This window comes from Cynocephalus volans, chromosome 14 (genome assembly GCF_027409185.1).
Source record: "Cynocephalus volans isolate mCynVol1 chromosome 14, mCynVol1.pri, whole genome shotgun sequence".
NCBI lineage: Eukaryota > Metazoa > Chordata > Mammalia > Dermoptera > Cynocephalidae > Cynocephalus > Cynocephalus volans.
Window position 1 is genome coordinate 61,242,240 of NC_084473.1, and position 144,179 is coordinate 61,386,418.

At 40.6% G+C, this 144,179-nt stretch overlaps 2 protein-coding genes and 2 pseudogenes across 3 annotated transcripts; 1 reads left to right on the forward strand and 3 right to left on the reverse strand.

The window, feature by feature from the left end:
• Nucleotides 1-20,831: 20,831 nt before the first annotated feature.
• LOC134362537 (non-histone chromosomal protein HMG-14-like) lies at nt 20,832-21,217 on the reverse strand (annotated as a pseudogene).
• A 14,883-nt stretch (nt 21,218-36,100) lies between these two features.
• CEP68 (centrosomal protein 68) lies at nt 36,101-61,144 on the forward strand. Of its 2 annotated transcripts, none has more exons than XM_063078908.1 (7): nt 36,101-36,238; nt 44,842-45,244; nt 46,892-48,418; nt 49,821-49,943; nt 52,520-52,616; nt 56,599-56,772; nt 57,847-61,144. In XM_063078908.1, exons 2-6 carry the CDS (start codon nt 44,885-44,887, stop codon nt 56,766-56,768), a joined length of 2,277 nt encoding a protein of 758 aa, XP_062934978.1. In that variant the 5' UTR covers nt 36,101-36,238; nt 44,842-44,884; the 3' UTR covers nt 56,769-56,772; nt 57,847-61,144. The 2 variants fall into 2 exon arrangements, with proteins under 2 accessions (XP_062934978.1, XP_062934979.1); XM_063078909.1 differs by lacking the exon at nt 36,101-36,238 and adding an exon at nt 42,643-42,692.
• RAB1A (RAB1A, member RAS oncogene family) lies at nt 61,028-90,407 on the reverse strand. Its single transcript, XM_063078910.1, has 6 exons — nt 90,186-90,407; nt 74,530-74,602; nt 69,480-69,575; nt 64,494-64,589; nt 63,025-63,156; nt 61,028-62,796 (listed from the first exon to the last, which is right to left on the reverse strand). Exons 1-6 carry the CDS (start codon nt 90,206-90,208, stop codon nt 62,599-62,601), a joined length of 618 nt encoding a protein of 205 aa, XP_062934980.1. The 5' UTR covers nt 90,209-90,407; the 3' UTR covers nt 61,028-62,598.
• Nucleotides 78,933-79,050, reverse strand: LOC134363495 (5S ribosomal RNA; annotated as a pseudogene).
• Nucleotides 90,408-144,179: the final 53,772 nt, after the last annotated feature.

The window sequence follows — 144,179 nt, forward strand, 5'->3', positions numbered from 1 at the left end:
TGCTTATGGGCTCCCACTCAACACCAGCAAGGCTCTTGCAAAAAGTGTGCAGTTCTGCCACGTACCTCCGTAAAGTTGTCTTGTCAAAACAACTAAGTTGACAGGCTCTAACTGAGCACCTACTATAAGCCAAGCAGGAAAAAGGAAGAATGCTCTAGGACACAGACTTACTGAGAAAGTCCTTCAAAGAGGGCAACTGCCTCTACCATTGTCTCCACCACCCCAGCCCATTGTTTTATACAATCTTATTTTTCAATGACACACATTCCGGCACAATTAGGGAATCTAGAAGCCTCTTATAATAGGATTAGCCTGCAAGTTCACACTGGAAGCCTTGGTTTCCAGACTCGGGGGCCTCTGAAGAAACAGATCCCTGTTCTGACCTGGACATTGCCAGCTTTTCATATAATACAGGAACTGGTTTTATTATTTATTTTTTAATTTTATTTTTTAAAGAAAATGAAATTTTATTAATATTATTTTTTACATTCTAGGATGTTGTTGTGGAGCTGTTAAGGGGGAGGAGGAGGGGAAAGGGGAAGGAAATGGGATGAAAGAAGGAGAGAGGAGGAGGGGTGGGATTGAGGCCTGTAGCACCCCCGCCTTATTCCCATAGGGGAAACTGGGGGGCTTCCAGCGGTGGCTTGGTCATTGCTGGGCTGTGTGCAGATGTTAGAGGGGTGTGGAAAAGCCCTCGGCTCCAACCACCCAGCTCAGGAACCCCGGGGCCCTTTTGGCTGCGGCTTGGTGGTTGTTGCTGGGCTGGTTGCACGTGTGGGGGAGGCGTGGCCGAAGCCTGAGGCCCCCCCCCCCCCATCGCCCTGGCTCAGGAGAGCCCTGGGCAAGGTCCAAAGGATGAGGAGAGAGTTTGCCCAGATCAGGGGCCTGATGGGGCCTGTTACGAGTTACAGTTTGGTTTCCTACCCTGGAGTGTGGTTGCCTTGATTCTCTGTTATGGAGTTTTTGGAGGTTGGGATTAGTACTCAGTTGTTTAGCTTTTCAATGTAGCCATAACAAGAGGGGCGATCCCATGCATTCAAGCCACCGCTCCCCACGCGACCCAGAGAGTGCTGATCTGTGGTCACGTGAGCCTGCTCAAAGGAACTTTCATTACGTCCATTCACAGCATAGATGAGGATGAGCATGGATAGTCCGGTTTCCCATCCCAGCTCGGCCACTTGCTTGCTGTGTGACGCTGGGCATGGTTACCTCTCTGTGCCCCAGTCTCTTCATATCTCAGATAGGGATAATAACTGTAGCAATGGCATAGGCTGCTGTGAGGATTGGCGAGTTAGTACGTGGAAAGTGCTCAGAAACGCACCTGGCACATGGAATGTGCTGGGTCAGTGTTTGCTCTCAAATCAGACTTAGTGGCCAGAAAGTTTCCCAGCCAGCCTCTGTACCTTTGCACCCGGCCTAACAAGTGGCATGCACATGTTTGATCCCTTTGCCACTTGGAGAAACAGAGGGGAAGACAAGCCTCAACTCAAAGGCCCCTCTGCCCATCTGTGCCTGTGTAGTACGGGAGTGTGTCCATTTTGAAATGGTTCTAAAGGTGTTTGGACAACTGCTTAAAAGGAACTAGGCCTTGTAAGCAATTGTTGCGATACACTTGAATGTCCCTTATTTAGAAAAGAAGCTTTCCATTCACGATTTCTTGTCTTCAGCTAGATCCTTCCAAGTTGCAACCCAAGATGCAGACAACTCCCAGCAACACCCTGTCTTTCAGACAGGAATTTGCTCTCTTGGCCCACACTCTACCCTTATTCCTCACGCTCAGGGAAGGCGAAGACAGGCCTGGGTGTTTAGGTTCTGCACCGCCTCCCAGTCTCAGGGCCCTTGACCTGCAGGCAGTGAGTGAGGTAGTACTCAGCAAGAGGAAAAATCTCAAGTCATTGAAATAAAATTTTCCCTCTCTAAAGAAGACAGCTGTGAGTCTTCATGGGTTTTTCATATTTTCAGAGAGTTGAAACTGAATATCCTAAAATTTCTCAAAACAGATTCTTAAACCAGATTGTCTTGGGAGCAATATATACGAGAGTGTTGGGCTGGATCTATAGCAGATATAGGATTATTTGGAGCAAGACATGAGATGGATGATAGCCTCAGGGTGGTTTATAACAGGTAAACTTGTCCCAGGACCCGGGACACAATTGTCCCCAACCTCTGCCTTTAGGGGGAAAAGAAAATCACGCATAAACCTCAGAAGTGTTTCTTCTTTGAAAAATATATTCAGGGTTTCCTGAGGTCGGTAAAGATTCAGTGTCTCTTCACTTTTTTTTTTTTTTTTAATGTTTTATTGGAATATAATCTACATTCTGTAAGATTCACCCTCTAACGTGTACAATTCAGTGGTTTTTAGTACATTCAGAGTTGTGGAACCATCACAACAATCTAATTCCAGAAGATTTTCATTACTTCAAAAAAACCGAAAAAAAAACAAAAAAACAAAACCAGGACCCCTTGCAACCACTAATCTAATTCTGTCTCTGTGGATTTGCCTATTCATATAAAAGGAATCATACATACTTTCCTTTTATAGATATATCCCATATAAAAAGAATTGATGTTCAAAATGCAACCATTTATGACTCAAATGTCATGATTAAGAAAAAAAGAAAAGGAAAACAATGTAACCACTGTTCACCTTCCCTCTCCACCCCATTCTCCCCCACACACCCAGAAGAGGTCGTTTCAGCCTGGTCTATATCTATTCAGAAAGAATTGTTTTCATCAGGAGTTAGACAACAGAAAAAAGGATTTCTGGTTAATGGGTTAACCAGAACATTTAACTAATTGGAAGAGTCTTTTGCTCAAACATGTATAATTGATGAAGATCTACGTATCTAGACCACATTCTAAGTCAAAACATGGTCTAGATCCAAACGATTAATTCTGTTGTCATTGGCGGAGCTGCCACCCTGCAGTTCCATGGGGCACCCCTCACATCGTATTCTGCATGAATGATATACTCTCAGTAGCTGTGCAGTGTGCAACCTTTACGGTTGTACATGGCAGCCCTGAGCTCTGGAGATGAGCTACCATTAAAAGGTTTGACTCACACTCAAATATAAAGCTTGTAAAGCTTTTGCTGAATATGCTCTTAATAGGTATGGGCTAATGAGTCACAAAGGCAATAGGGTTGTGGTCAAGAAGAACTTCCTTAATCAGTTTCACCAGGCTTGACCTTGATTTTTCCATTCGTGGTGGTCCTCTAACAAGGCCTCTGGGTCTGTTGCTAAGCACTTTATAGTAACAATGTAACTTTTATCTCTGTAGTCCTCAGAGCACCCTGGGTTGGCTGGCTGGATTGCTCACAGGCGTTCCTCACCTCCAGCCAAGCCCCTCTAAGAGAACCAACCTCATGACAAAAGGATGGCCCCAAGATCTTCTGAGTAGTAGCCCATTCTGTTCAGTCCTTCCAGAAACAGTGCATTGATGGCCAGGACTGAAAGAGGCCAGAGGCCAAAAAGAGTGTTATATGCAGTATTAGTCCATTTATACCAGGTCAAAACCCAATAAAACTGATCTACAGGGATAGAAGTCAGTTTAGCAGCCTCCTTCAGGAGGAGAGAGAGGGTAGTGATTGGGAAAGGGACAAGAGGGCCTCTGGAAGTGCTGGCAATGTTCAATTTCTTGACCAGGATGGGTGTGTTGCTTTCTGCTGGATAATTCATTAAGTTGTTCACTTAGGTTTTATGTTCTTTTCTATTAGTGAGAAGAAAAAGAAAATGGTGGGGTGGGGGGAAGGGGAGGTGTTGGTTAGGACCTGGCAGAGGTCTAACTCTTTGTAGTGGTTACCAGCCACTTTGGGTGACCATGTCTTTTCTTGAGTGTCCTTTAACCCATCAGAAATTCTCTCAGCTAATTGCACCTTGGTTGTCCAGAGCAGGGGGCAACAAACTACAGCCCACAGGCCAAATCCTGCCCACAGGTCAAATCCAGTCCACTGCCTATTTTCATATGGCCCATGGGCACTGTTCTAGTGCAACAGCACTGTGAGCCATAGAGACCAAGCTCAGGTGTCCCCTTCACATGCGTCTCATCTGGCACAGTATTCACTGGGCCTAGGGCCCACCATGCTTTTAGGGGCTCATGAAAATATTTTTACTTGATTTTAAAATCAAAAGAATATAATTCAGCCTGAATTATATTTGTCTTTATACCAATGTAGTTATAAAACATAATTTTTAACATATTTTTATGGAGGAAGGGCCCACAAAAGTCATAAGCAACCCTGGCCCAATTGAATTGAAAAAAAAAGAGGGCTGGCCAGTTAGCTCACTTGTTTAGAGCATGGTGTTGATAACACCAAAGTCAAGTGTTCCGATGCCCTTCCTGGCCAGGTGCCAAAACAAAACAAAAAAAAGAAAAGAATATAACACAGCCTAGACTGGATTATATTTGTCTTTATACCAACACAGTTATAAAACATAATTTTAAACTTTTTTTTTATGGAGGAAGGGTCCACAAAAGTCATATGCCACCCTGGTCCCTATTCCCTGTCTCTGCTCCCAATGCCAGCCTCCCTGGCTGGTGGTGGCATCTTGCCCCTGCCTAGGGCCTGTGCTGGTCACCACCTCCACACTGGGGACTTCACAGTTGGCAAATGCCAAGATCATGCAGTGGAATCTCAGTTCAGAGGTCAGCAACTTGGCGAATTGCCTTGCCTTTGGCTGGTGGCCCAAGTCAAGCCCCTCCCCATCAGGCCAGTGGCTCTTTGATTGAGGCTGTCTCTAGCTGATGGCAACTGGGCATCAAGTGTTAGGGTTAGGGTTAGGGAAATAGCCACCCACACCACTGGGGATGGCCCACCCCAGACAAATGGGGCAGGGTGGGACAGGGCAGGAGTTTTCTCTTTTGTCATATAAGAACCTACATGATATCCCTCATTTTGCCTTTTGTCCCAGAAAGCCTAAGTCATAAAATTTATGATCTCGTCCTTTATGTAAAAAGTTTTCCAACTCTTGTTCTAAAGAAAATATCTCCACACTCTCCTGACTCATTTGCCACTGGTATCATTTGATGGAATCCAGAAAGTCAAGTATAAACGATGCTGTAATGTTCAGCCCAGGAAAGAAAGCTTGCCCAACTCAATCCTAGGACAATGAATTTTCTGGACAGAGGAAATGGACTGAAGTTTGTTGGTGGGCTGGTTGGAATTTTTACTAGCTGGATGACAAACTAAACCACATAGGTAAGGGGGCTTCCAAGATGGCCCCGATGACCCCTGTCTACTAGGGTTCATGCCATTGTCTGGTTCCCACCCACACCAAATAGGCCTGATCTGTGTAAACAGTGGGAGACTGTGGAAATGAGGGTGAGTGATTTTCAAGGTTAGGTTATAAAAGACATTAGGGCTTCTGCCTTGCTCACTTATGAGTCACTCACTCTGGAGGAAGCCAGCAGCCACAGTGAGAGGACACCTTGAGTAAGCAGTCTTATAAAGAGGCCATCATGGAGGAACTGAAGCATCCTGTCCAGTGGCAGCCATGTGAATCCACCATCCTGGAAACATTCTCCAGGCCTAGTCAAGCCTTCAGATGATGACAGCCCCAACAGTCATCTCAACTACCACCTCATGAAAGACCTTGAACCAGAACCACCAGCCTGCACAACCCTTGAATTCTTGACCTGCAGAAACTGTGCAGAGATAAATATATGTTCATTATTATTTTAAGCTGTTTAGTTTGGTGTATAATTTGTTACATAGCAATAGAGAAACAAGACTATGCAATCAGAATAGAAATCCCTCTTCTGAGTGTTGTCATGAACTAAGAGAAATGGGGTTAAACTACTGTCTCTCAACTCGAAAGTGTTAAACAGTATTTAAATTTAGTTTCCGTAAATTCTGTTCGATTATAAAAAATATTATCTTTATTTTTGCAATTTTTTCTTTGTCCTAGTTATGCAAAATTAGACACACATGGAAAAACCATCAGCTGTTCACAGGTTGCAGTTTAACTCATTTTCAGCAATTTTTTAGAATATCAAATTTATTGAGACATAATTAATATACCATACCATTTAAAGTACATAATTCAATGGATTTTTAATATATGCACAGAGTTGTACAAACAGCACCACAATCAATTTTAGAACATTTTCATCCCTTCCAAAAGAAATCCCGTGTCCATTAGCAGTCACTGTCCATTCTGCTCCCCCGTCAATCCCTAACCCTAGACAATCACTGTTTACTTTGTGTCTCTATAGATTGGTCTATTCTAGACATTTCACATAAATGGAATTATACTGTACGTATATGGTCTTTTGTGCAGCCCTTCTTAGCAGCCCCTACACATAGGAAAAGTGGTCATATCAGGGCCTCTTCCTCAGTAAGTTGCCAGCTGAGAAGCCACTTGTTCAGGAAGCCCTGATATAACTAATTTCCATTTTACTATTGGACATTGAAAGGCATTAGCCTGACACACACAAGATACCCAGCCTACACATATTCATGCAAATTTGGGAAAGAAAAGCAAAAATAAACTGCTTAACTACTTCTCTGGAAGTTCAACCCTTCCATTGAACCCAACTCCAATCTGCTCATGAAGGTAAGAGTCAGGGACAAGAGCACACCCACTTTTAGTAAAACTGTGCCCTGGTGGGACCATGAGCAATGGCCCCTGGGGACCCAGCATTGCTTCACAAATATGGAAGCTAGCATGAAGTTACAAATCCATGAGGAAGTTTAAAGATCTTTAAAGGACTTAATAATTGTCTTAATTCCTTGTTTCTAATGTTTTATAGCATTTTGCTTCATGCAAAATTCCGTCTTTCTCAGCAGGCAAGGTGAGGGCAAAACAGGGAAAGAGAAGGCTTGCATTTGGGCTGACTCTGCACTAGCCAGGGTCCTGGCCTCGGCTTCCTCATCTGTGAACTGAGGGGGTGGGACTAGATGGTCCCTGAGTTCTAAATCTCTTCTGCTCCGCTGCTGATGAAATGTGAAAGAATCAGAAAGGAAGACTTTCCAAGAGGAAAAGGAGGACAGGGATACAAGTCCACAGGAGCAGTTTTCTTGCCAGTGGTCCCCAACCCTGGCTGCATAGTAGACTACTCTGGGAGCTTTAAAAAATCCAGGCCATACCCCAAATCAAATAATCAGAATTTCTGGCGGTGGGATCCAAGCACCGGCATTTTTAAAGCTGCCCAGGGGATTCCAATGTGCAGCCAACGTTGATAATTGCTGGGTCAGTGGCCCTGTGGGTAGGCCTAGGAATTTGGCATCTAAGAATCTTCCACCTGATTCCTGGACACGTGAATGTTTGAAAACCTCTGACTTAGAACTGTCAGCATCTGTGGGCATCCCTGGTTCATGGTCTTTGCTAGAAAACTCCATTCTAGGTAATTTCCTAAAAGCCCCTCACTAGAGTAGCCATGGATGATCTCATCAGAGGAAAAATTTGCTCTTGTTTGAGGTGATCTTGCTCCCAAACAAGACTGCAACACAATTCATACCCCAGTTTTTATCATTTGGACAATTATAGACTCATTTCCATTCTTCGTCTTGCTGACTACTCATGGTTTCATGAAAAAAATCAAAGGTTACCCAACCTGGATTTTGTCTAGAAGTAGCTGAATTATTTCAGGAAAGACAGTCTTTGGGTGGGAAGTTGGCCTCCAATGTAGTTACTTGTTGTAAAGCTTCAGAGGACACCTGTGGAGAGCAGAGAAAAAGCCTCATTCACAAGGACGAATAGGACAGAGTGGAAAGCTCTCTTCAGTAGTTCTCAACCTTGAGGGCTCATTAGAATCACCCAGGCTCCAAAACTGCCAGAGCCCCACCCACAAAGATTCTGATTCCATCGGTCTAGCTTTGGGCCTGGATATTGGCATTAAAAAAAATCCCAGGTGATTGTAACGTGCTGCCGCAGCTGCAAACCCCTAGGCTGGCCACCTTACAGCCCTTTCTCAGCGGGTGCCTTCTCTCACTGGCTGGTTAGTGCTGCTTCCATGAAGTATCTCTGGGTGGCTTTCAGCTTCCCTATATTCAAATTTCCTGCCATCTGCCCTTTTGTACAGTAACAGTAAGCCACGTTTTGTATTGCTATGCAAAGCTGGTAGTGGTTGTGGCAACATGGATGAGTTTGGAGGCCTTTTAAGGGAAGTAAGCCAGGCATAGAAAGAGAAACACCACATGTCCTCAATCAAATGTGGAAGTTAAGAAAGCCGATTGCATAGAAATAGCAAATAGGTGGTTATCAGAGGCTGGGAAGGAGGCGGGCGGGGGTGGGGGGACGACAATGAGAGGTTGGCTAACAGATACAAAATTAGAGCTTTCTAGTATTTTATAACACTGTAGGATGATTATAGTTAACAATTTATTGTATACTTTCAGTTAGCACGAAGAGAGGATTTTGAATGTGCCCAACACAAAGAAAGGATAAATGTTTTGAGGTGATGGATATGTTAACATGGTTGATTATTACACATTGTATACATGTATCGAAGTATCACACAGTACCCCATAAATATGTACAATTACTATGTGTCAACTAAAAATAATGTTTTTTAAAGCTGTCAGTGGTATTCACATGAGAAATCACAGTATTGAAGAACAGAGCTAACAGATTTTTTTATGATACTCATTAGCTAATAGAGCGAGTATTATATCGCAGGCTCTCGGCCAAGGAGCCCTAGCTCTCCTGGCAGGCTTTACTACATCGGCATGTGTGCTTAAGCTCTGGACCAATACGCACTTGATTTTGTTCTTTCATTTTGAGCCATGCTAGTTGATATGTTTACTTCCCCATGGTGTTTGTGTTCTCATGGTAATAACTGTCAAAAAACAAGCAAATAGTGCTGGAGGTACCACAAAAGTGCCAAGGAAGAGTGTCAGTCTGGAAGTGAAAATGACACCTTTAAAGAATTGGAGGAGGAAACAGAAGGTAAAAGTCAGCAGTCTGGTGGGTCATGCTGGAAAACCTCCATGACAAATAGGGCAGAGGGAGGAAGAGATCAAAACTGAACCAGAGCTAGAAAAAAGTATAACAGGAGACTTGCACAGTGCAGGGGATTTGGAGAGAATGGTGTCAAGACACAGCTTTTTGAGCCTTGCTGAGAAGCTCTGATTTAGATAGAGTATCTATTGGTAGGGTCTTAAGTTACAGACAACAGAATCCACTTCAGTTACCGTATTGTCAAGGCTAGGGGCTCACAGACCCCTCAAACCCATTGTACAGACTGGGTCACAGACCCGTCACATGCCAGGCTGGGTCACCAGGCCCCTCACACACAGGTCCATGAGATAGGTAATTGGGAAAGAGCCCCGGGACTGTTGGCAGACCACATGAGCTCAGTCCTCAGCTTCCTCAGCAGCAGCAGCAGCAGTGGTGGCAGTGGCAGCAGTGGTGGTGGCCTCTCGGGGCATCCTGGGGGCCCTGGCAGCAACAGCCTTCAGCAGCAGTAGCAGCCTCCCCGTGGTGCATCCCAAGGGCAGGGAGGGCACTGTGGATCAGAGCCATTTGTCCTTTATACTCAAGTGCAATAACCCAGGACCCCAGGTGTGAGTCAGACAACCCAGGAACACCTGGGTGCCCATGCGCATCCACAGTCAATACCTAAGGAACACCTGGGCACATGTGCACAGTTACATATTTATGTCAAATGCTTGGCAAGATTCCAAACAACATCCAAGGGAGCCCTGACCATTTTCCTATATTTTCCCTACAGTTACGAAAAGCAGAAAAGCACTGGTTACAGGGTATTACTAAGGAGCTTACAGAATCTCTGAGAGGGATAGAGAAACAGGTGGGTTCTTCTTAGCCAGGGACAATGCAGCCAGAATTCTGAGTTCTAGAAGAACTTTCCTAACAGCAGTTCCCCTGCTGCTGCTGCCCACCACTCTACCCTGTGACATTAGGAACCGGGGAGTGGAACCTGCCCCAGAGCTACTCCAATCCAATCTCCCAATGTAGTTCTTGTCCACGTTGCTCACGTACACCTTCCCAGACGCATCTTCTGGGTTTTATACAGGTGCCTGCGAATGGCAGACCTGTAAGGAAATCTGAGAAAGAGGTTTCTGGTGTTCAGTCCCTACTGCTTGGGAAGGTATGCCTGATGGGAGTTAAAATGGACCTTGAGTAGCCAGTCTGCAGGGTCTGCCACCTCTCCTAGTTCCACGACACATCCCCTATTCAGACAAGGTCTGGATTCTGCTAAATGCCTGTTATATGACAATGCAGACTTTCGTGAATGAATTGGTGGATTCTTCAAACCTTCTCACGGTGCTGCTGCCCACCAGCCAGTGGATCTGCTTCTGCAGTGTTGCCACCACTGCTGAGCAAAATTGGTTTCACACCTATTTGAAGATTTGATTACACTTGCCCCTGTTGTTTTTATATTCTCTCTGAAATGAGTGGAGAAATGAAAGCAATGGTATTTGTGATAAGAAGCAAAGGCCCCAGAAATTTAATAAAACTAAAACAAAGATTAAAATTATGGTAGTATCCAAAGCAGTCTATCTATAACTTCAATGAGACCCTCATTGGGAAGAAAAGATCACTGCCTGTTCACAGATAAAGAACACATTTCAACTTGCAAAGGTTATGTTATTGAAGAATATGGCTAACAATGTGTCATTAGGAATTTTATAATCTTCATTAACTTTCTGGGAATGAAAACCGCTCTCCCTTGTATGAAAAGCTATTTTTAACTTTTGCACATTCTCACTTGGATGCATTTTCCAGACTCTATCAATGTATGAAATTGAGTTTCACTGTGCAGAAAAAGAAAAGCAGGAGAACAGGTGTGCAGTGGAAAAGAGGGAGGACCCGTAGGTCGGGTCTCCTCGTATTGCCTCCCCCGGGCCAGCTCCCCAGCACTCCCCACTTCTGCCTGTCACCACCAGTCCAGCTCCCCCTTCTCAGGCACGGACACCATGCCAGGTGCAGCAGCCCAGGAAGGTGGCAGCCTGAGGCCCTGGTCCTCTCTCCTTGTCGCTCACCCCTGCTGGTCCCCAGCCCCCTTATCTGGCTGGGAGTGAGGTGAAGACACCAGGGACGGGCAGGTGGAAGCTGAAAGAAAGGTCCTCTTCCCTTCACCACAGTGACAGGGGTTTGGAGGAGACTGCCAGGTAAGTGGCAGATCGGGGCTATGGAGTGTCCATGGTGTGCAGGGTGCCATGGGCTACATGGGGTGGATGTTTGTGGGCTCCTTTCATTTTCTGGTATAATGTCATCTCATACTTATAAACCTGCTTTCCTGTGTCATTTCCATCCGGGTGACAGTAGTGACTTCCAACAGAGCACAGGAACGTACATTGCTGAGGAAATCACCAACACATCCCACGAAGCAGCTGGCCTATTGTGAACAACAAACTACTGGGCTTAGAGCTAAATTCACTCTTTTTTTTTTTTTTTTTTTTTTTAACAAGAAATAGCTTGGAACTTCTACAAATAACAAAAGATGTTTTAATTGGAGTAATTACTGGAGCTAGGGGGCCACCGTGTGGCGATGTGTCAATTAATGAGGTCCAGGGTGTTTATTCCACCACAGATTTCTGTAATTAATTTTTTTCACTCAAAGAGGCAGATGGGGGTATAGCTCAGTGGTAGAGCATTTGACTGCAAAGAGGCAGACAGGAACACCAGGCCAAAATTTGCCAAGTTACTGCTCAGAGTGGTCAATTGGTCTTCCAGGCCAGAATCATTAGGCCAAAGTACATGCCTGGACCACTATGACCTGGGAACATGTTAGAAATGTAAATTTGTTGGCCTACCCCAGACCTACTAAAACAGATACTCGGGGTGTTGGGGCCCAGCCATCTGAGTTTTAACAAGCTGACCAGTACAGATGATTCTGATACCGGGTAAAGTATGAAAACCACCTGTGTAGGCCAGTTGGGTAAAGAGCATCTCTCTGAGCCGGGCTAGCATACAGCCTGTACTAATTGCATTTGACTGTAATTATTGTCAAATTCATTTATTCATTCAGTGACTATAGTATTTCATTAATTCAGCAAATATTTATTGTGTGTCAAAGGGCAGAAAGAAGACCTATATGATTAGAGTAGAGGGGAAGAGTGGGGGAGTAAGTTCTGAGAGGTAGGTGGGGTCCAGGAGGTATAGACAGGGGTCCATGATGAGGACTTGTGTGTCATGGCATGGACTGGCTATGAGGTGAGACCAAGAGGAATCTAGGTAGCTCAAAGATTTTGTGCCTGAACAAAACCGTATTTAGTGAGAAATAATCAAGTACCTGCTAAAGAAACACTTAAGCTGTATCTCATACTTAAAATTTAGTAATTTTCTAACATAGTTAAAATGTACAGTAGGAAAGATCAATTAAGATTATGGGTCGTTTTTTGCTTCTACACAATACACTTAATTCTTTGTTTTAGTCAAAATATTTCATCTTTTATAAAAATGTGTTTGAATGTCAACAAGTAGCTTTGAATTTCACAGACAATACTTTCATATTCTGAAATCCACAGTGAAGGTAGGAGTTGTACTTAAGGTAATCAAGGACTATTCATTATGGAAGTAGAAGTAAGACTCCTTTATCAATTTGCTACTTTTATTCTTCCTGCTGTACAGATTAGCAGAAATTATGCATGCCTGCAAACATAGATTTTAATATTTAATAAAGCTGTACTCCCATTTAATTCAGCAGCCAGACTCCTGCAACCATTTGGAACTCAGGTATGAATTCCCAAACTATACGCAGGAGCTAAAGGGATATATCTAAAATTAAGGTTAATGATTCAATAGAGTTAATTATTTGGTTTCCTCTGGCAGCCTTCCAGTATTCCCGGGTTTAATCCAATTCAGTAAATGGTCACTGGGTATTTACTGTGTACAGGGCACCCTGTAAGGCTGCAATGAGGAGTGTAAAAGGGAGAGCTGGGAACAGATTACAATTCCGTGGGAAGGGGAAGCAGACATGCTGACTGCAGCAAGAAGGCAGGAAACAGGAAGATCACCATCTAGAAAAGAATAAAGGTCTCTGAGCTTTCAAATTAGCACTAATAACACCAGATAATGCAATGGTTCCCTAGGCAGGAGTACAGCCAGGACAATGCCAGAGGTTTCATAACTGTGACTCGGAGTCATAAAACTAACAACAACAACAAACTAAAAAAGTTAAGATGTCAGTAACTCAATTTCCTATGGCAGGGATTGATATGACATTTTAGGAAAAAGTTTAATCAAAACAATTAGGATGTAACTTAAATGGGTCATTTTCAGTTGTCTGAATGATTGATTAAAAATCCAGACTATCTCATTTCCATAGGAATTAATAGAATGTTATTGTAAATGTTCCTGGGAAGTTTTTAGTAGAACTTGAATTTGAAACCTGAAAAATTTGAAAACTGAATCTTTTTTTTTTTTTTTAAATGATGTCCTTTATATCACAGAAAACTGAATCTTGACTGGCCAAGTAGACTGCCAGTCTTTGTATCTTTTGATATTAATGGGCTACCCTGGAGATGAGGGTTTCGGAATAGACAGAATAATTGTTAACTTTTATTTTTCTCCTTGGCATTATTTCTTCTCTCTCTCTCTTTTTTAACTTTTTATTAGAGAAATTAAAAAATACAAAAGTTAGCAAAAAATGAATGATAATTCTTTAATATAATCAAATATCTACTCAGAGTTCAAATTTCCAGTTGCTTCATAAAGTTATAATTTTTAAAGAGTTTATTTGAATTAGGATCTATAATTGATTGATGTCTTTTATACCATATGTTCCCCTAATCCTTAAGCATTTTTTTCATTGAAATTGATTTGTTGAATCCTGCAGGGCACTGGCCTGGAGAATTTCCCACAGGCTGGGTTTTGCTGATTACAACTCTACCTATGGTGGCACCATCTAATGTGTTCCTTCCTCCTCGCGTTTGAATTCCTATAAATTGGCTGCTGGAACTAGAGGTTCATTTAGATTCAGGTTCAATGTTTTTCTAAGACTACTTCATGGGTAGAGTTGTGTTCTTCTAGCAGGAGGCTCTTCCTGTCTTGTTGTCTCTCTTTTTCTTATCTCAATAGCTATTGATGCTTGATACCTAGACCATTTAACGCATTAGGGATTGTAAAATGGTGATGGTCTAATTCCATCATTCCTTATACGATACTTAAAGAGAAAACGCCCTTCATCTATTATTTGTTTCCCCGGTGGTACAGTTCATGTAGAAGAACAGAATAAATGTTTGAATCTTTTTTTTTTATTTACCAGTTTTCAAAATAATGAGTTGGGTTCCTAGCAACCTCCAACAGGGAACAATGCATTTTTTAGAAATATTATTAACTTGTAGCTTTACATATATTTGATGTGTTTTAGTCCCTTGCAGTTTTTATACTTATTGATGCTGAAATCATCCCATCTCTGGCCAATGGAGGCTTTCAAGTTGGCTCCTCAGTCCTTTTGGCATGACCTCAGTTGTCTTTAAAAGCTTCCATCCTCTCTGATGTGACAAGATCTTCCAGGCTCATCTTATACATTTCCTGCCCAAGACCTGGATTCAACGACTTCTCTAAGGACTACTGGTTCCTTTTACTAGGAAATGGTCATTTGAGACCACAGTCTGGAGACTAGGGGTGCTCATTGCTATCGGGTTAGTCACCCATCTCTAGGTCTTTTTCATGGACAGAGCTAGAAAATACATTCTGAATTCATACTGATGGTTCCCATTCAAAATCAGGACTGTGGTTTTTACTTGACCCCTTCTGTCTTACATCCACATCCCCTTTCTCCCACACTGGGAACTCTGGTTTTCATTGACTCTGGGAATGACAGAATTACAAGGTCACACATTGTATTGCTTTATCGTACCACAATAAACACCCAACAATGACAGAATAACAATTCTGCTAGCAAAGATATGATTGCTGTAAACAGCTTGGTACTTCCATTATTTGGTTTTTGTTTTGTTTTTTAGGTGTGTGTGTATTTATATATGGTTTCATACTCTATGCACTCTTTTTCTACCTTGCTTTTTTCACTTCTCAATATAAGTATATATCTTGGAGATCACTCCATGGTAGTATTTAGAGATATTCTTCATTCCCTTTTACATGGACAGCTGCCAACTGTGATTGCATGCTTGGTTTACTATGTGCCAGACACTGTGCTAAGTGGTTTATACAGATTATTCCATTTAATTCTCAGAACAACCCAGTAAAGTTGGCACTCTTATAATTGCCATTTTACAGAAGAGAAACTGAAGGTTAAGTAATTTGTCCAAGGTCACCCAACTGAAAAGCAGTGAATAAGCTTTTAAGATAGGAGAAAAATGGATAAATTTCATATCTTCATTATTCATGTATTTCTTTATCTCCAGTTAGACATAGAGATAGGGAAATAATTTACACCAGTATGTTAGTAGACATCAATGTCTCAGAATGCTCAGAAGCCCTGTCTGATTCAAAAACAAGGGTTCAGAATGGAGAGGTTTCCATGGATGCAGAGGACCTATCAAGCAGGCAGAAAATTTAAATAGACATATATAGTAACTTGAAAACCATTTTAAAAAGCTAGTATAGTACTGAGAAAAAAAATACTGTGTAGATTAACTATATAAATGATGAAGTAACTTGGAATAAATGGGAACTCTGAGCAGGCATGATATCACAAAGTCATCTTGGGATTGTAAATTCTTTGGGCACAGAACCAGGGACATGCCTACTGACACACTCCATCTATTTCAGTTTATTGTTGTTGTTGTTCTTTTTAAAATTTTTTTTATAGCAGTATCTCTTTCTGCCACCAACCACAGCTGGCATCTAACCCGGGGCTGGTGGGACAGGTTTTGGAGAAAAGGGAATGGCTGGTGGGCTGGGATGACTCCCCATCTACCCCAGGCCTTATCATGCTTTGTATTCCTGTTACTTTTATGCGTATTTTCTCCTATTTTTACTGTTCGCAAATTTAGGCAGGCTGAAGCACACTCACTTGTGGATGTTTCCCACCATGCTAGCTTAGCTAAAGGACCAAGTGGGCACAAGGGGAGCCAGTTGGACTCTTTTGTTAGAATTTGCCATCAGGATCCAGGGATGCTTGGCAGCCTCTGCTTGCCACTGACCTCCTGATTCCCACCCCCACCCCATCACCGCGACTCCATATTCAGGCCAGCAACTGAGGTGTTTTACATTTCTCTTTTGACATTCCACCCAGCTCCAACCCATCCATCAAGAAATCATGCTTACTCCTCCTCTGAAATATATCTTTGATTCATTTGGTCTTCTCATAACCATGGCTGGCACCCTGTCTAGGTCCCTCCCATCCATCACCTGGACAACGCATCTTCCAAATGAGTGCCCCTATTTCCAGAGTGATCTTAAGACGGAAATCGGGTTAAGTCTCACCCCTGCTTAAAATCCTTCAGGGTCTCCTCTCTGCACCCAGAATGGAATCCAGACCCTGGTCTGGAAGCCCTCCTCACCTCTCCCACCTTATCCAGGTGGCTATCCCCTCTGCCCACCTCCATCCAGCCACACTGGCCTTGTGTAGGTTCCCCACGCCTACTGCTTATCCATTCTCAAGCCTGTGCACATCAGGATGCCTGGGATTCCTGCCCTCTCCCTTCATATTTTGGCTCCTTCTCATCTTTCCAAAAGTCACCTCCTCACAGGAGACCTCCCTGGCCACACGATCTAAACTTGGGCATCCATAGTTTTCTTCTCTCGGCACTTATTTGTTTCCTTTCTAGCACTTAAAATGATGTGGAATTATTCCTCATCAGTGTGTTTAACTGTCTCTCCAACTACACAGTGTGCTCCACGAGGGCGAGAACCACAGCTGTCTTGTTGGCTGTTGCATCGTGCCCAGGAAATAAAGACAAGCTTCAAAGAAGGAGGTGACACCTGGGGGAAGTGTGCTGCATTCCCTCCTCCCTCTACTCGGGACCGCTGTGCCTCAATTTCATTTTGAGGGAATCACCCCTTGCCCATGTCAGCCTTGGAGTTTGGGTTGAAATGACCCCACCCTCAGCACCAGGGAAATCTCTTATTATTTCAGGCAGGTCAGCACATTTCCTTCCCATCACCGTCGCCACCACGGTGGTTGGTGGGTAAGACAGCTGAGGCCAAAGAGAGTCAAGACATTTGCTGGGCTGTGTACAAGAAGCTTTCTCTCTCTCCCATTAAAACAGCCAAAAGAGAACCTCTCCCTTCTGCCTGAGCAGTGTGGTGTGAGGATGTGTGATCTGGGACTGCTGCAAACCATTCATTCTGCTACTATGTAAGAGGAAAGCCTGTTTCAGTTAAGGTCCCAGCAGGAAACAGATGGCATGCTCAAACTGGGCAATTTGAGGAGCAATTAATAAATGGACTGTTTACAAAGGTATGAGCACAGCATAGGGAAAACTCGAGGAATAGTGAAGGCTCTTGGAACCATTACCACCCTAGGTCTACAGAGGGTGGTTACTGGAAGGCAGAGATAGAGCCGTGTGGACACTGCCACCTTCACAGATGAGTGATGAAGGCAGCCTGTGGTGTGCCACATGGAGACAGAGGTTTAATAAATACCCCAGCCATCCGCGGAGCCCATGGTGGTGTTTTTCACTGGCCAAACCCAAGTGGAAGGCAGAGGGCAAGAGAGCCCACTAAAGTAGTCCAGGTTAGCCTCCAAGGGCACTGAGCAGGGTGGAGAAGAATAGAGAGACATGAAGAGAAAAAGAAAAATATGGCCCACACCTTCCACTGCTAGGAGAGGGGTGAGAGCCAAGAGGGGCTGTCTGAACAGAAGCCAACACTGCAAAAGACAGGACAGGAAGATGGAGTAAAACCAGGTCACTTGTGGTGCCGTCTGAACTGCTGGATCAGACATCACCTGAAGCTCGATGCCCCTGTATTTCTCAGTATAGGAGTCAATAGATTCCCTTTATTTTCTGAGTGTCATTTGAAACATAAAGAGCCCTCTCACAGATGTAATGAGTCTTTGAGTATGACTGAGATTTCAAAAAGCAGAAATGGGGCAAGGACTTTCCAGAAATAGGGAACAGGGCAAGCAAAGGCAAAGGTGGGAAAATTAGGGGGGCATGTTGGGGATCAGTGAGTAGGTAGTTGACTGAAGCAAACAGGCCAAGTTAGAAAAGTATTAGAAGATACTGAAAAGGTAAGTTGGGACCACAGAGTGAAGGTCTTAGAACTATCAGGTCGAGGAGTTGAGAGTTTATACAATTAGTAATAGTGAATCATGAGAAGCTGAGTTGTTCTTATAATTACTTTATGGTTTCTTTGGGGTCCTGAGGGTGGGGGTGGATTAAGGGGCTGGTTGTGTGAAAAATCAGTCAACCACAAGGCTAGAAGGAACTCGCCTGCAGAACTACCCTGAGGGCTCTGTGGTTGCTATGGACCCTCCTAATTTCCTCTCCTGCCCAGGGTAAACCATTTTTATACTTATGATGTCCTCTCAGGAGGCACCAAATGGTTTCCCTCTGACTGTAATAACCTTGATAATAATAGCACACTGGAAGGCTATTCTTAATGCTGAGGAACTATAAAGAATGAAATAGTCTGACTATCAAAATATGAGAGGAATAAAATTGGTTGGGGGTTACTACCACTGGTGCATTATTTCCAATATAATTTTTCCCCTAGAAACTAATCAAGGCTGACCGGTTAGCTCAGTTGGTTAGAACATGGTGTTATAGCACCACGGTCAAGAGTTCAGATCCCCTTAGCAGTCAGTCGCCAAAAAAAAAGAAAAAAAGAAAAAGAAAAAAGAAAAGAAAGAAAAGACACCAATCAACTCAAGATACATAATAAAACTATCAGTCTTTATTAATCACCTCAGGCTGTGATAATGAAATAACACAGACAGGCTGGCCAGTTAGCTCATTTTGTAGAGTGTGATGGTGACAACACCAAGGTCAAGGGTTTGGATCCCCTTACTGGCCAGCTGCCAAAAAAAATTACAAAACAAATAAAATACTACAGACTGGGTGGCTTAAACAACAAAAATCTATTTTCTCACAGTTCTGGAGGCTAGGAAGTTCAAGATTAAGGTGCCAACAGTGTCGTTGTCTGGGGAGGGCTCTCCCTTTGGGTTGCAGACAGTCACCTTCAAACTGTATATTCACATGGCCCTTCCTTGGTGCATGTGTCAACAGGAGGAGGGAGCGGGCTCTCTGGTGCCTTCTTATAAGGACACTAATCCTAATGGATCAGGGCCCCACCCTTATGACCTCATTTAACCTTAATTACTTCATTACTCTAAATACAGCCACACTAGGAGTTAGGGCTTCAACATATGAATTTGGGGGGACACTGTCCTTAACACAGTCTAATGCAGTAGTTAAGAATGCAGGTTGTGCACCCAGATTGTTTGGTTCATACCTTGATGCCATCACTTACTAGATGTGTGGCCTTAGGCAAGTTACTTAACCTGTATGTACCTCAGTTTCCTCATCTGTAAAATGGGGACAATAAAAGCACATGAATACCAATAATAATATCTGATAATAGTAATAAAACTGTTAGTAGGGTTAAATAATATTTATTAACAAGTAAATTGCATAGCACTGCCTGGTACATAATAAATGCCCATTAAATGTTAGCTATTATTATTGTAATAAATATTAAATTAGAAGTTTTAACTGAGGCACCTAGATACAATAGGTTTTGGATACTAATGTGGGTTGTGAGTTAGACTTTTTGTAGCATTTTCAAAGTAGAGGTTGAGATCTATTGGATAAATTACCCAGATTGAGGGTATAAAAGAGTACTCATTGTTGGAAATGAGGACAGAAGGTTTACTGGAGCATTTCTCTGGAGAAATAAAGACAGGGTGTGCTAGTCATTAAGCTTTGGTCTCTCAGCTTCAAACCCACCCTCTGTACTCAGCTCAATGATTTCCCCAAACCATTTCTTCTTTACCAGATGCTCCTTTTAGGCTCTGCCAATTGGGGGCGACAGAAGGAAATCACATGGCTGCAGAGGAAGAGGGGCTTTCTCCTTCCAGCTTACTTCTGTTACCCAAGCGAGTCTTCCTCACCTGGGCAGCAGCAGTTTGCTGCAGTAGCAGCAGGTGATGCCAGTTTACAGTTTTTCCACCTCTCACTGATCCAGCCACCTCACACTTGAAGGGTCTCCAGCACCAGCCAGCTGGCACCTCCTCCTCAGAGGTCTGTGTTTCAGTTCTGCAGGCCCCTCCGACAAGTTTCTACCTTTATTTTTATTTTTATTTTCTTTCATAACTGAGATTTTATTGGTTGTGTTGACGATCATTACACAGACATTTCAATTTATACACAATTCTTAACATACGTACCAAAATTCTAAAAAGCCACGTATTATGATTCTTTAAAAAAGTTATTCCAGTGAACTTCCAGCTTCAAATTGGGAGGTAAATTGTCCTTACAAGGATATCAAGTACCAGTATATCTCCAGATGTTGGTAAGCTGTTACGTAAATCCCACCAATTCACAATGTAATATCATATACACTACATACTCAAATTTTCAATCATTCACAACACACTAACAAAAACATTAGGAAAACTGGACTACCAGGACCAAAGATTTTACAGAATGTACAGAAGTCTAACAGGGAGAGCAATGATTAAAGGGTGGCTTTCTTTAAGAAACAATTCTACTAAAAAACAACGGGAATAGAAGTAATTTTAAATGTTCAAGACACATTAAATACAATGTGACTCCAAATTACCAGTGTGCTTTGTATTACAGGATACAAATATTTAACCCCCATCTATGGAATATTAAGCTGACACCCAAGACAGTCAAAGCCTCCCGTAATTCAATATTCCACTACTTTCTGGTTGTACCAAAAAATAAACCACCAGCAAATGATTTCACCTCCTAAATAAAAAATATTTACATTTAAAAACTGGGATGCAATGGGATTTCTTCCTTCTTAAAAATGTTTCTAGAACTACTAAAAAAACCTTGCATTTACAAAATAGTTAATAAAAATATTTCTCTGGACGGTACAAGGGTGACAGGGACCACTGATAAGACATGGTATGTGATAATAATCAGACTTGGCCTCTTCTTCTCCCGCTTCACCAGAGGCTGGACTCTCCTCGGTTTTAGTTTCTCCACTTTCTGCAGGTGAATCTTTAGTTTCCCGGTTAGTCACTTCGGCCTGTTTGCCCTTTGCCCTTTTTGCCCTTTTTTTGTCTGAAGACCTATCCTTTGCTGCTGCCTTTTTTGGCTTTGTTTCCACTTCTGCAGGCACAGGTTTGGCTGACAACCTGGCGGATCTCCTCTTGGGCTCGTCCTTCACTGCCCCTTCGCTGAGCTGACCTCCCTCTCGGGCATCTCAGCGGCGGGGAGGGCGCGGGGAGGGCGCCTGCAGGCTGCGCGCCCAGAACCTTCGCGAAGCTGGGCTGCCTGGCTGCTGCCCCTCCTCCGAGCGGGGTGATGGGAGAACCGGATGGAACCAGATTGGGAGCCTCCCCCACTCCCCACGTCCCCTGGCCACGGGCTCCCCCTCCCCCAAGTTTCTATATTTAAATAATCCCAAATGCTTCTCCTGGTGCTCCCAGCCCTGGGGATGTAGTTGCTTCCTGCAGTTGCTACCTCCATGGTACCTTAGTGTTCTTCCAGACCTAGTTAAGATTCTTCATGCTAAATTCTCTCAGTTAAAATAATGGATGTGCTTTCTGTCTCCTGACCCAAGCCTGACTGATGAGGCGGGGCAGTGCCCACCTGCACCCAGGCTAAGTGTGAGGGGCTTCATCCAGAGCCCTTGGAGGACTTGATATGGGTCCGCTATAGTTCTGGGGCTCAACAGATGGAGTGTCTTGTCTCCACTCTGGAAATGTAGAGTCAAGAGGTGCTCAGGGCATGGGGAGCGAGAGAGGGGCTCCTGGACCTGATTCGAGCCAGACTGGCGGAGTGGGGAGGTGGACATGGAGCCAGGCGGGCTGTCTTAGACAACCACCAACAGGGCTATCTAGTGGAGCAAAAGAATCTCAGCCGAAAAGAGGAGGATGAAATGGGTTCTTAGAGACTGTGGAGGGAGCAAAGAAACTGCTGGAGTATCATAGGTCAAGGGAACTCAGGTGAAACCAGCAGTGTTAGGATCCTCAAAAGAGAACTCTGTGAGAAAATCAACTTTAAACACCTCCAGACCCAGATAATCTGAAGCCATCTTACTCTGGTACCAGTCAGGTAAAATGTTCCTGGCCCCCTCCCACGCCTGCCTCCTCAGGCAATAATCCTGAGGGGTCCAAAAATAGGGTTAGAAAGTTGTGTGAAAGGGAGTAGGACTGGAGCTGGGAGCCGGAGAAGACAGATTAGACTCTCCCCCACATCTCATAGCAGGTCCTTATAGGGAGAAGGAAGCAGGCTTAAAATCATGTTTGGACTTCTGATTACTTAGGACTGACATTATAATGGCTAAATTGAGACTGTGTTTATGATTTAAAGTGATGACGTCTTTTTACTTAAAAGTGACCAGAAAAATAATGGAGCTTGATGAGTTTAATGCAGGTGGAAGGGAAGAATTACTAACTGCCCCCAAAGGGATGATGGGATTTAAAACTAAAGTTGCTGTTAGGAATGTAACTCACAAGTCCTGCTTATTCAACATCCAGTCAGATAATAATACTGAAGTAGTGTAATTCCTGTTAATAAGGCATCTTATTTTCTCTAGATAGAAGAGGCTTACTGTCCACCAACATTCTCTGCAGAGATTGTATCTTCAGCCAATCTTGTCCTTTTTAAATGTGTCACTGTCTTCATTTTTAAAAAATATGGGGGTGGAAGGAAGCTTTGGTCCAAGAGCCCAGGAAATCTCTTGAGTTCTGTTAAATATTCCCTCCTTACTAAGTGCATTTTCAGAAATAGAACAGTACTTCCAGCTCATAGGGAACCTAGTTTTGCAGTTGACTCTGGCACTGGTCCTAATACTACAGGAGATACCTGGGGCCCTAAACACACCAGTGACCATCCTGAAAGGAAACTTTCCTGATCAGGACAAGGTCTAAAACCTTACCATGGTGTAAAGAGAATCTGACTACCCTCCAACTAAGCTGCAGCCCCCAGCCACACAAGTCAGGGAGCTTCTGGAAGACAGAGTCTAGGACAGAGAAGATGCTCAGTGGATATTTTGCAGATGAATCCTCCACTCCCACCCTAGTCAGTCAACAGTCTAAGCTTTGAGTCAAAATGGACTCCATCTTGTGGTCATGCTGAAGAACTGCACCACTGCCCTCCATGGTCCTACCCACAAGGGCAGCAGGATCACCACCCTCTTTCCTAGTCCCTTTTACACTTTTAGGTCTCTTAAAAAATAAAATAAAATAAAAGCAGACATCCAGGCCAGCGACGGAAGCCAACCCGATGCCCCGGGGGCCCTGGGAGATGGGCCGTGGGCCCTAGCCCCACTGCTGCCACGCCACACATCCAGGCCAGCTAGGGAGCCAGCCCTGCGGCGGGATCCTGAGAGACAGGCGCCGGGACAGCCCCGCCCACACCTCAACCAGATCCTAGAAGATGCATTATTAACCACGTGTATTTCTTTGAGTGTGTGACTTATCTGCCCATGTCCTTCACCGAATTTCAGCTTGGATTTTTCTAATTAATTTTAAGAGTACTTTTTGCAATAAGGACATTAAACTTTGTGTGGTTTTTTTTTGTTTGTTTTTTGTTTGTTTGTTTGTTTGTTTGAAGTAGAGAATAGAATAATAGTTACCAGAAGCTGGAAGGGGTGGGGGTCAAGGGGAAGATAAGAGGTGAATTAATGGGGACAAAACTATGCTATCTACCCGAAGTGAATCATTGTGCAAAATATGTATGTACTGAAACAACACAGTGTACCCCACAAAATAAATGTGAATAAAATTGAATTTAAAAAAATAAAAGATTTTTATAAAAAGACAAAAAAGAAAAAAAAAGATAAAGTCTATTTTATAGGATCTTATGCATCTTAAACACAACTGATCTCAAGCCAAATATATTCTTTATCCTCCTGTACATCCTCTTCTATCAGTATAATCTGCTTTTGTTAATTTCTTCAAAGCCACAAGGGGCCAGGTAGTTAAAAACATTTTCACATTTTACAACTTGACAGTAAACCAGAAGATGCAAATATTACTATCACCATTTCACAGATAAGGACTTCGAGGCATATGGGCTCAGAGAGTTTCAACAACATGCCCCAGGCCACACAGTTAATTAGTTGGGCGAGTTGTAATTTGAACTAGGTCAATTAGATCCACAACACAGGTTCTTTTCACCAAACCACAGTGGCTCTTAGTTGATAGGGCTTTCATCTACTCAGATTTTTAAGCTGGAAAGTAGTAAGGTGATCTTGTCACCTCTCCTTCACTCCTTTACCCATATGCAGAGATGTTTTATTGATATCACCTCCTGAATGATACTGAAATCTGTTTCTTCCTCTCTTTCTCCACTGCCATAATCTCACTTTGGAGCTTCCTCATATCTCATATGAAATATTGCAATAGCTTCCTGACAGGTAACCAGTCTCTCCCCTACCCCATCCCACTGAAGAGAGTTCTAGTTTTAAAATTTAGATCTGAAAAGGCACAATCCACCCAGAAGGCATTTAAACCATAATGTAACAACAGCCTTAACATTTCAACCAGTAATTCTACTTCTGTGAATTTATCTTCAAAAAATAATTGTGGAAAAAAAATCCTGTATGTAGAAATCCTGTATGTAGAGATAGTCAGGCAGTATTACTGATGTAGTATATCTGCCATGGTTTGAATGTTCCCCCAAAACTCAGTGAAGCTTCATCTCCATTGTAACAGTGTTAAGAAGGTGGGAAGGATATTTGAAAGGTGCGGTCTTTGGGAGTTGATTGGATCATGACAACTCTATAATCCATTCATGACTTAATGGGTTATCAAGGAGTAGACTGGGGACTTTATAAGGAGAGGAAAAATGATTGTGGAAAGCGCTCTTGCCCAGCTCTCCTTATGTGATACCTGTGTCACCACAGAACTCTGTAGAGAGTTCCCATCAAGAAGAAGGTGGTATTAGTCAGGGTTCTCCAGACAGACAGAATCAATACGATATGTATATAAATACATGAGAGGGGATTTATTGAGGGCATTGGCTCACACAATTATGAACGCTGTCTGACACTGAATGCTGGTAGCATGGTTTAGTTCAAGTCTGGAAGCCTCAGAACCAGGGAAGCCAATGGTGTGATTCTCAGTCCAAGGCCAAAGGCCTGAGAACTGGAGGTGACACTGGTGTAAGTCCTGGAACTCAAAGGCTAAAAGTCTTGAGTTCGGATGTCCATGGAGAGGACAAAAGAGTGCATCCCAGCTCCAGGAGATAAAGAGAACTTCACCTTTTCCTCTGTTTTTGTTCTCTGAGCCTGAAGTGGATTGGATGCTGCCCACCCATACTGAGGGCAGATCTTTCCCACCTAGTCCACTCAGGCTTACATGCTACTCTCTTCTGGAAACCCTCTTAGACACACCCAAAAATAATGCTTTACCAGGTTTCTATGTATTCCTTAGTCTAGTCAAGTTGATTCCTAAAAGCAACCAACACGAAGCCCCTCACCAATATGCTTCCTGGACATTGGACTTCCCAGCCTCCAAAACTGTAAGAAACAAATTCATTTTCTTATAAATTACCCAGTTTCAGGTATTCTCTCATTAGTGACAGGAAATGGACTAATACAATATCCATTCCCCACAACTTTAAAAAAATTCCATTATGGGATAAATTGTTTAAATCAACTTAATTTCAATTCCAAACCAATAGGATTTTTCTACTGCAGGCCATCCTTGTAAGGTCCTCAGAAGACCCCACAGTTATGGGTTATCACTGGTCACTGCCAAGGCCATCAGTGTCCCAGTTTACCTGGTTCCTTCAGTTCTAATACCTCACTAGATTTCATGCCACCTTGGGACATATGGATATTTGATGACACTGGGAACCCCTCTCTGTTCCTCTCTGAGGTCTAGCCACCCCTCTGGGGTGTAGTCAGAGAATAGGGCACAAGTCCCAGCTGTTGCAAGACCCTGGACCCCTCCCCCAGCCTGAGGCAATCTTTCAGCCTGGGGAAAATTCACCACAGTCTACTCAATTTTCCCTCAGAGCCATTTCCTGTCTCCTCTTCGTCCAGTGAACTAAGGCACCTCAGGGAGTTTAGGCTTTTAGAAACAAAGCCAGGAAGGAAGTGTTTTGCAGGCAACTTCTGTTTTCAGGCTGCCACAAACCTCTCCTGAGGAAAGTAAAACAAACCCTGCTACCTGCTTGTGAAGTGGAAAGGGGGAATTACAGGGGGACCCACAACTGTAGCTCAAAATATTATCCCACCTCCAGAAGCTTAAGGATGAGTGTCATAAAATGGGAATGTTAGACGTGAAGTCTGTGGGTTGCACATAGATGCCGATGCAGTCTGGTACCATACAGTTGGCAAAACCCATTCACTTCACCTGTTTAGTACAGATGCAAGTTTCTGAAGTTCTGGTGAAAATGGTTTAATGAATAGATATTATTATTATATGGCCTTGACTTTACCAGCTTTACACTCTCTCCCCGGCCTATCGAAATCTCTTTACTATCTGTAGCTTTAACTCTTGTGTCTACACGATCAACCATACCATCTTCATCTCTGGCTCTGACTGAAAGGGACCTTAGCCAGAAAACAGCCATCTTTGGGGTAGCTAAGACCCAGTAGAAAATTCCAGTTAGCCATTAACTTAGGATCTGATAATCATCAATTTCTTGAGGTTAGCAGAGGAATTGAGAAACTGACGGAATTGCTGAAACTGCCCGGAGATGAAATCATGCCCCAAAAGGGTCCTTCTCAAAAGTTTACTTCTACCTATCTCCCATTACACCCTCTTATGTTGATTTACTTTAGATGTTGTGCACTGTATTAGTCCGTTTTTGTTGCTTATTGTTACTGGACTCAGGTCCGGCTGCCCACCCCCTTGAAAAGAAAAGAAAAAAACTCAGAAGTCAAATGGTTGGTGTTAGAAAAGTAGGTGTATTCAGCTGAAGGACACGGTAGGCTGTCCCATCTCTAAGATTTACATTTACTGAGGGGTTTTTAAAGGAAGGCTTGAGGGAATGGAATGTGGGAGGTGAGAAGCAGATGTGAGTTACAAGGGGTCTGTTTCTATGGGTTAGGTACAAGGTCCTGCGGAGGCCTCATCTGGTTTCTGTTCTCATCTTCACTGTTATCTCAGGACCCTGCAAGATTTTGATTTGCGCCCGGTATACTTGGCTGGTGCCCAAGGTCAGCTTTAGTCATTTGGCTTTGATCATTTCTCAAAACTGTGCAAGTCTCAGAGAAAGAACTGTTAGCTTTGCCAAGTACTAATTAGCTTCACAGCTTTGTTTTCCTACTTAGTGAACGAGATAAGAAAGTCAGAGGATGGGAAGCAAGAGTGGAGAGACAAATACTGTCCTTTTTAAAATCCCCACCTCTACAGCCCAGGCAGCTTTAGGTCCCAACATGGCTTCAGTCCTGCTCACTCCAACATTATCACAAAATACCTGCAAGTGGGTGATTTATAAAGAAAACAAAATTTATTGCTTAGTTTCTGAAGCTGGGAAGTCCAAAGTCCATCTGGTGGTGTCAACAGTGACCCATGGGTTTCACATTGTGAGACGGTGGAAGCAGAGAGAGCAAAGAGAGAGAACAGACTCTCCTCTTCTTTTAAAGCCCTCAGAAGCATGCCCCTGACCACCATTTTTAATTCATTCACTATGACATCATCCTACAATCCTATCACCTCTTCAAGGCTCCACCTTTCAATTACACTAATAGGATTTCTCATCTTCTTAACAGTCACAGTGGGGCTAAGTTTCTAATACATAAACTTGGGAGACATTTCAAGCTTCGATGAGTTTGGGGGGGACATAACTCCAGATCCACTACATGCACCTAAAATTCAGAACTGAAACTAAGTTTTCTTGTTTTTCTTACCTTTCCTAATCAACTGCAAACAAAGGAATTCTAAGAGAAAGCCAAAGCACCCTAGCTAATTATTAACTCACCTTCCTGCTTAAAGGAAAATTGCATCCACGTTAGTTAGAGGTACAGTCAGGTATTTTTATGTTCCAGTGATGTTTGACTGAGGTTATTGTTTTTGAGCTCTACCTAGGAGATAAGGACTCTGATGCACAATAACATCAAGGGTTTGAAGCTGACCAGTCCACCAACTGCATATCCATGATGCCAAAGAACCTAGTCCCTCATGGGACCCTGACATCTGTCTGACTCAGACCCCCTGCTGATCCCATGACCAGCCTTCCCCTTTGCCTGCAGGACAAAACCCTACCCTCTCTTTCCCTCCTCTTTACCTTTGTAAACCCCAGAGCAGGCATCAGAAGGCAGGATGATTTTAGCCTAGTCATCACCCAGATGCCAGTTATCTGAATAAAGCTTCCAATCCGTGCACCAACTTTTGGACTTTCAGGTCACTTGTTTAGTGTGAGAGTGCAAACTGAGCCTGTTGCTGGTAACAAGACTTCCTAACTTCAACTCCATGTCTCCAACATGCCGTAAGACAGCACCACCTGGGATTCTCAGTGTCACTTTATGCCCCAAATCTACCCATTGTCTTTACCCTGACTCAGCTCCCTCTGCACATCTCATTCTGTCACTGAGACGGGAAGGTAACATCCAAGCAAAGTTTATTCCTCTACACTGACTCTTTATGGAAACCTCAAAATGCCTGTTGAAGTCCCTGACTTAGGGGCTGCTTTGCAGTTGTTCTGCCTAGTACCACTTCTCAGGCAGGTGAATGCATTGGAGGGAGCCCTGGTTCCAAAGGCATCCAAGGTATTGGCCAATCTAGACCTTCTGAGGTAGGTTGGAATGAAAGCTCTGATCAACAAGAATACCCTCCACTAAATAGTAACCAGCCAAACAATCAGATCATTTCTTTAGGGGTTTTAAAGAGACACAAACAGAGGGGGTTGATACTGGCAGGAGGGTAAAAGCAGACGTAGAAAGAGTAGTTGAGCTACATTAATGAGTCTTCAAGATGTAAACTGGGTCATCAGGAACTCTGTTGATCTCATTCTCTCCTACAGCAGGAGCGTTTTCCAGGCAGTTGGAGTACAGTAGAAGAAAGTATAGTGCACGTTTTTTTCTCTCTGCCTCTCTTCTCTTCTTTTGCTCCTCCCCCCCTTCCTACTTTCTTTTTCCTTTATCTTCATTCTTTTTCTTTTCTTTTCTTTTTTTTTTCGGTCCACCCAGGGTCTGAATAACCTTACCATTTATGGGGAATCCCCCATTGTATAAGTCTTGGCAGAAGGCGGGGCCACAATTCCCACCATGGAAGCTGAGAGGGGCAGGTACTTTCTGGCTCCACACCCTGGAAGCTGGATCTTGGACACACCATGACATGACTCTGACACCAGACTCAGAGTCAGTTGAGAAATAATGTAATGCAGCACCATCAAATTGTCAGCAGTGGCGGTATTTAGTATGCAGTGGTCATGGTGCCAACAGCACTGTGCTAGTCAGATTGTCCTTGTAGTGAGAAAAACTGCAAATTTACAGAAAAGTTGAAAGAGTGCAATGGATATACACTTTATTTAGGCAGTTAGTTCCTATTGCTGCAAAACAAATTGCTCGAAAACATAGCAGCTTAGCAGAACAAACATTTATTATGCCACAGTTTCTGTGGGTTAGGAACCTAGGCACTGCTTAAATGGGCCCTCTGGCTCAGGATCTTGCACAAGGCTACAATCAGGAAGTTAAGTTAAATATTTTTCGATAGAATACTTCTTAGGAGGCACGTCTGGTATATTAGGAGGCATTATTGGTAATGTTTGATCATTTGGTTATGGTTGTAGCTGCTCAATTTCTCCTTTATAAGTGCATAACTTCCCTCTTGTAATTAGTAAGTAATTGGTGGGGCAATACTTGGAGTCTGTGTGAATGTTCTGTTCCCCAGCAAACTGCTCCCAATAATCAGCCATTAGCAATCCCTGTCTTGGTTAATTATTACATTTGAAGTTGCAAATTGGTGATCATCTAATCTGTCATTCCTTCTACATTTATCACTTTGTAAAGATGAACTTTTCTTCCCCCACCCCCTTTTCTTGTATTTTATTTGAGATTGACTTCAAACTCATAGGTTTTTAGAAAATTATTCTAATCAATTAACATTATTTTTTATTTGCAAATTGTCCCAAATTTGGCCATAGAAAAATTCCTTCAAGCTGATTCTTGTATCTTTTTTCTAGAAAACAGCTTTAGAGATATAATTCACCTATCATACAGCTCACCCATTTACAGTGTACAATTCCATAGTTTTTAGTTTTCAGAGTTGTGCAATCACCACCACAACCAATTTTAGAACATTTCATCACCCCAAAAAGAAACTTATTACCCATTAGTGGTCACTTCTCATTCCTCCCAAGTCCTTCAGCCCTAGGCAACTACCAATGTACTCTCTGTCTCTAAAAAGTAGTCTATTCTGGACATATCATATAAATGAAATCATGTAATATGTAGTCTTTTGTGACTGGCTTTGTTCACTTAGCATAATGTTTTCAAGGTTCATCCACATTGTACAGCATGTATCAGTACTTCATTCCTTCTTACTGCCAGACAATATACCATTTTATGGATATACCACATTTTATTTACCCGTTCATCAGTTGATGGATATTTGAGTTGTTTCCACTTTTGGGCTATTACAAATAATGCTGCTGTAAACATTCATGTACAGGTTTTTGTACGGACATGTGTTTTAATTTCTCTTGGATATATACGTAGGAGTAGAATCACTGGGTATTGGGAAAATAGAATAATTTAATCAGGCTCCCTCGCCTTAGGTCTAGTTAGGGGTGGTATGGAGCATTCTTTGCAAACGAATTGTGTGTGGGTGGAGTTAGAGCACATGCGACTACAGCTTGGCTGGCGTTTACTGCCTTGGGTGTCCGCCCTGTGCGGCCATGCTCTCAAACCTATGGCTCCAAGGACCTTTTTGCTGGTTATCTAGCTTGCAGACCTGCAGGTGAAGGGTTTGTGACCCAGTCTGTGAATGGGCTTGAGGAGTCTGTGAGCTCCAGACGCAGCCCGAGCTTGACACTGAGTCATATGGTAACTCTATGTTTAACCTTTTAAGAAACTGCCAGACTGTTTTCCAAAGTGGCTGTACCATTTTACATTCTTATTCTCAATATATGAGGGCTCCAATTTTTCTACATCCTCACTGCTATGGTTTGAATGTGTTCCCCAAAGTTCATGTGTTGGAAACTTAATCCCCACTGTAACAATGTTGAGAGGTGGGACCTTTAAGAGGCAGTGAGGTCAAACAGGCTCTACCCTCATGAGTAGATTAATACCATTATTGCAGGAGTGGTTTAGTTATCATGGGAGTGCATTCCTGACTAAAAGAATGAGTTTGGCCCTCCCTTCCCGTGTGTGTGTGTGTGTGTGTGTGTGTGTGTGTGTTTGGCCCTCCCTTCCCGTGTGTGTGTGTGTGTGTGTGTGCGTGTGCGTGCGTGTGTGTGTGTGTGCGTGTGTGTGTGTGTGTGTGCGCGTGCGTGCGCTCTCTTGCCCTTCCAGCCTTCTGGCATGGGATGACGCAATAAGAAGGCCCTGGCCAGAGGTGGGCCCCTCAGCCTTGGACTTCCTAGCCTCCAGAACTGTAAGAAATAAATCTCTGTTCTTTATAAATTACCCAGTCTCAAGTATTCTTATATAGCAGCAGAAGATGGACTAAGGCACTCACCAACACTTCTTATTACCCGTCTTTTTGATTATAGCCATCCTAGTGAGTGTGAAGTGATATCTCAGTTTTTCCCAGACATTTTTACTTCTTTTCCACATTTGTTTTTGGTTCTCTTGGCTGTTTTAAATTTAGCTCTCAATGTACTTTGACGAATTTTTAGTCTAACCTATTTTCCGTTGGAGACCACGTAATTTAGTTTTCATACCTCAAGATTATTTTAGTTTTTTCTCCTATTTCTTCCTTGAATTCAGTCAATTCTCATTTCAAAACTTTCTTTTTTCTGTTCCTTTCTATTTTGAGCTTTTAAATGTCTCTGATTTTTGGTATTCTTTATAGATACAGTTGATTGCTAAATAATTCATGTTAAGAGTGTTGTGTTGTACTTTTCTTCTGCTTTTTGTTGTTGGGGATAATTTTCATCAGCAAAAAAGTTTTGGTTTTTATTTTGCCCATATCGTGGTTTTACATGGATGTTGGTTGCTGTTTTCTGTTTATCTCAAAATGTCTTGGATCTTCCTGAATCAGAAATAACATGTGTTTCCACAGAAGGAGCGATGACAGTGCAGTAGGCCTAAGAGTAATAAGTCAAGATTGAAGCAAGAGGTTAAAAGGAAGGAGGGAACAAATGAAGATTTCTTAGGAAGAAAATATCTGGGGAAAAATGGAAATGGAAGAACTTACAATGAGTGTGAGCATTTTAAAATAAACTACTGATAGAAATATGACACAATTGATGGAAAAAATAAAGATAGATACAACAAAATCTATGCAAGTGAAAAAATCATTATTTCCAGGAAAAATAAAAAGTCATAAGAGAAAGAAAACATAACCATAGCACAGAACTTGGCTCATCAGTAAACAATGCTTACCAAGTCATAATGGTAGAAATGCTGTCTGTTGACCTAAATTATGAAAATTGTGGTGCAGAAAACATAAGACACGTGAGGGAAAATGGGAAAGGGGCCATAATAAGGCTAAATCCTCATCTAGCATAAGAAAAAGTCAACAGATCAGCTCTCAAATTCATAAATTAATAAATAATAGTATAAGTACATTGTTTAAAAATATGAAAATAACAGAAGAGAAAGCTAAAAATTTGAAATTGCTTCTGATAAAGGAGAATAAGGGGCTTGAATGAGCAGGAGAATTGTGTAACAAGTGTTTTAGTACTACATGATATTTTAAAAACAATATGTACATGCATTACTTTAATAACATAAGATTTTTAATTTAAAGAAAAGTTTAGTTCAAGTGCAAGCTGAGAGACAGTATTCTGGGAGTTTGCTGGATAAAGTGTATACTCTGAACCAATGACCAACATAGTTTCTTCCACAGCAGAATACAGACATCAGTGAACCAGCTGGTGAAAGTGGGTGTGGCACCTCATACTATACCTAATGATTCTCCTCCAAAATTTTTGCCTTCCTTTTCCTCAAATCAGTTGGTTTAGATATTTTAGTGCAAGGCTTCTACAAAATCTACAACAGGGGTTCTGAGTAACTGGAAACAGAGTGATGTAGTCTCCTCATGCCATTGGAGGTCACAATGTTGGTTGGTGATTGATCTTGACTATCAAAGAGGGGTTGCTGCTACACAATAGGGGCAGGAGGAGTATTACTGGAACGTAGGAGGTCCCTAGAGCAACTCACCACTCCAGTGGCCAGGGATACAAGTTAATGGAAACATACTGCACTACATACAGACAGGGCCACCAAGGCAAACTCCTCAAGAATGAAAGTTTGGTTAACCCAACTAGGTAAGGAATCCTGGCCAGCTGAGGGGCTGCTTGAAGGTAAGGGGAACCTGGAATGGGTAGTGGAGAAGGGAAATTATAAATACCATTAAAGCTTCTTTACCAGTTAGAAAAATGAGGCTTGTAGCCCCTAGTGGTATTTCCCTTCTTGCTGTGTCATGCACAAATGTTGAGTTTTTAATTATTGTCTTTTTCTTTCATTTACCTCCTCTTCATTATGTATTTAAAGTGTACCAGTAATGGTTAACTTTACAATTTAGTCTACATATTGCAACAATGAGATAGGATAAGGACAAAACTTAGAGGAAGAATGGACTATCACCTACAGATGTTGGACTTGGGCCAAACACAATAAATAATGAGACTATGAAATGTCCTTCTTTAGGGGGATAAGCACATTTTTTTGTTGTTGTTGTAGGAGAGATGGTTGCATTATTTTGGGTAGGAATATTTTTACTTAAAATTGAAAGCATGGGATGAAGCATGTCCATGAATGTTTGGCAGCCTGAAGAATGAACTACAGTGGAGTTACTTTTGGCTATCCAGAATCTGAATATTTTTCTGATTTGAGAGAAGCTCCCCACACTGAGTCTTAGTAGGAGGCTGGTCCCCTTCTCCCACACTAAAAGCCAACAGGTCGAATAGAAGCCACAGTAGAAACCAGAACTCTCATTGCCTACTGGCAATTAGAACACAGGTGCATAACCTAGACTGAGCCAAGTAAATAGTCCTTTCCAAAACTGGAATCTTGAGTGAAGACATAATATCACAGAAGAGCTGAAGAATAATTCATTGCAGCACTAAAGGTGTAGACATGCACACTATTTAGTGCTGGAGCAGACCATCATCCCCAGGGAAATCCTACTACAAGAGAAGGGAGACCATAGCTGGCTAGGCCTGGGCTCCATGCCTTCCCTTCTCTGCACCCATCCGGCCTTGAGAGCCCAGAAAAGTGTGGTGCTAAAGAACCATCTGATCCAGGGAATTGCACACAATTCCTCACAGGAAAAGACTTGTCAGACAAAAACAAAAGATGCTCACAACACAAAATCACAAAATGTCAGAGCTGAAAGGAACCTCGGGACTTATCCTTTCTATCTCCTCTCTTATAGATGAGGAAACCATACAGGGTAGGAAATGATAAAGGCCACGGGAAAGGTAGAGTGCTGCAGGGTTCAAAGGAGGGAGACTACACATTTGGTTGAGAATATCAGGGAGGGCTTGAGGAAGGTAGAGGGATTTGACCTGGGGCTTGACACACAGTGTGTAATATGCTTGTCTTTTGCTGACTTTGGAATTACTTACTTCCTTTCTGCTCACAGTCTGCTTAAGTTCCACCACCCATAACTTCCTTGGCTTCTTGGGTCCATCATCAGGTCTTGATTTTTCTTTCAAATTCTCTTCACTTAGATTTGGTGTGCTGGGCTCTGCCTGACATGGTTGTCTCTTTGTACACGGTCCAGTTCTCTGTCCAGCAGGGTGTCTGGGCTGGGAAAGACCCATGTCTCAGCTTGTGGGATTAGATGACTCCCCGGGAAGTCTTCTGTGTATACAGGGAAGATCAAGGGTCACAAACACAAATGCCTTCTGATGTCAGGTGGGTAACAAATGCGTAAAGTGGCTGGCTGTTACTTAATACACAAGTGGTGCTTGGGGGATTTTAATCCGTACTAAAAAACAAAAGCAAAGGAAACAAATAAACCCAAACAAAACCATTGCGGGCTAGTTGCTGCTCTTGCTGTCAAAAGTTGATGACCCCTGGGTTAGACAAAACCTCTCATTTCCTAAACTGCCTGGGGCTCAGGAGGTCCATGGGAAAGAATTTGTATCCTGCCCACAGCTGGGATTCAGACATTTACAGACCTGTTTTATGAACTGGCGGGACATTCAGTGGAAGCCAGATTGCTGAAAGTGCTGCTGAGAGAGTCATCAGAAGGGAGGAACGGTTCTGACGTAGGTTACAATGTGACCCCTTCCCCAAGCCAGCCTGGTGGTCGTTCCTAATGCCTCAGCATTCCGTGAGCAGTAAAAGCTGAAGCGCGAGCTGTGTCCTTAGGCTCCAAGGCCTCGCTGCTGGCGGGGAGGGGATGCTCATCACGGCCTCCCACAGCTGGCTCCGCTACCCTGCGGACACCATCACCGATTTCCCCTGGGACCACGGTGCCCGGAGAGCCGCTAAGCAGCTCCCGGTTCATTGATCCACACCTTCCCATCCTTTCCGAGCTTAAGTCCCGCCTCCTTCCTGAAGCTGTCCCCGATCCCCCGGCCTGGGAGCTCGCCCTCCCGCTCTTGCAGTGCCACCAGGAGCACTCGCCTGGTCCTCATTCACGCCGCCCGGATGTTTAGACGCGATATAAACAGACACACGGTAAGACTGTGGGACCTCCTCCCCGGCAACCTGCGTGTCCCCTGCGCAAAAGAACGAATAAACGCGGGAGTCGGGGCGCGACCTACACGCAAGGAGAGGGCGCCCCACTGCACCCACCCCTGCCCACCCGCCTCAGGACTACGCGCCTTCGCACGAGGCAGCCCACCGCGAAACGGCGAACCTGAGGCCGCAGCGCTGAAGGCGAGGGCGGACGCGGCCGAAGAAGATCCGGCCTCCCATAGGCCAAGGCGACGCAAGAGGTGGGCTCTTCTTTCAGGAGCGGGTCTCGTATTGGTCTCGCCTCCGGCTAAGGGCTGGGATTGGCCGCGCTTGTTCTAAGGCGCCCTGCGCGCGGAGGGAGAGGGGCGGGGGGCGAAGGGCGTGGCCGGCGCTCGGTCCCGCCCCCGGCGGCCAGTGCTCGGGCGGGAGGGCTGCGGTCGCCGGTTGGGACCCCTGGCTCGGGGTGCCGCATGGGGTTGCTGGGGCCGCTCGGGACGTGCGACGCATCGGAGGTGCGACAGGTAGGCAGTGGCCGGCGCGCGGGCGCGGGTGTCTGGGCGTCTGCGGTGCTGGGGGCGGCGGCCCCGGGCAGCCCCCGCGCTCGGGTCTCTCCAGATCAGTCTGCGAGGCCTGTAGCCGCGCGGGCCGCCGCGCTCGCGTCCCCGCCAGGAGGGCACAAAGGCTTTCTGGGGCGGCGGCGCCGCGTGCCTTCGCCTCCATCTTGCAGGCGGATCGGCGTGTGCGGGCGCGGCCGAGGAATCGGGCCTGGCGCGGCGAGACCCGCCGAGGGGCCCGCGTGCCCACGCGTCTCGCGGCGGGGCAGCTGCGCCGCTCTTCGGCCTGGGCCGCGGGCAAGTCGGTCTCCCCGCCCCCCCGCCTCTCTCGGCGTGCGCTGTTTGCCCTGCTCCTCGATCGGGCCAACGCAGCCCAGGGCCATCGCCACTGGAAGGATCGAGACGGATCATGCCTTCTTATCGTCGTGAATGCAGCAGCCCCCAGATGCTGAGGGGAAAAGCACGAAGTCTCACTTTGCGCCTGGAGGCAACCCTTTCCAGCTGTCATCACCAGAACAGTTCTCAGCACCCCAAGGGCGCACGTCCAAACCTAATCCAGTCCCGTTATAATTATTAGGTTGGGTTCGGTGTATTGTTTGTAATAAAAATGAGCGGAAACCTGCCAGTGCCAGGGCAAATTGGACCTCACTGGGAATTCATGGGGACTTCATACTAAGGGAGGTAGCGTTGGTAAATACCCTAACAGTTCTCAGATCTAGGGTATGAAGGGTGTTAAAGTGCATGACAAAGGATGTTGGGTCATTTTTTTCTGGGACTCGGTTAAAACAAGTAGAAGTCATTTCTCATTTTGTTGCTCCATGTGCTTTCCAACCGCATGGGTCAATTCTGGGCCACTCAATACAGAAGAGAGCAAGGAACTCAGTTTCACCTCTTCTGGAAAGCTTTTTAAAGCTCTTCCCCACCCCACACTGATAATCACTCCCTCCTTTGGGCTACCTTCTGTGGCCTCCGATTTTACACATCACACTGTATTGTAATTTACCCAACTCATAGCACAGTGCTTGGAACTAGCAGGCATGTGGTGATGGAAGTCAAAAAAGTCAGCAGTTTAGCAAAAGTTGAGAAAACAGAAACTTTTATTCCTTTAACTTGTTGGGTCAGTTATTCTCACAGATTAGGGAGGCAGCTGAGCTCAGGATCTCTAAGTCAGATCAGACTTTAGCTCTGCCATGTTTCTAACTCTGGATAAGTTATTTAACTTTTCTGTGCCTCAGTTTTCTCATCTGTAAAATGGAAGGAGTAGTAAAAGTTTCTAATCTGTGGGTTCTGAGGATTAAATAAAATATTGATATAAAGCACCTAACATAGTTTCTGGCAGAAGGAAAATGCTCAGTAGCTGTTAACAGTTGTTAGGATAAAAATAAACAGATACTTGAACAGACTCACCAGTACTAAATATCTGTATAGTACTTGACCTTTCAGCACCTCTCTGCCTTTTGGGCCTTATCTGATCCTTGATTTTAAAAAAGTCTCTTAAGCCTTTCCTGATTCTCCCTGCGCCCCCCCCCCCCCAGGAAAAGTATTCTATAGAAGATTATCTGATTATGCATCTAGAATCTTAACCACTCTCTAGAGATTAATTAGGTGCCAAATAATAATTTGGCCAAGTTTTACAGCAATATTTGATGCACTCTTAATGTGATCTGTTACTCGAAATGGTCATGTAAGAGCAGAGGGATAAAATAGATGGGAACTGATATGGCTGACAAAAAATCTTTAGGGTGGTTGATTCATCCAGAGGGGCAAAGCTTGAAGAGGTGAACTTTGAGTGGCTTCTGTCCTTATAACTTAAGTCTGTTCTCATGAAGAAACTGTCTCCTATCTTTAAAGTTGCTCACAAACATTGTGAAAAGTGGAAGAAGCCTTCCAGTTGCCTTTAGACCTATTTGCCAGACCTGGAGGTGTCAGATACAACCCCTGGGGGACATTTCTTCACTTCCAGGTTTTCCTGTACCACTTTCTGGTCACAGGAAACAGGCTCAGTTGTGCATTTCCTTCCAGCTGTAAGCCCCCTTAACATGTCAGTTTCTTTTAAATTATTTGGAGTCTCGAAAACAAATACCTTTCTCCTCCTTACTGTCACAGGAGAGATTCAGGTCTCTGATTCTGTCTTTAGGATAGCCACAATGAATCTTGAATCTTTTCTAGGAAATACTGTTCTTTCTGGGGACTCCCTTCCAGCTGTGACGTTCTATAATGAGCCATTAAAAACAAAAATGCCACAATATGTGAACTTTTCTTACTGTCCTGTTGCAAAAGCCTTGAGGACCAAGTCCATAAATTTTCTTCTCGTTTGTGCCTGGCATATTATATACTCTCTATGAATGGTTGTAAAGCCTTTATAGTTGTTTCTTTTTAGGGTGCTGAAACAGTCTTACTTACCAGTCTGGTCCTTCTAAGACATTATTGTGATTACCAAATCATCTGGAGATACTGCTAGAATGCAGATTCTGATTCCAAAGCCTGAGAGTCTGAATTCCCTACAAGCTCTAAGGTGATATGGATTCTGCTGGTCCTGGACCACGCTTTGAGTACTAAAGTACTAACCTAAGTATCTGCATTTGCTTTTTAGAAGTACTGGTAAACAGGTTTTATTTTCTTATGGTATTGGAATAAAATCTTGCATTTACGAGCTTTTTTCCTATTTATTACTTTATTCTGTTCTTAACAATTCCTCTTTCTTGTCCCAAAAAGTGATTTGAGGAATCTTTCCAAGATACTTTTGGTGTAAAAAGATTTTTATGAAAAGCATTTGAGGCAGATGGGGGAAAGAAAAGAAGTCAAGGGCAAGATTAGCACAAAAGGTGAGTGCCTCTCTGCCCTGTACATTTACTCAGGTGGGACTGAATATTTGGCCCTGAGCTTGCTAGCAGCCAGAACAAAGAGGGAAATTTTATCAGTTTTGCCAATACCTGTAAAGTAAAAACAAACTGGCTGCTCAGTACAAACAGCTGTTTCTGTTTTTGAGACCAGAGAATTATTCTCCCATTGGTTCCCCAAAGAGGATGCTGTGTTACAGGGAGTGGCATTCTTAATAGTGTCTGTTGAGAAATCAATAAGATTCTTAGAAATCTTCATACGTGTAGCCTAATAGAAAGCTGTCAATATAGTATAAGCACCGGCCTGTGGAAGTGCAGCCATATGGCCCAGGTGCAGCTTCCTCTGACAGTAGGAGTGGCTTTTGTTGCTGGGAAGCTGTTTTTCTGCTTTGCTCTTTGGTGGGAAAGGGTGCAGTTGATTGACATGTTCAGCCCTCAGCATCCTCATACTTTGACCTTTGATGGGACAGGGACACTCTGCTGACTGCTGCAGAGACCAGGGAGCTTGGGGTTGAGAGGAGGGGTGGCTGGGAGCTCAGCAGAGCTCCTTGTAGATTATGGCAGTTGCATCTCTTTAAAGACCTCTCACACAGAGTTAGAAGTTTGGCCTTGACGTGAGGCTGTCTGGTGGTCCTAGTCAGTCAGCCAACAGGTGAGCCAAGCAGCCTGACCCACAGCCCTCTCCACCACATGGTCTAGAGGGACCCATTGCCTCCTCCTAGGGCTCTGGGGGACTCCTCCTGTTCTGCTGCCTGTAAGCAAAACAGAGAAGCAGCCCTGGGGGGGAAGAAAGGGACTATTGGTGCCCCAGGATCGTGGGGATGGCCTTGGCCCATTGCCAGGCCATAGCTTTGAGTCTGTCCTTCATTTTCACTTTACTCTGACTTCATCTGCAGGCAAGGGGGACTCAGTACCCACCCAGGGTGACCTACCCCTCAGGGGGAAGATGGGGTGTCTGGAGGATAAGGGGCTCCAGGGGCCTTGTACAGCCAAGGAAGGCACAGGTGGCATGGCAGTGCTCTTCGCCACTGCCCTCCCAGTTTCCAACCTCTAGCCACAGTTTTCCTGGCACCCGCCCTGCTCTGAGGAAGCCCTCAGAGTCACCTCCTGTGACTGCCCCTTTGTTGGCTTCCCCCACATAATGTCTTTAGCCTTTCATGCTGCCTCCCACGCCTGGATTGGCCTCTGGCTTTAAGCTCTTTTCTCCCATAAATCTAGCTCCCCAGAAGCCTTCCGGCAACCTGTTCGTGCTGGGTCCTACCATCCCACCCTATCCCCCTTTCCTTGTGGGCAGTTCTTGGAGAAAGAGCAGCATGGAGAGCTTCTTTGTCTGGTTCTCTGGCAAGGTTCTGCCACTGTGTGTTCATGGCATTTATCACTTACACCTGTGGCCTTCTGTGAAAACAAGTTTCAAGATTTTGGCCTCTGAACTGGTAGGGCTTGCTTTGTCGAGCAGCACCTGGCCTCTGTGGCTGGCACAGGTGGCTGTCTGTGTGCTCGGGTACAGAGATGGTCCTTGCCAGGACAGGCCTTTTGGGGCAAAGTTAATATAAATGATATTGTTTCAAAGGGAGCTCATGATTTAAAGAATCCTGGGGAAAGTCCTTTTTTATTCAGAGAATTGCTCCCTAGTCCATCATTCATCTATTTGAGTGGTTTAGTCAAGAGCAGAACATCACTCCTCCCCCTGAATTCCCAGTCCTCTTTTCTCTATCCTGGACTGGAGCAAGTGGGAGGAAGCCTGGGCAGCTGTGACAGGACTGCCAGAGGGTGGGGCAGCAGATACCAGGAAGCGTCAGATGTCCGGGCTTACAAGAGTTAGTGTTACCACGTGCATGATGCGTGAGCGTATTTTTACTGTAGGGTAAGAGTCATCAAGCCTACATCACTCCTAATTATATCCGGTGGGTCATGCAGCCTCTGCAGGTCCTGGAAACTAATGGGGAATTTTAATAGCACAGTCCAGGTGGTCCCTAGAATGTCCTGAAGCTCATGTGCTTGTCTCTTGGTTTGGACGAAGCACGGGGTGGTTCTGGTGTATACAGACCTTTCTCAGAGGGAGGGTTGAATTCATTGTTCATTGTCTGTGCTCTGATGCCTCCTGCCACTCAGTCCAACCTCCTGGCATTTCCCTTATTAGGGAGGAGTCTGGCTGAGGCCTCTGTCCCATCACAGACTGTTAGTATCCAGGAACACTGTAAAATGTGATCTGAGAGCAGGAGGCCCCATGGTAGTATGTTGGTTAAAGCTAATGACCTGGGAGACGGTGTTGATCCAACACAGCAAGACATGTTCCCCAGTCTGAGCAGTGTATCGGGCAATTCTGAGAAGGATAAGTTGTCTCTCATTGAAAGGGTCCAAGCAGAATCCCCCACCCCAGAGGGTTAGAAGGAATGATCTAGAATCTGTAGAAATGAGGATCAGCCCTTCATGCAGTGTTACAGATGCGCACCTGGTAAAGGCAGACAGGGTTGAGCCCTAGGAATCCAAAACTTGTGCGTTTACCGTAGCCTGGGCCAGTGTTTTCTTCAACATGATTGATGTTTTAAGAGTGGTTTGTCTTCAACAGTCATTACTTCCAGAAGTTTTCCCTGATTATCTCTATCCCAGTTGATTTCTCCTTTTCTTTGCCTCTGGTAGCATTTCATACTCCAGTTGGAATGCTTTGTCATAGACTGGTTTTTATTCTTTTCTTTTGCATGTGTCTTAGTTCTCATAATAAATTTGTATAGTGTTGGGGGGAAAATGACTTGTCAGGCAGATTAATAAATAAGCAACTCAGAAAATAACCACCTATAATTCTGTCTTTTCATAAGTACCATTCATGAAAATCATTGAATTTCACACCTTCTTACCCGGTTGATGAAAGGTCTCTGGCCACACTGTTAACCTAGTTTAGGTTTCTGTGTATCCTTGTAAATTACTTAGGGGTGTCTCCTGAATAGCTTGTAATAGCCATCATAGCTCACCACTCTCCAGGATAAGTGGATACCTCCTCTTTTGAATAATGAGGTCCAGACAAGACAAACAAAACACGCATCATCAAAATAAAGAGATAATTTGTTTGCACCCCTCTCCTGTCCTATCATCTCTTTCCAACACCTGGCCTCAAGAGCACACCCTTTAGTGAGGGGTACAGGGGGAGCTGTGACCACTGAGAGTTTTTAGGGATGGAGCAAGAAGTAGCAATTGGGAGTTGTGGGCTAGATTCAGCCTTCCTTCTAATTTTTTCAGCTCATGGGCTCAGTGTTTTCCCACAGTTGTGAAAACACAACTTGCCTGTAAAGGTCTTCATGTGCAGTTTCTCAGGGAGCCACAAGGTGAGGATGTAGCTCCGTGAAAGCCTCTTTCTCAGCAGGACTTGGTCAGTCTTCTCTTTGTCCCTCCCCCAGTCTTCTCCCTCCACTCCATGGTGTGCTCATCTATTTTTTTTTTACTCCTTCCTTAGTTGGTTCATACAGAGTTTGGGTTCTGGAGTCAGACAGTCCTGGACTTGACTCTCTTGGAGCCTTGGTTTCCCTATCTGTGAAGTGAGAATAGAGGCCCTGCCTCCTGTGGGAACCTGGCACTCACATGTACAGGTGAGACAGCGTGTGTCAGAAGCCCACGTGCAGGTGCCCCTTGCCTCAGTGGTCTGCATCTGGCTGGTTATGCTGTGGACATGCCAGCCTGTGTGCAAATGATGTGTATACATGGTTATTCATCCCAGCATTGTTTGTGATAGCAAAATATGGGAAATAACCCAAATGTCTGTTAATAAGGGACTGGTGGGATAAAATAGAGTGCATCCTTATAGTGGTGAAAAAGAAAGAGGAAACTCTCCATGGATTGGTTAGGAATAAAAATAAAGAAAAGCTAGGTTATGAATAATGTACCTGTACACTTGGACACCTTTTGTAAAAAAAAAAAAAAAAGGGAAAGGATGAAAATAAATATTTGTGTTGGTCTGCATAAGCATCCAGAGACAGGAGTGATACACAAAAACTAAGACTGCCTGTTTTTGTGGGAGTTTCTAGTAGTAAGTATTCTGTGTGACTTATGTTAGAATTGGCTGCATTTTTCTCCTGTTTGGCTCCTTTGTTCCTTGTAAGGTGACCGTTACACTGGTTCTGTCAACGTCCCCCATGGCACTAATGACAGTAGCTGACACTTGGTGCACAGTGTGCACCAGGCACTGTTATAAATGCGCTGCAGCACTGGCTCATTTTAGTGTAGGAATGGGGGATAAGAGTGGAGGGAGACTCACGTCTATAGTACATTTTACATTTGAGACATATATTACCTGTCAAAAAAATATTTGGGGCTGGCCAGTTAGCTCAGTTGGTTAGTGCACAGTGCTGATAACACCAACGTCCAGGGTTCAATCCCTGTACCAGCCAGCCGCCCAAAACAACAAAATGTTTTTCTGATTAGTTCCTGCCCTATGTGGAGGTCATGAGAATTAAGTAAGAGTACATGTGAAGTGCATGTTCTTCTCCAGGCTCACCTCTGAAGGCTGGAGCCGCATCTGCACAGCCAGGCAGGGTAGGGCAGGGCCCTCTTGCACTCCAGTATGGGCAGGCACAGGGTATATGTGGCGCCGACCCAGGCTGTGTTTCCCACAGCCACAGCCGCTTCCGCCTTCGCAGGCTCCTCTGCCACCACCAGCGCCACCTCTTGCTGTCGCTTCACCTCCTGTCTCTGAGGAAACAGGCTATTTCTGTCCAGGCTGAGCCCTGAGGTCAGCCCGGGTGCACACCAGGCAGCTGCCAACATCCTGGGTGCTGCTGGGTCCCTCGCCTCCCCTTTTAAGTCCTCCCAGAGTTAGTCTTCCTCCTGCAGGCCTTTCAGCCCCCAGTACTCCCAGCAGCAGCCCTTGCTGGCACACTTAGGCCTGGGTGGTCTCCCTCTGTTTTCCCCGAAGCTCTTGGGATTGAAAGGGTCCTGTGTGCAGGTCCTATGTCCCGACTCTTTCCTCCCTCTCCTGCCTGCAGCTGCCTGCTCTCTTGCCCTCTTGTCACCCACGCACATGCGCTGTGTGACACTGCCGCTGTTACCTGCTGGGCTTTCCACAGCTTCCCTCAGTTACAGGTTCAGCATAACCCAAGCTAGCCTGCAGGGAGTCGGCTGGTTTCTCTCTCTCTTTGGTCACTGGCCATACTTGGAATGAGAAGCCCGCACCTGTTCCATAGCCTGGGTGTGGTATCTGTGCTTTGAGAGGGCCCTGCCTTCTCCGCCAGGCAGAGCCAGGCCTCATGGGGAGCATCCTTTCTGGGCCCAGCCGAGACCTGGGCATGCCCTGACTTGCTGTTCTCTAGGGTAGAAGAACGGTCAGAAGCAGGCCTGAGCTGCCTGCTGATGGGGATGTTGTGACAACAGAGCCACTACAGGGAGGGCCCAGCTGGGCCTCTTACCCAGTGGGGTTAGGAAGGGACAAGGCGAAAAGGTGTCTTAGGCTGGACCCAAGCCTTGCCTGTAATTTGGGCCTGCATTGATCTTCCTGGGTGCCTGCAGCTGGGGTTGGTACCGGCCACTATAAAAGCAGAGAACAAAATGATGTGCTTCTGCATCCCCTTTGGAAGGGTCTGGGGCCAAGGAAAAGCTAGATCTCAGTGCTCCTCTGAGGAAGTAGCCATTATTTGTTTTCTTTTTCTTCTGGCCAAAAAAATGCCAGACTAAATCATTAAAAAGCAAGGGTTCCTGGGTGCAGATGTTGAAAATTTTTATTTTTCCCCCCTTCCTGTTTTGTAGGGAGCTGAAGCCTTCAGAGGAGCCCTGACCTAGGGGCGGCTCAATGGCCCTGGGTGAAGAAAAGGCAGAGGTGGAAGCATCTGCAGACACAAAGGCACAGTCCCACAGGAGATGGAGCTGTGGAGAGCAAGAGGCAGACATCTCTGGGCCCGTGAGTGGGGAGCAGCCCCCACACCTCAAAGCTGAGGGAGGGCCTGTCTGCCCTGTGTGGGGGACCGAGCGGCTACCTGCCCCTGCCTGCCGGGCTGGGGCTGACCCAGGCAGCCCCTCTGGAGCTTATCAGCCACAGGCCAATGATACCACCGGAAGGCCAGTAGGTGATGGGCCTAAGCCTGCGCTTGGTGGCCTGCTTCCTTCTGCCAGCATGGGGACTGGAGACCTTTTGTACTCTGTGGGAAGCCAGGTAGGTCCTAAGGCAAATGGGACTATAGATTGACCCACTGCTGTCCTTTGGGAGCATGGTCCAGCATTTGATCACCATCTTCCGTCCCTTCCCAGTCACTGTGCAGGCTGGGGACCAGAGTAGCCTGGGGATGATGATTTCTCTTTTGCAATGTCACTTGGAGAACTGGGCCTCAGGGCCAGAAGGGAGCTCTGACCATGGCGTCTCCTTTTGCTCAAGAGTGTGACTGGTGACCTTTCAAGGACCAGGGATGGTATGGCTAAGAGCCTGCAGCCCAGGGGCATAGAGCAGGGGAAATCTGACGAGAGGAGCCCTGTCCTGTTTCTGACTGGGTGATCTGAAGGCTTCAGGGGGCCCTGAGGAGACTTGGGAAAGGAGGGTCCAGGGCTGTGGGCTCCTGGAGCACTGACACTAAATCCCCTTGGGACCCAGGGGACCAGTCAGAGCCTTGGAGCCCTGTGCTAGATGGCACTGTCCCTGGTTAAGGAGAATTTTGGGGGCCTCCCTGACCCTAGGCAGCCTCTCCTAGTGGGAGTCATATGGGCAGGGAATCCTACCATGTTCTGTGAATGCAGGCAAATCACTGAATCTTTCAGGACCTTGGTATGATTGGGAAGGTGACTTGAATGACCTGTCCTTCCCAGCTCTAACAGCCTGTGATGTTCTGCCTGCTAAGGCCTCTCTTGGGAATGGCTTTGATCTCAGCGTCATGTGGCATTGGCTGCTGCATGCTGCCCCCACGCAGCCCCATCCTGTGAGGAGCCTCTGAGGGTGACTGGAAGAGTAGAGAGAGGCAGCGCCCCACCTGCTGAGAGCACAGGGCGGGGGGAGGCTCTGTCACCTGGGAGGCAGGAAGCAAATAAGCAAACACAGGAATGGCCGTTTCGTGAGTCTGAGTCTGGTGCTCATTAAGATGATGCCTGTTCTTTGTTAAACTCTCACCATGTGCTTTTCACACAAGCTCATTTCATCCTTACGTCCTGAGGAGGTGGTGCTGTTAGTGTCTGCATTTCACAGGGGAGAGAAGCAAGGCTCAAAGTCATACATTCCAGTAGGGGATGAAATCAGGTCTTTCTGGTTCCAAAGCCTGTGCCCTTAACCATTGTACTATCCTTCCTCCCTTGGGTGAGTTCTTCATCGAGCAGATTAAAGATTCAATGGGAAGAAGCTGAGACGAATGGCTTGTTTTGCCAGTGTTCAGTTACCACTGGTGTGTGAGCCGAGCAGCGTCGGGTCTGCTGGGTTTAGATGTCTCCTGTCAGCAACAGAAGGATCGAGCATTTTGTCTGCCCAGGACAAGCATCTCAAAGGTCAGGCAGTGTATTCCAGATTCAGCATGACAGAGCCATCTGCGTTCTGCTCGCTCACAAGCTGAATAGCTATGGAGGAAGGACTTTTGAAAGGGCTGGGGCCGGGCATCAGTTTGGGGACGACAGTGCTGCTTCCCAGACCTGGCCGAGTCTCCATGTTGGCCACCAGCAGCTCACACTCCTCGTCTGCTTCTTGCCTCAGGCAGCAGACTTGTCATTTTGAGATCTTTCCTGAATACCATCTGGGCCTACGAGAAAACTCCTGAGTTGTCATCTCTGAAAACTTTGGTTTAATTATTTTCACTTGAGTGCTTTTTCTTCCCTTGTATCATTGCAGATGGAGGAGACCAAGCTTTCTGCCTCTGAGGAGCTACCTCAGACTCTTCATGTCCCCAGAACTATAGCTGTGTGCTCAGGACATGATGCTGATACCGAAGATGACCCGTCACCAGTTGATTCGCCCCGGGTGCTGGACCTCAGCCAGCGGCCCGACATCTCCGGTTTCCCTTTCCCGTCACGGTGGAAGTCTGCGGAGAGCCCGGGGACCGCTGCTCCTCAGCCTTCCAGCTGTAGCATCTCTGCCTGCTCCACAGGCAGCAGCCTCCAGGGTCACCAAAAGAAGGCAGAGCCTCAGAGTTGCTCCCTTGCCGAGGTCTCCTCCTCCCTGGAGCTGGTTGTCCCCCAGGCACCCTCCTCTGTGGTGGGGCCAGGGCCTCAGCTCCAGTGGTCGCCACTGCCTGTGTCCTCTGGAGGTGATGCTGCTGGGCTGGGCAGGACGCGCCTCTCCTTCCAGGCCGAGTACTGGGCCTGTGTGCTGCCAGATTCCCTGCCTCCTTCTCCCGATCGCCACTCCCCTCTTTGGAACCCAAATAAAGAGTATGAAGACCTGCTTGACTATACTTACCCACTGAGGCCCGGACCTCAGCTCCCAAAGCACCTGGACAGCCATGTGCCGGCTGACCCTGTCCTGCAGGACTCAGGTGTGGACCTGGATAGCTTCTCTGTCTCCCCAGCAAGCACCCTCAAATCACCCACTAATGTCTCCCCGAATTGCCCACCAGCAGAGGCCACTGCCCTTCCCTTTTTTGGGCCCAGAGAGCCAAGCCTTAAGCGGTGGCCTTCTGGAGTGCACCAGAAGCAGGGCAACATGGGCTTGGCATCTTGGAGCAAGCTCGCGTCTACCCCCAGAGACCTAGGCAGCAAGAATGCTCCTCGGGATAGCAGACAGCCAGCCCTAAGGGGCGTGAAGGACTGGTTACCCATGGACAAGCGCCTCGAGATGGGCTCTCCCCAGCTGAGGACATGGGACAGAAGGTGGCCCTCTCCCAGGCCAGAAAGAGAGAAGGGGGCTGACCAGAGTGTCCGGCACCCTGCCTGCATGGAGCCTGGATGGAAATCAGAGGAGTTGGAAAGTGAGGACGAGTATCTTGCCCTGCCTACTCGGCTGTCACAGGTTTCTAGTTTGGTTTCATATATAGGTTCCATTCCCACCTTGGTGACCCTGCGTCCTGGGGCTGCCGAAGGGCAGAGCTCCCTGGAAGTGTCAGAAAGTAACGGGCCGACTTCCCTCCCATCAGACTCTAGCCAAAGCCAGCTTCCATCGACAGCTGCCCTGCGACGGCCTGGGGACCCTGAGGGCCAAAACCACTGTTTCCTGCGCTCCTTGGCCCGTGCTCGGCACTCTGTAGGGGAAGGCGGTCTGGTGAGCAGCCAGGCCCTCGGGGGCTCCTCTGGACTGCTGAAAACACGCACCTCCTTGCCAGCTGTGTTGGACCGGTGGCCATTCTCAGACCCAGAGGCTGAAGGGCAGCTTCCTAGGAAGGGAGGAGAGCAGGGAAAAGAATCGCTGGTACAGTGTGTGAAGGTAAAGAGGCTTTGTGTACAAGTGTCTCATCTCTTCTTTCCTCAGGCCACTACTAACACTGTGAGGAAACTGGTGAACGCTGACCAAGCACTTTTTATGTACCAGGCACTGTGCTGTACCTTATCTTATTTAATCCTTACAACTCTTGCCAGATAAGTACACTATTCTCATTTCACTGGAGAAAAAGGCAGCAAGGTCAGGTAACGTGCCCACTTATAATTAGCAAGGATTAGAGCCAGGAATCAGACCCAGGCAGACCATCCACAGAGGCTGATCTCTTCACAACCGCCCCTGGCTGCTTCCCAGCTCAGAGGTGTTCTGCACAAAAGGTTCTGTGCACAGATGCCTTTGGGAAACTGGCCTAAGCAAAGGTGAGTGGCTTCTTGAAGGTAGGACTTCTCAGAGCTTCATTTGCCAAAGTGGTGTCACTCTGCAAAGTTAGGGGCACTGGATGTGCCGTTTCCTAGACTTCTTGGTCACTGAACCTTCTTTTGTGGACCACCTATTACCATCTGCAGGCATAATTAATACTGCATGGAATGGGGTCGTCAGGGTCAGGCAGATCTGAATTTGAATCATGTGTCTTTGGAATTTTGGCTCAGTCTCTTGAGTTTACTTGTTTGTAAAATGTGGAGCACTGCCTCTTTGGGGTGTTGTATGGATTAAATGAAATAATGCATGTCGAGGGCTTCACGCAGTCCGACTCATGATGAAGGTCCAGGACGGTGCCTCTCCCCACTCCAAGTGTCCACTGCCCTGCCTCCCCTGTGACACCAGCACTGCCGCGGAGCAGATGGCCTGTGCGCCAGAGCGTCCCTGCCCTCGGGGAGGGCTTCGCCTTCCTGGCTGTTACATGGATGGTTTTAATTGTCCTGTGAAGCAAGTAGGACAAATGTTATCGTGTGCCCTTTTGTGACAAAAGATTGAGATACCATGAGGTAGTGTCATTTTTGGCTGTAGGTTCAGGTTAGTCATTTTATTAGTCATTTATTTTACTTTTCCTGTTTCCCACAGAAGCCGTTAGATAGTAATGGTGCTGATCTGAGAACTGGTTTCCATGGCAGGCACACCCTTTCTCGGCTGTTCCCCATCCCTGATCTTCCCTTGGCTGCTCTACTCCTACCTCCAGGGCTGGGTTTTCTCAGCCTGTCATTTTTGGTGTCACCTCAGGCTGAAGGAGACAGAACCCAGTGGGGCTTTTCATTGCCCTAGCAGTGGGAAGACTAGAGTCATGGGGTGGGGACAGGCCAGGGAGGAGGAAAGGGGGACTGATGCCTCAGTGAGGGAAAGCTCTGGAAAGGTGCACATCTGTCTCCTGAATCCCCCTGATATTTTTAGCCTTTTGCTAGTGTAAACATCAGTTCCATCAGTAACACCGTGTGTTCTTTATTTGTCTCCACAGACATTTTGCTGTCAGCTGGAAGAACTGATCCACTGGCTGTATAATGTCGTAGATGTTACACACCACGGGACTCCACCCAGGTCCAATCTTACAGGTCTCAAGTCTTCTCTGCAGCTTTACCGGGTAATATGTGGTCCTGGCTTCTGGCTTGTTCACTCAGGAGAGTAGTGGCTAAATTACTTGATTACAAAGTAAAAGCTCAACTGATTCCTGGTATGTTATAGCTCAATTGACTGTTTACCTGCAATCTAGTCAAAGGCCCTTTCAAATTCTTAATGCTGAAAACTTTATAAAATGCACACGTTATTTCCCAGGCCAAAATAGAGTTTGGAGAAAATACATTATATTTATCTTGAACCAAAAATACTGGGATGGCTGGTTAGCTCAGTTGGTTAGAGCGTAGTGTTGTAACACCAAGGTCAAGGATTCAGATCCCCATACCAGCCAGCTGCCACAAAACAAAACAAACAAAAATACTTTATGATTTACAATGTAATTTTCCAGATGTCTCAGGGATTTATAACTATAGACCTGTGTTATTTATTACAGGGCCACTAGTTACATATGGCTATTTAAGTAAAAGTAAAGATTAATATTTTTTAGTTGCACTAGCCACATTCTAAGTGGTCAATCACCGCATTTGTCTAGTGGCTACCACATTGAACAGAGCAGATATAGAATACTTTCATCTTCACAGAAAGTTCTATTGAACTGTGCTGGTATTTAAGGATCTGAGCTGAAATTGTACTGACTCCAGAATATACACAGGGCATTTTGATGGTATTTAAACAAAAATCTAACATCAGTTTGCTTGTGTGCGTGGGTGGGGGGCTGGCTTTTGTTTTGTTTGCCTTTTTCATTATGCTTCTGTTATTTTAAAATACTTCTTTGTGGATTTTAGATAACTCAATCCTATCCTATGTATATTTAGGGTGATTATACATTCTAGTTTGTGCCTTTTATTCTGGCATAATTAGTCCACTTTCATTCTCAGGAGTGTCCTGAATTGGAGGATAAATTGTATAGCTGTTATACCCAAGCATAACATTAACCTTGGCTGAGCTACTGACTTCTAGTCCATCTGGTTGGCCAAACCTTTCTAACTTCTTCATGAAGGAGCAGAGGCCATTTCTGTGGCCTGAGCCTGATGCTGGTTTAGACAGCGTTTTCTGGACAGTTCTTTGAGTTTCTTCAACTTTGTAACCTGACCATATCTTCAGCAGAAGAGGGCCTGATTTCCATGTTCCTGAGCCAGGGCTGCATGACCCATGGGCCAAGCTGACTCAGAGCCTTGCTGGGACCACACCCTGGTTGGAAAGAGGAGGGAAAAGCCTCGCCTGGGCCTGGGCTGCAGGGCCAGCTGCTCCACCCTTGGTGCTGTTTCCTGCAGTGTAGAGAGAGGTTGTCAAGGGTTCCTTGCCCAGTGTGAGCTTGAGGAAGGAGAGGAAGGCTGAGTCCCAGGGTCCTCTGTGTGCAGACCCTGCATGCATGCTCCCACGTGTGTCGGAGGCCCAGAGACAGTACATTGCAGGGAAATTTTCCTGTTAGAATTATCTTGATGGCCTTTCCTGGCCTGTCAGAGCAGGTGCAAATAGAGTAACTCCATTCCCTCTGTTTTATCCTTCATACCATCCTCTGTGCCTCGACTTCCAGGCTAGCCAGAGCAATCATTTTGCTCTGTGGGTAGAGCTGAGATCTGAGCCGGGAGTTACTCTTGCACATCAGTGAAACCTAGGCCTCTTGTGTCACCTACACAACTGTGTCACAAAGGGGGATGGCACTGTCAACTCCTTTCCTGCACAGAATGGTGCACAGCTCATGCATATGTATGAGTTACCGTGACTCCTGCTTAGATCAAGACCTCGTATAAGTGTATGTGTATGTATGTATTCACTTATTTTAACTGTGACTCATTTTCTCATATACTTGTATTTTGTCTTAACACAGTAGGGTCAAGGCAGCATTAAAACTACACAGAGTACAAGAGAATAAAATAATAAGTATAGGTACAAGGCAAAGAAAAACTGAAGACAGGAAAATAGTAAATCCAAGAGTAGAATGATCACTTCAAAATGTTAAGCACGAAGTTCTGCACCCTGGACTAAAGGGTTTGACTTTACACTTCTCAGCTGCTAAAGGAACATCAAAAACAGTCAGCTATAAGGCTTGGTAGCTGCTGGGGGAAAACAGATGAGCTGCTTAGGAGACTTGCTGCTTCTTTGATGCTGGGGTGATTACCCTGGAGGTCTGCATGTAGTGAGGACACTGAGATAGAGGCAGCAGCTCCCTGTGGTCAACTTAGTGGCAAATCTCTTGTGGTTCTTGCTTATCAGGCCCATTAGAATAGAATACAACTTGTTTTGAGAATCCCCTCACCCCCCCTGTGAGTTACAGAGAATCCCATGAGGAGGGAGACAAGAAGGAAACTCTGACTCCAGCTGTTCATGGGCCAGCTTTTGCCAGGGGAAAGAAAACGCTTCTGATGTCAAACTGAACAGAAAAAAACCATTGACTCTGTTTACCTTGGGCTCAAAGAAGCTGAAGTTAAACTACTGCACTGTTCACTTGGGGGATTCTGCAGACTGGGTGGGATGTATCTTACAGTCAGAGGCGAATCAAGTTACTTTGCATGGTGTTTTGAGTAACTTTACAAAACAGTACTAATGAAGCTTTTTCTTCTTTTCCTGATATGCTTTAAGCAATTTAAGAGAGATATAGATGAACATCAGTCCCTGACGGAGAGTGTCTTACACAAGGGGGAGATTCTTCTTCAGTGCCTGTTGGATAACACCCCAGGTGAGATGCTTGAGGTTTTGAATTTAGCCAGAGCTCAGTATGTCTCAGCAGCAGGCTCAGGGACCCACAACATCCCTAGTGAGGAGCCAGTACCAGTACCCCCCACACGCACTGCCTTAGATTCCCATGACTGGCCGCTTGCCAGCTCCTCACATCGTCATTGCCCCTGCAGACCCACGATGAAACAGTTGCAGTCATCAGAGCAAGACCATTAGAAATTAGGCATCAAGGGGCTGGCTGGGTAGCTCAGTTGGTTAGAGTACTGTGCTGATAACAACAAGGTCAAGGGTTTCATTCCTGTACTGCCAGCCACCAAAAAAACCCCAACAACAAAAAATGAGCTTTCTAATAGAAAACTTTACTTATAAAAAAAATGAGGCATCAAGCCTGCAACAACAATCTTTTTTGCTTCTGCTTTCTTATTTCCCTGGTGTTCTGGGTGGGAATCCTGGTGTGAATCCAGCTGTCCTTAGAGTGTGGCTGGGGTAGTCACTGGTAGCCTCAGGGGTTCCCCATCTTACCCAGCTCAGGTTGAACTGTTCTCTGATTATCTGCTTTGCGTTCTGCTTTGGAGAAGGATTTGTTTCAGAAAAGGATTGAATTGATCAAAAGGATTGGAGAACAGTTGGTCTGTTCTCAGGGAATGGACCGAAGGAAAGATGAAAACCGATGAGAGGGGCAGGGTGGCGGTCGCGTGTAAACCAAGTTCAAGCCCTTTTTGTATGATGAGTTCCCAATTAGGAAAGTAAAAATCACAGACTTCAAGAGCACATCTATGCTTGCCAGCTGCCAAGGCTTTCTACTCATCATTGTCCCTATGGGGGAGGGGATAAGATGTGCAGGATAAGCTGGAATGCTAGGTTAATCCTTGAACTGATGTACTTCTGCCCCTCAAAAGCAGCCCCTGATTTCCTGTAAGACTTCACACAACCAAGTGCTAAAAGAGCCCATCTATATTATGCCTGTTTCTGTTTGGTTTTGGTTTTTCTTTTTTCTTTTTTTTTATTCTTTTTCTTTTTTTTTCTTCAGTTTGTGTGTTGTAGTAAGGTGGGATTTACACTGGAATCACACCACATAAGCAAAGCTGGACAGGCACGGTGGGGCTTGAGAGGAGGCACTTTCCTTACTAGAGTGGTGGGCAGGTGCATATGCGGGAGGTGGCACAGAGCAGCGTTTCTCAGCCTCGGTACTACTGCTGTTGGGGGCCCACAATTCCTTGTTGTGGGGGCTGTCCTATGCACTGCAGGATGCGTAGCAGCATCCCTCGCCCCACTAGATGCCCACAGACATCTACAACAGTTTGACGATCAAAATGTTTGTAGACATTGCCAAATGTACCCTGAGAAGAAAAATCACTAGAGCTGAGAACCATGAATAGTCAGAGAGGTTTCGATGGACAAGACCACTGAAGAGTTTTCAGCAGGAAGTGATTATCCAGTGTGAATTGTGAGCTTTTTGCAATCTCCTGCCCTATTGAGGCTGTTGTTTTAGCTCTTCTGGTGTTGTCTTGCACTGTTTTTAGGTTTTTGGATTTTTTTTCTGTTAGCCAAAACAACAGCTTTTGGGGCAGAAATTCAGAATGCCAAGTGTCCTTGCTACTTGTAATCACACTAGCATTTTACAGAATACTTACTATGGGCCAAACAGTGAGCTGAAGTAGTTGGCCTATCGGTTTTTCTTCATCTAATCACAGCCCTGTGAGATGGATACTATAGTTACTCTCATCTTAGTTGTGAATCTGCCTCAGGCCACACGAGCAGTGACAGCTTGCCTGAGCCCCTGTATGTTGGCTCCTTGCTGCTGTCACAGTGTCTGGAGGCACAGGGGCCTGAGCAGAGAGGCAAAGAGTTCAACTGCCAGGAACCTCCACTCCTCATGGAGGCCACATGTGAAAATAGGCCTCGTAAAAGCTACAGTTTTTTTGATCTTTGTTTAAAAATCAATTCAATGATATTTTCCAGTGCCTTATTGGTAATAAGAGCATCCCACTTTACCCTTCTCTCAAAAGGGGTCTAGAGGTATTTTACTGGCCAAAGTAAGAGGCTTTTGGGTTTTCTGTGGTTCTCAATTATATGTCCAGGCTCTTTCAGGTTGACACAGTGCCCTCCCCATCCTCTGCTTGGAATAACAGGAGCTTGGGTATTTTGTAAAAACCACAAGTTCCCCTTGACACTTCACACTGTCTGTCTCCTGCTAAGTGCACAACTTCCTTTCTTCCTCCAGGAGCACAGAGTCAGGAGAGTCAGCACACAAACATCCCCCCCAGCCTCTTCAGAGCCTGCCTTCTTACTTGGCTGCAAGAATAACCTTAGGGATGTGAAGCCAAAATCTACTTCCCTCTCCAAAATGTCCGTCTCAGGTTCCTGCCAAGGGCTTCCCTGTGGAAATCTGGCAGGTCTTCACTACATTTTGACCAAGTTAAGCGTACAACTGGATAGTACTGTCTCACACCCAAACCTTTATTATACTGGATCAAATGTCTTAAACCTATTGGCCAGACCAGGCCCCTAGATGTATTCTGTTAAAACACAAAAATCTCACTGGGGAAAGATGTCTATTTCATCCCCCTTCCTAGCTTCTCTTTTATTTGCCCCAACCAAACATTTTAACAGTCTAAAATAAAAGTTCAAAAAAATAAAGTTCCCCTTTGACAACACACAGGAAGACTGAGCAAAGGCCTGATGAAGGTGGAGGGGAGAACACAGCCCGGCCACCATCACGGCCAGGCTTTACTGCACACTCAGGCTGTTTCCTCTGCAGCGCCTTGCCAGCTCTCGTGAGTTGTCAGGACAGCATTTTGCCCTGATGACACCACACTGATGTGGCTTACCAAGGGGCTGTGTTCCTTCTCCTTCCGCCCACCCAGTCAGCATTGTCTGCAGCTACACAGCTTCCCCTTTCTTTTCCTCTGCTGGCAGATGTTGCAGCTGTGGCAGGAAACTAGGGAATGTTAACACAGCTGATAAAGGCACAGGAAGCAAAGGCAGCCTTTGTGTTTAACAAAAGAAATAAATGCTTTAGGAGAAAAAACAAGCCTGCTGTGTGATGCAGTCTGACCCTAGCCCATCCCTTCCTCACATGAACACTTCTGACATGTAGGAGTGAATCTTGTCCTAACTAACAATCTTGTCTTAGCCTGTTCTCAGATCACTTTCTTTTTAAGTCTTTTCACTAAGGGTGCACAAAAAAGGGCCCACAAGCATTCCCAAATACATTACCACACCACCCATATGTGAAATGCTTGACCCCCCAGCCAACAGAAGTTGATAGGACCTGGTAGGAGCCCAGTGTCCTAATGTTGACAAGTTTTATTTCATTTAAGCCTTATGCCTGACAGGATATGGGTGTGCCTGTGTCTTATCTCTGAAGTCGGGTAATACCAGTCACCAGGGAATTATGTCTGTGTGCCTTTGCCTTTCTGTGAATTATGTAATTCCTAAGTGCAGCCAGTGAATTCTTCTCTCAGCTTTAATCAGAAGTTAACAACATAGATCCTCTAGTGCAACAGAGGTCCTTGGAGAATCACCATTAAAAAAAGACAGGTTGGCTGGTTAGCTCAGTTGGTTATAGAGTGTGGTGCTAATAAAACCACGGTCAAGGGTTCGGATCCCCACATTAGCCAGTTGTGAAAAAAGAAAGGTAAACATTCTGAAACTATTGCCATGGTCCTGTTTTGTGTGAAATCCTATATATAATGCACTACGGTCAAGGGTTCAGATTCCCATACCAGCAAGCTGCCCCCCAAAAGAAAGAAAGACACACACACACACACACACACACACACACACACACACACACACACACACACACACACACACACACACACACACACACACACACTATATACATACATATACATACACATATATATACATGTATATATATGTGTATGTAAATATGCTCGATGCTTGTATGTTTTTTTGATGCTGGGCAACAGTTGCATGGGTTTTGGGGGTCTAATTGCTTTGAATCTCATTGTTAGTTTTAAAGGACGTCCTTGGGAGGATTGCGAAGCAGTCTGGTGAGCTGGAGAGCCATGCAGACCGCCTGTATGACTCCATCTTAGCTTCTCTGGACATGCTGGCTGGCTGTACCCTCATCCCTGACAATAAGCTGATGGCAGCAAAGGAGCACCCATGTGAAGAGGTTTAACCTGGTAAGTAGAGGGACCTAAGAAGAACATCTGCCCTCCAACCCCAGTGCTGGTTAGGGTTTAGAGCTCCTGTTGAGACAGTCAACTACTTCTTAGAAGTTTGTTGAGCAAAGAGCTGATGAAACAAATGAGATGCTGGAAGAAGTCAGTCCATGATACTGAAAAAGGAGTCACTACCATTGCCAGGTCTTCCCTCTGGTGACAAAAGTGCACTGTGGTGCTTCCCATTACTGGGTTTCACTCCTGCTGCCTGCTGGGTTGAGGGTGCCCTGTGTTCCCATTTCTATGGCAGTCTCTTCACCACCACCCCTACCACATAAGACAACAGCAGCAAAACTTATCTATACCTACTTTATCTCTGTATATGTATGCTTCTCCTGTATGTGGCTGTGGTCATGCTGCCCGTTCTGCAGGCTCTTCTTGCCAACTCCTTTGGTACTCCATCTCCAAGCATGTCTGGACAGCACCAAGTGCCCATAGAAACACAGTTACTGATAACACTCTGCACCCATCCCCACAAAGTGTCTTCACAAATTTCCCATTCCACTGCTTTCCGTAATAGGCTAGGGGTACAGATGGTAATATGCCTCGGAGAGTTAACAAGTAATACAACTTTCTTTTGATCCCTTGGCAAAGTCCAACAGGGAATGATAAGAAAAAGGGGCTGAGAGCACAGTGGGGGTTGGTGCCCACTTTGGGGTTGCCACTGCCCAGTGCTCTTCATAAGTCCACAACTGGACTGTACTTTCTCTAAAATTTCCTCTCTTCAACAAAATGTTTGTAGTGCTTAACTCAGAAGATTTTCTAGTAAGAATTCACTGTAGATATGTCAAGGGCGGAGTCCCTGTATTTGCATCAAAGCAATTTGAGTAGTCATCTTAGTTATAAAATGAATGCAGGGGGACTAACCAGTTAGCTCAGTTGGTTAGAGCATGGTGTTCTAACACCAAGGGCAAGGGTTCAGATCCCTATACTGGCCATCTGCCAAAAATAAATAAATAAAATGAAGGCAGGTGATTGCTGTCGTGTCTTCCTCTGCAACTTCATGCCTATAACACATGCTCCTTTCTCTTTCAGGCAACTTCTCAGGCAAAGGTGCAGTCTATCTGCCAAAACCTGACTGGTGGGAAAAAAGCCTTCAAGAAGTCCTTGCAAGAGTCATTCAACACTGAAGTCACGGGAGAAACTTTAATACACTAGCTTTAAAATACCTTCTCTTCCCTGAAGTAAGGGCTGTTGAGTTACTATTTTTATTTACAATGAATCCTTCCAAACTACAGTTTTCCTTTTGGTGCTTCTCTACTGAGATGTGACTTTGCAATTTAAAAAATTTTTGTGGCAGCTGGCTGGTAGAGGGATCCAAACCCTTGACCTTGGTGTTACCAAAACCATGCTCTAACCAACTGAGCTAACCAGCCAACCCTTGCAATTTTTGGCCAAATAAGACTTAAGGTCTTGCCTCCTCTCTATTCAGTTAAAAAAGAGCAGACAAAGATCCTGACTATTCCACCTGCTGAGGTCGTTTACAGAAGGCTGATATGAGAAAGAAGGTTCCAAATACTTGGTATTCTCAGGCATACAAGAGGACCCAAGAGACTGAAAAAGGGAATGGTTGGCCAAAAATCTTGGGTCATTTCATAAAATGAAGCTTAGGTTTGTAAATCCCTCTGAAGACTTTTAGATAGAAGAGACTTTAACCCTTAGTCTGTAGAAGAAAAAAGGTAAATGAACAGAACCTCTACAAATTACTTTGGGCAATTTATGACACTTTTTGCCATCTCCAGGACTTAAGGCTCCACCTTCCTGTCTTAACTAGTATTTTAAAATGTGTTAGGGGTGTTGATGACCCCAAGGTCAAGAGTTCAGATCCCCATACCAGCCCAAAATAGATGATGTGTTAGTTACTTGGGGAACTGCCATCATGCTTCAGCATGGCTATTGAGCCATTATTGATCAAGCTTAAGGGTACCACTGGGAGGACTCATCCCTCTACTCCTATTCTCTCTTGGAAGAGTAGTCCAAGGTCAGGGAAGGGAATGGATAGGATCATGCAGCCTGGTTCACTACAGAAACTAAATAATGAAGGAAAAAAGGGAATTTTTTGTTGCTTTGGAGTTGACATGTAAGTACCTTGATAGAAAAAAAAAAAAAAAAACTATGGATCAGCCATTTAAAGCATTGATTCTTGAAGGAAAAGAATCAGTTATTGCTACAGTTATTGCAGATTCTACTAAAAAAAAGCACTTTAAAAAAAGGTTTGGGCCATGAGTGAATATGGAAGGAGAAAAGTGTAATAACAATAGGAACTAAAGTTCTATTATTAAATGTGACTTTTCTGCTTCAAAATTTCTCAGACTTTACAGTCACTGGAAAATAGCCGTTAAATATTTCAAGTGCCTGCTGCTACTATGGTATGATTTACTATGATGCTTAAGGGCAATGATCAGAATTAAACTTATGATTCTGCCATCTCCATATTAATCTTGGTTCTGTACACAGTGAGATTTTTTTTCACAGCTGGCCAGTACAGTGATCTGAACCCTTGACCTTGGTGTTATAACATTGCACTCTGAGCTAACTGGACAGCCCATACACAGTGAGATTTTAAAAGACCAAAAAACACCTCCCTAGCAAATCGTTAAATTATAAGCATATATGTAAACATTCTTAAAAAGCTAGAATTGGTTAAAAAGGCAGAATGTCTTATGGCCTCTGTTGTTAAAAATACATTTCACCTTCTCTTTGATTTGGCTGTAAACTGGAACATGCCTTTCCACTATGTTACAGAATAGCCCTTGGGAATCAAACTCATTTATTTACTAGTATTTGACAGGCATGAAAATAAGTCTCTTAGTTGGCTTAAAAATTGAAGATGACAACCCCATAGAAACAAACTGACCAATATTATACCAGTTGAATACAGAATATGGCATTCTATTCCCATTCAACCTAATAATCATAATCAGCTTCAACTGACAGGAATATTCACGGAATGTTTTATTTTGGAATACCCTGTTTCCCAAGGAAGTGCTACCTTACCTACGGGGATCTAAGATAATTTTCTTCATCCTCTTTGAAATGAGGTGTGACTAAAGGGTGCTAACTCTGAGCTTGGCTGTGAATGTCACTGAAGAGTATCAACACAACTGTTAATTCTGTAACTCATCATGATTTAAGACGTTTAAGACCTCCCTTAAAACTCAAGCTAAAATTGTTTCAGCCTACTAAGATGCTGCCAGCAGCATTTCCATGAACATGGCCAAGAGTTAGATTCAAGTAGCCTGGCTGGTGCACTGTGGTGCCACACTAGAATAAAATTTCTTAGTAATCCCTTAAAATTAATGGAATTTGAGTCCACAGGGAAGTGGCAGTAAAATCCTAAAGATGGACTGGCAATTTCATAGCCTTGGTTCTTGTAGATCCTGGCTAAGCTGACTGGCAAATGGGAGATGATGCCAATACAGGGCTATTTTGAAGTTCAAATGGGAACACAAGGAAGTGTTGATGTAAGATATGTTGGAATGGCAACATGTATGCTACAGGAAATTTCAATCCAAGGTCAAAGAATATATACAACTGCTCAGACCATAATGGCTATCATTCTGTAAGGATTTCCCAGAGCTGGCAACTGCTTAGATTTAGCATATTCTTTATTATGGAAGCTAATTTATGACAGCCACTTATATTTAATACATGGCAAGTGATAATTCCCTTTATAAGTGAAAAGATTATTAAAGCCCATAGTAGCCTTGAAATATTTGTACTCGAAAATGGGAGAAGTGGGAATATATTTTTTTCAAAACTGCATTTATTAGTGTATGCATAAAAGTAGTGTTGCATGCTGAAATATGTTATGGTAAGTCCCAGTCTTAACTGCCATGGGGAAAAGAACTAAGTGTAAATATGCTCACATCTTAAAATAAATTTATGTTTTCTGCTAACTTACCAAGAATAAGCTGACGGTTTGAATGACTTTTGCTGTATAAAACTGTAGTGCACGGCATCACATTGTCTAATATTTGTTTTGCATCATTTAACTACTTGAGAAAATTGTTTCTGAACTCTTTACCCCTTTATACTGTATTGATAAGGCAAAAAAAACAAAACATTTTAAACATTAAAAAAAGATCTTCACCCAAATAACTATTGGTAACTTAAGGAATTTGTCAGTTGCCTTATGTGAGGATGAAGAGATCCAACAAGCACGTCTATAATACAAAGTAAACTATGATTTTATTTGTGAAATTCTCATAGATGGAAAATTAAATTGAATTATTTATTCTGTCCATTTCATTTTACAATAATCTTACCGTTTATTTTTGTACCATATATTTCAATTGTCTGTTTAGTGAAAAATAAAGAAACCTATAATTTTTGGCTTGTTTTTAGCTTAAATTTTATCATTAAATTAAAGACCCCACAATAAAAGGTGTTGCCAACAGCCACATCCCAAGCCCCTATGTGAAGAATGTTTTGGCTGCTACTTCAGCCTAAGGAAATAATCTTTAACTTCTGTCACCTTAAAATGCCAGTGTTAGCAAAAGATTTTTGTTTCCCACAATAAAAACAAATTCTAGGATCTTGAAGGTCCTATTTAACAATCTTAACAATGCAAAATTTCACCGAAATAAATATATTTCTCTCATTTATATTCCCACCCAGCATTCATGTTTTCAGTTAATTTTTAGGGATATAATTTCTTAAATTATGGCAGTCAGATTTCCTGCTTTCTACTTCAATGCTTAAACTCCTCTCCAACATAAGTTATACAATTGTGGAGGATAAAATAGTTGACATCTGACTCAGCATGGAAGAAACATTAGCACATTAGTCTGATCATTTGCCTTAGGAAAGGTGTGCTGCTTTCCACCTCTACCACAGATGAATTAACGAAATATTGATCAGTGAAGCCATTTCAAATGGTTTTAGAGAAGGACCAGAGATAATGGGCTAGAGAACATACATTCTAAATTTGTTTTCCATAAAATTGGAGCTCCCTTAACCACTAAATTTGGTTATATCCCTACACAGCACAGAAGCCTCCCTAGGTCATTTATCAGGTATATTATCTAGAAAGCAAATATTGGATGCTGCTCTAAATAGGTAGGTCTACAATGCCCTGGTTGCAGACACAAATGGCTGTTTTGAGTATAATGCAAGGCTCTATTTCCCTTTAACCATAAGAATTAAACAATACTTATCACCATACAGTTTGATATTACTTCCAATAAGTACAATATTTATTAAACATATCTTCAGTTTTGTTACATATTGTGCAACAAATTACAATATTCTGCAGCCACAAATTATATGCAGAGTATGAAGAAACTATTAATCAGATAGTGTAATCTTTCCATTTATAACTCTACAAGGAAGAACTAGCAAATCAGATCTTACATATAACATATCACTAAACTTTATGCATGGAAAGTGACAGACACTGGTTGTGCTGTTTGATACAAAATGGCTGAACTTCATCTTCAGAAGACTAAACCTGACATCTAAACATGCCAATATAAACATCAAAACAAAATATATTCTAAACAACCATGGGAAACAGTCTGGTATCAGGAAAGCAACAAGGATAACACACATTATTTTATAAACCAGCACACAAAGGTTTAAAACAGTTCTGAAAATGAAGTTAGCTGTCTTGAGTCAAGGGAATAAAAAAAAAGTCAGTATTGACCATTTACAATCTCTGACCTTTGTGGAGACGGTAAGAATCTGTTGTAGTGCAGCTACATACAGTACAATTCAGGCAATTTTGTTTTTCACTTGGGTTCAGATTGCAAATTCATTGCTGTGAGAAACGGACGGAGGCAAATTTTAGCAGCAACCTCCACCTGACTGCTTGACCGGAGTGCTCTGAATTTTAACATTGGACTTCTCTGCACCACCAGCTGTTGCTCCAGGGCCCATTCGCTTTTTAATCTCAGCTGCCATTGTCATGAAAGACTGTTCTACATTCGTTGCGTTCTTAGCACTGGTTTCCAAAAATGGAATTCCAAGGGAATCAGCAAATTCCTAAGAGAATAAGGCACAATTAACATTGAAAAATCTTTTTTGCTTGGTGCATTTCTACCATCTGAAATGGAGAATATGAAAGGACTAAGTTCAGTGGATCCAAACAGAAACAAATTGTCATTGTCAGAGTGAGTGCACATATTTTTAAATAGGGTGATTTTGACTCCATACACATACATAATTAAAATTCAATACCTTCAAATTCAGTTTGATAAACTTTAAACATACCTTTGCTGTTGTGTAGTCTACTACTTTCTTTGTGGTCAGATCACATTTGTTCCCTACCAACAACTTGTTGACGTTTTCACTGGCATAACGATCTATCTCCTGCAGCCACTGTTTAACATTATTGAAGGACTCCTAAAAAGACAGATATTTTAAGTATGATAATATAGTTCTGGTCACAACTTCTCTAATGAAGCAAATGATAAACAGAAGCATCCTTCCTGCCCTAACAGACAAATAAAAAAGAACTAGTGAGACAACTCTAGCTATAAAATAGCTATGGTGCTAGGAAAGGAGCTGATATATTAAAATGATTATACATATCTAAAATGAATGACATAGTAGAATGAGAAGGCCTGAAGATCAAAATAACATATTTAAGAGGGAAATACAGCTTAATATTAAACTACATCTCAGGCAAACCCAACTGTTTTGGAATATGCAGTTTATATGTATTACAAAAACCTGGTTTTTGAAATTTGATAAAATTTTGGTTTATGAATAATATGGCCTACTAAGTGTTACTACTAGAGATGTTGAAAGATGCTGTTAAGTAGAGATTTGTTTTCTTTTCCAAAGTTGTATTTATGGAAGGAAAATTTTCATTTTAAAGTATTTCATGGTAATGACTATAGACTTTTTAAATAAGCATCATTTTTCCTCCAGTTATTACTACCCACCCAATGCTTCTAATGGCACTGAATCTATGTGTAATATGTAAGTTATCTCCTAATTAGCTATAATTTCATAGTTGAGGTGAGATTTAACATTTGCTACAAGAAAAATAAATTCCAATTTTCCAAGTTTATCTTTTATTCTTTTAAAAAAAATGTTTATGGAAATTGTAGCAGTACTTTTATTTATTTTTTTATTTCAGGGATCCAAATATTCTTTTCTTTAATAGAGGGAAAAAAAGGACCATGAAATCTGCTTAGTTTCTGATCCAAAAGAACAGTGTGGTCCTTGAATTACATTCTTCACATTATCCATATCTCTACACTCCCATACCTTAACGGTTAATCTTCAGATACTCATTCTCTTTCTAAAATCCTCTTATACCTCATCCTATTCAAATCCTTTATTTCTGAATCATATCCTCCATAGGCAGAGACCCCTAATCACACTTTTGGCAATACTGATGGGCAAATTTCTAATTACCAGAGAACACAGTATAAACCAAATAACCTGTGATTCCCTACAAACTCTTGCTTGTATGATCAGTTATTTAGTTGATAGTAAATACAACCACAGTCCCCTGAAAGCAAATGTAAAACTAATTACCAAATTTTCTATTTACCAAAGGAAAATAAGACAAATGTTTTTTATGTGATTCATATTTTTATTTGGAGGTGGACAGTTTTCTGCCATAAAAATAATACTGATGGCTTACATGTAAAGTAAAAGAATCTGACATTTATCAAATAGTAACTTCCTGCTTTATTACTGTAACACAATCTCCTCTTGGAACCTACCTGATCTGTCACATCATACACAACTATGATGCCATGGGCTCCTCTGTAATAACTGGAAGTGATTGTTCGAAATCTTTCTTGGCCTGCTGTGTCCCACTATTATAAAACAATCAAAGAAATCCAAACAATTATATTAAAATAGAGCTGGGAAAAAGTACAGGAGGAGGGAAAATAGTTTAGTTTCATAGCTGTGAATGTTATCAGGATCTGATATGGAAACATCACCCCTCAATGCTCATGCTACTAAATTGCATGGTAACTGCCAAATACCTGAAAGTCCATAAAGAAGGTAGTGCCTACAATTTAGCTTGAAGTAATGATACCAAAATTATAGATTCATTTAAAGCAAGAACTATGTCATACTTTACATATTCCCTACAGCCCTCAACACTGTGCTAGGCATTCAATATGAATGCAGAAATAGGTTGACTTGATTAGGAAAGCTGACATAAAGCCCCTTGAACACAGTACTCTCACACGTAAGACTAATTTGCTAGCACATTTTACCATCTCAGAAAGCACTGAAAGAGCCTGATTCAAGTAACTACCAGTCAAGACAGCAATCCTAGTTAAACAATACAAGAAAGATGATTCCAAATACTTTTATAAAACTCATTTTAAGAGGAATTTACCACACTTCAATGCTTTAGGCTCAAACATCAAAAGTTTTACTACATTAAAGTTCTGCGTTTAAAAAATTGTTAAAAGTACAAATTTTTATATTTAAAAATTTTTAGGTTAAAAGGGCCGGCCTCTGGCTCACTTGGGAGAGTGTGGTGCTGATAACACCAAGGCCGTGGGTTCAGATCCCTATATAGGGATGGCCAGTTAGCTCACTTGGGAAGAGCATGGTGCTGACAACACCAAGTCAAGGGTTAAGATCCCCTTACCGGTCATTTAAAAAAAAAAAAAAAATTAGTTTTAACAAGGGCAATGACAACTTTATTTAAATTGCTCCTAGACAGTGGCCTCTTAAAAAATTTGTAAAATTAAAATAGCTAGCTATCCCACTAAAATATACTGGTAAAAAGGCAACATCTTGATGAACAGCAACTGATGAGAAAATAAAGGAATGGTTACCATTTTAAAAAATGGACTTGAAGCCTAAGACAAGTGAAAATTAAGATGCAGTAGTTTTGGGGAGGAGGGAGTTGTAAAATTTTGAAGTATAACTAAACAAGATAAGCCTCACAGGTCTTAACACCAAACTTAAAAAAAAAAAGGTTCAGGAGCATTCGTTGAAATCACTTCCTTTTCCAGGTCTCACCACCATGGAGCTGTTAAAAACAAGTTGCAATTTTGGAGAAACTTAAAGATGAACTAGACATTAAAACATTAGTGTCAATTTTGTTAGATGTGATAACAATATACTAATATATAGTAAAACAGCTGCATGAAAATGCATTTTGGAGTATAATGTCTATAATTTTCTTTAACACACTCCATTCCTGGAAAACAAAAAAAATAATGAAGCAAATAATGTAAAATGTTAACAATCATTAATCTAAATACAAAAAATTTTTTAAAAAGTCACCACAGGATTCATTTTATTTTTTGCCCAAATTACTAAGCCTGGTAAGTTCAGAAGACTACTTAGATCTACTGTTCAGTAAGGTACTTCAAAGTCTTTCAGGATATCCTTGGAGAAGCATGAACTTTGGAGTCAAGCCAACCTGACTTCAAAACATCATATGCAGGTTCCTGATTATTTAATGCTAGGGAGAGTCACCAGTTTCTTCATCTGTAAAACCTACATACCACTCACCTTATACAACTGCTAAAGGGTGTTTAAAGAAACCAATATTTGTAAAATGCCTAGCACCACAGTGCCTGACTATAGAAGCTGCTCAATAAAATACTAGTTTCCTTCTCTTCCCTGCCCACCAACCCCTTTCACCAAGATAATATAAAAGGAAATTTTTTTTTGACTAAAAGTTAAGGAGGAATTGCAGGTGACTAAAGTAAAAAATAGCATCCAAAGAGTAAATTTCTGATGTCTCTTTGCCACTCTGAAAACTTTCTTGACTCTACATCCTAACTATACTATCTTCCTTTGTAACTGGATCAGCCTTTGTATATAATTCTCAATACCCCTCATAACCACAGAATAACAAATATTTCAATGCTCGTCTCGCCCACTGAAATGGGATCTCTTCCTAACGGGTTATGTTTTACTCGTCTCTGTAACCTCAAGTCTGTCTGAGTGCCTGGAATAATGTAGGCACTTCCATGAGTACTTCATGAATAAACAAAAAATCACAGAAAGAGGCTTTCCATGGTATGCAACTAGACTTTGCACCTGCCCTATCCTGCTGAATGTCTTGTAATCACTAACTTTGATAAAGACCCAGATGTCACACTTGAACAGAAAAAGCTGGAAGGAAAAGATAATTAAAATATAAATCAACAGAATCAAGATTTTAAAAGACCTAGAAAACTTGGAAGGATAACTGAAGCCAAGCAAAGTGAGATATAATAGGGTTAAAAATAAAATCTTGCATTTAGATTTTAAAATATCAGTCAAAGAAGTGTAAGATATGACCCCCCCCCTTTTTTAAATTAAAAACAAGCAAACCAAAAATCTTAAGATCCAAACAAGTAGGTGATATGGCTACTGAGACAGCAAATATAAACTCAGGCTTTCTTTTCATGTTCTTGAGTGGCTTAATGATGAGAAAGGGGCATGAGACCCTGAATTCCAAGAGGTAAAATTTTTAAAAAATTTAGAATCCAGATCAAGAGACAATTTACCTCATGTATAATAGCTTATATCTGAATTTGGGAACCACATTTTTAATAAAAGACACTTAATAAAATGCAACAGTAACCCGAATTACAAAAGGTACTGTAAACTTGCTTCCAGAAAGGAATGACAGACTTCAGAGATAAAAGAAAGGTTGTGATAAGATCAATCTAAAGTCCAGACTGCCAACAGAAGAAGAATTAAACTGATTCAGGCAGCTCTAAAAGGCAGAGGAATAACAGTAGTTAAAAGTGGCTTCAGCTCAATATAAAGAATTAACAACTAGAGGTTATGTATAAATGAAACTACCTGCTTTGAAAAATGGTGTTCTTGCCAAAAATGTTCAAAAAAAAGGCACCAGATATGGAAAGGAAATTCCTATTGAAGATGTAAGGTGGACTGAGAGTACCTATATAAGATCCCTTTTAGCCATAGCAAAGTAACAAAATATGAATGTTTCACAAATACACATCTAAATGTGACGAAGACCAATGACCACACATAATGTAATCACATCATATCAGTACTTAGACTACAGGCTTAGGTGTATCTTTTTGAAATATTCTTTATAGTGCCAAGTATAAAGTTGGCATTCTGTGTATAAAGGGGAAAATCAATGTGAAAGGTAATCTGTTCACTGGTTGAAAGTATTTCAAGCTATTTCTGATACCTATATCCTTGCAAGTCCTAATTTGGAGTATCAAGTGTGTTCACTTATATTAAAATCCACAGATCTTTTCTCTTGTACCTTCTTTTCCTCATCAGACTCATACAGGGAAAGGGAGCAACTAAAAAAAAAATCAATCAAAAATCCATTCATCTGGGCATCTCATATAATCAGGAGCATCTGTATACAGTTGTCCCTCAGTATCCTCAGGGGATTGGTTCTAGGAACACACTTGGATACCGAGCTCTGAGCATGTTCAAGCCCCTTATATAAAATGACACAGTATTTGCATATAACCTACAAAATCCTCCCATATACTTTAAATTATCTGTAAATTACCTAGAATACCTTATACAATGTAAATGCTGTGTAAACAGTTGTTATACTGTTTTTTTAATTGTATTATTTTCATTGTTGTATTCTTTTTATTTTTTTGAATATTTTTGATCTGTAATTGGTTGAATCCATGGATGCAGAACCCAAGGATATGGAGGGCTGAATGTACTGCCCAAAAGTTTTCAAACGGCTTTCACAATACACTGTTGTATACACATACACCTAGCTACTAGATTTGATTATCACAACTACCTTATGAATTAGTAAGTCGGGTATCATCACAATCATCGTAAAGAGGAAACTAAGTCTCAGGTAAAAGGCTGAAGTAGGTTAAAACCATGATTCTCTAACAAGTAAATACCCGAACAAGATAACAAATCTAAGTCTTCTGACTCCAAATCCAGGACTCCTTCCAGTTCAGTGTTATCAGTTTCATAAAAAGAGAAGCCACTGGTTTTGTATGTTACCTCATACTAATAATAGCCTATTCCATAAAATACTGACTTTTTTTTTTAAGACCACAGATATGTCCACACTGGCAGTACCCAGACCCATATTAAAGAGATGGAACTGAACTACTAATTGCCTATATTTAATTGAGGGTTTGAGACATAAGAATGGATAAGGGGGCTAGGATGGCAAAGAGACACAAAATATTGAAGACAATGAGATATGGGTCACTTGATTCTGCCAGTAATGGTAGGCAAGTCATTAAATCTCTCAGCATCTATTTTCTGAGCCGTAAAATGAATGTGTCAGAAAAGCTAAGTTCCTTTCCAAAGAATTCTATGTTCCTACAAAGATTGTGCACACTATTTAACAAAAATACTTATAAAAGCAGAACTAAAACACTTCTCTTCAACTATGCCACATATGAAGAACCTCTCCTAGGTTTCTTTTAATGTTCTACAGCACCTGGCACAGTAAAAAACATACAGAAAATGCTCAATAATACTTTCAATGTAAGACAAGGTAAACTTGAAACTCAGACGTCCACTGACAGAAGAAAAAGAGAGAAGGACCAAGTTTGACATGAATTTCTCTGCTTTATGAATAGAAAGTTCAATGAGGAAAGTAATCTTTGAGAAATTATTTTTAATCCAAACACTTCTTACTCTATCATTCTATCATAGATGCATGATTCTTAAGATACTTTACACTCAATTTTGTTAGCATGACAAATACATTCCAAATTTACCAAAATAATTTCCAAAACAATTTCTAGCCAAAAATCACTTACTATTTGAAGCTTGATTGTTTTCCCATCTAACTCTATAGTTCTTATTTTGAAATCCACACCAATTGTGCTGATGTAGCTTTCTGTATATGTATCATCCTGAAAGGAGAAAATGTTAACAATTGAAATTAACACTCATAGAGTAAACAAAAAATGTTTAGTTTTTCTATAGTCAAAGTTTATAAGCAAAGTCTTTAAAGAATAACATGCCAACAACAGCTACTCCGTCTGCTCCATTACTCAGTTCATGTCCTGATTATTAAGCACTGAATATTTTAACAGTAGTTTCTTCTTTCTGTAAGATCTTTTCAATACCCATTCTTTATTTTTTCCAAACATGTCTCAGCAAATTCTTTACATACATCATATAGAAAAAAGTTTTATATTTTCAATGATTATGAATGATTTTCTAATTTCTAATCAGCAAAACTCTTGCTCCCAACCCACCCAATTTATTCACAAAGCAATGATCATTTCACTATCCTCTTAGATATTTTTAAAAGTCAATTTTATTTCCTAGTTAGAATTTTGAGGTATAATGCACATAACACAAAATTCACCCTTTTAAAAGTGTACAATTCAGAGTTTTTTAGTATATTCACAAGGTTGTGCAATTATCACCACTACTTAATTCCAGAACGTTTCATCACCCTGTACTCATTATCAGCCACTCCCCATTTTCCTCTTACCTCCAGCCCCTGGCAACCACTAATCTTTCTATGAATTTGCCTATTCTGGACATTTCATATAAATGGAATCTTATAATATGTGGCCTTTTGTGTCTGGCTTCTTTCACTTAGTATAACGTTTTCAAGTTTCAACCATGTTGCAGCATATATTGGTACTTCATTCCTTTTTTGGATGAATAATATTACATTGCATGGACATACCAGTTTGTTTATCCATTCATCCGTTAATGGACATTTGATTTGGGTTGTTTCCACTTTTCGTCTACTATGAATGGTCCTGCTATGAACATTTGTGTATAAGTTTTCATGTTCCTTGTCAATTTTTATTTTAACCCAATGTTAAACTTTTAAAATTACACCCATTTCTTGCAAGTTTCTGTCATGACAGTTTACTCAGAATAGAAACATTACTCTTATTTTTCAAAAATGAAAATGTTTCTTTTGAAAAGATACATGAATGGAGAGACCAAGCTATCATTATCTGAACCACAAAACACCACCTAGGAAGTATTCTGCCAACAAGGATGGACCCGAATCTAATCAATCCTACATCTAATAAAGAGCAGCACTGTCAAACAGAACTTTCTGTGATAATGGAAAGGCTCTCTAAGCTATGCTAGCCAATATGGTATCCACTAGCCCCACGTGGCTTGTGAGACAAAGAACTGAATTTTTAACTCTTTCAATTTAATTAATTTAAATTTAAACAGCCACATAGAGCTAGTAGCAATCATACAGATAGCACAGCTCTAGGGCTTAATTCCAATTACAGAAAGATAAAGGAATAAGTTTAAGGATGGCACATGGAAGCAAAATGACAAATCCAGAATGTTAGACAATCTACAGGACAACTGCCCCAGTTTCTGCAAAAAGTCAATGACAGGAAAAATACATAAATTAAAAAAGGGCACAAAGTAAATGTGTGGACCATGTTTGGATCCTGATTCAAATCAATAGAAATAGATCACTTCTGAGACAATCAGGGAAATGTATTTATTTTGTAGGTTGACAATGACATTGTCATTCTATAATAAAATGTCCAGTTTTTCAGAAATGCATACTGAAGTATGTAGGAGGGAAAATGACATGTTTGGGAAATATATATTATAACATTCCGAAGAGAAAGGAAATCTGGTACAGGCAAGTCTTGATAATGCTAAATTTGATCCATGCATGAAATTAAAACAAGATCACTAAGAAAAACTGTAAAATGTTAAAACAAGATCACTAAGAAAAACTGTAAAATGTGATCAGAGAGAGTTTCAAGTGGCTAGTGGTTACTATATTGACTTATTCTCACAGATTAATTTTTATGTATATCTAGAATCACTGAGTAAAAGGATATACAATTTTAAGTCATTGAATTCAATTTGACAAAATTCTATTACAAGGTATTCATTTTTAAAAGTTATTTATATATAAAAGTTTATTTTGTTATTGAGTGTCTAAGAAGTATTAGATACTATAGAAAGTAGACAGAGAACAAAATTAATGCAATAAACATTCATTTAGCACTTCTACGTGCCAGGTGCTTGGTTAGAAATACAGTAATCTCCCCTTATCTGTGATTTTGCTTTCCATGGTTTTTGTTATTTACGGTCAACCACGATCTAAAAATATTAAATGGAAAATCTAGAAATAAACAATTCATAAGTTTTAAACTGCACCACATTCTGAGTAGCATAATGAAATCTCATGCTATCCTGCTCCATCCTGCTCAGGACGTGAATCTTTCCTTTCTTTGTTTAGATTATCCAAGCTATGTATATGCTACCTGCTCATCAGTCACCTAGCAGCCATCTGGGTTATCAGATCAACTGTCTGGTTATCACAGTGCTTGTGTTAAAGGAACCCTTATTTTACTTAATGATGGCCTCAAAGCGCAATAGTAGTAATGCTGGCATGCTGTTATAATGGTTCTATTTTATTATTAGTTGTTGTTATTAATCTCTTACTGTGACTAATTTATAAATCAAATTTTATTACAGATATGTATGTATAGGAAAAAACATATTACATATAGAGTTCAGTACTATCCATGGTCTCAGGCATCCACTGGGAGTACTGGAACATATCCTCTGCAGATTAAGGGGAGACTACTATACTGAATTCTTATCCCTTACTCCCCATGCCTCTGAGACATTCACATACTACTCCTTCTGTCCAAAATTCTCAGTATCCCTTTCTGCACACTCTTCCTCCCCAATTCCTGAGTCATGTGACAACTTTTTATTCATTCTTCAGTTTTGGGCTCAGGCAATACTCATTGTCCAAACAACTTCTCAGCCAATAGTTAAAAGATTCTTCCTTCTGTACTCCCATAAATTCTTTATAATAGTTCTTATCACAATTTTCTCTGTTTTGGAGGTATGGGAATTATTATTTTTTAAATACTTCCTGGGTTATTCTACTGTGTAGGCAATACTGAAAACCTCTTAGATGAGTGGGCATCCCAGGGAGGATTTTCTTTGAAGGACAACCACATCAGGTTACAGACAGGTTCATCAAGAAATACCAGAGCTTCCCACCCACCTAGAACTGCTGCTTTAATACTAGGAATTATTCTTAATATAAATATTTGCCAATTTAATAAAAATTAAGTGATATCTAATTTTAACTTAAAGTCTTTTAATTACCAATAAAAGTGAACTTTCCCCCCCATATTTATTGGCAATCTGTATTTCTTCTTTTGTGAACTATCTACTCACGTATTTGCCCATATTTCCATTAGGACAAACATTTTCTTACTGAAGTGTAAACGTGTTCTATATATTGAGAGTACCAACCCTGTCTCATATATATATTTTGCTAGCACCATTTGTTTTCTAACATTTCTATGTGCTTTACAAATTAATTTTAATGCAATCAAATTTAACAATATTTTCTTTCTTGCTTTTTCCTATTTTAGAAAATATTCTCACACACCAAGATTAAAGAGCTGCCTATATTTTTATTTTAGTACTTCCGTGGTTTTACTTTTAACTATTATATAAAATGAAATTAAGAACTATATAATATTTTAAATGACTTTCATTAATATCACCACCCATCTCATTAGAAAAGTCATATAAGTACTTGGGACGTTATCAAGCTCACAGTAGTAAACGGTAAGTTTTCTAAAATTCTGCTTTTGCCTTGAAAGCTTGAATTTTATTACAGGCAACAAATGCTTACAGCCATTTTCCTTGAAATGGCAGTCTCAGTTCATTTGAGAAAATGCTGAATATCCAACTCTGCATAACTATAGTTTGCCTGTTAGCTGTTCTTTCAAGTTAAAAAAAAAAAAGAAAGAAAGAAATGGTGTTCCATGAAAAAAAACAGCTAGTTCAACTTGCAACTCAAACAACTATACAAGTGCTTTTCTACAACCAACACATTCTAGTATGTAGTAAAAGTGCTTTATGTATACTTCCCATTTCTTCACACAGAATATTTTAAAAAGAATATTCAAGGATCAAAATTTTTTAAAATTAATAATCTTTACTGTTTCATCAAGGACATTCTTAAGTGAAAATAGTTTGTGTGTGTGTGTGTCCCTGTGAGTGCACAGAGGCAAAGAATACCATGACTATGAGTACAGCTTGGGGCTCAGCACTGCCTTGTACTGTACTACCTAAGGCAACAGCAGTTTTACCCACCACTGCTTTTGTAATTTCCGAGCAAATGTCAACACAATGAAAAAGGCAAATATCTTTTGTCTTAGTATTTTTACTTTACTCAGTAAATACTTAGTAAATACTAATGTCTTGGTATTATTAGAATAATAGTTTTGGCCTCATGGACCCCAAGAGGGTCTTGGTAACCCCAGGATTCTTTGGTCCATACTCTGAAAGCCAATGATCTAGACAGTGAGAAGGAAAACATGCTAAACTTGAAGGCAGCTGATAATAGAATCCAGTCTCCTTCATAATCTTTGAGTTAAAAGTCATGTATCTGTTTGTCAGTTTCAGCATATAGAACACTATGACACTGTCCCACAAAGTTTGTGCTTTTTCTTTTTATTCTCCTAAAGTTTAACTTGAAGATTTATTGTCATCAAGTCACTTTCAACCCAGGCCAACTATTTTCCCCTAACCTTACTCCTATATTGGAATGAACCAGTGTGACCTCTACCAAGAGTATTACACTCTGACTTTAAAACCACACTTCACTGAATTTCTTTAAGAGTAACAACATTTCTTCTACTTAACAGTCCAAGACACCACTGGGGATGTATATTTGGAGGCTTTAGATATATAAATTCTGGAAGAATTAATTTATTCCGAATAAAATTGTTTTGTTTTTTGTCTATCTAGAAAACATACACAGAATTGTATCATTTAATCATACCATTTAATTTTAAAAGCATTTCAATTTCAACTTACTGCAAACCTAAGAAGGAGGCAAGACTTTCCAACTCCAGAGTCACCAATCAGAAGTAACTTAAATAAATAATCACTGCAAAAAAAAAAAAAGAAAGAAAGAAAGAAAATCACATTAATAAAAGGCATTTTAAGTCTAAAACAAAAACACAGTCAAGAATAGCAGCTCATTGTGAAGACTACAGCTCCTGAAAAACCCAGGCATGGCTTAAGAAAGCCAAAACTGCAACCAACAACAACTCTTTTGATGGATCACTGAACATGACAGAATTATATAAGACAGGCAATGCCACCCATAATCTCTGCGATTAGTGAGCTTCTACTTAAATGGAAAGAATGAAAGGAAACATTAAGTGATACACATTCTTGAAGAGTCCAAGAGACCTATACTAAATAAAACCCACTCCTCTACATTATTATAATATAGGAGGTTAACTTTCCATTGTTTTTGCCAATCAAACAGTAGTTTCTCCTTCAAATTTCAAGATCAAATCATTATTGCATAGCAATCCTTCAATGAAGGGGCTTTTATGATCCTTTCTCAGCATCCAGCTGGAATTCTCCCCTCTAAAAAAAAAAAAAAGGATCATTTAACTTCTGAAAGACTATATTATAAATATTTTATTTTATTTTATTTATTTATTTTTTTTGACTGGTAAGGGGATCGCAACCCCTGGCCCGGTGTGGTCCGCGCCGCACTCTCCCGAGTGAGCCACGGGGCCGGCCCAATATTTTAAACTAGAAATGTGGTAAAATCAAAGGCTATTTATGCAAGTGCAGAACTTTACCTACCATTACTAGGCCTAACTCAAAAACCATCCCCAGGGATTCCTTCATGGACCTGAAGACAACAGAGTGTCTGCTCATGGTTTTCAAAAGAAACCCCTCATAGATCCTTCCCAACTCTAACCAGTTCTACATGTTCATTTAAACAATTTTAAAAGGACAAAAAATCTAGAATTTACACAGTATTTTTTAGAAGACATATATAATTTTCAATTTTGTTCTTTGTGACTTAAGTTTCAAAAAAATGCTACCTACTTAAGATGAAACCCAAATACCACTCAAAATTTAATTTAGATTACAAAGATCATTATTTACATGTAAATAAGATGTAAAGCTTTTACAAGTGATTATCTTTGTGAATATTCATCAAGTGTTACCTAGGTTTATATTGTGCTATGTATTATTTACAACCTTTTTTGGTTTTACCAAACTACCATAGCATACTTACTGTCCTTAATTATCTCTGAGGAAAAGAATTTAAAAAAAAAAAATCCAAAGTGCTAATCAACACCTCGGCATTGGTGGTTCAGTGGTAGAATTCTCACCTGCCAAAGTGCTAATCAACAGCAAAATAGAGGTCACAGAAGGAAATAAAGCTCTTAAACAAGTAAATCAGGAGAGGGAATTGAGGCACAGGATGAACTAAATAACATTCTTTCCAGTTTGAGATTCTTAAAAAAAAAAAAAAAAATTGTTATTCTAGAATATTACCCTAAATAAATGATTGATATCTAATACTAAACAATATCTATTAGGCAGTACAGTCGACTGACTGACTTTAGAACTTATTGATAGGCAGGTTTCCTCCTTAATTAAACCAAATAAATTAAGTATACTGAACACTGAAACATTAAAATGAGTACATTCTATTTACATTTCAATTAGCAAGAATAATCACCACATTACTACTAATATAGTCAGTTCTTTGTATTTTTTATTTGTTTTTGTTTTTTGATGGCTGGCCAGTAAAAATAAGGCACTACTTTTTCTTTTGGTAGCTGGCCAGGTCAGTCGGTTTTCAAACAGAAGTTTCAACACAACAAATGGCCTCAATTTACCAATATCACTGAGCCAGGCATCCCCTCAAACAGCTGTACTAGACCCTCTTACAATAAAGGACTGCACTGGCCACAGATGTTGCCTGAGGTATCATTACATTAAAGATCAACTTCTCTATTTTATTTTACAGCAACCAAAAGGCTGAAAAAATCTTAGTGCTTCCTAATTATGTAAGAAGTTACATTATGGTTTCAAAAAATTAAGAGTCAATTTTCAAAAATCACCTTTTTCAACTACCACATTCTTTTTACGTTTTACAAACACAGTAATGTTATTTTAGAACATTATTTATGTGTTTCTGGTAACTGAAGGTTCAAAGCCATTATAAATAATATGAAGAGCTGAGTACTCTGTTACAAGACAATCTTTACAAAAGAATACTACTTGTTCTCTCCCAAACCATCAGCTTTACTAACATGACAACAGTGACATGAGGAGAAAGGCAAACAAAATAAAGCTCACAAACTTCCCTACCTCCCTTTATCCAATACACATACCTGGATAGTATGATCAATAGCATGTTACTTGCACTGGAACATTTAAAATTACCTACCACTGTAGTAACATTTCTAAACTGTTAATATACTGAATGTTCAAAAGAATTCAGAGATTTGAGCTTGTTTAAAGATTTTTCTGTAACTATAATTTACAAAACAGAACACAGTAAAAATGTCTATGCAAATCTAAAATTAGAGAGCATGAGGGCAGAATTTTGATACAAAGAGCCAAGACTAATTTAGCAAATGGTAAGACTTTAAATGTATTTATTCTTTATTCCTCAAGACTTTGGATCATTAAGTTTTCATCCCACAATTTAATTTTGACTTAAGTGAAAAAACTGGATTATACTAGTTAAGAAATCTATAAAGATTTACAATTGTAATCACCATCCTTCTAAATTAGTAAATCCTATGTACTGTTTCCTATTGAGAACTTCCTCTAGCTTTTAAAAATTCTAATTTACTATGACATTTCATACTTTCCACCCCTGGGAACTCTGAATTCTATTTTTCCCCACTTATAATTGACAAAGCTATCTGTAGGTATGGAAGGTAAACTGACTTATTCATCTGTGTATCCAAGGATCTACCACTGTGCCTTTTACAAAGCATGTGCTAGGAAATCAGAGAACATTTCAGTTTTGCATTTTTACTTATTTATTATTATTATTATTATTATTATTTTTTTTGCAGCTCACTGGCGTACAAGGGATCAGAACCCTTGACCTTGGTGTTACCAGCACCATGCTCTAACCAATGGTTTTGCATTTTTAACCAGCCTTCTTTCATTGCAAGATACAACTAAACAAAATCTATAGCAATCCTTAATTAACATTTTGGACAAAATACTAAGGAAAAAAATGGATGGCGGCATGGCATGGGATCCAACCTGAAAAGTTCTCTGTGTCCCAGCCAGAACAATTTGAGCCACAAAGTAAAATAACCATGTATTGAACTATAACTCAAAAAATAAATATTCATGAGCGATACTGGTACAAATGATTAAATAAACAAATAAAAGAGAGAAAAGACAAATCTTCCTTACAGGAGGATTCCAATAATACATGTAGAAGGAATAAGAGAAATAAAAAATCACCAACAGATCATCACATTAATAACTGCTGCAGGTAAGATCTACATACTGATGAATGCTAAAATTTGTGGGTGAAACTTTAAGGAGAAACAGGATATTTGTGTCGCCTCAAAGTTATGTCCCCCCAAATTCTTTGAATACTCCTCTCCCTGGCAGATGGAGCTTAATTTCCTTCCTTTTGAGTGTGGGCTGTACTTAGTGACTGGTTTCTAACAGAGTGTGGAAAGGGGAAAATAGTAACTTTACAGTGGAGAAATGTGATAGACACTACCTTAAGTGAGTGTTCAAGATGAACACCTTAAGTGAGTGTTCAAGATGAACACCACCAGTTACGTTCCAGTAATACATCCATCACCAGTATAGTTAGTAGTAAGTCATATTGATATCATGTACCCTCTAATATGTGATGCAACACTGACTTCTGTTGTATTTTCCCAATAGTCTATAACCCCAGTCTAAACATGAGAAAACATAAGACAAATGCAGATTGAGGGACATACTTCAAAATACCTATCAGCAATCTTCAAAAGTGTCAAGATCATGAAATAGAAAGACTGAGAAACTGTCAGTTATGAATGAACTGTACACTGTCACAGATTAAAGGTGGCTAACATGATATAATTAAATACAACATGGCATCCTAGATTAGATCCTAAAACAGAAAAAGGACATTAGTAAAAAAAAAAAAAAAAAAAAAAAACTGGAAAAATCAGAATAAAGTTTATACTTAGTTAACAGTATACCAATGTTAATTTAAAAAGTTTTGATAAATGTACCATGTACGTAAGATGTTAATATTAGAGGAACGTGGGTGAAGGGCATACAGGAACTCTCTATAATTTTTATAACTCTTTGGTAAATTTAAATCTAGTTCAAAATAAAGGTTTAAAAAAAACTATGAGGAAATTAGCAAAGTGGGCACAAACAATCCCTTTAAAAAGCTAGCTCTTGATTTTTTTTTTTCCTAAAGGCTTCAGCACTCAGTATTCCCAGGAAGTCTCCCATCCAAGTACTAACCAGGCCCAACCTGCTTACCTTCCAAGATCAGACGAAATGGGATGCATTCAGAGTGGTATGGCTGTAGACTACTGACATTTTTAAAAACATAACTAGAAGAGACAATTTGTGTTTTCTCATGTTAAAATTAATCATAAATCACGCTGGAATTTGTAAAATAACTTAAAAGTTGCTTTTGAGGATCAAGTATTTTTATTATCAGTGAAAATCCTTTCTAACTGCTTGAATTTATAATTCCACAAGCAGGCATTATATTTTAATTTAAAGAGATCATTCAGTGAGAAAGTTAAAACAGTTAAGGTAAGAATGGCATAGATTAAGGCTGGATGGAAAGGAGACTGAAGGAAATTTAACAGTGGGCTTTAACAACTGGATGGTGGAGCATCAAAGACAGTAACAAGTGAAAAAATTACTTTTGCTACCAGTTTCTCCTGTAAGCCTACTTTAGCAATGATGGAGTTTCCAACAATAAAACAAAAGCAATGGAGTGGTAAGTAAGGATGAGTTTCATTCTACCCAGTTTTCAGGAAGTTGAATGATCAATCCTAGGAGATGTGGTTTTTGCTAACATGTTAGAATGGTCTTTTGCTTAACAGGTGAGGAAAAAATGAACTATACACTCTATTACAAATCAGAGAAATGGCCCATCCCAGAACCTTTGTTGTAACTTTTAGCTTAGAGCTCTATTTCTGTTATATATTCTCTGAACATGATCTTGATGTTCATTAACGTACTCATATGTACCTATACCATTTTTGCATGCAAGCATTAATATTTTCCATATATTTTTTTAAAAGTCACTATTGTGAGGGCATGGAACAATATTCTTTTTAAAGTTACTAAAACAGGGCTGGCCAGTTAGCTCAATTGGAAGAGTGTGGTGCTGAAAACACCAACGTCAAGAGTTCGGATGCCTGGATGGGCCAGCACCAAAAAAAAAAAAAAAAAAAAAAAAAAATCACTGAAACAGACTGTAGGTTTAAAATTTTATCTATTTTATCTAAGTAAAATGCTTTCTTTTCATGATGAAGTTGCTAAATTGCCTAAAGTATGAAGTATGGGATGATCAGTTTGTTTCTGAATTTAAAATGCTACTGGGAATTCTAAAAACACAAAAAAGACTGTTACGTGAAACACTGTTATGTAAAAAGATTATAAAACATTTTTAGTATAATCCCACTTAAAAAAAAACTTTTGCACAGACACACACACAAATTTGGAAAAAATTAAATTGCAGGGCTCTTTTGCTTCTGCCATTATTGCCATGTGATCCCCTGCAATGCTGTAGAGTAACCACCAAGAACAAAACCCTCACCAGATGTGTTCCTCTGAAACCGTAAGCAGTAAACACTATTTTTTCACAAAAAATAAAATAAAAATTGTAGGATTACAATTGATTGATATTATTTTCTTTTATATCTTTTTAACAGGCTGCAGTAAGCTTGTATTACTTTTATAACCAGGGAAAAAATGTTCCTTGAGGAAAGGAAAAAATTTAATCAGAAAGTTTTATTCAATGACTTAATACCACTACACATTTATTCAGCACATCTGTCATAACACAAATGATTTCTAAGTCAGTAGAGCTGGTCAAGGTTGTAAACAGATAGCATTAACACACTCCCAATATAGCCACAAGTAGATGAAATCAACTTTTTGGATTAAATGAGAATAATTTGTTTCTTCTTTCATGAAATAAAATCTAGATTATCAGATAAGGTTCACATGTCAATGAATATTTTACAAGAGAAAGTTGACCGACATTAACCCAACTTTCAACAGTCCACCTTTTGAAAACATATACCAAGGAAGAAAAAAGCATAACAGTAAAGGACTATACTGTATAGTTGTTTTTATCCAAACAGTACTCCAAAATACAAATTTTGTAATGTCAGCTATAAATACCTTAGAAAGAGGCCTGCTATTTTAAGAAGTTCAATAGAAATGAAGTTCATTCTCTTTCATCTAGAATGGATTCATGTGCATGATAGGAATCACGTTATTTTATCTTCTTATAAATGTCATGCTTGAAAACTATGCTCACATATCAAATTTAAAACAAAATGAGGATTATGATATAATGATACAGTGGCCAAATAAACTTTAATGTAAAAATTATCAAGACTATTAAATCACATACTATTCTAACAGCCTTTTATGGTACAGAATGATTAACAAAAACTCAGGCTGCAACAATTATGTCTGATATCAACTTTTCTTCTTCGCTCCACAGAACACAACTCAAAACTGACCTTCAGGCTGGAATGGTTACCTCTTGCTGGAGACAAGAGGTAAGAACTTCTAGTTACTTCATATGCTTCTATACTGCATGAATTTTATAGTGAACACATACTACTTTTTCATAATTAAGTTAAATACAAAACTAAAACCATCAGCTGTGGACAAAAGCAGTATATCACTCAAAATAAATGGTTAAAATAATCAATTGCCAAGAATCTGAGAGGGCAACAGTCTTTTCTCCAAATTTAAGGAAATAGCCAAGTAATTTAAAAAAAAAAAAAAAAAAAAGAACCAGCCCCCTAATCAACCACTAAAATTACATGTTTTTCTTAGATATTTAGAGACAACAGGTTAATCTCCCAGGTTCCATTTGAGTTCTGTTTAGAACAGTGTTCCAAAATTTGAAAGCTTTAATTCTGAAAGTGAGGGAAATTTTGGTAGTGCTGAAGGAAGTGGCAATTGATGCAAGAGGCTAAAAGACTACTGTCTTACGATCTACATAAAACAAACACTTGCTGGAAAACGGATCAAAAAGCAGGTGTAAACATTCTCTACCTCCTTACCTCTCAAGGCATGCCTGTATGAATTTTGTAGCTTGAAAGACCTGTATTTGACTTGTATTCAGGCTCTGTCCCATACTTGCTATAAGATCCTGGTGTAAGTTACTCACTTACCACCATAAGCCTCAAATTCCTCATCTATAAAAAGGTTCAACTAGCACTCACTGCCACCCAATTAGGCTTCCTGTCCGGATTAGAAGTAATGTCTTTAAAACATCTAGCAGTGTCTGGTACATTATAGGAGTAAGTGGCAATTATTATTTTTCCTTCCTCCAGCCAAACTGAGAGGTAACTTAAAAAAATTCAGAGCTACAGACAAAAACTTAGAAACTATTTATCCAAAGTTTCTGTTCAGGTGACGAGTGACAGAAGATCACAGTAGTTTACCAGTATAATCTAAAGTTAAAGTTTAAAAATTGCCAGCTAATAGTTATAAGTACATACTATGATCGTACCAGTCACAACTCTCAAAGTCTAACAACACATAAAACAGTAACATGATCTGTAGCTAGTGTGCCCTCTACAGCGAGAGAAGGCAGTTCTCTACTTCATTTGCTTTATATTCACAGAAAGACATCCATGATTTCTATGTATAAATACACATGGCCCCAAGTATAAATATACTACAACAGTCAAGAGGACAGAAAAACTGAGAATGAATATAATTAACTTCAACCCTAGAGAAGCTTTAATCAAACCAACACAGGATGTGAAGGAGAAAGTCAAAGGCCCATTAATGCATACTTAATGTGTACCTCACAAACCCTTCCTAATATTTTTAAAAAGAAATCTCTAATCATGAATTTTTGAAGTAAATGACCACAAAAATGTTAGTTGCCTAATTACCTGGCTTAAATTTTAAATTCCTAGAAGTAACCACATGTAGTAAAGTGGAAACAGCATACTTGGACTATGAAATCACAGGCCCTTGAGTTGAAATTCCAATTCTGCTTACTCTGAATGCCCTTGGGCAAGTTATTTAACTCTTCTCTGCCTCTCTTTCCTCATGTATAAAACTGGGATACTTTCTTCACAGGATTATTGTGAGGATTAAGGGAAATAATGTACATAGATAAACTTTCTGTCTGGTGGTGAGAACTCCAACTGTCTGTTGTTGACCCCATCCCAAAACTAGAACCAAGGGTTCTGAAGAGTCTTCTTCAGTGCTCGGCTCCTCTCCAGCTAATCACCATAACTAAAACTTTCTGTTAACAACAGAAATCACAGGCTCCCTCTCCAAATCTTTTGCACTGTCTATTATGAATGCCATCCTGTTCTTTAAACTTATCACCATATTTAACTTGTATTAGCTGTTATATCGATTGTTTAAGCATGAGTCATTTTCACGACTAATTTGTAATCACCTGGAACACAGTCTGTTTTGTAATTTAAAACAACAATGACAACAAAAGAAAAACCAGGAAAAATCTCAAATCCTAGTATACTCTGATGATAGAGAAAGGGCTATTTATTTTACCAAGCTTTTTTCCAAGGTGAAATTAGCCACTATGTGTGTATGTATGTATATACAGCCACTGGAAGATTTTTTTTTAAAAAATCATATTGAAAAAAATTTTTAAGATAGAAAAGGAAGGACAGATAAATGTGTTGGTGGAGTTTGGATGTATTTTCCTCCCAGAACTCATGGAAATCTGATCCCCAGTGTGACAGTTTGAGTTAGGGGGGCAGATCCCTCATGAATGGATTAGTGCTCTCCCTAGGTGGGAGGAGTAATGAGTGAGTTCACTCTACTAGTTCCCCCGAGAGCTGGTTGTTTAAAAGACCCTGGCACCTTCTCTCTCTTACTTCCTCTTGCCATGTGATCTGCTTGTACCTGCTGCTGACTGCCACTTTCTGCCATGACTAGAAGCAGCCTGAGGCCTGCACCAGTTGCAGCTGTCCAAGAATTGTAAGCCAAATAAACCTCTGTTCTTTACAAACCACCCAGTCTCAGGTATTCTGTTAAAGCAACACAAAACAGACTAATACATGTGTGATGATTAAATGTGTGAGAAAAACTTTAAAACTGAAACCACCTGCCACTTACACATATTCTAACATCCTTTACTATATACTCATCTCAAATAACATCTGCATAGCACTATACAGTTTACTCTTGAAACTCAGAACTTAAGTGGTACTAACTGCAAGACATAAATGACCTGTATGTGGTTAAGCAGCAGTTTGAATGTGAACCAAGGGTTTCCAACTCCAAATGCTATGTTCTTTTTATCATAACACATTCCCTCAATGATATATTGTATATACCCACATGATAAAAAGTGTCAGTATATTAAGTCCTACATATAAAACCTATCAGAATGAATCAAACAGTCTATGAACTAGAACACAGGACCTAACCAAATACAACAAAAAGTGTGATTCACTGCTTAAATTAATTTAGAACACTTGTTTTAGGAGAGAGTAAGTTAGCTCAGCTCAAAACAGCCTGTTGAAAATGCCTATTTTGGAGTTCAGACTTCTAATTAGCCTTAATAAGTAATGAATCCAACTGCTCTTCATTAGGACAGGTGCTAGCCACCAATCTACAAATAAAGCACTACATAATTATCCACATTATATAGCTCACAAAATTGTTTCAAATGTCCTTTTATAAATTTAATTTTTCAACTCTTTATAAATTCCATCTAATCTGCTTAAGTTAAACTATATTATACTTGGCTAGGTATTTACTCTAACAATATCCATATGGATTTTAAGGTAGTAAAGATACTACAAAGATTACCTATTGTTTGTAATATGAATACTAATTTTCCATGAATTTAATGTGCCTTTATTTCGAGACTCTTGGAAACACTTCATATATTAGTAACCTACTGAGAACAGAAAATCAAGCATTAAAAGAGAGAGGTAGAGGGAGAAAGAGAAAAGAGGAGGGAAGGAAGGAAGGAGGGAGGGAGGGAAGGGGAGGACTAGGTCAACAAAATAAAGTCATGCCCAAATAAACCCCATATTTTAAAACTCAAATTAGTTCAGGATACTGGATTTAAACTATGACTCTCAGGTTTCCACATTTTAATATTGATAACGATAGAGAACAGTCTCTTTTCTGTTTTCAGTTTCCTAAATCAGACACCTTTAATTTGATGTTCATGAACAGTTTGGGGGTATGAACTGCTTGCAACTTCATACAAAATGTTATAAGGACATACGCACATAGAGAGCAGGTCCATTAAATGCTCTTAGGGGTTCATGACCATAAATGGGTTAAGAATAACTCTTACATCAAGTTGCTGGAAAATGCCTATAGGCATAGTAGAAAGGACAAAGAATAATTCTAAGTAAGTACTATTGTTACACAAAGGAAAAACATTCAGATACGTTAAATCTATTATTGTTCTTGGAAAACTTCAATTATACAATTCATTCAGATTCATTTTTAAAACTCACTAGAGTGTAAGGTACAGACTGCAAAAAATGCCCTACCTAAAGGCCCTAGCCAAGTGACTGGCACATACAGGAAGCACTCTAGATAGCAGCTATTATTAAAAAGTAATGTTTCCAAAGAATGGTCCCCTTGTGAGCAAAACCATGCACATGTAACACCACTTGTCAGAATAAGGAATCTACAAACATGGAACAGACTAAACTTAACTGAAACTTATCATAACCTTGGATTTAATAAAGCAGGGTTCTGGCCAATTGAGTCAACCAGTCACAAGGGAAAGTTCACTTGCTACTTCTGTACCCTATTTCTAACATGTTTAAGTCAGCCAACAAACCAACACTTAGTTCTTTGGCTCCTCAGGCTACTTTTTTTCTAAATATCATTCTATCTTTCCTCTTTTATAATCTGAAATACTCCCCGAGTGGTTCCAAAGAAAAGCCAAGACCTAGGTTTTCTTCCCTAAATTCTATTCCAAACATCAAAGCAGCAAACTCAGCCCCATCTTCTACAGGAAAATAAAGGAATAGTCTGACCATCCCCTCTCTCCAAAGGGGAAAAAATCTGGGCATTTTGCCAAAATATCTTACTAAAACTCCAAAGTGTAGTTCAAACAAAGAGTGGTAAAAGCTGATAAGCTACACATCCAAAATCTCTCATACACTGGCACCCTACTTCTATTTTCAGTTTTTCTTCATCTTAAGACATTCAATGTTGATTATTTGGCAAATCTTAACATCTCAAAACCTTAAAAAGCATTTTATTGTACCCTAAACATCCTCATGTATTAGGAGAGACAGAGAGAGGCAAAATTGCCAAGAGAAAACACACACACATACTCACAACCAAAAGAATGCTAATAAGATGTGAATATAACAAGATGTTAGCACACAGGTAAAAGTATTAAGATTGCTTCCAGAATTAAAAAAGACCAAAATATCCAAGAAATAAAATTACTCAAAAAGCAAAATTTTCTTTAAGAGCCAACCAGAGAATTGGCAAGAGAACATTTGATTTTGAAGCTCTTCCATCTTTAAGACAACGTTTAAAAAAAGAAACAAAAAACCAGAAGGTTTATTTATTTTATTTATTTCTTTTTTTTTTTGTGACCGGTAAGGGGATCGCAACCCTTGGCTTGGTGTCGCCCACACAGTGCTCAGCCAGTGAGCGAACCGGCCATCCCTATATAGGATCCGAACCCGAGGCAGGAGCGCCGCTGCGCTCCCAGCGCCGCACTCTCCCGAGTGAGCCACGGGGTTGGCCCACCAGAAGGTTTATTTGATGGTAAGAAACTATTGGCATTCCTCATTTTAACTTAATTACAATGAAAAAGGGGAAATTTTAAAACATAAAATTTCAATTCTTATCTTTAAATGACCCTATAAGATCATCCAATTCATACAAAACTCTTTAAGACGCATTTTGTGGAGATTCTATACAGCTACTAGAAACTTAAATTACCCCAAAAATTACAGATGTTGACTCTCTACAGACATTTAAAAAAATCATATTCTGGACAATGAGAATACTAGTTATTTTTCTTCTTTTAACTTTTCTGAGTTTTTCAAACCACCACCACCAAAAGTCATGCATAAAGACAACCAACACAGACACACACACACCCTTATTTTAATTGATTTCTCCTTCTCTTCTAAATAAAAAAACTAAAAAAAAACTATGAAAAGCCAGGAATATTATTCATGAAATTACACAATCAGATAATAGAACTGATTAACCTGCTTTTACTTTCAAACACTTAAGTTAAAAAGATTTATTTGAAACACAATGCTCTCAGGCGCCACTCGCCCCCCCCCCCCACCCCAGTGAAATGTTCCCTGCGTCTTCCATGATGGAAGAGCAAAATTTGAAAGACTGATAAAATTGAGACTCTGGAACTATGATATTTTTTAAAAGGAGGGGAGAGCCTAAAAACAAAACAAGGCAATTACTATATATATATATACATATATATATATATGACTACTATATTTCTATACACTGTAATTCCATATACTATATTTCTTCCTACCATAGTTAACTGGTATATTCAAGACAGATACACGTTTCATTCTTAACATGTCCCTTAAAGATGAAACAGCCAAAATGATTTTCTTGACACTACAAAAATCCACTAGAAGCCAATGGATTATGAAAAACGTCTCTGGTATGAGAATAATGTTAAGTATTTCTTAACCAGTGTGCTAAAATAATCACTGCCTGTTTCACCTCCTAGCTCAAAAGATCACAATCTTTCTTCAGATCTCCGGAAAAAAGAAAGCTTTGATCCATTCCATCTACGTTTTTCCATTGTTCAGAGAACACTTCCAATTGTTTTGTGTTTTGTTTGTAGTTGAAATGCAAACGAGTCAGTCATTTCTCTTAATTTCTATCTGAAAGATAACTGGGCTGTCATTTCTCCCGAATCAGCCTAGAAACTTGGAAAGCAGCTTAAAATCTAATAATTGATGTATTTCTTTTTCTCCTCACTCCTAGACCAAAAGCTTACAACTTAAAAGATCATAAAGTAAAAACATTCAGTAATAAAGCTACCAACAGATAATTTTATGTCAACCAATATCTAAATCTAAAATCCTGTTCCTTCTAAACAAACTACACTTTTTCTTTGTCAAGACACCATTTTCATTATCAAATTTAGCAGCACCTGTAAGGCAGATTTTAAGTATCTAAAACGAATAAGATAAATTAGTAAATGATAAACCAAAGCAAGTTAAGGAACATCTGGGGTGCACGTGTAAACATTAGCTAATACACCATTCATTAGTTACTAAGACAACATCCTGGAATCAGGAAGGCATTCACCCATTAAAATTTTTAATTTAAGAGAAAGCATAAGATTTTAAAGTTTAGAATAAGGTGTTTAAGAAAATGGACTTGTATTTGAGTGATGAAAATTTAAGGACATCTTTACTTTTTTTATTTTCCAAATTTTCTCTAATAACATTTGCAATGGTAACTAACTTCATTATGGACAAAAGGAAGAAACTGCCTAAGTTAGATTCCATGCTGCACATCTGGAATTGGTACTACTGGTACCGGTATCCCTATTTTCTATATTCCATTATAAACTCCTTGAGGGTAAGGATTATATTTCAAAATCCTAGTACTTCTGTAATAATTTAAATGAAAACGTATATCACCTAAAGAGTACTCTTATGGTTTTCCAAATTCTTTAACATACATTTGAATCTCACCACTACCGTGATAGGAATAATGAATTCTACTATTCTATTTTACAAAAGGAAAAACAAATTCAGAGGCTGAATAACTTGTCAAAGCTCTGTTCCACTAATCTTCAAGATCTATTTACAATACTAAATACATGTAGCAAATATAGGAAACTCCCTGAACAGTAGAGGTTTAGGCAAATCCGCGTTCTTTATTCTTTATTGTCGGGGGGGGGGGGGGGCGGGGGGGGGGAGACACACACGACTAAATTAAGAACCTCAAGTTCAACTCTGCAAAACCAACTTTGTCCTTGGAGCCCCTGATAAAGAAATAAAAAACTGCCAACACAGCAAATATGTCACTATAAGAACACAATCCTCACCTTCTCAAGGGTACAAAATTCTAATAAAATACTATGGCTTCTGCTTAGTACCAAAAAAGGGGGGCATTTCAGCAACAAACCACAGTATTACAAAACTTGAAGTTAGAATGCATTTTGCAAGAGCCATGTGACACACACATGACAGTCAGCTAAACGGATGGGTGGACCATTTAGGGGGAAATGTTGAGCGGTAATTGACCAAAGCAGTAAATACGCTTAACTTTTAGGATAAATACTAATTTTTGCTTTAAAAAAATTCCTCTTCCCCCCCCCAACAGCTTCTGACACTGAAGAGGTATACCAACTCAATCTCCTCCAAATATTCAATAATTTATATATACGTAAGCTGTACAAGGATTTGTTTTTAAGGGCGGCTGAGGAAAGCCCAACAATGTCTTCCCAAGGAAAAGTGCACACAGGTTCCCAGGAAAGGTGCCAGGTGTGTCACATCTGTTGTGGTGACTTCGTCAGTAGGCAAGAAAAAGAAATGCATTAACTTTTCATGACACGTCACAGAACCTCATGCCCTATCTGCAAACGTTCAAGCAGGTAATCCAAAACCTACAGATCTATCATAAGTCCCACTCGTTTCTCTTTCAACTTGACAGCAGTCTTTCTTTAATTTGGTAGTATCAGAAAGATATTCCTTAGTTTTGATTCTGTATTTTTTTTCCCTTGACCTACAGGAGACAAAATGACTTCGGTGTCCTCTAAAAAAGAAAAAAAAAAAAAAAAAAAAGCACCAACTCACAAATGCCCAGGTTTTTAACAGGGCAATGGACCCGGCCAGTTCTTAAAGAACTCTTCCAGCAGAAAACTCAAAAGAGAACTAAAAAATGTAAACCACTTCTCACCACATACTCATTCCCCTCAATTCCACGCAGTCCGGAAAAGCATCCATATTACCTGAAACCTTGGCGATGAGGGTGGAAGAAGAAAGAGCCAACAAGCTCGGGATTTACCAGTACCGCTGGTGTCCACCCTGATGATCCTGACAGCTCCGCAGAGTGCGGGCGCAGGGTCTACCAGAGCCCTCTAGGACAGCTCTTTCCCACCCTGCGCCCTCTCCTTAAAAACAAGTCCTTCAAAAGTCACTGCCTGCGAGATAAGCTACCCTTCAGACCGCCCCATCACCCGACTCCCAAACGCCCCAACCCCCTCAGCAGACTGTTCCTCCGCACCGGCCCGGCACTCAGGCCCTCCACCCTGACCCGGTCCAGGCCCGGGCGGCTCACTCCTCCGGCCCGACCCCTCCCCCGGCCGCCCCTCCACCGCCAGACAATGGGGCCCGACCCCGGCCGCCAGCCTCCCCTGCCCCATCACCCTCGCCTCGCCCAGGCCACCACCTCCGCCCCCGCCCTCCTCGCCCCCTTTACGCTTCCCCAAGCTGGCCCACGGACCCAGCCGCCCGGTGCTCTCCTGCACTCACTATTCGGGATTCATGCTGGACATGTCACTGCAGCTGCCGCTGCCGCCGCCACCGCCGCCCTTGCTGCCGCAGCCGCCGCCCTGACTCTCCACGCCACGGATAATTGAAGGAAAGGAATGAGAAAGGCTGTTCCGGGAAACCAAACGTCTTCCTCCACTCCGTCCCCTCAGAACACAATCAGCAGCCGCCGCCACTCAGCGATCGCTTCCACCCAAGATGGCCGCCGGCAAACCAGGAAATAGGGAAGCCTCAGACCAAGGGCCTTTACACGGCCCGGAGGGCGGCCGCACCGCCTGGCATGCCGGGAAGGAGAGTCGCGAGCGCCGCTATGCGCGCTGACGGTGGACGGTGCGGCGCGGCGGCCGGGACTCAGCTTCCCGCCAAGCCCCGCGCCTCCGGTGCATGCGTCCTGGAGGGGCTGTCGCCCGCCCCATGCCTCACTCCCTCAGCGCCCCCCTCCGCCCCTCCCGGCTCCCCCTCCCCGCTGACTCGCTGGCTAGGACTTCGTCCCGACTCCCCCTAGCGGATTGGCTAAAGCCGTCTGGCCCTGGTGATGTCATCAGTGAGACGTGGCAGCCGGGCGAGTCAGCGCCCCACGGAGGGGGGGAAGGAGGAGGGCGGGGCAGAGGGCGGTGCCTGCCGCCCATGGAGGATGGTGTTAGGGGGAGAGCAAGTGATTGAGGGGTGAAGAGGGAGAGCTCGGAATTGGAGGGACAGCCGGAGTGCGGGGTCGGGGAGGGACTGGGACTGGGGACACGCCTGGTGGACCCTGCCTCCTGGGCGGCCTGTCGGAGGACGTCCGCCCTAAGAACAGAAGTGAAGTCAAGGGGCCTCTGGCGAAGACCCCACGAAGCCGTTCTTTCAGTTCACTAGCTCACTCACCCAACCCCACCTGGCTTCAGTCATCATCCAATGTTGGCTGGCCGCATTTCCATTTTCATTTTTGATTTCTTACCATTCCCGTTCCAGTCCTCCTCTTATCATCCCAGCCTGGATATTGCGGTAGCTTCCAGATGGACTCTCTGCCTCGATCCCTTCTCCCCAGCCCATTTTTACACACAACCAGATTTATCTTTCCTGAAACAGCGCCTGCATCTGACCTCACAAACCCAACGACTCCACATTCCGTGGATGGGACACAGCCCAGAGTAAGCCTAAAATTCCAGTCTTCCTGCTCAGGTCCCAGCCTTCAAGTTGAATCGTACTGTCTTATTTTATTTTATTTTTTTTACTTGTTACTTAATTCTGAACTGTTGTGCAAGACTGGAAAGTAGTAAACGATAAAAACGTGCAGTTCATCTCTATGTAATGCCTACAAACTCCGGTAGTAATCTTAACAGTTAAAAAAAGCCCCCAAAACCTTATGGTTTTAACAGCTTTTTAAAATCAACTCAGGAATTTAAATCTCCACTAAACTTTAACACATTATCTTGAGTTATTTAGTTACAAAGGGCATAGTATAATACATTGACCAAAGTTTATCTTCCAACTTGTTCTAAGAAGCAAAACTATCTCCTGAGACTGATTGCAAAATCACTTTAAATTCCTGTGACACCAAAAATACAGAAAGAAGGCCGTTCTCGTTTCTACCCATGTACTAAACTATATCCTTTAACCCCCAGATCCAACCATGTGCTTTGGTTGACAACCTCATTAAAGAGTATACAAGAGTTCCTTCACAATATGTTGGTTTTTAAAATGAACCTGGTCACCACCCCAAGAGAAGGACCCTTAATGGATCAATGAAAGACATCAAAAGTGTTTATTATGCTAAACGCTAAAGCTCATGATCCTTCCTCCTTACTGTGATTTCACAGAATAAAAACTCAGAAAAGTGGTCAGGAAATTCTGAGCCAAAAATACAATTTTTAATCTGTCTCTCCCCTTGGAGGTATACTCCCAAACTTAACTATTTCTTTCTCGATAAAGAATTACTTCCAAATAACTCTTAACCTAAATGAGAGGATAGTTGTGAGAATTAAATAAAATAACATAAAACGTATAGTACAATGACTTTAGGGCACTTGGTAGATGTTACCTTCTTCCTTCTCTCAAATTCCCTGGAAGTTTTAAGTGTACCTGCTGTATACCAAAAACAGAAAGTCTCATATTTTAGTTATGGTGCTGTAATGTGCAAGGGGATCAGAGGTAGCTTAGCTTGGGTGTGGTAGGTGGGTGTTTCCTATGCCCACCTATACTGCAACTTATATATCACTTACATTAAGACCTCCTTCCCAAACCTAAAGTATCTAAAAATCATATTAAAAAGTTTTGCTGATTCAAACTTTTATAAGTTTCATGTTTAGGTATTTAGGAGTACCTATTTCTATAGTTCTGATTAATAACTCGATAACTCATTAAACTAGCATGAGCCATGTTGGCTGTCCTATTGTTGAGTCTCCTAGGGCTATTTGTCCATTTGTTCTTTGGCTCATTTGTTTATTCATTCATTCCTTCCTTTCTTCTTCTCTTCCTTCCTTTTCCTTTTCCTCTCTCTTTTTCCTTTCATATAATAAATGTGTTTGGAACTTGTGCTTGGAACAATGAGGAACATAAAGATGAAGAGTTATAGCTCTGTCTTCAAGGAGATTACGGTCCAGTGGAAGAGAGATGAGAACACAGACAAGGTCTGTAGAAGAAAACGCAAGTATAGATTAAAATAATATGAGCTGTGTAGGGACAGAAATCAGATCAGTGATTTCTAGGAAGCAGGAATGGGACTAGGGAATTGTTTACAAAGAGACACAAGGGAACTTTTGGGTTTGATGGAAATATCCTATACCTTTCTTGTGATGGTTAGTTACTCAACTGTATATGCTTGTCAAAACTCATAGAACTGTACACCTAAAAGGGGTAACTTAACTGTATGTAAATTATACTTCAATTATGAACCTGACATTTGAAAAATGATATGAGGTGAAATGTTGATAACCAAGGTCAAAGGTTTGGATCCCTGTACTGGCCAACTGCCCAAAAAAAAAAGGCAAAATAACAAATAAATAAATAAATAATGATATGGGTGGTAGTACAGAGGAAGGAAGCCATTCCAACTCAAACAATTGGGGATGCTTTCATGAAGGAAGTGATATTTGAGTTAGGTCTTTGAAAAAGAATAAAATTTTGGTCATTGGCAGAAATGGGAGAGAGGGAGCCATTTATCCCAGAATGACAAAAGAATATGAACAAAACCATAGAACTATGAAAATGCACATGTGTTTAAGGAATAGTGAGCACAAGTGCCATGGGGGATGAGGTGGGAAAAGTTTAGGTTAAGGTGAGATCACTAGGAGCTCCGAATGCCTGCTAAGGAGTTTAAACTCTATTCAGCAGGCAGTGGAGAGACAAGAAAAATAATAAGGGATCAGCTCAGTGTTTTATTTTTTTATTTTTTATTTTTATTTTTTTTATAGATGACCAGTAAGGGGATCTTAACCCTTGGCTTGGTGTTGTCAGCACCACGCTCTCCCGAGTGAGCCATGGGCTGGCCCAGTTCAGTGTTTTAGAAGAAGCACTTTGGAACTATGTGGAGACTGGAGGTAGGGAGATTAATTAAGGTGTAATTACTTTCATTTAGGCAAGAGATGATGTGTCCTGACCTAGGGCAACTGCATTAAGAATGGAAAGGATGGGAGATTCCATAGAGAAGATAACCATCTGAAGGTGTGGAGGGATAGGGAGGAGCTAAACATAACCCAGTTTACCTGCCAGCAAGGGAACCAAAGCCCTAGCAAAGTCAGAGAACAGAGAAGGGGCTTGGAGTGGAGTGTAGAAGGAGAAAGACAGGCAGTGCTGTGTGGTTACAGGTCAGACTTAGAGCTGCTCTGGTGTGGAAGTATTAGAACTATCAGAAATTGTTCCCCTTCTGAATCAGTACACACACATACAGACACAAAACCCCGGAAAACTGAAAAAGGCAAACAAAGCCAGACGCTAGCTAAAGTGATAAGGATGACTTTATTCAGTAGTAACTATTGCAATGGCAAAGAGGGCCCAGTGTGACCTGAACTCAACTTCATGAAAACAAAAAGCAGGAAACTTTTAAAGGCTGGGTGGTGAAAAATATTAGGAGAAATTGTGAAGTTGGAAAATGTTTCCATGGGCTGGCTGGTTATCTCAGTTGATTAGAGCACAGTGTTATAATACCAAGGTCAAGGGTTCAGATCCCATACAGGCTAGCTGCCAAAAAAAATAAAAATAAAAAATTCCAGAACTCAAACTTCCCAATCACCATTACCCATTTCTTCCAGATAGCCCCATACTCAACCTTACCGCAAGCATATACTGTAGTCCCCCTTAATCCACAGGGGGTATGTTCCAAGACCCCAATGGATGCCTGAAGTCACAGATAGTACTGAACCCTATATTACTATGTTTCTTCTTATGCATACATACCTATGATGAAGTTTAATTTATAAATTTGGCACAGTAAGAGATTAACAACAATAGTAATAATAAAATAGAACAATTATAACAATACATTATAATAAAAGTTATGTGACTAGGGTCTCTCTCAAAATATCTAATTGTACTGTACTCACCCTTCTTGTGATGATGAGAGATGATAAAAGGGTGAGATGAAGTGAGGTGAATGACATAGGCATTATGGAGTAGCATCAGGCTACTTGAACACAAGCACTAGTACTTACATGGTCGCTCTGATAGCTGAGACAACTAAGTGCCTAATGGGAGGGGGCGTATACGATGTATATACACTGGACAAAGGGAAGGTTCAAGTCCCAGGTGGGGTGGGGTGGGAAGGGGGGAGATTTTATCATGCCACTCAGAACAGTGAGCAATTTAAAACTTATGAATTATTTATTTATGGAATTTTCTATATTTTTGGACCATGGTTGACTGCAGGTAACTGAAACTGGAAAGCAAAGTCGAGGATAGGGGGGACTACTGTACTCTTAACACATCTTACACTAATTCCCACTTTGGTTTAAGGTGTTTTCCACCCCTGCTCTGTTTCCTCACCTTTCCCAACCTACAGAAGATTTCCCATTGCCTTAGGGGTGAGAGACACTTTAGAGATGAAGCTAACACTCTCCTTCACCTCTATTTCAACCTCTAGAACAAGAAGGTAGTGAGGGTGCAGCCTATTGCATCCTAACATCCCTCCTATTGAGTTGCCTTCTCCACCTTGAGCAAGACTTTAAGCTGGGTGGACATTGAGCCACAACATCCTGTGTCACTAAAATGTGATGGAAAACAGACAACATTGGTGCAGGACAGAACCTCAGAGAACATTTACTACAGACCCTAGGTTCTTTTTAGACAGGAAAATAGCCCTGTAAATGGGTTAATGACCATGTCTCCTGACTCCCATGCCATCACTTCCCATTGCCTTTAAGATTATTTGCTCAGACCCCTGGAAGGAAGTATCAAAGGGCAATAAAAAGAAATAATTTTGCCTCAATCAATCCAGTCATCTTTCTAACACAATGGATGAAATTAAAACCAGAAGAAGACTCTACTACATTCAATATTTACTCTCTGGTCCCCCCAACAGTGCTCTGAAAATTCCCAGAATCTAATATTATATCGATTTATTTTCCTATCAGAATCTTACATATTTCTAAGGATCCAGCTCTACTCACATGTTTTCCTGGAAGCCTTCCCTGTCCACATCAACCGGAAGTAGGTGATCTTCATCCTTTCTGATCTACCTCTGCTCTTCTTTTTAGTGCTAATGAAATGCCTCATACTAAGCTGTCCAACTCATAAGCTATGAGCCACATAAGGCTATTTAAATTATTTAAGGTAAAGTTAAAAATTCAGTTCGGTTCCTCAGTTGCACTATCTTCATTTCAAGCGCTCAACAGCCACATGTGGCTAATGGCTATCATAATAAACAACGTAGATTTATAGAACATTTCCATCAGTGCAGAAAATTCTATTGGATAGCACCACATACTATTACTTATAACTTTATAAGCATATGTTTTATTTTTCCAACTAGACTACAAGCTCCTCAAGGGCAAGGAGCTCACCTTATTAAACCTGTACCTTTTCCTACTAGCGTTTAGCACTGTACTTCATAAATAGATATCCAGTACATTCATTGATGTGGTCTTCCAGAAAGAACTGCCATATTAGTGTTAAATAAAAATTAAAGGAGGCAATTGTTTTGGACTAAGTTCCTGCACTAGGCCCTAAAAGACCAGACTAAAAATTAAAATGGAGTCACCCCTGCTAAGTTCCACATCACTGAATCCAAACTAAGTTGTGATCTGACCTTCTGAGAAATCAGCAGGGAGTGACATCTAACAACCAATTTCCCAAACAGACAAGTTGAAATCTTCTATAGGCATGATAGCGAAGCTCCCTTTGCTTTAATCCTTACACAAAAAGGATACCCTGGGCTGGCCGGTTAGCTCAGTTGGTTAGAGTGTAGCCTTTTAATACCAAGATTGTATTAGTCCATTTTTTGTGTTGCTATAACAGAAATGCCTGAGACCAGGTAATTTATAAAGAACAGAGGTTTATTTGGCTTACGATTCTGGGACAACTGTGTCTGGCATGGGCCTCAGGCTGCTTCTACTCATGGCAGAAGGTGTCAGGCAGCCGGCAGGTACAAGCAGATCACATGGTGAGAGGAAGCAAGAGAGAGCAGAGAGAGACAGTTCCTTATGCACTGTCCTTTTAAAGCCCTCAGAACATGCCCATGACGGCTATTTTTAATCCACTCACTACGGCATGTTCCTACATCTAATCACATCTTCAAGTCTCCACCTTTCAATTACCATAATAGGATTGCCCACTCTCTTAACAGTCATAGTGGAGGCCAAGCTGATAATACATAAAACTTTGGGGATGCAATTCAAGCTTCAGTGAGTTTGGGGGGGACATAATTCAATACACTACATTCAGTCTGTTCACTCTAACAAAGCTCTTATGGCAAAGTGAGAAGGAAGAGAGAACTCCACTTTCTCTCTTCCATTCCAATCCAGTTCCATAGAACATCGCCCAACTGTATAGGATTTAATACAGAGCTCTGATGATGACCTCATCTTGTCACATAGCTGGTTACCTGCTAGTTCAGGATTTTGATTACTCCAGCCTAGTCATGTGGTATCACCATTAGGTGAAATGGAGGTTGTCCACAAGGTTGCCTCCTGTGGTTTGAGAAGGGAATAAAAGTGAGTTGCTCGGGGCACATACCATGTTGATATGGTTTGGCTGATTGAAGAGCATCAGCTGACACTTGAGTAGCCCAGTGAGGAAGTCTTATGGTGCCACATCCATAGGTGCCCCAGCAGCAATCCCCCATAGGCAGAGCCATAACTGAGATTTATCAACTAATGGTTTGGTTGATTCAGGCCTTTCACTGTTATGTACATATTAGAACACAAGGGACCAGAGGACCATGACTTGCTTTTTTATAGGGTTTATCTAGAAACTTCACTCAATCAATATTTACTCAGCACTTAAAACATCTTAGGCACTGTGTAAAGTGCTTTGAGATATGTAAATATTTTTTGAAAGGCACTTTAAGAGTCTTGGTCCTGAATATATTCTATTATGGAGAAAGATGACCAATGCCTATGTGTTCAAAGTGCTGGCTGGTTAGCTCAGTTGGTTAGAGCACAGCCTTGTAACACCAAGATCAAGTGTTTGGATCCCCATGCCAGCCAGCTGCAAAAAAAAAAAAAAAAAAAAAAAAAAAAAAAAGTCTAAGTGTTCAATATAATTGTTTTTTTGTTTTTTTTTTTTAAAGATGACCAGTAAGGGGATCTTAACCCTTGACATGGTGTCGTCAGCACCACACTCTCTCAAGTGAGCAAACCGGCTATCCCTATATGGGATCTGAACCCATGGCCTTGGTGTTATCAGCACTGCACTCTCCCGAGTGAGCCACAGGCTGGACCCTGAACTTTGGACATTTGGGTTCAAACAAGTTAAGACTTTGGGGATGAAATCAAAGTATTTATATGTGAAAAGGACATGAATTTTGGGGGGCAAGGGGTGGAATGTAGTGGATTGAATTATGTCCCCCCAAAACTCACTGAATCTTGAATTGTGTCCCCCAAGTTTATGTATTAGAAACTTGGCCCCCACTGTGACTGTTAAGAGGGTGGGAAATCCTATTATGGTAATTGAAAGGTGGAGCCTTGAAGAGGTGATTAGATTGTAGGACCGTGTCTAGTGAATGGATTAAAAATGATGGTCATGGATGTGGTTCTGAGGGCTTTAAAATGACAGTAAATGAGGAACTGTCTGTCTCTGTTCTCTCTGCTTCCACCATCTTGCAATGTGAGACCCCTGGGTCATTGTCACTACCACCCAATGGACTTTGGACTTCCCAGACTCAGAAAATGTAAGCAATAAATTTTGTTTTTCTTTATAAATTACCTGGTTTCAGGTATTTTGTTATAAGCAACAGAAATGGACTAATACACTGAAGCACCCTTCTCTAGATTGAGGAAGGAACATGAGAAAGGAAGAGTTTTAACAGCAGGACCCCATATTTGAGCATATTTTATCCTTTTCTCCTAGGACTGTAGCAGGCTTCAGCCTTGGAGAAAGGTTGCAAGGCAACCTTGCTGGCTGCATCTCAGAAATAGGAGTTCACTTATCTAGCAGAGAATAAGATAAGCATAAAGAGTAGCTTAGCATGCATTTCCCTGAGTTCACTCTTTTCCCGTGGTTTTTTGATATTTTGAACCTTGGTTATGGGGCAGGAGGACATTATTTACATAAGTGTAGAGCTATTTTTCAGACCCTGAAAAACCAAGGAAGACATCAATAAAGCTATGCTGACTCCACCCTGAAACAAATCAAAATCCTTCAGGACCCTAAGGTAAGAACCTAAGGTAAGGATGAGAACAGAAAGCAGATGAGCCTTGGCGAGATTTTGCACCTGGCTCCTTACACAGAGTCCCCACAGCTCACATCCCCCTCCCTCCTGCTTTTCACTTCCCTCAACTTAAAAACCCCTCAGTAAATCTGTGCCTTGAAGATGGGTTAGCCTAACATCTCCTCAGGTTACCAGTGTTCCTGAACAAAGCTGCCTTTCCTTTTCACTAACATTTGACTTTCCAGGCTTCTGTTTCTGTTTGGCAGCAGGCAGACCGACTTGGGTTCAGTAACAGATTTAGCCAAGAAGTCTTACCAATAAAAGTTACCTTGGCATACTCCATGAAATCCATCTCGGTCTTTCATCTATTCATTGACCCACTCATTCATTCAATAATTATGTATTAAGCACATATTCTGTTCTGACATGGAGAAATACCAGTGACCAAAACTGACCAATTCTGTTCCCTCATGGACAATGTAAATTCTCATGAGAGAGATCTATCAATCAGTTACTATATTCTCTCATATCTAAGGCATTATTGATTTCCACCATGGATTTAATAATAGCTTTTAGGAAAGAAAATAAATAGTGCTTCTACATTAAATACACAAAGTGGTTACATGTTAGTATGAAAAATGCTTCCCCCACAATATCATCAAAGCAACATGTTGCTAAAACAAAATTCAGTTTATTGCTTATCATGGTAAGGGAGAGCACCATCTTGACAGTCTTTGTATACCTCAGAGGTGAGTAAGGGCAAGATTGGACTATTTATTAAACTTTTAAAGGTTTAAGGTGGGTCTTTTAATGAGGGGAAAGGGAAGTGTTGTTAGCATTGGATAAGGATCATGATATAATAGTTTAGGACTGGTAGATACAGCAACTTGAGGCAAGGTGTTTAAAGAATCTGGGGACATAAATTGTCACTTGATGCTTTATTGTGAAAAGTTGATGTGTCTTTCTGAAAATTCATGGAATCAACAATAAAGCTATTTGCAACTTTATCTTCCTGGGTAGGAGTTTCCTGGAATAGTAAAGTTATGTCAATGATGGCAGTAGAATAGTAAAGGCACATTAATGTATAGATTAAGCTATGTAAATGGTCTCATAAACATGTAAAAAATGTGCACCTTAGGAGAAATAAAGTAATTACATAATTAAGTATATATAATTAAAATTATAAATTATGCTGTGGAGAAATATAGGGTGCTATGGGACCATATAACTGGGGCACCTCACCCACTCTGCAGAGATCAGAAAAAGCATCTTTGTGGGACCTGTGTTTGAAGTGAGGCAAAATGAATTTGGCTAGATGAGGGAATGGAAAGGTGCAAGTAGGAGAATGAGACAGCATGTGCGAAGGTTCTGTAGCAGGAAGGAACATGGTGTACTCAAGGACTTGAAAGGCCAGCAAGGCTGGAACATAGGGAATGAGAGACGAAGAGGCATACTACGAAGGCTGATAAAGGGGGAGGGCATGGCTGTCCCCTGCTGTGCTTCACAGTGACCATTTTTTGAGACAAAAAATGCTTTATGCTCTGAGATCTGAAGATTGTATCCCCAGGATCATGATCAACATTCTCAAATCCTTAAAAACAGTGATGAATGAGCCTGTGTGCTGGGCTACCCTAATAACATCTGATTCAAACTATTGCCCAACAATAGCGAAACCAGTTCTGGAATATCCTCCCACCTGAGTTCAAACTTGTGGTCAAACAGGTTGTCTGGATTCTGGTCTGGAGATCTGGCCATCCTCATGAGGAAGCAAGGAGAGAACAGATAAATTTAAATTAAGGAAGATTTACTTCCAAGTGTTTGGTTTGAAAATGAGCAAAACAGGTAAAAACAAAAAAACATTGGACTTAACACATGCTTTATAGTGATTTTAGTTTTCTATACATTCAGTAATTCATAGAAATACTTAAATAATGTCTAGTAGGTACAAGTTGCCATGCTGGATCTTGAGTAAAACTTGCTTCCTGCCTTTGAGAATTCTAAGCATATGAAGATGGGTTTAGAACCACATAGTCAAGTAAAATTTTTTATTCAGGGGCCCCTTTGTTCTGGTTATCTGTGGTTGTGTTACAAGCTACTCCAAAACAGAGTAGCTTAAAACATCAATTTGTTATTATTTCTCATGGTTTTGAGAGTTGACTGGGTTCAGTTCAGCAGTTCTTGCTTGGTGTCTCTCATGCAATTGCAATTATATGCCAACAGGGACTGCAGTCACCTGAAGCCTCAATGAGGTTAGACGTCCAAGATGGCTCTGTCACCTGTCTGGCAGTTGATGCTGAATGTTGATCAAAAGCACAGCTGAGGCTGTCACCCAAGCACTAACATGTGGCTTCTCCATGTGGCCTGGGCTTCTCACAACATGAAAACTGAATTCTGAGAGACAGCAGCCTAAAAACAAGCATTTCAAGAAGCAAGAGCAAAAGCTGCCTGGCTAGCAAAGAACTATGCCTGGGACTTCTCCAGTTACATTGCCATATCCTATTGATCGAGCAGTCACAGGGCCTGCCCAGATTCAAGCGGATGGAGAAATAGATTCTACCTTTTGAAGAGGGAATGACAAGGTCCCATTGCACAAAAGCATGTGGGGTGGGAGATACCATTGCTGCAATCTTTGGAAAGCACAAGACACCATATTGACGTGGTGATAGTGTTTGGAACGAAGCTTGTACATAGCCTTACAGGAGTCATGGGAGGAATGTAAAAAATAATGTGTGACTCTTGTCTTTGGGGTGGTTGTTGGCAATGCTAAGCTTACACTTGAGAGAATGAGTTAACGTATTTCCAAAACCATTTACCAGGAAGTATGGACAAATGTACAAGCATCACTTAACATAAGACAAACTCTTCTGAAAAGTAGAAACTCTGGTGAAAATCCAAACTGGGAAGCTATTTCATATTATTTAAAGGGGGAAAAGTATAATCAGTTACAAATAGACACAAAACTCCCAATAATTTTCTAAGTCATAAATAAACACTGTAAAGCACCTATATATACTCACAAGTAACAATCATTATAATATGATGTAAAATGCTTTAAAAATTTGCTTCCTGATTACCAAACAATTAATAGGAATATTAATAAATAGCTTCTTTGTGTCAAGCATTGTGAAGGGTTTGAGCTTTTTATCCTATCTGCAAGCTAAGTAATCTGCCACAGTTTTGTGGATGCTGACCAAAGACAAATCTCCTGTGACAAAGGACAGTTTATTACTCACAGCAATAGCAGTAGCCAAAAATTTATCATTTTCTTGCATTGGTTCCCTGACTCCAATTCCTGTAGGTGACACAGTGAGGTCCAGGTGATGCCCACACACGTGGTGGGTTGCATTACATGACAGAAACTCCAAGCTTAGGGAAATCCAGTTTTGTATAGTGTGCTGTAAACAAACCTATTACCCAACCTTCAACCCAGAGGGAGACACTATATTTATTATGCAAAAAACCCACCTTCTGCTCTAGAGAAAGACACTATCTCCATCTTCCAAGGTAGCATTATCCTTGAAGAGATAGAATAGAACAAAAGTCTATTGGTGCCTTTACTTAGAAGACATGCAGAGACATGAGAGACCCATGGAGAACTGTCTCCCAACACTTTGTGTGCAGGAGCATGCTATCTCCTAGGTCAAGCAATAGCCAAATTGCATGCCCCCATTGCTGACATTTGGCATACTTTCCAAAATATCTCCATGAATTCCGGTATTCTAGCACTTACGAATATAACAAGAGACTTTCCCTGAATATCATTTTGTTATTCAGTCTCAAAATAGAAAGATAATTGGCCATACATGCTTCTTTAAATTCACCAATATACAGATGAAAACTGAGGCCATGGGGCTTGTCAGTTAGCTCAGTTGTTTCGAGTGTGCTGATAACACCAAGGTCTCTGTACTGGCCAGCTGCCAAAAAAATAAAAAAGAAAAAGAAAGAAAACTGAGGCTATGAAAGGGAATGATGATATCACCATCCAACCATCTGTTTATTCCTCCATTCATGTACTCACTCATTCACTAATTCATTTATTCAATACATGTCTATTTAGGCTCTGTGGATTACAGAAGTGAAAAAACAGACATGAGCCCTCCTGTCATGGAATTTACAGTCTAGTGGCAAAGACAGATATTAAACAATTAATATCACCACGAATTGCTTATTAGAATTACAGTAAGTGCTCTGAAAGAGCAGAAGCCAATTTTACCTGCGGAGTTAGGGAAGGGTTATTTGACCTAAGCAGTCTAAAGGATGAGTAGTAGTTAATTAGACAATGATAGGGAAGACTGTGAGAAGTGGAAAGAGAAGAGAGCCTAGGACAGTTGAGGTAGAACCCATACATAACTGACTGATGCTCTTTATTATTAATTAAGGGCTGAGACTCCATGAAAGTACTTGCTAACATGTTAGTTTGTGTCTGGTAGGGGGTTTGAATAATTTATTTCTAGTAGAAGTAGTAACATTGGTTGATGTGCTGTAAACTGGCTTGGGGAAGGGGGGCTGGCTTAAAGTTTCTGAATATTTGATGATCAGCTCTCAAAAGCTGGTATGAGTTGGTTTCAGCATACCACTGGGTAAGACCAAAAGTCATGGTTTATTGCCCTGTAGGACATTAACCAATTTTGTATCTAACCTAGCAATCTTATTTTAACATTTTATTTTATTCTATTTTCTTCACCTCAAATATTTATCATTTCTTTGTGTTGTGATTCTAACTCTTTTAAAGGACTGCATAAACCCTGGTTTCTCAAGATGTTCTTTGTTTCAGCTTTACCGTCTTAGTGGTTTCCTAATTAATTAATTAGTTGAGTCAAATCTTTGACACATCATCTTATATATGTATAAGGGTCACTTTCTTGAAAATTACACCGTGTTCCTAGGGGTGTAATCTCATGGCAGCCAAGGGAATCATTTATATTCAAGAAGAATGATAAGTGTGTTATGATGAGACACTACTTCATGCACTATAATATGGCTACAATCAAAAAGTCAGATAAAAACAAGTGTTGGTGAGAATGTGGGAAAAATGGGAACGCTCAGGCTTTACTGGTGAGAATATAAACTGGTGCAGCTCCTTTGGAAACCAATCTGACAGTTCCTCAAATGATTGGACATGGAGTTACCATTTGACCCAGCTATTCCACTCCCAGATATATACTCAAGAGAAAAGAAAACATATGTCCACACAAAAACTTGTACACAAATGTTTATAGTAACAGTATCACAAGAGCCAAAAGGTGGGAAACAACCCAAACATCCATTAATTGATGAATAAACAAAATGTGGTATATCCATAAAATGGAATATTATTCAGCTATAAAAAGGAATGAAATACTGAATACATGCTATAACTTGGGACAAACCTCAAAAACGTGCTAAGTAAAGAAAGCCTGTCCCAAAGTCCACATGCTATGTGATTCCAGTCACATGAAAGTCCAGAATAGGCTAGTCTGCAGAGACAGAAAGTAAATGAATAATTGCTTAGGGCTGGTGGGGGAGGATGGAGGGAAGAGGACATGATAATGAAAGGCTACTGGGTTTCTTTATGAGGTAATGAAAACAATCTTAAATTAACTATGGTGTTGGCTGCATATATCTGTAAATACACTAAAAACCATTGAATTTTACACTAAATGGGTGATTTATATCTCAATAAAGCTTTTTTTTTAAAAAGGAGAATAGTGTGGCTAATAGTGTCGAATGCTCAGAGAAATCAAATAGAAAAAGAACAGAAAAGTGGGAGGTGAAAAAGGAGAGATGAGTGTGATGACTTTTTCAGGAAGTTTGGCTGTGAATGAAGGGCAAAGGAGATGTCTAAAGTAGACATAGTACTGAGGAATTATATTTAAGGTTGAAGATAACAGAATATATCTAAACACATCATTAGAGAGGGAGAAGTTGGAGAGAAAGGAGAGAGGATTATTGCTAGAGAGAGTTTCCTGAGATGGTAGCAGCAGGGAAAATCCAGGGCACCGGTGAAGGGTGTAGTCTGTGACCACATGGGAAACACCTCTTCCGGTGAAATGGTAAGGAATGGAGAAAAGCAGGTGGGTGTGGAACAGGTGGGCCGCATGTTGGGTCATAAGAAGTTGAGGAAGTTTCTGATGCTTATTTCTTGCTGTGAAGTAGATCTGAGGGAGTGAGAAGGAATGTGGTAGGGTCGGAGGACTGAAGAGTGGAGAAAGTTTGAAATGGTTGCTTCTGAGATTGGGAGGGTAGGTTTGCAGTGTTATAGGAAAGACTGTAGTTGGATCGATCTTGTTTGGTTCCTACCCACTGGGTCTAGAAGAAGTTTAATTCATAAATATGTCCACCAATATGAATGAGAGAATGATATATATATTTTTAATTTGTAGAAAAGTTGCTGCAAGGATAGCACAGAGAGTTCCTGTATATCCACACGATGGAATACTACACATCAGTGAAAGTGAATGAACTAGCATTATGTGTATCAATAAAATCAAATACAAAATCTCACAAACATAATATTGAGCAAAGTTACAGAAGGATACATATAATATGACTTCATTTATATGAATATATAAATACATGAAAAGATTATATGTTTTTATTTTGTTTATGTAAATACATAAATACATAGGCATAATAAATACATTTGGCATAGTGGGGGTCTCAGGAGAAAGGGAGGGGGTTGGAATGGGAAGGGCACACAAGGCTTCAACTGATTGGCATTGTTTTATTTCTTAAGTAGGGTGGAGATACCCAGGTGTTTCTGGCATTAATTATAATTTAAAAATAAATAAAATGTGATCCGAGATTGGCAATATGTATTAAAAGCCTCAAAATTGTTTATACTCTTTCATGTGGTCAGTCCTCTCGTTATAATTTTCCTAAGGAAATAATAAAGATGTACTCAAATATGTACATACAGGGATGATTGTGGTGGCTTTATTTATGATAGTGAAAAGAAATTATAGACAACCTAAAGGTTCAACTCGAAGGGTTTAGTTAAACTATTATGTTCCTTTCATATAATGGATGAATACAAGGTGGCCAATGAAGGTGGACAATTAAAATTTTGTGTTGGAGGGCCGGCCCGTGGCCTACTTGGGAGAATGTGGTGCTGATAACACCAAGATGATGGGTTCGGATCCCTATATAGGGATGGCCGATTAGCTCACTTGGGAGAGCATGGTGCTGACAACACCAAGTCAAGGGTTAAGATCCCCTTACTGGTCATCTTTAAAAAAATAAATAAATAAAATAAAATAAAATTTTGTGTTGGGAAGATACCTGGTAGCATGGGAAAGTGTTGACCATTTACTGTGGTCTTTTTTTTTCTTTTTTCTTTTTTCTTTCTTTTCCAGAATTTGTTCTGGTTCTGATGACTGTGGTTTTTGAAGGATGTCATAAAGTAACATGTACTATATAATTTCAATTAAGAAATGAAGATATGTGGACAGGGAGAATGGATAAATTGTGGTATATTCCTATAAATTAATAAAAATATTAGGCAATACAAATATACACACATTACATAGTAGCAATTAAAAGAAATGAATTGGTTCTGTGTGGCTGTACAGATTTTTTTTAAAAAATATAAAAGAAATGAATTAGCCCTCAAGTATCAGCTTAATAGAGCTCAAAACTGTAAGTATCATGAGTTTGGATTCCTATACAAGCCAGTCACCAAGAAAAACCCCCCAAAACAAAAAAAAACCTGTAAGTGGAGCAATAAATATTATAAAATGATACATACCATATGAAAACATTTATAAAAAAGTTTTAAACATACAACATCTTGATTATGGACATCACATCTTGATGGTACCACATCTTGATTACAGATATGCACTATTTGTAAAACACTTAGAATAGTACCTGGCACATAATAAGTGTGTGTGGCACATTGTATTTTCTAAGACAGCCACAACAAGACTTCCCATCCTACATGATCTTCCTACAATGTGACATTTGACTTTCTCCTGTCAAGAAATGGGGTGTCCATGTTTTCTCCTCTTGAATCTCAGTGGGCTTATAACTATGGCAGAATTAATGCCATGTAATCCCCCAAGTTAGGTCATAAGAGGCAATAAGATTTCTGGTCCTCTTGGAATATTCCCTCTTAGAACCAGCTACCATGCTGTGACAAAGCCCAGGCCACATGAAGATGCCATATGTGGGAATTCCAGCTGATAACGCTAGATGAAGTCTTAGCCATCAGGCATCAGTCTTAGCCATCAGCTACCAGACACGTCAGTAAGGAAGCCTCTAAGATGACTCCAGCTTCTGCCACCATCTGACTGCAACCTTGTGAGAGAAATGCCTAGTTGAGTCCTGCCAACCCACAGAATCATGACAGATAAGAATACAATTAATTCTTCTTATATTAAGCCAGTAAGTTTGGGGGTGATTTGTAATTCAGCAATAGATAAGTGATATAGTGCTATATAAGTGTTTGTGAAAAATAAATAATTGCAGGCCAGTCAACTCAGTTGGGTAGAACACAGCCGTGTAATATCAAGGTCAAGGGTTTGGATCCCATACCAGCCAGCTGCCAAAAAAACCAAAAAAAAAATTAATATGTTAGTTCTGCAAATACAAACAAAAACTATCTTGAAAAAAAGGTAAAATTAGCATTTGTCAATTCTGGGTTTGAAATTTTTTAGTAAAAAAGTAATTGTCCGGTTCTTCCCCCCATACACACATACTGCCCCCAAAAGTAGATATAGGTATACAGATGCTATGTTCACTACCAGAGGAGCCCTGGAGCTATGAAAGGCTCCATGGGGGCTCATCAAGGCAGAGAAGGGCACGAGGACCAGGGGAATACACAAAGAGGCCAGGAAGGTGCCTATGTCAGTGCTGCTTCCTTCACAGTCTAGGGCCCACTATGAAGAAGGAAGGTCACTCATATCCTATTACAGGCTACGTCACATCTCAGCTAACCTAACTCATCTCTGATGTAAGAATGATAACACGCCAACTCCTCCTGGAATGGGAGGGAGGAACGTGGAGGCAACAGAGAGAGAAGATACTTCTTAGCACCCTTCTACGCACTGGGGCCTAGCCAGAGTGTCACAAACACCTTACGCAGGGCATGTTTTTGTATTGTGTAAGATCTGGAAGGAAACGAGTCCTGTGTGGAAAGGATTAAGGAGACTAGAAGGGCAGAAGGAATGGAAACCAGTTCTCTGATGAAGAGCTGATATTTTCAGGTGAAAACACCAGCTGTATTTTCATACTTTGAAGCAGAGCGGCTAAGGACAAAACAGCATTATTCTATTGCCTAAAAAAAAATGTGAAGACAGTCATACTTGGAGAAGATGATACAGTGCTGAAAGAACTCCCTACAACAGCACTTCTCAAACTGTCTCAGGGAAGTACCAGCTTTTTTCACTTCCAACCCAACACGAACTGACACTTGTGCCAAATGAAATGAAAATGAAGTTCTAGAAAAATAATCACATACTTATAGTGCTATAAAGCTTCCCAGATGGTTACTCTGAATTTCTGTGCTCATATTGTCATGGACAGGTAAGAGTTTGCTGACTGGTACTAGTCAATGGAACCCACCTTGGGTAGAACTGCCTACAGGTTGTCTTAGGAAGGCAAACCTCATATGGCCCAACTTCACTATAAATGGGTCTTTTGTATATGAACCACTATAGAGAGGTGGGAATTACTTGTTTAAAGAAAATCCATTCAACTTCTATGATTTATTTGCCACTGCTGCATCAAAAGAAGTTGGCTCATTCTATATAAATACATTTTAAATGGTTTTGGTAGAAGAAATTAGGACAGGCTTGCCTATTGTAAAAATCCATCTCAAGTCTTTATAGAGTAAGACAGATTGTTCCAAGTCTCAGGAGCCAAATTACTTTTTCTATCTGGTAATTTTTATTAATTGATCCACCAGTTAAGAAAAAAGAGAGAGAGAGAGAGAGAGAGAGAGAGAGAGAAGCTTTGATAGTTAATTTAGAGCTTGGGTTGTCAAAACTGAGGAGCATATAAATTTACTGCTCTTGAGACACCTGCCACCCACCTAACACAGAGCCAGGTACACCTGTTTCCCAAGACAAAGCTCCAAGGACAATGCATCTAGTCAGGCTGGCAAGAAAAGAAATGAGTTTCACGCAAGAACATGCATTTGGAGCTTAATGAGGCACACAGGATTATTATTTATAGCACAATCAACATACGCAATTTATGAAGTGATTAAATCTTGTCCCACAAGAGCTCACATGGATCCAAGCCATGATGACCCAATTATTTAGAAGGTTTTTTTTTCTTTTCTGTCATAATTTGCTCTCCTGTGACCAAAAAAGGGTTTGAGCTACTCTGAGATAAAATTCAAGGCCATGATGGCCTTTGTTTTACCTCAAATTAAATGGTGGCAAAAACAAAGACTTAACTTGAAAAACAAAATAAATTAAAATAACCTCACCCTAAACCCCCAGTTGGAGCCAAGCACATTTTGGTCTTTAGGTTGTCATGCTCAGTATTTTCATATCCATTCATTTCTTAGGACCTTACATTTACATGGTTGTTATTCTTTTGAAAGTATTTTCAGTTACTGTTACAAGATCCTTCCAAACCGTTTGGGGTAGGCAGTATAGTTGTTATATCAACAGTAAAACTATTTGGCTTGGGCACCAACCAGTCCAAATGAGACATGAACCAATCAGAAGTGACACCAGCAGTGAACTCCCAGTAAAGCTGGAGCAGAGCCCATGGTGAAAATTGGCCCTGCCCATTCGTGAGAGGAGGAAATGGATGGTCAGGAAAACTCTACCTGCGGTCCCACGATCAATATTTTCTACCTCAAGGAAGTAAGACTGGTTCCAGGCTGCCTGACATCCAACCTGAAACCCCTACCCCCATTATATTTCTTACCACTTTAAAATAATGACCAAACTCCAACGTGAATAGAGAAAATGGAAGATAAGTTTCCTTCAAAGAAAGAAAGTATATTAGTCTGTTTTGCTTTGCTTGTAACAAAATACACAGAACTGAGTAATTATAAAGAAAAACGAAATTTATTGCTTACAGTTTCTAAGGCTGGGAAGTCCAAAGTCCATCTGGTGGTGGTGACAGTGACCCAGGGGTCTTGCATTGCAAGACGGTGGAAGCCAAGAGAAAGCAGAGAGAGAGAGAGAGAGAGAGAGAGAGAGAGAGACTCTCCTCTTCTTTTAAAGCCCTCAGAACCACGCCCCTGACCACCATTTTTAATCCATCCATTACTGCATGGTCCAGCAACCCAATCACCTCTTCAAGTCTCCACCTTTCAATTACTGTAATAGGATTTCTCACCCTTTTAACAGTCACAGTGGGGGCTAAGATTCTGATACATAAACTTGGGGACACAAATCAAGCTTCAGTGAGGTTTGGGAGGACATGATTCAGTCCACTACAGGAAGAAAAAAAGAAATAAGGAAGGAAGAATGGAGGAATGAAGGGAGATGAAAGAGGGAGGGAGGAAGGAAGGAAAGAAAGAAGGAAGAGAGGGAGGTAGGGAAGAAAATATTGAAGCCTTATTATCAGCATTCAGTATTTATGGGCACCTTTTTGAGAACTGGGAATATAGCCTCTGTGTGTTCAACTGCTTTCAAATACCAATTCTTTCCAGGTTGATTGTACTTGTTTGATATACTCTGTTCATTTAGTTCAGGATTTCTCATCAGTGGCACTATTGACATTTTGGGCTGAATAATTCTTTCTTGTGGAGACTGTCCTGTGCGTTGCATGATGTTTAGCAGCATCCTGGCCTCCACTGACTAGTTGCCAATAGCACTCCCCTACTTGGGATAATTGAAACTGTCTGCAGACATTGCCAAATGTTTCACACAGTTCTCCAGTTGAAAACAACTGGTTTAGTGGGTTTGTTCTAAATGTATTTCCAAACTCAGTTCAGTTTATACCAGAAGGTCAAAAGCTGCAGCAGAGAACTGGAATTTATATAGAAAGGACAAGACAAGATACTTTCATCAAGGAAACACTATAATTTGATCAAATTTATTCTTTATGCCCATCCTTTGACCAAATTTTGAGTGCAAATTGGTTAAACCAGACAGTCAGCCAAAGGCAGACATTGAACTGTTTGGTGCGTAGACCTAACAACAGGTTTGCATTCTTCTATCCATCTATGATACAAAAAATGCCATTTCTTGTATTTTTCTAATACATTATCATCCAATAATTTCTTATATTTGTCTTAGATTTATAATGTATTTATTTTTTCTTGATTATAATAACTTCATATTATATTGGGAAATTTACTTAAATTTTAAAAAATTTCCTCATACAAAAGTTATTTGCAAAGTACTTTGGGATAACTGAAAAATGCTTCATTAGTCAGAAATGTACCTTTCAGCTTGCCCTACGTCCATGTTCATAGCATTATTCACAATAACCAAAAGGTGGGGTCAACCTAAATGTCAATTAATGGATGAATGGATAAAGAAAATGTGGTATATTCATACAATGGAGCATTATTCAACCTTAAGAAGGAAGGAAATTCTGATACATGCTGCAATGTGGTTGAATCTTGAAGACATTGTGCTAAGTGAAGTAAGCCAGTCACAACAGAGCAAATATTGTATGATTCCACTTATATGAGTGAGGTATCCAGAATAGTCAAATTCATAGAGACTAAAGTAGAATGGTCATTACCAGAGGCTATAGGGAGGGTGAAAAGAGGAGTTACTGTTTAATGGGTACAGAGTTTCTCTTTGGGATGAAGAAAAAGTTCTGGACTTGGATAGTGATGATGGTTTGTATGACAGTAAGAACATACTCTATGCCACTAGACTGTACACTTAATGGTTAAAATGCTAAATTTTGTAATATATATTTTACCACAATAAAAAAATAAAATCAAAATATTCATCAATATATAAATACTTTATGTACAAAAGATGTATACAACCTTAATATCTCTTTCACAAAAAGCTCTCTTCTCTGTAATATCCATGGACACATCCACCGTGCCTTGGAATTTTGTCTAATGTGTTTCCAGATGTCTTGCTGGACTGCATTATGGCCAGTCCAACCATTTCAGTCATCCCTGAAATCCCATTGCTGAGTTCAGTCGATCCCACAGGAACTCACTGAGCTCATTTTGACATTCAGAAGAAGGAATGGGCCCTCTATTCCTTTTTTCCCAGAGTCCCAAGCTTGAATTCAGTTCATTAGCGTCAAAAATCATTCAAATCATTAAGAGTAAAGAATCAGTATAATTTCTCTCATCCACTGGGAAAGCAAGGTAGAAGCAGCGCTCCATTTCTTTTCTTTGCACAAAATCCTATTAATAAAAATTTGACACTATGTCTATAAAATTGATTTGTTCTGTTGGTAATAGAAAAATTGAGTGTCTGTCTCTAGTAGAGTTTATTGTATACAAAATTATTCTTTATACTACACGATTAAATTAAAAGTTGGAACAGAGTTGTCATTTGTGGGACGAAGTGCAGTTAATATCCAAACACTGACATATAAAACTAGGCATTTGTTGTCTGGTTACTGTGGACAGTGTAGACATCCTTCTTCCAACACGCACCCTGCACCCGGGTCAGTATCATTCATATGTAAGGGAGCTTTTATTTGGTAAATGAAAATCTGGAGAGGAATTCTGGGGTAAGGGAGAGGCTGAGGTTAAGGAATTGGAGAATGGAAGCAAATAGAAGAGATTCCAGCACCCACCTCATTCCTTGGAATGGTTTTGAGCTCACTAGTGAGAACTAGAGGCAGAAGTGGATGGAACTACTCAAGAGGGGCTTTGAGAGACTTGTCAATAACAGGGAGGGAAGAGGCAGCCCCTTCCTCAACTTCTGTTTGCCCTAGAACTGTTCTTGGACTCTGAGACCTGGAAGCATTGGGAGCACCCTGAGACCACGTCTTGTGAGTTGGGAATCAAGGGGCACCACCATGAGACCACAGACAGCAGCTGTGGACAAAGGGGATCCAAATCTGGAGAAGATGTGGGCCTGGGGCAGGGGTGTCATGATGGGCACTAGTGAAGCACCCCTTTGGTTGTTCCCAATAACAATGCAGAAGTTCCCTTCACTGTGAAGGGTAGGAGATGGGAGTCTCTTTTTATGAGTACAATTCATAAAAGCCATTACACATTGAATTACACATGGATTGTTTTATTTAACCCCTATAATAATCCTGCGAGAGTTGTATTATTATTATCATTCCCATTTTACAGACGAGGAAACTGAGGCTCAGGGAGGTTAAGTAACTTTTCCAAGACCACATGGCTCCCAAAAGGCAGAGCTCAGATTAGAACCCAAGTATATTTGACTCTAAAATCTGTGTTCTTAACCACTGTGCTTTGCTACTTCCTAACGTAGAAAATGAGGACAGTCTTGGAATGTCAGAATTCCAAATGCTTTCTCAGTTGGTTAGAGCGCAGCCTTATAACACCAAGGTCACAGGTTCGGATCCCTGTACTAGCCAGCCACACACACACATACACACACACACAAATCTCACCTAGGGCTAGCCAGTTAGCTCAGTTGTTTAGAGCGCAGCATTATAACACCACAGGTTTGGATTCCCATACCAGCCAGTCAAAAAAAAAAAAACACACCAAAAAACCCAAATGCTTTCAGTTGTTCCATTTTAGGCATTTTCTACTACTTTATAAAGCACTGCTAAGAATGCTGTAGGTCTTACATATGCATGGTTTTGTCATTTTGCTACTAAAGGCTATAGAAAGATACTTGTCATCTTTTTTATGAGTTCACACATGAAACATAACTACGTGACTGTCTTCCTTTTGTATCCTACAGTACAAGTAGTACTTAAAAATGTTCAGCATAAAAGTGAGGGCCAATAACCTATCTGAACCCATTTTCAGATAAGGTTGTTTAAAGACAGATGCCCTCTAAAGTACAACTGTGAAAAATTAAAGACTGCCTCCATATACCTCTCACTTTCTTTGTAACCTGGATGCATATATACTTCATACATTAAAGACAGTTATGATTCCATCATAGATTATTTTGTTTGACCCTTCTAGTACATATTCACACTTACACAATCTCTTCCACAACAAGCTCCCTTAACTTAGTAACACATTCCAAGTGTTTAGCAGAATATGGCAGAATGACCCTGGAGGCCCTCTGCTGGGATCCCTTTTGCATTGAATTTAGCTCACCAGTTTGGTTGCAAAGAAGTCTTCCACTAGAATGCAAACTTCTTGTATTAGTGTGTTTCTGTTGCTTATAATGGAATACCTGCAATTAGGTAGTTAGTAAGAAAACAAAATATATTGCTTACAGTTTCTGGGGCTGGTGCTGGGGAATCCAAAGTCCACGGAACACATATTGTGAAGGCCTTCTTTGGTGGTAGCTTTACAGCAACACAGGGGTCTCACATGGCAGAAAATGGCAGAGCAGAGAGAGACTCACATGCTCTCCTTTTAAAGCCCTCAGAACATTGCCCATGACCACCATTGTTAATCCATTCATTAGGGCATGGTCATCAGAATCTAATCACCTCTTCAAGGTCCTACCTTTCAATTACCTTAATAGGATTTCCCACTCTCAACAGTTACAGTAGGGATTAAGCTTCAATACATGAAACTAGGGGAACACAATTCAATCCCTATCACTCCTTGTTGTACCTCTGGAGACCAGGATTGTGCCTAAAGTAGAGTAGATGCTCAATACACACTTGTTGCATGAATGAGTGAGTGGTGTATCCCGACTATGTGAAGGAAAGGGGAGGAGGTGTTTTGTACACACACAGAATGGAACTACAGAGCCTATCTGGCCCCTCGGGAGTTATAGGCACCAACTTTGGGGACTGACCTAATTTCTGGTCTGTGCTGTCTAGCTAATGACCACAGTCCCCTCAAACCCTGCCATCCAGCATTTTGAAGCCCAGCCTATGAATGAGCTCCCCTTGGGTCAGAAGCTCACTGTGGGGCCAATCACTATCCTCCCCTTCCCACTCCTCACAGAAGTCCTGAATGGAGAACTGTGGAGGAGGGTGGTTTGCTGAGCAAGGCAGATAATGTGGCTGACATGTCCTTCACTTTGCTCTTTAAAGTGTGGTCCCCGGACCAGCAACATCAGCATCACCCAGGAGCTCTTTAGAAGTGCAGACTCTCAGACTTACCCTGGTCCTCGGGAATCAGAATCTGCATCCTAACACAATCCCCAGGTAATCTCTAGGAACATTAAACTTTGCAAAGCACTGTTATACAGCCCCATTCTTGCCGCATTCCTGCCAGACACAGGGCAGCTGTCTGATATTATCTTTTACCTTGGAAGTACCATTTTGGGGCTCTTATTTACCTCTTATTTTAATTTTTATTATTTAAAAACTAGAAGAGTGGCTATTTATTGACCACTATGATATTTTTTTTTCCTTTGGGTAATGTTTATTAGTTACCCAAAATAGCATTTATGAAAAGTACTCCTTAATTATATTCACATAATGTAATAATTGAATACCATGCAAACATTCTAATACAGTAAAATGTAAACTACTGGTATTTGTTGGACATAATATTTGAACATATTTTGAGTGTTTACTTAAAAAAAATTATTTATTAATATTATTATTATTATTTTACATTCTAGGATGCTGTTGTAGAGCAGTTGGGGGGGAAGGGGAGAGGGTATGAAGGAGAGGAATAGGGTGGGAGGAGGATGAAGTGGGGGGGGCCTGGTTGAAGCCTGTGGCAGCCCCCTCATTCCAGGAGAGCAGACCAGGGTGCTTCCAGCAGCGGCTTGGTCATTTCTGGACTGGATGCAGATATCAGCCCCCACCACACAGGCTCAAAGCCCAGTGTATTTCCAACAGCGGCTCAGTGGTCATCACAGGGCTTGTTGTGGACATTAGGGAAAATGTGGCTGAAGCCCTCAGCTCCTCACCACCCTGGCTCAGTAGCCTGGGGTGCTTCTGGCACTGACTCAGCGGTCATCACTGGGCTGGTTGCGGATGTCGAGGGGCATATGACTGAGGCCGACTGCCCTCCCCACGCCCTGGCTTGGGAGCCCAGGAGGCTTCTGGTCCTTTTAGGGTTTATAGGCGTTCTTTGGTGGTGTTAGAACTTTGTCTCTGATCTATGGGTATTTTGTTTTTTCTTTCAGTTCTGTGTTGGATTATTCATTCTTCCCACCACTTAAACTCTGCTCTAGAACTTATTTGCTGTCCTTTGGTTACTTCTAAAATGGGGGAACTTCCTAAGGGAACCAGCACTTGAGCCCTGTGGTTGAGCTAAATTGCTGCTTTGCTGCTGATTCTCTGGGGAAAGCTTTTTGTGCCGATCAGGCTTTAATTGTTGACCTTGTAAGCACTTCCAGGTCTTGTGAGGTCCAGTACACCCGGATTCTGTGGAAACTCTGGTCTGGGCCTGAGTCTTTTCAGCAAACTGCACCCCCCACAGTTCTATATTCCTGACCAGTCTCCACTGAGTTGGCCTGTGCTGATTGGGGGGCAGATCAGCTGTCCATGCTGTGCCCCAATGTTCCCCTGGTGGGCCCATCTCCCCCACCTCCCTCACTCCAAACACTTCCCATGGGACAGATCATGTGCCTATCCTTGTGCTGACTCACCAGCCTCTGAGTGTCTCCTTTTTTCAGTTGTCTGTGGCCCCTCATTCCTATATGGGTCCATGGGAACTTTGTTAGTGGTCTTGCTGGCCTGGGGACCACCAAGGCTCTCTTCTCCCCTGCAGCCTCCAAGCAACTTCATATGAAGTGCACAGATGCAGCTTTTGCCAGCTCTTGCTCCATGTGTTCACCAGGGCCTTGAAATGGTCAGGGCTCAAAATGGTGGGAGCAATCCTTTCTTTCTCTCATCCATGGCTTCTCCTGCCTTCATGCACTCCATAGGTATCTCCTCCTCTTTCCCTGAGCTCTATCAGCCCCAGCTTGGCTGTCATTGCTTTTTAATAGTTGTAAATTGGTTGATTTGCAGGAGAGAGTGACGCTGGGTACCATTTATTCTGCCATCTTGACTGGAAGTCCAACCACTACGATATTTTCAGCTCATTTTTTTATAGATGAGGAAACTGAGGCTAAGAGATGTTGTACACCTGCTCAAGGTCATAAATGTGAAGCCCAAACTGCTGTATAATTCCTAAGCACGTCTTCCTACTCAAGGAAAAAACATGTATATGTCAAAAAACATGTGTATGTCAAACAATTTCCTCAGAAGGAAAAATATCAATAGATTTTGCTGCTTCATTTCTAACCTCTTGGAGTTGAATGAGGAGAGGCCCCCAAAGCTTCAGCCGAATGCTTCCCTCCATTATACCCCTTAAGTCAAGGCTTTTAATTCTGGTACACTTGACAATAACCTATGGAACTTAAAAAAAACACTGTCTATACTCCATCTCCATGTATTCTGAATTAATTGGTCTGGAGTGAGGACTGGGAATCAACAATATATTTTTTTAAATTCTATAGATTATTCTTACTTGCAGCAGGGTTCAGAGCCTTTGCACTAAGACCGTGAAACCAGTGACTCCCAGGCCCAAGCAGAAGGCCTGTGTCTAAATGTGGCTTCACTGAATATTGTTTAGTGCCTTTGTGGTGCAACAGTTTTCCAATAAGCTAGATTAGCGGAAGGACTTTTTCCTGATATGATACAAGGCCAATTCACAAGCAGCTTTTGTAGTTAGAGTTTATTTTGTGGTGCAGAACAGCAAAAAGAGCACAAAAACAGTGAGTGAGAATGGAAACCACACTGGAGTCGCCCACTAGCTGGTGACTAACTCCTTCCACATTGCTGGACAGCTCTGGTATTCCAAAGGAACAGTCCACCATAACACGCCAGGGCTGATAGGTCAAGTCAATGGTGTCTCTGCGTTATTAAAAAGTCCAAAGAGAAAGTTCAGGCCATTCCAAACTCTGAGGGTCTTGAGAAGTGAAAAGCATATTTTATCCATGGAATAGAATTAGGCTTGAGCGCTTAAGTCAGGAACAAAAAACAATGAATGGCACAAAAGCTATTAATTTCAATCCTGGCATTTCTGTGAAAGATGACATATACTTTGCCCATTAAAATTACAGTAATATAAAGTAAGGGAATTTTTTTTAAGGGATGACACTTTTTTCTTTTCCTTCCTTCCTTCCTTCCTTCCTTCCTTCCTTCCTTCCTTCCTTCCTTCCTTCCTTCCTTCCTTCCTTCCTTCCTTCCTTCCTTCTTTCTTTCCTTCCTTCCATGGCTGGTCAGTACATGGATCAGACCCTGGACTTTAGTTAGGGATAACCCGTTTTTTTCTTTTCTTCTTTTTTTTTAAATTAAGAAAGGAGATAGAAACGAGATAGACAGGAATAACCATTTTTTAAAAGGGTAGGAAGAATGGGAGAGGAGACACCAGTAACACATTTTGGAAGCTGGAAAGCAGGGACCGGAGAAACTCAAAGGTAAGGACACTTAAGGTGTACCAGCCAAGCCCAGCCAGATCAACTACAGAGACTCTCAGTAAGGCCCACACATGCATCCAAGGCTTCAGATCAGATTCTCAGTCTCCCCACACCCTACTCTTAAATAACAGCATTGTAAGATGAGGAACAAGACAGAGCTACCCACTTTCACCTGTTCTGTTCAGTATTGTAGTGGAAGTTTTAGTGAGAGCAATTAGGCAAGAAAAAGAAGTATAAAGCATTCCAATTGGAAAAGAAGAGGTAAAATGATCTCTATTTGCAGATGATGTAACCTAACATCCTAAAGAAAATCTTAAAGAATCCACACAAAAAAACTATTAGAACTAATAGATGAATTCAGCAAAATTATAGGATACAAGATCAACACACAATTAGTTGTATTTCCACAATGAGCAATCCAAAAATTAAGGAAACAATTCCATTGACAATAGGATCAGAATGAATAAAATACTTAGGAATAAATTTAACCAAGATGTGAGACATGTATATTTAAAGCTACAAAACATTGCTGAAAGAAGTTAAAGGATATCTAAATAAAGGAAAAGACATCCTATGCTGATGGATTGTAAAACTTAATATTGTTAAGATGGCAACACTACCCAAAGCAATTTACAGATTCAATACAGTCCCTATCAAAATCTCAATGGCCTTTTTTGCAGAAATGGAAAAGCTGATCCTAAAATTCATACAAAATTGCAATGGACCCCAAATAGCCATAACAATTTTGAAAAAGTAGATAAAAAGTTGGAGGACTTCTTCATTTCAAGACTTTCTACAAAACTATAATAATCAAGACAGTGTGGTACTGGCATAAAGATAGACATATAGATGAGTGGAATAGAACTGAAATCCAGATGTAAACCTATACATCTATAGTCAATCGATTTTCAACAAGGGTGCCAAGATCATTCAATGGGGAAAGAATAATCTCTTTAAAGAATGATGCTGGGACAACTGTATATCCCCATACAAAAGAAAGAAATTGTACTTCTGAGGCTTCACAACATATACAAAAAATTAACTCAAAATGGGTCAAAGACTTAAAGTAAGGCAAAGTAAAACAAGAGCTAAACGTATAAAGCTCTTAGAAGAAAAAATAGGTATAAATTTTCGTGCCCATGAGTTAGGCAATGATTTCTTACATATAACACCAAAAACCCAGGCAATCAAAGAAAAAATAACTTGGACTTTATCAAAATTAATATCTTTTGTGTATCAAAGGGCACTATCAAGAAAGTGGAAAGGCAACCTACAGAATGGAAGAAAATATTTACATATGAGCTATCTAATAAGCGTCCGTTTCTATAATATACAAAGAATTCTTACAACTCAATAACAAAAAGATGAACAACCCACTCAAATAAGAGCAGACATCCAAGGATTAATACGCAATGGAGGGAAGCTTCTCATGTCAAAGATGTGGACCAGGACAAATAAACAGAAGAAAAGCAACATGTAGGAAACACAAATAATGAAGGAAGAAGGCAACCAGCAACCATGAAATAAGAACAGGATGCTACTGGGAAAAAAACAACAACAAAAAACAAACAAACAGAAAAACAGCATTCAGAGAGTGGTCCTGGAAGTGAAAAATAAAAAATGAAAAACTCAATAGCAGTTTCGGGAAAGGAAGCAAAAAGTGTCAAAACTGTCATTTGAACCCAAGTTAGTCTGACCCCAAAGCCCATGAAAATAAAAAAAAGGTACTCTACATTTGTTAGCACCATCTAACCCAAAGTATAAACTTGTATTTCCTCGTGATGGACAATAGGGCATCTCATTTTGCCAAGCTTGTTAAAAGGCAGCTTGAGCCTGTAGTTGTTTTGGAGTCTGCTGGATCATCCGTAGAACTAGGGGCAGCGTAGTGCTCTTATTTGTTCTAGAAATAAAAAAAAAAAAATAGCAATAATTTCTGGTTTCAATCTCTTTATGTAGTCATTATAGGCCAATTATGGGATGCCATTCACACAAGCTGCTACTGGCTAAAACTCCACAATACATACAGGATTTTGTTGTCTGTTTGTTTGACTTGGAGAATCTGATTTTAGGAAACAAACATAAGAAAATCGTGTTTTAGAATTTTGGAGGTGTGAGGAAACCTAGACATCATCTAGCCTTGTTTGGTGGTCTCAAATACGTGAAAATCTAAGCTAGTCAGGGACTGGAATTCAAGTATGCTAGCTCTGAGTCCACTACCATTTCAATCCCACGGAACTGTTAGATGTAGAAGTAGCAGTAGTACCAATGCCCGCATATTATTACTTTAAAATCAGAAGCCAGTAACTGGGTCATCTGCTATAACTACAGAGAAAATGAAAATAAGGACAGAAACACATGACTTTGCCTCCTAACTGTAGTGCTGACAGAAAAGAAACATCAGGTCTTCCAACTTCAATTTTCCTACATATAATAATCAACAAGTATTTATTGAATGGTCACAAAATGCATAACAGTGCATAAAGCAGCTGGACTATAGAGTGAAGCACAAACAGAATATGCATAAGCTGACTGAACACTAGCAAACATCATTTGATGCAACATTCATTAATTTCAACGAACTCCTAACTTAGGAATGTTATATATGGAGCTGAATTCCCCTCACAATTAAACCAATTAAACATAGTCTTTTTTGTGGTGGTATTATTTTATCATAGTGAATTAACTGTGAGAAATTATAAGGTTTACAGCTAAAATGGAGCTGAGCCCAGACTATTGAAATCAAAAAGTATTTTTTGACATTTTATAAATGACCTCATTATTACAGATGCAGTATGCGCAATGAAAAAATTGAAATACAAACTTACTTTGGTTATGGTGTGGTGCTGATTTAAGTCAAGGGTTCGGATCCCCATAGTGGCCAGCTACCAAAAAAATTGAAGTACAGATAAGCAAAAAATAAGAAAAAATGAGCAAAATATTGAAATTCACATAAGCAAAACAACAACAACAACAACAAAAAAAAAAACCCCAGAGATTGTCACGTTAGTACATAGCCTTCTAGATCTTTATCTTTGTAATTTTTTTACCAAAGTTAGATTATATTATACGTACTGTTTTGTGACCTGCTTTTTTTCCCCCAGTCAATGTTCTCTACCTTTCCATTTTAGCAAATTTTATCTCAGTTTTTAGTAAGATCAAAAACTGTCCTTATCATTTGGTTTCTTCAAGAAGATTTAGTCCAGGATTTCCACTCTATGTGGTGATTCTGTCCCTTAAATCTCCTTTAATCCAGCCCAGTCTGTTGCTGCATGACACTGACTTATTGAAGAGACTAGGCCACTTATCCCATCTTCTTGTTTTGTCTGATCTCTTGCATGTGTGTATTAAGTTGATCCTCTATCCCCTGTATTTCCTATAAAGTGTAAATTAGATCCAAATGCTTAATGGATTCCAATTAAACATTTTGGGTTAGAATATCTCGTAGGTGATATTGGAAACTCCTTGCATTCTATCAGAAGCCATAATAATATCTGGCTGTCCAGAAGAGTAGGTATTAATTGCCTGCTGTGTGCCTTGTCCCTAGTAGTGTATTAACCCAGGCAGCTGAGCACTCTCCAGCAGACGGCTTTCCTACTCTTCCCCATCTTCTCCTTTAAGCTTCTGGATTTCTAAGTTCTGCCTTTGGCATTAAGTGGCTTGGGAATTTAGGTGGGTTTTCTAGTGAGGAGTGATTGAGATGTTTGTGAAAGTCAAAGAGAAAGGGTAATTTTTAAAAAACAGGACAAAATAATGCTAAGGGCTGATAAGATTCAGTTTGGCTAAATTATCGCCTTTCCTGTGTGCATTTTATTACAGCAGCAACTTCCCTATTGGTCTCCCTATCACTGGGTTACCTGCCCAGTAGGACATTTTTCATTTTCTTTGTCACTAGGGCTTTCTTTCTAAAATGTAATCTAATGGAATCGTGTAATTCTCTTGTTTGAAAGTGTCTACAGGCTCTCTTCCGTCTACTAGAGGATACAATGCAAACTCCCCAGCATGGTGTACGAGCCTTTTCAAAGCCACCACATCCTTACCCCTCCACTCATTCCCCATTCCAACCCCACACACCCTTTCCTCCTACTGGGCCTGCCACTGTGCCCTGAACATGCCTGGTCCCTTCACAATTCTATGTTGTAAAGCATAATGATTCCTTCCATCTGCACTGTCTTCCCCCACTTTTGGCCTAGCAACTCAGGGTAGAGTTTCTGCATAAAGTGTTCTTGACTCTCCTGCACTAAATGTTCTCTGTTTGGCAGTCATGCAACCTTTTGTTGCTATCATATAGTCCTTAGCACTACAGTTTTTTGGGTTTTTTGGGGGGTGGCTGGCTGATATGGGGATCCGAACCCCTGACCTTGTTTTTATAACACTGTGCTCTAACCGACTAAGCTAACCAACCAGCTCTAAGTTTAATTTACCCATGGAACCAGCAGGTTGAGCAAGCACCCTGCATAGATTGTGATCAAAATACAACTTTATTTCTTTCTTCAGCTGCCATTTTTCTTTAACTTTATTATTATTACTATTTATTTATTTTTTTTGGCAGCTGGCGGGTATAGTGATCTGAACCCATGTCCTTGGTGTTACTAGCACCATGCTCTCCCAAGTGAGCTAACCACCCAGCCCTTTAACTTTATATAATGGAAATTTCCAGCATACATAAAAATAGAATAGTATACTAATCTCCATGTCCCCAACACTCAGCTTCAACAATCATCAAGTCATGGCCAAAATTGTCCACTTATGCCTTTTCCTCCCCTCCAGAATATAATTTGGAAGCAAATACCAGATATCGTCTCATCTACAAGTACTTCAGGGTGTATCTCTAAATGATAAGAATTCTATTGGAAAAGATGCCTACAATATTATTGTCACTCTTTTAAAAATTAATCATAATTCCTTAATATTATCAATATCCATAAAAAATGCCATCATTTTTATTTAGTAGAGTTCCTCTTTTCATAGCACTAGTTCCAATTGACCCATGATGCCTCTGCTCACTCCTACAAAATAGATTGTCTGATGCTTACTTTGACTACAAATCAGTATAAGCAACAAATACAATCTCATTTCAGAAATCAGAATGTCCGATCTCCTGTAATATCAAAACTCAGAACCTGACCCAGAGTGTATCTTCCCCCCTACAGTGGGAAGGAGAACTTAGATCTTCTCCTTTCTGCTCTGTCCTTGCTCACTTCCTTCCCTCCTGCTGCCAGCAGTTTCTCTCCCTGCCAGGGTTGGGATCTGGGGAGAAGTGAATGGCCCCTTCCTTGCCATCGCCTTGACCAGGAAGATGTGTTGCTCTTCTGGAGAGTTCTGAACACCTCCTTCCTCAGCATTCTGCCTCTGGGGCTCCCTCCAGCCTCTCTCTGTTCTAGGCAATCAGTCTGGAATTCAGGGAATGCGTTCTGATTCCAATGCAGTGTGCTCTCCGGATGCCACCACCAAAGCAGCACCCCTCTCTCTCTCACTGGATTCTCCAGGACAGGAAACAAACCCTGTTCCATAGTATGTTCGATGTTTTTCAGGCCTGCGCTCAGGACCTCTCAGCTGGAAGAAATACATATGAACTCTCCTATATGGTTATATTTGAAGTGGGTTGCTTGTGGACAGAATATATTTGGGCCATGCGTTTTGCATTGCATTACTCCACCAAGTTTCAATTGGTGTATTTAGACCATTTACATTTAATGATACATTAGGGTTTAAGTCTGCCATCTATTTTTTTGTTTTCTGTTTGTTCTCTCTGAAGAAACACATTTTAAAGTTCTCCAAGGTATCCCCTTAGAGTGTCCTTCAAGTGTCCTCCAATGCAATTAAGAAGGTCTCCTTCCATTTCGGTATTGGGCCACAATAATCAACCACATTGTATATCGACAAAATAAAATTAAAAAAAAAAAAAAGAAGGTCTCCTCCTTCCAGGGTCGGGTCAGCCCTTGCCCTTTCTATAGCCTTGATCTGACTGAGGAGTCTAAGAACTGTAAAACAGGTTATTTTTCATTCCTTTGTAAATTCTGCATGGGGTAAGGGGACCGTTAGTTTCAACTTAACTTTGTACCCTGATCTCTATTCATGATGCCACGGTGGAAACTGCCATGGAGGAGCCCCAATTTATTATCTTGAGACATTTATTTACATGTCTCTCTCCCCTTCTAGACTGTGAACAATATCTGGACAAGACCCACATGTTATTCATTTTTATATCCCCAGCAGCCACTAGATGTTTAGTATATGTTGATGCCCTTTTTTGACTAATTCTTAGCCCAAAGAGATGACACATTTAACTCTTTATTTTGAAATAATTTCAAACATACAAAGTTGCAAGAATTGTACAAAGACTTTTTTGATACCCTCCAGATACACCAAGTGTTAATATTTGCAGCATTAGCTTCATTATTCTCTCTTTCGGGGGTCAGACCTTTTTTAAATCTTCTGTTAAATTTACTTCTATACAGTTTATCTCCATTTAGCGCCTTATCTTTTCTGTCTGAATTCACCAGTTTTTATGCACTAACAGAAAGAGAAGAGAGGGAGTAGAAAGGATAAGATGACTCTACTCAGTAACCACTGGGTTTTCATCCATTTAAAACTGTGAGATTTCTTTTGAGACACTAAGAAAGGCTTTGAACATGTCTATGAATATGGTCTGACTAGAAAAAAGGAGGGCCACCTTCTAGAATAGACTAATTTTAGTAGCAGAATTACTATAGAAAAGAATAGTGTTGTACATAAACAGCTCTTCCTGGAAGCGTAATGGTATCTCTGCTTCTGCTATTTAAGGAATCAGCCAAGGAAGGTTGGGAGAAATATATTATGTTATCAAAAAGAAATTTTCATACTGGTCTAAGAGAATAATAATATTTAGGAACCTAGCTTCTTATTGAATGTAGAGGACATGGGGTGAGTTTTAATGAAAGTGGATATCAAATGTTCCTCTTTTTTTTTCCCTTTGGCTGCTGGCCGGTACAGGGATCAAACCCTGGACCTTGGCATTATCAAAGGTGCATCTTCATATTCCAAGGCACACTTGCTCAAATTCTGCCAGTTCAAATGGAGATGATTCTTATTCTGACTTTAGCCCCCATTGATTCTCATATCAGTTGTGTCATCATTTCACTTTAAGGAAGTGCTATGTGAAATCAATGAAACAGATGACTTGATAGGAGTTCCAAGAACTGCAACATACAGAATAAAAAGAACAGTGAAATCATTCATAGACGAGGCCATTCACAGACAGCTTAGTACCAGTGCAGTAAGAAAATAAAAAACAAAGTGGAGTGAAAGGAAAGTGTAGCTCAGGATTTTAGATTAAAGAGCTTTGAGTGGTTTAATTTGTGGCCGATTAAAGTTCACAGTGTAGGTTCTTTTGCTTAAGAAATGCAACCAAAGTGTGACCATTCATTTGCTCATTCCACAAATATTTATTGCACGCCAGGCCCCATATTGGACCAGGCACTGTTCTAGGCACATGGTATATAACTGCAAGCAAGCATCCCTATCCTCACTTAGCTGACATTCAAGAGGGGGAAACAGATGATAAACATAATGTATAAGAAAATTAGGTAGTATGGTAGGAGGTAGTGAGTGCCATAGGGAAATAAGAGCAAGGCTAGATGGTTCTAGCATGTATGGAGGAGCAGTTTGCAATCTTAAGAGTGGGCTTTGTTGAGAAGTATCTTTAAGCAAAGACTTGAAAAAGGTTCAACTGTTTGGGGCAGAAGGGATTTCCAGGAAGAGGTAACAGCTGGTACAGAGTTCCAAGAAAGCAGGAGCAGCTTGGCTCATTCCAGACACAGCAAGGAGGCCAGAGTGACAGGAACACAGTGGGCCAGGAGGGAAGTAGAAGGAGATTATGTAGGCCTGGGGCTGTTGAAGGATTTCACTTTCTACTTTTTCCTTGTTTACTGTGACTGAGACTGCTTTTGAGAAGAGAAGGAATTCAATTTGACTTTATTTTAAGAGGGTCTCTCGGGCTTCTCTGTTGAGAATAGACTGAAGGGGTCAAGGCAGTAACAGGGAGACCAGTTGGAAGACTACTGCAATAATCCAAGCAAGAGTTAGTAGTGTTTCAGACTAGAGTATAAAATGGTAGCAGTGAAAAGCGATCATATTCTGCAGACAGAACCAACAGAATTTCCAGACAGATGAGATATGGGCTGGGAGAGAAGGAGAAGAGTCAAAGTGATTCCAAGATTTTTGGCCTGAACGACTACAAAAAAATGGAGTTGTCATCAACTGAGGTGGGTAATCTGCTGATAGAGCAGGCTTGGAAGGGGGCAGATCAGGAGTCCAGTTTTGCATATATCACTTTGACATCCAAATGGGGAAGTCATTGGGCATTTGGATATGTGAGTATGGAGTTCAGGAGAGAGGTTTGGGCAGGAGACATAATTTGAGAGCTATAAGTATACATATGATATTTATTTACTTATTTCCATTCTTTTAACATGAACACTTTCAAACACACAGACATTAAAATATATCTAGTACATATACCTTCTACTGCCATTCAACAATTATTAATATTTTGCCATATTAGCTCTATATTTCTCTATCTGTACATGCTTTTGTTTTGTTTGTTTGTTCCTTTAACCGAACCATTTCAGAGTTGAAAACCTCTTGCTGCTTCACTCCTGAATACTCCTGCATTCCTGAATGGAATGTAAAATCACAAGACTGAATGAGATAACGGAGGGATTAAATGCAGATAGTGTCCAGGGTCCAGGAAGGAGCCCTGGGGCACTCCAAGGGGAAGAGGTCTGGGAGAAGAGGAAGAACCCAGAAGGAGCAACGACTAATGGAGGAGAAACCCCAGAGAGTAAGTATAATGTTGAGCTGGTGGACATTCTCTTCTGATTGCTTAAATTTACCAAAATGTAAAGAGGCAGATGCAAAAGACATGCATGCAAATTGTCCAACTTCAGAGTCTCTGAAGTTGTGCAACAGACTATTTTTTCCTTGGTCATCTTCTTTATAAAATTTCTTTTTATTTATTTATTTATTTGTTCTTCTTCTTTGGTTTTCTTAAGACTTGGGTAATTACGAAAGAATCAAATAACTCCCTTTGATTGTTTCAAATGAGCAACCTAATAAACCGAGGGGCGTAGACTCCATAAAGAATGAAGAGGCCAAGTCACAACACTGCTGTCTGAATTGGTGAAAAAATAAGTTCAGTTTTCAAAACTAACTTAAAACAGACTAATCAATCAAATTCAGAAGCTAGTTTTGGAAATTAAGAAGTCGAATTTTAGGCTGGCTGATTAGCTCACTAGGTAAGGGTGTGGTGTTGGTAACACTGAGGTTAAGGGTTCAGTACTGGCCAGCAGCCAAAAAGAAAAAAAAGAAAATTGGGGGGAAAAAATTGAATTTCAATTTTGATTTTTTTTTTTTATATCGTAGAACTAACCCTTTTTTTAGAGGTGCTATTCATATCTACCTACGCAAAATAAACTGTGGTTAAAAACTAAAAATATTTTCTTTCCCTTTAAATATTATTCATAGTTTAACTACAACTGAGATAAACAGGATATCTGTAGCTTCAGAGCAAACTCTCACCCTGTACCTGGTCCTTGGGCATAACTCTGAAAAGATTAATTTTTAGATAGGAGGTTGCTAAGCAGTCAAGCAAATCTCATTCATTCTCTGGCTTCCTGAATACTGGAACCCCTCCCTTCATGATTTAGGAAATAACAACCAACAAAATAAATCATATGTGGAACCAAGATCAGACAGGCACTTTACAATAAATAATAAAAATAGTTGATGTTGGCTACAGCTAGAAACCCAGAGATAAAAGACGAGGGGAATACATGGGTCCAGCATTACACATTTTATTGTTTAAGAGAAACTAAGTCTGGACACTCTTGGGAGACCAGAGTAAAGAACTTCAGTAAAGAACTAATCAGCTGGGGGAATGTCTCTAAACCCTTCCCTGGAGCCAGTTGCTTTTCTCTTCACCTCTGGTTCTTTGCCCAAGAATATTTCCTGTTTCTTTTTTCAGCCAAGCACCAAGTCACGAGAGAAACTACTATTTCCCAGACTTAATCTCTCTGGTTCAAACAATATCAAGTCCAGAACAATACCAGCTTCATTCTGAGCCACAGGAGGGGAGTTAAGGACACAAGGGAAAAGAAAATAAAAGAGGATGAAAAGAGACCCAGCAGAAAAGAGGAGGGGCAGAAAGAAGGGAAGAAAACAGAAAGAAAGACTATGATGATTATTTTTCCACCTAGTACACTGTCTACTAAGTGTAGAAGGACCAAAGAGAAAAGGGTTCTATTTTTAAATGAGCTGCTTCCACATTCTAGGAGAGATGCCAAGGGATGCATCTTGTTGGAAAAAAAGGCACTGAAATGGGCTCTGTTGTGTAATGGTAGGTCCCTAGGCCAGGAAGCAGAAAGTTAGGAAAGAGGAATGAAATCAGCTGTTTAACAACCTCAGAGGTTGTTGACAAGTGGACCAGGGAAATCTTTGTAGATTTTTTCCTTTGACACAAACTTCTTTTCTCCGCTTAATATGAATTTAAACTGTCGTCACTAGGAATTTTATGTTGAGTTTTGTCCAAGAGTCACCCATGGGCCACCAGAAACAGAGCTACAGAAGAGAATGAGAGAATCGAGCAGGCCTGTCTTGACTGTCACAGTGGCAGAGGGTTCCCCAAATAATGCCTGTAGCTAACACATAGAGCATTTATTATGGTGCGAGGTGCTCTCTGAGGGCTTTATCTGCATTCTCTACTTTATTTCTAACAATAAAACCTTACAAGGTAACTATTTCTCCAACTTTATGGATAAGAAAACAGGTATAGAGAGGGTAAAGGACCTGTGTGATGTCACTCGGGTGGTATGTGGAAAAGCTGGGTGGAACCCAGGCCATCTGGACCTCAGACACCTGGATTTTAACCACTTCACTATACTGCCCTCTTAAGAGGAGGAATCAGAGGGTTCTGGCTTTTCCTTCCCACTCTGCCTTGGACGCCTCCTCTCCTTGCTTCATCCAGTCCTGCAAACCACCCCCTGACTCGCCCCCATATGGTGATTTGAAAAAACAGCCTGAGAAGTGGACTGGTAGGGATTATTAAGGTTTGAAGATTATCCCAGTAGTTGGGGGAAGGTAGGGGTGGTAGGAGGATGGGAGAAGCCAAGCCCTGTGGATAGAAGGTAAGGAAGGGGTGGAGACACACAGAGAACTGAAGAGGACTGAAGAATCCACCCAGGGGAGGACTTGGGCCAGAGGCAGCTTGCGTTAGGGTTTTGTGCCTCGTTCGCAGCCATGTACTTGACCCCAAGCACAGTGCCTAAAGTTTATGCTGGTTGAATGGTTGAATAAATGAATGAAGTAATTGTTATATATGCTCTTTTACAAGTTGTTTTTTCCTTGTGTGGGCCACATATTGAGTTTCCTTTGTTTCTGTTGTGTGGAGACATTTCCCTTTTCTCAAGCTCTTTCCCAGTAACAAAGCACCTAAAGTAGATGTGAAAACATCGATTTGTTGTAAAAGGCCACATGTCCATTTCATGAGCATCTCGTGCAGGACAAGCAATCTAACCTGAATTGCGCTCCACCTCCCTTGTTCCTTTTCTACCAACTTCACTAACATTTCCTGCCTCGGCATCACAATCCTCGTCATTGAATAACTTTTGAGTTCTCTTGATTGACAAGATTATTAAGAAACAGAACATTACCAGAACATATGCATACCTTATGACCTAGCAATTCTATTCCTAGGTATATGCCCAACAGAAATGCAAATATATATTCACCAAAAGTCACAGCTTGAGTTTGATAACTTTGTATCATTTTGTCACATTCGCCTTGTCTTCATGGTTAACAAAAGAAAAAAAGTATTGCAGTTAGAGTTGAAGTCCCCTTTCACTTCCAATCCCAGTCCCATTACCCTCCCCTTGTCCCCTCAGCAACTCATAAGTTCTGTATTTTTATACCTTCACATGAACATATTTATATCCATGAATTTATTGCATTTTCCTGACTCCCAGTAAGACCGAGCACCTTCTATTTCCTCTTCTATGAATTTCCTTTTCATATTACTAGCCCTTTTAATTTTATTTTTATTTTTTATTTTTTGGTGATTGGCTGGTAAGGGGATCCAAACCCCTGGCCTTGGTTTACCAACACTGTACTCTAACCAACTGAGCTAACCAGACAGCCCTGGCCTATTTTTCTATTGTGTTGTCCTTTGTTTATTAATTTTAGGAGCCTTTGTTTATCAGGGTACTTGTCATTTCCTGTAAATATTTTCCCTCACTTTCTTTTTCTTTTCACTTTGTTTATGGTATCTTTTGCCTTGCAAAAAAAGTTAACTTTTTGTAGTCAAACATGTCTACTTTTTTCTTTAACTTGTTTGGGTTTTCTATCTTGCTTCAAAAGACGCTCTCATCCCCAAGGTTATACAAATATTCTCTCATATTTTCTTCTAATGTTTTATTTTGTGTATTTAAATTTATTTGTAAAGCACTTTATTAGACACTGCATGGGACACATATGAATAACCTGGAGTGAATAGCGAGAGAGCTTCCCATACAGGAGAGAGATGAGGTTGGAAAACTAAGTTGGAGCCAGTTTTATCTTCAAACTTTTCCTGTGTGGTTGATCAAAAATAAATATATATGCCACCAAAAATAATTAGTCCAGCAGTTAGCCTATCATATGATATTTTATAAAATGAAATCAGATGAGAATTTTTGACCTGCAACTTTTTCCCCAGTGTTACTTGATTGTGTGTCTTGCTTTGTTTTGTTTTTGGAGGGATGGCTGGCTGGCACTCCAGTATTACATGAAAAATGTGATAGTCCTTAAAAATAATCCAGTTTCTTTCCAGGTAGTGGCAAGGCCTAGGGATGAGTACTGAGAATAGCTGAAAATAATTGCTTAAATTTTAATAACAGGAAAAGCCATTTTTGCACTCAGTATTTACCAATACAAAGCTCTCTTTGCTTTGTTCTCATCAGACCCTCCCTCAAGAGCAATGTACTCTTTGACAACAGCTAGGAGATGGAGAAAATGAGGTCACTAAATGAAAATTGTCATTGCTCTTACTACTCACACTCCTACAATACACAGTATCTGATTTCAGAACTGAAACAGTCATCTTGAGCTAAGCTTGAATTTCTCAGAGTACAGAGTTTGCACTTCATTTATTAAGCAGTGGAGAGCTGCTCAAAGTCTTTAAGGAATCTCACCCTGACTCACTTCAGGTAGCTTTATCTGGCATCCACAGATGGGATATAAACCGAAAACATCAGACTTAAAATCTTCGGTTGCTGTTTCTGCTCGCCCCTTTCTGGCTGAGTAAGCTCTCATCACTAAATGATTCATTTTATTAATTGCAGCCCCTGACAAATGCAGACACTGGCACAAAAATTGCTGTTGGCCATGGGAGGGAAAAGTTCATCTTGAAAAAAGATAAAATGTGAATTTCATTAGATTATTTTTCAACACTCAATAGTAGATAACCATCAGCTCATTCCAACTCCTCTGAAATTTTCCGATGGGTTAATTGAGGGGATGGGGGAAAGATAGTTTGATTGGACTTTTCTTTACATCCATTTAAAATCCCTTCTTGAAGGTGTTTTCTCTCTTAGAAATCATAGAAAAGACATGTTCACTGGAGGACCAAAAATTAGACTAGGGACATGTGGCACTTGAAACTCCTCACCAGATTATTTCTCTTCCCTTGATCCTTCCTGCAGGAAGGCAGCTGCAGCCTCTTTACTTTCGCTCCCTGGCTTGGTTTACAAGGTTAGTCAAACACCCTGTACCACAGAGTGCCTGGGTTAATGATTTATCTAACTAGGGCAAAAGCCATATTCTACTGCAATTCTGCATTTTATTCTATTTTTCCAAATTAGTCAGCTATTGAACACTGATGATGTGGCTTAACACTATGTCACTAGACTGTTCTAGAAAGTATGTGTATATTACATTCACAGTGCTGCAAGGAGTAACAAAGAACCTCTCTTTTTGATAGTACCATGATCTTTCTGATAACCCTGAAAGGAAAAAAGAAAAAAGAAACCCAAAGAAACAAGATAGCATTGGGGAATGTTTAAATCAGATTGGAACTCAGATCTGAGGGCATTTTTCAAGTAAATTTTTATTGAAGTTTAATATACATACAGAAAAAGGCACATTACAGATCATTAATGTTCAACCTGATGAATTTCCACAAACTGCACACTCATGTGTAATGCTCATAGATCATAAAACAGAACATTTTCACAACCCCAGGAGCCTTCTTGTCACCTGTACCAGTCACAAAACACCCTAAGGTTAATCATATCCTCTCTTCTGACATCATAGATTAGTTTTGCCTATTTTTGAACTTTAAATAAATAAATCATATGTTTTGATAGCTGGGTTCTCAACTTTAAGTTTGTGAAGTTCATCTATGCTGTTTCATGCAGCTGTAGCTTGTTTGATGTTTGGTACATGGCATTCCATCATGTACACCACAATTAGTTATCCATTCTACCTTGATGGGCAGTTTACAGCTTTTGGTTATTATGAATACTGCTGCTATGAACATTGTTTTTTTGGCAGCTGGCCTGTACAGGGATCCAAACCCCTGACCTTGGTATTATCAGCACCATGCTCTAACCAAGTGAGCTAACTGGCCAGCCCTTGAACATTCTTAAACATGTCTTTTGATGACCATATATACTCATTCTATTGGGTATGTACACTTAGGAATGAAATTGCTGGGTAATATACATAAAACTACACATATATATGCATATTTTAAGTGTTAATGGATACTGCCAGTTTTCCAAGAAGATTGTACATATGAACATTCTTGTTACTGTATGTCTTCACCATTACTTTGTATTTTCTCTCTCTTTTTTTTTTTTTTTAGCTATTCTGATGGTTATGTAGTGGTATTGCATTGTAGTGGCCTTGTTTCTTCAACTTTTTATTGAAGTATACTGTACTTACATAAAAGTGCATGTATTGTAAATTGGTGAATTTTCACAAATGGAACAGAATTATGTCATCAGCATCCAGATCAAGAAACAGTACATTACCACTATTCCAGAAACTTCCTTGTGTTCTCTTTTGATCGCTACCCTCTCTCCCACAGAGATAACCTCTATGCTTACTTCAAACTCATAGATTAATTTTGACTGGCTATTGTACTTTATGTAAATAAAATCATAAAGAAAGCACCTTTGTATGTCTGATTTCTATTGCTTAACACCAGCAGTGTATGAGAGTACCTTCTGGTTGTTGCATCTCCTCACCAGTATTTTCCATCTTAACTTACTCCCTGTGATGGGCATGTAATGCACTGCATTGTAATTTTGTAGTATATCACATGCAACTTTAATTTGCTTTCCCTTGATAACTGAAGAAATTGAACATCTTTTTGTATATTTATTGGCCATTTGGATCTCTTCTTTTGTAATGTCTTGTCACCTCTCGCAGAGTGATGGAGGTGCAAAAGATGACTCAGAGCCCATGTATTCAGAGCAATGAGAAGCCCGAAGGGACTGCACCCAGGGAAAGCTCCTTCACAGCCCTGAGTCACTTTTTCCTTCAGTTTTTATGGTAAAGACAAGAAAGTTACAGAAGAAAAATAGATGGTTAATCGATCATAGTGAAAACATAAACAAACTGGTTATGTGACAATCTTCATTAAGCAGTTGTAGTTTAAAATAGTTCAAGCGATTTACCATCAAAAGGAGTCATAAAACTAAGCTATGTGATATACAAAAGGAAACAATGAGATAATCACCAAAGTGCCTAACTCCCCAAGAAACTCAAAAAAACAGCTTAGGGCAAGATGTGGAATGTCCCCCAAGCACTAACTAGCAGAACATCCTTAAAGATTTCAGCTCACATACTTTCCCATCATTTCGGTTTAGCTGCACCAAGGGCAACTGCCCCCAGAGCAATAACTTTTCACTGTGTTTCAATTCTCTTATCTACATCAAAGGCTTTAGTCCTGTGAAAGTTTTCAGAGTCTTTTTCAATCTTAGCATCCCTACATGTTTTCCGAAAGGGTTGGGCTTTGGCCCCCTAAACTAGAGGCTTTGGCCTCCTAAACCAAGGACTTTGGTCCTCTAAACTACAGGCTTTAGCCTTCTATGCTAAGGACTTTGGTCCTCTAAACTACATGTGTTTTATTTCTATCTCATTAGTATCTTCTTAGTCAATGTCCTCTACAATGTCTGTTCAAGTCTTTCCCCTATTCTTCTATAGGATTGTCTGTCTTTTTCTTACTGATTTGTCAGAGCTTATCAGTTTCTCATAAAGTTAAATGTATACCTACTATATCACCCAACTATTCCATGTACAGGAATTTACTCAAAAGAAGTAAAAACATATGTGTACAAAATGAATGTACATGAATGTTCACAGCAGCTGTACTCATAACAGTTGAACACTGGAAACAACTTAAATGTTCCTTAACAGGAGAATGGATAAACAATGTGTGGTATGTTCATAAAGTGAAACACTACTCAGCAATAAAAAGGAATGGACTACTGATAACATGCAACAACATGAGTGAATTTCAAAAACATGCCAAGCAAAAGAGGCAAACACAAGGGTACCTACAGAATGATTCCATTTATATAAAGTTCTAGGACAGGTAAAGTTTATCCATGGTGAAAGAAATCAAAATAGCGGTAGTTTCTGGGAGATGAAGGGGTAAGGAGAGGATTTTTTTTAATTAATTAATTTTTTAAACTTTTTGCTATGAAAAATTTAATACATATACAATAAATCCAGCTATACAGTTACAGCAATTGACGACTCAGGGCCAATCTTATCTTATTTGTACTCCCCATCCACTTTCTGCCTTCCCCTAGGATTATTTTGAGTAAATCCCAGTATCATAGCATTCATCTGTATATATTTCAGTCTGTATCTCTAAAAGATAAGAACTCTTTTATAAAAGACATAACTGCAGTCTATAATCACATTTAAAAATCAACAGTAATTCCTTAATATAATCAAACATTAAACATGTTTAAATTTCTCCAATTCCCTCTCCATCCCTGTTTCTTTCTTACAATTCATTTTTTTACATCAGAATCCAAACAAGTTCTGTTTGTTGGATTATTTGCTGTCAGCTGTCTCTTAAGTTTCCTTTAATCTATAGGTTCTCCCTTCATCTAATTTTTTCCCCTTTACCTCATTAAGTTTCCCAAGGTCAAGATCTGCTGGTTCCAAACCAGCAGTGTCATTTAACATGTTGCACTGTCCCCTGCATTTCCTGATGACTGGTTGCTGGATCCTGAGGCTTGGTCTCACTCAGGTTACATTTGGCTTCTGAGGTATATGTTCTTACTACAGGAGGCCCTTTGTGTCTGATAATCTCTCTGTGATGTTAGCAGACATTGATGATCATTTGCTAGATCCATTATTTCAATAGGGGTTTGCAAAATATCATAGTGTAATTATTTTATTCCCTCTTTATTTACTAGTTGGGATACTTCAATAGACAAAAATGTTCCCTCCTCAGCTATATATGGTTACCTTGAGGACCAATTCATACAGGAAAGACAGGATAAATGCTTGACTCTTCCCTTTTACTTACCAGTTTTAGAAAAATAGTTTCCCTATCATTTTCCAAAGAGACTGAGAGTTTGTGTGCTTTTGTTTCATTGTTATCGTGGTTTTTGTGGTGGTAAGATTTAGTTTCTTTCTCTTTCTCATTCACATTTTTGTTCTACCAGTGGGTTTTGTTCTTTCTTGTGTATTCGTGGCAATGATTATTGTTTTTTGGATTCTGAATGTAGTGCTTCCTTGAGGATTTCTTGCAGGGTTGGGCGTGTGGTGGTGAATTCCTGCAGTTTTTGTCTGGAGATACGCTATTTCTCCCTCATATCTGAAGGATAGCCTCGCTGGGTATAGTTTCTTGGCTGACAGTTTTTTCCTTCTAATTTTTTGAATATATCACCCCATTTCCTCCTGGCCTGTAGAGTTTCTGCTGAGAAGTCTGCTGTTAGTCTAATAGGGGCTTCCTTATAAATGCCTTGATGCTTTTCTCTTGCTTCTTTTAAGATTCTTTCTCTGTCTTTGAGCTTTGCCAGTTTGACTGTAACATGTCTGAGAGAGGATTTTTGGAGGTTGAATCTGTTTGGGGACCTGTGAGCCTCCTGGATCCAAAGGTTCATGTCTCTCCCTATACCTGGGAAGTTTTCAATTGTTATTTCATTAAACAGATTTTCCATGCCTTTTCCTTTCTCCTTCCCTTCTGGAACACCCATGATTTGAATGTTTATGCACTTAAGATTATCTGTTACTCCTTAGATTTTCTTACCTTTTAAAAATTCTTCTTTCCTTTTTTTTTTTTTTTTTTGTCTGCCTGGGTTATTTTGAAGACTATCTTCAAGATCAGAAATTCTTTCTTCTGCTTGTTCTAGCCTGCTGCTTAAGCTCTCAGTTGTGTTTTTTATTTCACTGAGTGAATTTTTCATTTCCATGAATTCCGCTACAGTCTTTTTTAACATATTCATCTCTTCGTAAATTTTCTCCTTCGTATTCTGGATTTTTTTTTCTCATTTCATTATATTGTCTAACTGAGTCTTCTTGTATCCCTGTGAGTTTCCTTAAGATTGTTGCTTGGAATTCCTTTTTAGTCATTTCAAAGGTTTTCTGCTCTATAGGGTCTCGTATTTGAGAATTACTGTATTCTTTTGGTAGTGTCATATTTTCTTGGATTTTCATTTTTCCAGTAGCTCTATGTTGATGTCTGGTCACCTGGTAGAGCAGTTGCTTCTTCTGTTACTCTGGAGTAGAGAGATATCCTCTTCTTTTTCCAGTATTTTCTGGTGTCTCTCTTCATGTCAATGCAGTGGAGTGTTCAGTGGGCTGCCAGCATGGTGACTGTGGCTACTGCTGGGGTGGCAAGATGCTTCTATGGCAGTGGTGGCTGACTGTGGCAGTGGCTGTGGTGGGTCACCCATGCAGAAGTAGCATTTTCAGCATGCTCCTTGCCTGCTTCCAGGCAGGGAGTGCTGCCTTTGGCTCCTGCCTAGGACCCCAGGTGTGTTCCTTGCCTGCTTCCAGGTGGGCGTGCTGCCCTCAGCTCCTGCCTAAGACCCCAGGCATGCTCTTTAGTAAAGAAAGGATTGATTAGAAAGAAGCACAAGTTGCTTTCTGGGGTTTGGGGGTGTAGTTTATGCAGGTTTATGTGTTTGTCAAAATTGATCAAAATGCACACTTTGTATCTGTGCATTTTGTTGTGTGATAATTATACCTCAATTAAAGAGTAGTATAAAACACTTATTATATAGATGTTATTATTTACATAACACCCAAAGGTGAAGGGATGAATTAAATCATCAGGATACAAAACGGTTTCCTTGGAAAGAAGGGATTCTAATATTTTTATAGCATAAAGCTGGTGCTGGAGGCTAGAGTGAGCTCCTAAAGTGAATTTCTTGGTAATTGATATAACTTCTCCCTCAAATTAAGGTTTTTATTCCTAATGAAAAACTACATTTTATAAAATTGGGATATACCAATTTTCTAAATTATTATGTACTCCTTCTTCGTGCTGCCCACATTCTATGTCAGTGATTATTGATAATTTTCCCAGCAAGAAGTTCACAGACAAAAGAAAATGTACAACTAATTAATACTTCAGTTAATTATATTCTAAAGTTTTTTAAAAATTCTTTAGGCAAATGAGAAGAATTCCTGTTGATTGTTATTGTTATATTATTCTGATTTGCAAGGAGCAATTTTTAGATAAACATGAACAGCATTTTTAAAGAAATTTCAGGTAAACAACCTCACTCCAGTCAGACTGGCTATAATCAAAAAGATGGTGAATAACAAATTCTGGTGAGGGTGTGTAGAGAAGGGAACACCACTGCACTGTCGGTGGGACTGTAAATTAGTACAACCACTATGGAAAACAATTTGGAGGTTTCTCAAACAACTACTGATAGATCTTCCATATGATCCAGCAATCCCTCTTCTGGGTATATGTCCAGAGGAATGGAAATCATCATGTTGAAGAAATACCTGTGTCCCCATGTTCATTGCAGCTCTGTTTACCATAGCCAAGATATGGAACCCACCTAAATGTCCATTGATGGATGATTGGATAAGGAAACTGTGGTATATATACACCACGGAATACTACTCTGCCATAAAAAAGAACGAAATACTCCCATTTGTAACAGCATGGATGAACCTGGAGAGAAACTTATGTTGAGTGAAATAAGAAAAGCACAGAGTGATAAATACTGCATGTACTCACTCATATGTGGGAGCTAAGAGAGAAAGGAAGAAAGGAAAGAAAGACCACAGTAGTGCCATGGTCTAAAAGAGGGAGGGAACATTCCTGGGGCTACAAAGTGGAGGGGGGGAGGGGATGGAGGTTGGGGGATAATTGGGTGAGGACAGGGGATTCAAGGTAATTTCTGGTAGTGGGTGTGCACCCAGTGTGAATCTGGCCCTCATATCATGGGCAGGAGGGGTGACAATTAGCTTTGTATCTCATGAATATTCTTAATAAATTTTTTTTAAGTCAAAAAAAAGAAATTTTAGGTAAACTTTTTAAATAGATTAAGAGCTGTTATCTAATTTACATATCATGTAATAGATTTGCATAAACCAACCCTTTTAGAAGCAGTAAGACTATAAGTAGCAAGAACGGAAGCTCACACTATTTTAATGTAATTTTACTTCTAAAAATTTATCCTTAAAGAAAATATTTAAGCAAAGCAAGAACAAGCAATAATACAATTTTTCCTTACATCCCTGACTACGATATGTTTTAAGTAGTGAAAATAACCTAAGTATTCAACATTAGGATACCTTAGTAAGTTATGGTACATCAACAAAGTAAAATATAAAGTATTAAAATGATAATTAGGAAACTTGGAAACATGAAAAAGCATAGCATAAAACAGTAAAATATGATAATTCTTTTAAAATTATCTATGTAAGTAAAAAAGCAACACAGAAAATTTTTAAAAATTGTGTGAGAGTGGTATTTTGTGGACATTTAAAAATGTTTTTAATTCTACCTTATAAATTTGTCTTATAAATAAAAGTTTAAAACTTTTTTGGTGGTGAATGGACAGTAAGGGGATCTGAATCCTTGACCGTGGGGTTATCAACATCACACTCTAACCCAGTGAGCTAACTAGCCAGCCTACATAAACTTTTTATTACCAAATTTACACATCATATATATTATCAGTAGTTTCATATTTTATATTTCCTGCTAATAATCTCATTAACCTGAAATATCTTGCCTGAATACATAGGGATTTTCAGAAGAAGCAAAGTTTATTAAAAGCAACGTTTTGTATTTAAATTGGATAGAATTTATTGATAACCACAGTTATAGCTTTGATAAGTTTGTCCTAGTGCCATAAACTTGTGATCTAATTTATCATTTAATCCTCAGAAATAGCTCCAATGGGATAGAATTATTATTTCCATTTTCCAAAAAAAGAAACTGAGATTTGGAAAGGTTAATCATATACCTAATCTCTCACAGCAAATAAATTGTTTAATGATAATATTTTGGATACACTAGGTTGAATAAAATGAATTATTAAAATTTTTAAAAAATTGCTTAGATGAAAATTCCTTGAAATATTCTTTGAAAAAGGAGTCTGTGGTCAGTTATGAGGGTACTTCAAAAAGTTTATGGGAAGATTTGTATTATCTTTCAATTCTATCACTCCACAAATTCTGTGAAGTACTCTTGTACACGTCAGAAAGGCTGCATTCTAAATTCCCTCTGTTGGAGAATCACCATACATATTCAGTGCAGTTACTCAATGTTTTAAGAAATCCTGCAATTCAGAATCAAGGTTAAGCTGTTCAACCCCAACTTTTCAACGCATATTTGCCCATGAAACTATTAAATCTTTATGGTGGTGAATGTGGTTGTGTCCCTTCCAACCCTATACCATTCCTCCACCCCTCCCTCAACCCTCCTCAGCCCCGTGGAGCACTGGGGAAATCCTGAGGAGCACAGTTCTGAAGAGAACACTCTGCTTACCACCTTCTGAATCGTCAATGTGGATTTAAAACCAAGAAGCAGAAATATAAGGCAATTGCTCTACTAACCCCAAGAGCTAAAATAATACCATCAAGCTTTCCTGCTTTGTTTCAAGCTCATATCTCTTAAATTGTCTTTTAACTTATAATGGTTCCCTCATCCCATTTTTTTTCAAGCCATTTATTTGTCAAATAAACAGGATTATTTGTGGGAAAAAAAGCTCATTAAAAAAACCTTTTGGGCCGAGCCCGTGGCGCACTCAGGAGAGTGCGGCGCTGGGAGCGCAGTGACGCTCCCGCCACAGGTTCGGATCCTATATAGGAATGGCCGGTGCACTGACTGGCTGAAAAAGTGACTGCACTTTTTCACTCGAAAAAGACAAAAAAAAAAAAACAAAAAACTTTTTATTATGAAAAAATGTCACACGTAGACATAAGTTGGGAGAATAATGTAATGTGCCCCATTTACCAACTACCCAGTTTTAACAATTATCAACTCACAGCCAACCTCATTTCATCTATATCTCCACCTGCTTCACTTTATCTGCAAATATTTTTCTGTAAGATAAGGACCATTTTTTCCCCTAAAAATAACCAAAGTATATTTATCATACTTTAATATCATCTCCAAAATCAGGCACCCATTGGTGACACCCATTATGATCCAACTCTGGTTTCACATGTGCTCATTCCCAGAGATAGAACTAAAACCCACAGCTGCTCAGTAGGCTAATTGGCAAACTACAGCTTTCGATCAGAAGTGCTTGTCCCTGCTTCTCTCCCAAAAAAGTAAGATTGTATTCATTTCAGGCACCTTCCCTCTGCTGAGCACCCTTGTTCCATCTCAGCTTTGGTGTTTGTAATCACACCATCAGCAGAGAAGACTGGTGTATGTGTGTATGCAGGGGTGGGGTGGGGGTGGGGGGGGGGTAGAGAGAGAATCTGAACATTACATAACACAGGATTCATGTAGTATAGTCCTGCACCATGCTTGAACCTGTTCCTAAATGTGTAAACCTTCTCCGTCTCTTATCTTCTTGTTTCTATCTGTATGTTTTAAAGCAATTCAACAAACTGTGTGACTTGAGCATCTTTATTTGATATGTGAGCCTTTCTGCACCATGATCTAGTCTAGAATAGCATACCTGGTAAGATGCTTGGAAGTCACCATTGCATTAAGATAAACTTCCCATATTTCAGGTTAAAATCCAGGCAATGTGATTCCAAAGCCTGCCCTCTTAAGAACTATACATATAGCCTCTTTAAAGAAATAATATTTGCTCAAACATCTCCAATAATTAAAACGTGTTATTCAGAGGAGGAAAGAGTATTATCAATAAAACCAGCTAGGAAGATGTACTAGTCCGTTTCTGTTGCTTATAACAAAACACCTGGAACTGGATGATTTATATGAAAATGAAATTTATTGCTTACAGTTTCAGAGTCTAAGAAGTCCAAAGTCCAGGGAACACATCTGTTGAGGGTCTTGTCGGTGTTGACAATGACCCAGGGGTCTCACATGGTAGAAATGGCAGAGCAGAGAGAGACTTAATGTGCTCTCCTTTTAAAGCCTTCAGAACCATGTGCATGACCATCATTATTAATCCATTCACTATGGTATGGTCCTCGCAATATAATCGTCTCTTTGTAATTACCACCATAGAATTTCTCACCCTCTTAACAGTCACAGTGGGGATCAAGTTTTGGGGGTACATTCAATCCAAGACAGAAGATAAGTATTCGAGACAATGAAACTAGTCACAAACTTGGGAAAAACAAGACATTCTAAAGTGAAGTGATAGAATGAAATACAACAGTCAGCTAATGAATCAATTAGAATTTTTGTTAAAAATAGTTAGCAGAAAAAGCCAACAAAATTACTAACACAGTAGCAATGAACACCCTTAGCAATTAGATTGTAGTTTCTAAATACAGTTTTCTACTAAAAGGAATCAAGCTTTTTAGAGAAACGGCTAATTCCATGTCTGGAGCGAGAAACATACAAGATGAGCTCTGGACCAACTTATCCTACCAGAAAACAAGAAAGTTATCAGAAATTACCAGGGTTACGTCAAAGTAAATCAGGAGGAAATCAAAGAGGTTCTCACTAGCCTAAGATGGGACAATTTAAGCATCAATAAGAATAATAGCTGTAATGAATTAAAACATATTGAGTATCTGTAAATATTAAATCCAAAATCATACTTGAAAAAATCTAAAAATCTTATTGGCCATCTTTGGAGAATGCTAGAGAACCAATTCATTAATTTGAAAACTCATAAATAAAAGGAACAAATCCAACATTTCTAAAAAATGGACTATAGGTGTAGGAGAAGCTATTGAAGCTAATAACTTTATAGTTTTTCAACTAAAACTGGAAAGCTGAAGTTCATTACTTTGTATCTGTGGACACTAGGATGGAGAACATTCTGTTCTATGCTGTTAATTGTTTACTGAATTCTATAAAAGAAAGGATATAGAGAAGAATGCTTTTATTGTACATTTAACAAATTTTTCCTGCAGATTCATAACTTCAGGTAGCCGTGCAATAAATGTTAATTGATGATGGCAAAGATAGAGGAAGAGGCATCATCATAAATAGTTAAACAAAGCATTTTAGTTTGTTCTAACAGATTGCAATCCATTAGTCATTTGTGTTAGTTTTCCAGGGAAATCGCCATTTAAATTTGCATTCATATGTTTCACAAGTTTCATTATGGTACATTTTCCCTGTATATTTATGTTAATAGCTGCAGGAGAGAAAAACATTACAGCATAATACGTTTTTAAAAGGACCAAGCAAATTAAATAAAATGCCATGACCTTTACTTCTCTTAAGTTTATTTTAAATTATTACTTTATCCTGCAAAAAGGGATTTTAAAATGGCATGTGACTTTTCCATTTTAATAAACTTATTTAGAATAGCATTATAAAGAGAACTTACCTACCTACTTTGCATCCTACTCTATAATTTTCCATCCTGTTTTGTGGGGGCAGAGATTATCCCATTAGCTCGATGCCTTACGAGAGCAATTCACAGTAACTGCTATGTCTATGGTATATAACTCATTCCAGAATAAAGGGGGTTTGAGGACACAAGTTATATCAATTACAATCTTCAAGGAAGGACAGGAAAATGGACTGGAAAATGAGAGAACTAATAGAGGCGTCTAGAAGTCTGCTCCTTATTATCAAGTCTTAAAGGGTTTACACATGGGAATGGTCACATCAAGAGTACATTTACAACTTTTTTATTCACTCCTCAAAAGCAACAGTATTCACAGATAAGGACAAATTTAAGAAAACAGAAATCCCAATGTTGCTGGAAGATTGTGTCAAACATTTATATTAAACATCACTGTGAAAGGCACTGCACTAGTCATTAGAGTTACAGAGGAGTGTGAAACATAATCGTTATTCTCAAAAGATTTCCACAAATACTAACTCACTTGATTGAGTGTTTCCATGTACATACTCCTCATTGTGTGTGTGTATCTTCATATATACTCATATACATAAATACATATATATCTTTATACATCTCTTTATACATAGTAGTGAGATTTTAAGATATATATATATATATCCTTAAAGCCTCACTACAACCCCTTCAGATAGCCATTGTTTATTTCTACTTTATGGATGGAGAAACTGAACTTCAGGGAAGTTAAATAACTTTCTTAAGGTCACACAGTGAATAAGTAGCAGTGCTGGGTTTGGAACCTTAACAGTCTGTCTCTAGGGCCCGAACATTTAACTATTAAGCTAATCTCTACGTTGCAAGTTTGATCGAGATAGAACATTTACATATACTAGGGGCCGGCCTGTGGCTCACT

Excerpts from the sequence above, each read along its gene's own strand:
- CEP68 (XM_063078908.1), top strand. The coding sequence starts at position 44,885 with ATGGCCCTGGGTGAAGAAAAGGCAGAGGTGGAAGCATCTGCAGACACA. Across the intron at positions 45,245-46,891 it reads TGTACTCTGTGGGAAGCCAG|ATGGAGGAGACCAAGCTTTC; the intron begins GTAGGTCCTAAG and ends GTATCATTGCAG. Across the intron at positions 52,617-56,598 it reads CCTGTTGGATAACACCCCAG|TTTTAAAGGACGTCCTTGGG; the intron begins GTGAGATGCTTG and ends TCTCATTGTTAG.
- RAB1A (XM_063078910.1), bottom strand. The coding sequence starts at position 90,208 with ATGTCCAGCATGAATCCCGAATA. Across the intron at positions 64,590-69,479 it reads AAACAATCAAGCTTCAAATA|TGGGACACAGCAGGCCAAGA; the intron begins GTAAGTGATTTT and ends GTTTTATAATAG. Across the intron at positions 62,797-63,024 it reads TAGACTACACAACAGCAAAG|GAATTTGCTGATTCCCTTGG; the intron begins GTATGTTTAAAG and ends TTATTCTCTTAG.